Source organism: Zootoca vivipara, chromosome 10 (genome assembly GCF_965207765.1).
Source record: "Zootoca vivipara chromosome 10, rZooViv2.hap1.1, whole genome shotgun sequence".
NCBI lineage: Eukaryota > Metazoa > Chordata > Lepidosauria > Squamata > Lacertidae > Zootoca > Zootoca vivipara.
The window spans coordinates 41,606,035-41,707,574 of record NC_142593.1 but is presented as its reverse complement, the minus strand read 5'-3'; the positions used below and the strand labels follow the sequence as shown (position 1 = coordinate 41,707,574).

The 101,540-nt window shown below is 43.2% G+C and overlaps 4 protein-coding genes across 5 annotated transcripts in view; 1 reads left to right on the top strand and 3 right to left on the bottom strand.

Moving 5' to 3' along the window:
• Positions 1-6,525: 6,525 nt before the first annotated feature.
• Positions 6,526-65,480, top strand: ITGA2 (integrin subunit alpha 2). The gene is made up of 30 exons (XM_035100567.3): positions 6,526-6,800; positions 20,886-21,009; positions 24,755-24,864; positions 25,868-25,959; positions 31,542-31,656; positions 31,769-31,896; positions 32,196-32,344; positions 32,634-32,784; positions 34,138-34,303; positions 34,927-35,000; positions 35,254-35,392; positions 36,793-36,938; positions 37,161-37,304; positions 37,990-38,193; positions 39,292-39,428; positions 39,768-39,907; positions 41,666-41,817; positions 43,496-43,606; positions 45,057-45,139; positions 45,278-45,419; positions 46,552-46,644; positions 47,564-47,640; positions 47,793-47,876; positions 49,714-49,816; positions 50,982-51,092; positions 52,790-52,894; positions 53,664-53,777; positions 56,625-56,714; positions 60,666-60,782; positions 63,418-65,480. Exons 1-30 carry the CDS (start codon positions 6,722-6,724, stop codon positions 63,505-63,507), a joined length of 3,570 nt encoding a protein of 1,189 aa, XP_034956458.3. The 5' UTR covers positions 6,526-6,721; the 3' UTR covers positions 63,508-65,480.
• Positions 65,481-68,113: 2,633 nt separating this feature from the next.
• On the bottom strand, positions 68,114-71,095 carry LOC148684456 (molybdopterin synthase catalytic subunit-like). Of its 2 annotated transcripts, XM_088653234.1 has the most exons (5): positions 70,971-71,095; positions 70,604-70,720; positions 70,304-70,457; positions 69,916-70,039; positions 68,114-69,289 (listed from the first exon to the last, which is right to left on the bottom strand). In XM_088653234.1, the coding sequence occupies exons 2-5, from the start codon at positions 70,647-70,649 to the stop codon at positions 69,221-69,223; spliced, it is 393 nt and encodes a 130-aa protein (XP_088509360.1). In that variant the 5' UTR covers positions 70,650-70,720; positions 70,971-71,095; the 3' UTR covers positions 68,114-69,220. The 2 variants fall into 2 exon arrangements, with proteins under 2 accessions (XP_088509360.1, XP_088509359.1); XM_088653233.1 differs by lacking the exon at positions 70,604-70,720 and having other exon boundaries at positions 70,971-71,093.
• A 1,773-nt stretch (positions 71,096-72,868) lies between these two features.
• On the bottom strand, positions 72,869-75,726 carry MOCS2 (molybdenum cofactor synthesis 2). Its single transcript, XM_035100828.3, has 3 exons — positions 75,602-75,726; positions 74,041-74,162; positions 72,869-73,007 (listed from the first exon to the last, which is right to left on the bottom strand). Exons 1-3 carry the CDS (start codon positions 75,611-75,613, stop codon positions 72,881-72,883), a joined length of 261 nt encoding a protein of 86 aa, XP_034956719.1. The 5' UTR covers positions 75,614-75,726; the 3' UTR covers positions 72,869-72,880.
• A 25,045-nt stretch (positions 75,727-100,771) lies between these two features.
• LOC148684455 (uncharacterized) overlaps positions 100,772-101,540 on the bottom strand; it is a 1,940-nt gene continuing 1,171 nt past the window's right edge. Inside the window, exon 1 of the mRNA XM_088652767.1 lies at positions 100,772-101,540. This exon is cut by the window's right edge and continues 1,171 nt beyond it. Coding sequence (XP_088508893.1) covers positions 101,110-101,540 — 431 coding nt within the window. The 3' untranslated portion in view covers positions 100,772-101,109.

The window sequence follows — 101,540 nt, the reverse complement described above, 5'->3', positions numbered from 1 at the left end:
AATATATTTGAGTATGTTGTTGTTGTTGTTTAGTCGTTTAGTCGTGTCCGACTCTTCGTGACCCCATGGACCATAGCACGCCAGGCACTCCTGTCTTGCACTGCCTCCCGCAGTTTGGTCAAACTCATGTTCGTAGTTTCGAGAACACTGTCCAACCATCTTGTCCTCTGTCGTCCCCTTCTCCTAGTGCCCTCAATCTTTCCTATGTATATTTGAGTATACATAGAGTTAAATAAATTTTCTTTTATTGTTTTAAGTGATTATATCAAATTGATGTAATGAGTCTGATTCACGCTTTATAGTATCCATTGCATCCGTAAGTCTGAAACAAACCATGAGTTCATTCCTGAATGCATACTGTTTGTTTGTGTATGCTTGTTCCTAATATGATTTCACAATCCTGTCTGAAGAAGCCCTTTGTTTAATGAATATAACTTAGCAGAAACCACAGACAGACCCACAACTTGAGACTTCTGAATAATTATGACTCTGTAGGTTGCCAGTTCTTGAGCAATTCCTCAAGATCAGTCAGCTGTGCACCTGGAGAGATGAGATAGGGAATCTTGGCCTCATTCTATTTCACCCTCCTTATGTGGAATTTCTAGTATCGTAATGAACTGGATCCAACCTCACAGCACTATCATTCAGTGTCTATTCTGAAGCAAGTCCCACTGAATTCAATTGGGATTACATTTCTAGGGATGAAGTATATAGCATTGCAATCCAAATCAGTTGTACCTGTGACCCAATGAAATCAGTGGGACGGAGTCGTGACTTAATTTTACTGTTTGGATTGCTTCACGTTAATTTTTTCATGCAACAACCCTGTCAGGTGTAGGTATTGTTGATGGGGCAGAGAAAGTAATCACAAGATGGCCTTAGGCAAGCCAGAGGTGAGAGATCTGAACCACAGGAGAGGATATTGCTGTTGCACTCAAACCCTGCCCACTGTGAGAACAGGACGTTCGACTAGATAGGCCTTGGCCCTGATCCAGCGGAGCTCTTACGTTCTTAACGTGGAGGCACTGTCATACAGTGGTTCTGCTCCTTCCTCCTGGGCTGTGTTCAGAAAGTCCTCCTTCCTCCTTCAGAGAGTGGTGGGGGGGGATGAGTGTTCAGACCCCTGGGCTCTCACTTGTGGGGTGCCTCAGGGTTCTGTCCTCTCCCCCATGCTTTTTAACATCTACATGCAGCCGCTGGGAGAGATCATCAGGGGGTTTGGGCTTGGTGTTCATCAGTATGCGGATGATACCCAGCTCTACCTCTCTTTCAAATCAGAACCAGTGAAGGCGGTGAAGGTCCTGTGTGAGTGCTTGGAGGCGGCTGGAGGATGGATGGTGGCTAACAGATTGAGATTGAATCCTGACAAGACAGAAGTACTGTTTGTGGGGGACGGGAGGCGGGCAGGTGTGGAGGACTCCCTGGTCCTGAATGGGGTAACTGTGCCCCTGAAGGACCAGGTGCGCAGCCTTGGAGTCATTTTGGACTCACAGCTGTCCATGGAGGCGCAGGTCAATTCTGTGTCCAGGGCAGCTGTTTATCAGCTCCATCTGGTACGCAGGCTGAGACCCTACCTGCCCGCGGACCGTCTCGCCAGAGTGGTGCATGCTCTAGTTATCTCCCGCTTGGACTACTGCAATGTGCTCTACGTGGGGCTACCTTTGAAGGTGACCTGGAAACTACAACCAACCCAGAATGCGGCAGCTAGACTGGTGACTGGGAGCGGCCGCCAAGATCACATAACACCGGTCCTGAAAGACCTACATTGGCTCCCAGTACACTTCCGAGCAAAATTCAAAGTGTTGGTGCTGACCTTTAAAGCCCTAAACGGCCTTGGTCCAGTATACCTGAAGGAGCGTTTCCTCCCCCATCGTTCTGCCCGGACACTGAGGTCCAGTGCCGAGGGCCTTCTGGCGGTTTCCTTGCTACGAGAAGCTAAGTTACAGGGAACCAGGCAGAGGGCCTTCTCGGTAGTGGCACCCACCCAGTGGAATGCCCTCCCACCAGAGGTCAAAGAGAACAACAATTACCAGACCTTTAGAAGGCATCTTAAGGCAGCCCTGTTTAGGGAAGCTTTTAACATTTGATGGATTTCTGTATTTTAATGTTTTGTTGGAACCGCCCAGAGTGGCTGGGGGAACCTGGCCAGATGGGCGGGGTATAAATAATAAATTATATTATTATTATTATTATTATTATTATTATTATTATTCTTCTTCTTCAACTCTGCTTCTTAACCATAATGCTAGAAGGGACATGGCTCAGTGATAGAGAACCTGGTTTGCATGCAAAACATCCCGGGTCCAGTCCCTGGCATCTATACACCCGTCTGAACCCCCGGAGAGCTGCTTCCAGTCAGTGCTGATGATACTGTGGAGGTTTAAAGTGATATGATGATGCTTTAAATGTTGAGTGCAGATAGGGCCTGATGCTAGAGTTGAAGAAAGAGCAACAGGTACTAATGAGCATTATGGCATTGGTATTGTGCAACTTATTTGAGAAAGCTTATACCCAGAGCAAACTTAGTTGGTCCTTAAGGTGCTACTGGACAATGTTTTATGTTTTTTATTATTTGAGATACACATTTTAAAAGATAGAGAACAGTAGAAAAGAAGAGCTTACTTCTGCACAGTTTTTTGTTTTTTTTTTGGTCTTTCTACATTCTTCTTGGCATTGCTCTATTAAAAAGAAAGAAAGCACACTCCAAGTATTTGTGTGTCATTATATGTATATGTATATGTGGTATATGTATATGTATATGTATAAAGCCCTCTTTCATGGAAAATGTGTTTTTCCAGGAACAAAAAGTTGGTGTTAGAGATTTTCCCACAACAGAAGCAGCTTTATTGATATTTGAATGCGTAGACATTTGAAAGTGCAACACTAAAAACCTTTTGATCACAGGTGCAGAATATGAAAATGTTGACATAATTAAAAGGACAAATGATTGTTGTTGCATATAAACATCCAAGTTCAAGATCATCTGTTGCATAAATTTCTAAGAGTTTCCTTACTAGCACGTATCTAAATGACTCACTGACTACTCCCACACTGTTTAACAATGTTACTCAAAAGAATTGCAACATTTTGTGTTGACACAGGGTGAGCCTTATCAGATGAGACGCGTATCTTGAATCACTGCATCTCCAGAAAAACATCCTGCCCATTCATGGTGTGCATTTCATCAAGTTCTTGCTGCATGAACCCGATTTTTAGAGGGCAGAGCCATTATAAAAAAATGTTTCTAAAAAATAAATGTCAGAAATGAAGTCCATTTGGAAAAAAAATTCTCTTAGCAGAAAGCTGTAACAAAAGTCCACAAAGGGTGTAAGAATGTGTATTTCAAAAAGTGATAGCCAACATTAAATATACCCAGAGGAGACCTATTAAAATCAATGAATTCAAGTGACTTTATTTCAATGGATCCATTGTGATAAAATGGTAAAACTGTACCCTTTTTTGTATGAAAATTGTCACATGAATAAACACTCTTCTCCTTCTTGTAGGTTTCCACTCCTTTTTGGCTCATTCATGAGTTGGTGGCATTAAGTTTTAAGCCACCAGTGTTATCTTTCAAAATATTAATAAGCTCCTTCAACATTTGTTTAAAGATGAGCCAGAAATTATTTTGGCTTTGTGTCTTGAAATAATCTGTACAGTTTTTCAGACAGAAATTCCACCCTAAACTGAAAAATGCAAACACAAAACATTTGGTAAGTCATAAATGACACTTGCTTCATGGTGTGCTAAGAGAGTACCAACCCCAACCCAGCTATTTAGCATGAGATTTCTATGGCAAGAGTTTCTGAGTATTCTATTGACCACTGGAATTGTATCAAGGTTAACATTCAGCTAAAGGTTTCCAATATGGGGAGGAAATTTTTTTGTTGCTGTTCTTTCTGTTCATCTATTTATACAATATGGGTTGCATATGCACAATTAAAGAACTACTACACCACTTTAATAGTCATGGATCCCCCAAAATAATTTTGGGAGCTGTGGGTTGTTAAGGGTGCTCTGAGTTGTCAAGAAACCCCATTTCCATTCAAAGAGCTACAATTCTCAAAGTTCCCTGGGAAGAGAGGATCGTTAAATCATTCTGGAAATTGCAGCTCTACAAAGGGAACTAGGACTGGTGTGTATATTTCAGAGAACTCTTCTTATGGTCTCTATGGTGCACCTGTCAGAAGAACCTGAGTCATGGTCACAGGTGGTGCCGTGGTCTAAACCGCTGAGTCTCTTGGGCTTGCCAATCAGAAGGTCAGCGGTTTGAATCCCTGTGACGGGGTGAGCTTCTCTTGTTCTGTCCCAGCTCCTGTCAACCCAGCAGTTTGGAAGCACGCCAGTGCAAGTAGATAAATAGGTACCGCTGCGGCAGGAAGGTAAATGGCTTTTCCATGCGCTCTGGTTTCTGTCATGGTGTTCTGTTGTGCCAGAAGCTGTTTAGTCATGCTGGCCACATGACCTGGACAGCTGCTTGTGGACAAACGCTGGCTCCCTCAGCCTGAAAGCGAAATGAGTGCCACAACCCCATAGTCGCCTTTGACTGGACTTAACCATCCAAGGGTCCTTTACCTTTTTTTTTTTTTTTGTAGCATGTGAGGAGCACTTCTTGTCTTCATTGCTAATGTGTCCCTCTCGGCATGGGCGTAGGCAGGGGGGCAGGAGGGGGCAATTGCCCCCCCTAGAAGCAAAGGCTGAGGGGCGCAGCAGTGCTCCCGGCGCGAAGCTCCAGAGTCACGCAGGGAACGCGAGCCTGTGGCTGCGTCCTCCGCGCCTCCCAGGTCTTCGGAGGAGGCGGCCCCAGGCTCCCGCTCCCAACACGAGCCTGGGGCCGCCTCCTCCGAAGACCTGGGAGGCGTGGAAGAGGCAGCCACAGGCTCGCGTTCCCGGCGTGACTCTGGAGCTTCGCGCCGGGAGCGGGAGCCTGGGGCTGCCACACTGCTGCGCCCCTCAGCCTTTGCTTCTAGGGGGGGCAATTGCCCCCTCCTGTCCCCCTGCCTACGCCCATGCCGAGAGGGACACAATAGCAATGAAGCTTCGCGCGGGGAGCGGGAGCCTGGGGCCGCCTCCTCCGAAGACCTGGGAGGCGCGGAGGACGCAGCCACAGGCCCGCGTTCCCTGCGCGACTCTGGAGCTTCGCGCCGGGAGCGGAAGCCTCGGGCCGCCTCCTCGGAAGACCTGGGAGGCGCAGGCCAAGTGGCCCCGCCCACATTTCCGCTGTGGCCCCTCCCGCCCCTTGCCCCCCCTAATTTTGATCCTGGCTACGCCCCTGCCTCTCGGGCAACACTTTCCACCTTCCCAACTGCAGCCCCTTTTGGAAAGAGATGATTTGGCCACGGTACTCCACACTCAGTTTACTTCCAGACGGGATTATTGCAAATAGCTTGTGTGGGACTTCCCTTGAAGACAACTTGGAAACTTTAACTGGTTCAAAATGCAACAGCCAGATTATTAGCTAGGGGTCCGTTTAGAACTGACATAATAACCCTTGTTTTAAAATGGCTGCATTGGTTTGCCAGCGCATGTCTGAACCTAATGTAATCCTCACAGCACCCCTGAAAAGTAGGCCAGTATAATTATGTCCATAGTGCAGGTGGAAAAGGTGACACTGAACAAGTATGGCTTGGAAGGCCAGCCAGCTTTGTGATGAAGGCAAAATTTCAGCCTTGGGGCTTCCAGACTCACACCATAGATCCCGACACTAAGCCAGTTCTCAGAGAGAGGAAGGAGCTTCCTTACATCTGTTTATGGAAGCTTAGGTGACGGATAACTCAAAGGAAACTATGGTACAAAAATGGTCCTCTGCTGGGCGTCTCTCTTGCATGCAGTGGCAAAAGTGGGCATGAACAGGCAGGTACAGCATACTAGGAAAATTATGGGGAAAAGTGGTAACAAAAAGCCCACACATTCTTAGTCATCCCTCAGCTCAAGAAGGCACTAATACAATACAATGGGCGCATTAAGGAATTTTACACGAGTCTTCGCCAACCTGGTGCCCTCCATGTTGTTGGACTACACCTCACATCATCCTTGACCATTGGCCGTGCTGGCAGGGGGTGATGGGAGTTGTAGTTCGGGAAAAAAAAATCAGGCTGGCACCTCAGGGTTGTTTTAGACGCAGAACCTCCTTTTTAGATGTTCACTTCGCTTTATATGTTACTTCACTGACTTTAAAATATAGTTGCGCTGAATAGGGTCCTGGCCATCCGCCCTAAAGTCCTGCCCAGCCAGCACCGCGGGCGACAAACGAAACGGCCGCCCGTTTCCGTCACTTCTGGCCGGCCCGTGAGACGAAAAAGTTGAGCTTTTCGAGGGGGGGGGGGGCGTGCTCGGAGTTCGACTTATGAGGCAGGTGAATGGAGAGCTCACGCAAAAAAGCTCGCGCGTTTGTGGCGGGAAACCACGGGCCCTGAGAGACTTCTTGTCTCTGGGCGGCGACGTCCGTCCGCAGGAGGTGTTTGTTGGCGAGGGAAACGGGGAGGGGCTGCTGCCTTCTCTCTCCCTGGGGACTCCTTCCACCAGCAGGAGTGTGGCGGGGGTGGCCGGCGGTGGGCGGAGCTGCCCTGCCCTCTCACGACTTCTCGTGGCTCGCGCAGCTCGTTTCACTCGCTTGCCGCGGCCGAGCTGCACCTTGCGCCCTCGCCTCGACCCTCCTCCCCTCTCTCTTTTTTTCCGGTTTGGTACAGTCGCCAGCGCGGTCCCCTCTCCGCTGGGAACTATGGGCGCGAGAGGACGCAGCGTGAGTTGCCTGGCTGTGAGGCGATTGCTGCTGCTGCTGCTGCTGCTGCTCAGCCCAGGTAAGTCGGCGGCTTTCTTGTCGGGCAGGTGGGAACTCGCCCGGTGCAGCAGGGCCAGGGCAGGAGGCGCTTCTGCTGTCGCCTCGGGACGCGCTTCTTCTGCCAAGTCCTGAACTGCAGCGGGATGCGCAGCGCTTGCAAAGGAAGGGCGCCTCTCTGCTTAACCCCCCCCCCCCCAATAACCCACCAGCATTTCTAGCGTCGGAAAGATAAGTCTCATTTTGGGCTCCATTTTTAAATCTCCCCAGGGGGGAAACACAAACAAATCAACTCTTCGCTGCTGCTGCTGCTGCTGATCAAAACTCAGGATGCCATTCAGCTAAGTTTTAGAGTAGGCCTATTGAAATCAATGGGCTTGACTTTCGGTGGATCTATAAAGCTTAGTCGCACTACTATCAATCATGGTGTGTGTGAATGGCGCTTTTAACTCTCTTCTGTTGAAACCTGAGGGACTTGACAGTTTTTTTTATTTGGGCTAGATCTTCATAGACTATCATAGAATTGTTAAGTGTTGGAAAGGAACACGAGGGTCATCCAGTCCAACCCCCTGCAATGCAGGGATCTTTTGCTCAATATGGGGCTTGAATCCATGACCCTGAGATTAAGAACTTCATAGTCTACTGACTGAGTTGTCTTTATAACAATAACGACAACAATAACCACCACCACAACAAATTGTTGTGGATAATATATAGACTGAGGGTGTAGATAAAGAGGAAGAGATTATAAATCTAGGCAGCCCATGTGAATGCAGGGTTTCTTCTTGGACTAAGACTGGGGAGATCGATCCATGACACTTGCTTGGGGACCTTATACCAGACACTCTCAGCCTCAGCTACCCTGCAGGGCAGGTGTGAAGATAAAATGGGAAGAGAATTGGGTATGCTGCCTTGGACTCCTTGGGTAAAATTATTATTACTAATTTGCTTTTTGTTAGCGTTTTTTTTTTTTAAAAAAAACCCACAAGCATTTCTGTACTAGCTCTCAACTGTTGAAAACATTTCAGCCCAGGAATTATTACACCATTCTTGCAAGGTAGGACCGGTATTATTATATCCATATTGCCATGTGATCCTTAACGTGTTACCTCAGGAGTAAGCCACCCATGAGATTTACACCCAGATAAGCATGTAGGATTGAGGTCCAGTGAATTAATGGCTAAAGTGAATTTTTAAAACAGGGACTTCATGGCTCATACTCTTAGCCACTACAGCAGACCAACTCTTATTTCCAGTTGATGACCAAAAGTTCAATCCCTAGCATCAACCCTACAAGGGGATGCTAGGGATTGAATCTGGGCAATGCAGATACTCCACCACTGAGCTACAGCTCTTCCCTAAGAAACAATAAAGCAACACTTTGGTTATACTGCAGAGAGCTACATGAAGTGGCATTGTTGCTTTTAACTTTGACATGTATGACTAGGCTTGCTTGCACTGCTTGTCTAGACAGCAGACTCCCGGGTTTTCCTTCAGCTTGTGTTCCTCACCTTCTCGCACAGCAACATTCAGCAGGGCAGCGATGCTTACCTGACCTCCAGTTACCAGTGAGCTGCTGCAGAAGGGTAGGGATGAGACGATGGTGAGGGCAGCACAGTGTGAATGCACTGGCAGAGGCAATCCAGCACCCCCAGCAGTACATTTGCGCCACGCTGACCTCACTGTCGGCTCACTTCTTGACCTTTTGCTCCAGATACAGCACAGTTTTGGGAGGTCATGTACACACTTCTGCCACACCAGCTGCTGCTGGTCTAACTTCTAGAAGTCTCGCAATACCCTGTAGCAAATCGGGGTGGGGAAGAGGCATTCTGCGCAGGCTCAAAAAGATTCCTGTCCTTACTGTTATTTCATATTTTCTGGCCTGGAATAGGAGTTCATGTTGTATAATGTCAACAACAACAAAGCTGGGACTGATGGAGTCCAACAAGATCTGGAATGCCCACCCCTAGCTTAAGCAAACCACTGTATTCTTTCAGCTCCTAGTTCTGAAATATGGAGATACTGGTGTAGTAATGATCACGTAATTATAGGTTTAAGAACCTTAAGGTGGTTTTTTAAAAAATTATTTATAGTTGAATAACTATAACTTTAAATAATAAACTAAACTTGAGGTTAACTTACATGCCATGTTCATCCTTGGTCCAAGATGAATGTAAAGTTTGGAAATCTAAACTGCCTTGTGTTTTTGGATAAGTTTACACATACCAGTATTTTTATGGGAACAACAGCTGTGATATTCTCATGTCATAGCATTTTCCTTCAACGTTTCCAGATTGTAAAAATCAGGGTGTTTTTTTATCCATCTGAGCTAATGGTGGAGTTGGATGGCATGCAAAAACATTTACCTGTAAGAAGTTCCAACATGTTATTTCAGTAACTATGGGAAACATTGTGGAATGCAGTGCCAGAGGGAATGAAATCAGATACAAAGACATTAACCTTTTGGAAGAACTGTGGCATGAAAACCACCCTGTGATTCCCCTCCCCCTTTTTTTTTCAAGAAAGGATGAAGTCTCAGTTCATGAAATGTTCTATCTGCATTTTTGTCTAATCTGCCTTTTATTCCCTTGGTGAGAGTATTTGGACCTTAAACAAAAGCACCAATTCAGGCTGTAAAAGCCACCCAGCCTAGAGTGACAGTGTGTACCAATACTGTCCAAACAGTGTAGATCAGCAGTTCTCAAACTTTGTGTGTGTGGACCACATGGAAATTGCTGGGGACTTGATAGACACTATTTTTGTTCTAGAAAGCAAACCACATAACTCACATTTTAACAGCCATGGTCTTGCTTTTCTAATACAGTGGTACCTCGGGTTACAAACGCTTCAGGTTACAAACTCCGCTAACCCAGAAATAGTACCTCAGGTTAAGAACTTTGCTTCAGGATGAGAACAGAAATCGTGCTCCGGCGGCGTGTCAGCAGCCGGAGGCCCCATTAGCTAAAGTGGTGCTTCAGCTTAAGAACAGTTTCAGGTTAAGAACGGACCTCCAGAACGAATTAAGTTATTAAACAGAGGTACCGCTGTATGATAGATTGCCTGTTTTGGTTGTGAGGAGCAGAAGAAGAAGATATCCTGCTTTATCACTACCCGAAGGAGTCTCAAAGTGGCAAACATTCTCCTTTCCCTTCCTCCCCCACAACAGACACCCTGTGAGTTGAGTGGGGGTGAGAGACTTCAGAGAAGTGTGACTAGCCCAAGGTCACCCAGCAGCTGCATGTGGAGGAGCGGAGATGTGAACCCGGTTCCCCAGATTAGGAGTCTACCGCTCTTAACCACTACACCACAGAAAGTTCTGTGAAGTCTTGTAAACTTTCGCCTCAGGTCAGGTTCAGCATTAACCCTGCTTTTGCATTTAGACTTGAGGGTGGCAAGTGATGAAATCCCAATCTTTCACCGTTTTGAGGGAAAAAAAATATTTTTTAACCTTCAGAGCCAAGCATTAGAATTAAACTCATTATAGGAGCCATCTCCTAGATCAGGCACCCCCAAACTTCGGCCCTCCAGATGTTTTGGACTACAATTCCCATCATCCCTGACCACTGGTCCTATTAGCTAGGGATCATGGGAGTTGTAGGCCAAAACATCTGGAGGGCCGCAGTTTGGGGATGCCTGTCCTAGAGGCTTAGGTCCCTTCAGCCCCGCAGTAAAATATTTGAAGGGCCTGCCCCCCCACAAGTTAATGGATTTTGCCATTCAAATGGGGTGTGTGCCATGTCGTGTGATTGATTATGTACGGCGGGGCTTGTCTCCCCCCCCCCCAATATTTTATTTAAGTTGGCACCCCTGAAACCCATCACCATATTATGAAACCATGGGCCCTAGGGCCCTTTCACTGATAAATATTAAGGGATAAGGCCTGCTTAGCCTGTCAAAAAGCCTAGCCCTGGTCAAAACAGCCATGATTTCCATTGTCAGTACAGTAAAAGCAAATCCAGTGCAGAGCAAAGTACAGATGTCCTTGAACGTTCTGGGTTACTTGAATGGAGTGGTTCACAGACCACAGTGGTTAACCAGGCAGCCGTGGGAAACCCGCAAGGAAGACCTGAGTCCCACAGCAGCATTCAACAATATTTTGCCAATGAAATCAAATAATATGTAAAGGACAAGAAGTATGTACTTTTTAAATGCATCTAGGCAACCCCTTTTCAGAAAATTTCTAAGCTGAATTGCAACTTTATTAGCAGGCAGAGGTAAATATTAAAAAGGATTTCAAAACAAATTGAATGTAGTTAAATTTGGGGGCAGAGGGGATATATATATATGTATATGTATATATGTATGTACAGTGGTGCCTCACAAGATGAAATTAATTCGTTCTGTGAGTTGCTTCGTCTAGCGATAATTTCATCTCGCGATGCACGGGTTGCCATGGCAAAACAAAAAAACAAGAGAAAAAAACCGCCCAAAAATTTGTCTTGCGAAGCACAGCCATAGAAAACTTCGTCTTGCGAGTCACCAAAAACATCGCAAGACGCTTTCGTCTAGCGAGTTTTTCGTTGCGCGAGGCATTCGTCTTGCGAGGTACCACTTTATATGTATGTATGTATGTATGTATGTATGTGGGTTTCTAAGTTCTTTTTACTTCAGAAGGCTAGACCAAGCCATTAGCACTCTGAAAAGTCTTGAACATTCACAATTCCCTGTTGTCATTTTCACTTACTCATTTCAAGGTTTCCATTGTTCGGCTTTGAGCAGGCTTGTCCCCATTTCCATGGTTACCGTGTTGAAATGCAGACAGGACACAAGCTGCATTCCGATCAGAGTTCTACATGCTGCTGCATGCCAGCAGCATATGCTTCGGTTGTTTTGGGGCATAGTGTTTAAGAGCCCATGTATGCAAAACAGTCAACATTTCTGTGTTTAATCCTTAAATCATTGTTAGCCACTGAATGAAAAAGGGTTGTAGCCAGTGTTTCGCTGGCAGAAAGCCCATGTAACTGATCTTCCCCTTCCCATCCTCCCCACAGCAGCCTCCTGCACCTTTGCCCCCAAGCAAGTCTCACAAGGGAGCTAGGGGAACCTGCCCAAACATTGTGGGCTAGGTCTTCTGCAGCTGCACTGGGAGAAGAGACTTGCTGTAGGCATGCCCAACTTTCAAGAGACTGTGATCTACTCCCACTATTAAAAAAACTGGCAGTGATCTAGCCAAAGTTGTTTTTTGGGGGGAGTGTCAGGATCGACCACAATCAACCACAGACGAACCCCAGCGATCGACCAGTAGATCGCGATCGACCTGTTGGACATCCCTGGTCTAAATAAAGAACATTGCACAAGTGGGGCAAGAAACTTCTGCGGGATTGGGGGCAATTCCCCCCCCCACGGCTGCCGCACAATATTGGTTTGGTTCCACCAGGTACAGAGAACTGCAGGTGGGGGAGGGAAAAGTCAAATCAATAGTGTCTCTCTAGGTTCAGCATCGACCTGAAGCTTTGCTGAGGTTTTCAGGTAGGGCAAACCTTTCTTTCTAAAGCTTAACCACAGTCAGCAAAAAGGAAAGAAAAGAGGCCAACACTCTTCCTGAATTACCAGCACATAATCTGCAATCTACAAATGACTTCTTTATGACAACCACGTATACATTTCGTACTTATCTTTGCATTTGACAAACTCCATCATGCATGCATGTGAATCTAAAATGTCCAGCACATTTCAGAAATACTCATTTTTAGTGAGGCACGGTTAATAAATTTACTACAGGTATGTGTAGGCGTGTGTGCATGTGTATTCACTGGAATTTAATTAGTACTGAAGTTTTATTTGTTTTTGTTTTTTTGCAACAAGAAATATGTACTTTGCTTTTAGAATGCGTTGTAGCCTGGTCAAACCAAACCAAATAATCAAGTAGTGGTGTGTTTATATCTGTGGCTGCAGTGGAGCAACATTCTGTCCTGGTTGCTTTCAGGTGGGCTTAGTTTGCAGGTGGGCATTGAGATACTGCGAATGAAGTGCTGGCAATAGTTTTACTTTTTACATACCAGATTTCCCCTGGTATTTCCCCTACACACATCATGCCAGTGATGTTGTGTAGATGCTGAACAAAACATGTATGCATAGAAAGTGTCAATTTACTATTAGTATACAAAGCCCTTGACAACCCTAGAACTAGTTTACCTGTGAGACCGGCTTACTGCATATATGCCTACTCAACTGCTTTGATCTTAGGAACTGGCACTGTTACAGGTGTAACATAATACCCATCCTGCATTTATAAGAAATTGATATTTTAGTGTGACTGTACTTCTACTTTAGAACTCCCTGCTTATTGATATCAGACAGGTGTCTTCATTGTACTATTTTTGGTGCTTGCCAAAACCATATTTGTTTAGATAAGCTTACCCAGATATGTGGGTGCATTTTTAGTTTATTGCTGGTTTTATTTTATTTTAAATTCTAAATAGTTTTTAAAAAAATCGTTCTTACCAATAATTTTATTGTTTTATGCTTATTGTAAACTGCTTTGAGGGTCGTTGCTCTTTTTTTTTTTTTTTACAATCAAGTGATATATAAATAAATAAAAGCACCGATTTCACAATAAGCACCCATTTAGATGCACTCCTAGTTGATCAGAAGGTAGCATCATTTTAGCCTCTGCACTGTTGCAGATTGTGTGAGCACAATGTTTCGAAGGAAGCAAGAGCAGGTATGTAAAAAAGCCATTCAGCTGGTTTCTTGTGGGGACTAAGATCAGGCAAGGGAACTTAGATGTGGAGGGGGGTGAGGAAGTGTGGTTACTTCTTTCCATTGTACTATTTTCTGCGGTCTTTTGGCTTTTGTAGACATACATGCAAGGTTATGCATGCCTATCTCAGTACCCCCTCCCCTTAATTCATTCTCCAAATGAGAAAAATCTTTTTGATAAATACTTTTATCTATCCCATAGAAGAAGCATTCTAGATAAAACATTGCACAGAGATGTAATTCTTCTGGTTTGGGGATGAGGAAACATATTCTAATGCATTTGGTAAGAGCTTCAGGAAGCATCACCATTTAAAGGAGAGCCTGAAGGAAGCAAGTTTGTGATGGGTGCGGCCATGAATGCTCATATTATTATCATTATTTATCTACAAGAAACACATTGCATTTTTGTCTGGTTGCACTACTATTTTTGGAGCTGGTAGCAAAGCCAACCTTACCAGGATATTTTATGTGTTTTGTTTTGTTACCTGTAATATTTTCTTCCTCATTTTCTGAAGGCTGGCTGTTGACAGAGGCTTGGGGTTTAAGGCTGGATTAGAGGCAATTCAATACTTCAAAATCCTTAAAGGTTTACCTAAAAGTATTTTAGGCAAACAATATACAGAAATGTCCCCCCCCCCCTGCAGGTTTCAGTATGATGGAACACATTTCCTTTACTTCCTTTTGAGGGCAGTGCTTCATAATTCTATGAGGTGCAGCATGAAGTTGCAACCCAAAGGGAACACCAGCAAATTATTATTACAGTATTATTATTATTATTATTATTATTATTATTATTATTATTATTATTATTACTGTTTCAGCCCTGCCCATCTGGCTGGGTTTCCCCAGCCACTCTGGGCGGCTTTCAACAGAACATTAAAAACAGAATAAAACTTCAAACATTAAAAATCACTTTAGCTATGCAGGAGGAGGGTACATGGTCAGGGATGCTGTAGTTGAACGATTCCTGCACTGAGCTGCTTTATCATTCTGTGATTCTAAGTTATTTTTCTTGCACGATATTAGAAAGTTGCACATAAAGTCAATTGACTTTTGCTGTTATCCAGCAAAACAATGCCTTACTGTACTCTGACAACTGCCATTCAACAGTAGGAAATAGGAAGTAAGCAGCTGGTGTTATTAACAGGTACAGCGTACAAAGTACAGGAAGGTAAGATGGGAAGATTGAGGAGAGGAGGATATGTAAATTCTATTGAGAGAAATGTAAGTGTCACAGTACTAGCAAAAAATCCTAGCTTGTAGATCTGTATAGTATTGTTCCGTGCTTGAAATTGAGATGCTCAATGACTAATTTACTCTATAAATGTAAATTTAAAAAGAAGAAGGCCTTATTTGTTTAGAGGCTAAAAATAAGTATGAAGCAAACTTAGCTCGGTCTTTTTTTAAATATAATTTCCTGTGCACTACAATTTAATTCAAAAGTACAAACCAGTAAAAGGATCCTAAAACAAAATATACCCACATTCCATTTGCATCACATTTTGTGTACATTCAGCAAACCTACCGAGTTATAAATGATTTCTAGCAAACAGTTCACGTCTGCACCAGTACTGCCATTGATCTATTTACTTTGGAAGGCAACCGCTGTCACAATGTTTCACTTCATTTATTTGGGTTCACTGAATCAGGTCATAAACAAAATCATGCCAAATTTATTAAGAATAAGAGCAGCTCTTCATCTCCAGTTGATTTTTATAAAGACTAGTTTTCAAGTTGTGATTTAGGAGCACTTCCTCAAACCATTTGCTGTGTGATGAATTGCAGGCAGACTCTCATAATAATCCATAAAGCTAAAGGGACCCCTAACCATTAGATCCAGTCGCGGACAACTCGGGGGTTGCAACGCTCATCTCGCTTTATTGGCCAAGGGAGCTGACGTACAGCTTCTGGGTCATGTGGCCAGCATGACTAAGCCGCTTCTGGTGAACCAGAGCAGCGCACAGAAAAGCCGTTTACCTTCCCGCCGGAGTGGTTCCTATTTATCTACTTGTACTTTGACGTGCTAGGTTGGCAGGAGCTGGGACCGAGCAATGGGAGCTCACCCCGTCATGGGGATTCGAACCGCTGACCTTCTGATTGGCAAGCCCTAGGATCTGTGGTTTAACCCACAGCACCACCCATGTCCCACGAAGCTCTAATTCAGAGGAGACCTCATCTATCTTCAATGATTTTAATTTTTTAATTTAATCATTTTTATTGTGCTAGCCAAAGGCCATGGCAACAGCCAAAGAATGAAAAAAGCAGTCACTACATATGCAGTAAAACCATGATCGAATTCACCAAGATTTCTTGTTACACAGAATAAAAAATAATTCTGAAATAAAATCTGCAAATTAGATCTCAGAGTCCCCTTTGCAATTGACTGCTAACCCATCTAGTTCTTTTTTCCTAATCTTCCTAGCTGCCAAGGCATAGAGAGCCACCTTGTAAGTCACAGAGTCATCAGTATCACTCAGCAGCCATTTCACACTCTCCGCCCTGGTTAGATTTGTTTCCTTCATGAAAAGGGGTTTTATGAATTGGTTTCTTGGGTCTGTGTATAGTGGACATGGTAGTAAGTAATGGCAAATGTCCTCTGCACATGGTTGCCCACACAGTCTCTCTTCATAAGGTATTCCGTTGTATCCAGGGCCGTCTCAAGCAGGTTGGGCACCCTGGCGCTCAGGCGCGGAGATCTCTCCGGCGCCCCCGCCCTCGCAGCGCACAGCACGGCTTCCGCGCGGCTTTGACGCAAGCACCCCCCCCTGCCGGCCAGGCGCCCTGGCGCCCCGTGCCACCGGGACTACACCTAGAGCTGGGCCTGGTTGTATCACCCATCTAGAACCGCTGAGGGCATAAATTGAAAGTGTAGTTCTGTGAAGGCGACTCTTAATGAAGCAGATGGATGATTTGTCAAATATCTGGCTCGAAAGTGCATCGTTTTAATAAGCAGAAACTATGGCGAACACTTAGAAGAAGTAATCATCTTTAAATCTCTTTCTGCTTCAGTCCTATAAAGGCAGTCCCTTAAATGCCTCTTCCCCATGTTCAGGGACACCTGGAGCTCTTGTAGGTGATATTGGCTCAAGTAGTGTTGGATACAAACCTTCCAATGTTGGGTCTGTTCCAGTTCTTTGCTGCACAAGGCAGGAAATCTCTCATCTGACAAGGATCTACCGGTAGGGCCTTTCACATAATTTAAGCACAGATAGTTGATTCTAGCCTGTATTGTTGTTACAAACTTCAGTGAATTTAGAATGGGTCTGTGTACACTGGTGACTGCTCTGATGACAATGGTTTCCGATTTGTTTGTGCACTTGCAGCAATGTGCTATACAGTATACAGAAATGATGCGACCTTTATGACTGATGGAGGTAAGGAAGGTAGAAAAGGTCAGGGGCTGACAAGTGGTGGGGATGGAACAGGGTTAAGTCAGGAAATCATGGTGGAGTCCTTGACAAGGTGGCGGCAGGTGGCTCAGGAAAGCTGTTTGCCTGCTTAGTTTCATTTTTGAATTGCTTCCAATAAAACATCCCAAAGCAATTTTAACCACAATAACAATCACAGTAAAAACAATTTCAAGTCTGGTGCAGATACAGACTGACATTGAAATCTTCATTCTAAAGGCTTGTTGCAAACAGAAGCCCCTAAATAGGCACCGAAAAGATAATTTAGACGGTGGCTGTTAGATGTGTGAACTTTTCAAGTGTTTCAAGTGATGGGTGATATGAACGTTCTTTCTGTGATCTCTAATGGATGCTTCACACATAAAAGACATAGCTGTTGTAGTCAGATGCACATATGAACTTGACCTTAGCTGGTTGTAGCTAAAGACAGCGATAAATTCAGCTTTTAAATTCAGTGTTTGCCAAGCAAGGGTCCCTGCTCATTGAATGCTGGAAACATAGTGGGCTTGAAAGGGGGGGAGGCATTATTAATTGCTAAATATAAAGGACATGAATATATTTTTAACTGTGTTCTGATGGGAAACTGGTCTATATGTCCAGACTGTCACACATAGCATTGCCTTGACTTGCCTGGGAATGCCAAACACCATTGCATTGTCCAGAAAGCTCTTATCTCTAAGCAGTTTGTGTCCTCATTTTTAAAAGTCCCCAATTCCCACAACAAATCTGAGTCTTTCATTCTTGGAAACACTAGTTGCTTCCCTATTTTCATTATATTTTCATGAGGTCTTCCTTGGCCACTGGGTGAAGCTTGAACTAATCAACATATAAACTGTGGGTGCCATGTGCATATACAATGCATCTTAATAAGGGTCACCACTCTTAAAAGAAACAAACAATTCTTCTCTGATCAGCTGCTTATATTGAGTAAGGATAACAGCGCCTGGCCTTCAGGGCTTTCAGTCTGAGCTGTACAATTCCCCACAGGAGCCCAGTGGTTATTTTCCAAGAGCTGCTCATTGACCAACCCCTTGTATCTGAAACGTCAGTAAAAGATTTGTAAGTGGTTGTGACTATTTCAAGGAGGAGTGTTTGGAAAATGACTGCATTATTATGTTTCCTGCTGTCCTCCTACACAATTCCAGTCCAGCAGTTAATGAGACAGGAAGTTGGGTTGGTTGGGTTTTTTTTTGTTTTTTGTTTTGGTGGTGGTTTATCTTTAGATGACAAATTATATCACTCCATAGCAATTTTGCACGAGCCCATATATAGATATGCTTAGTGTTATTACTGTATTACTTCCTGTGGGCAATAAAAGTTTACACGCTCCAGCTTTGTTGAATTTGCTGCCCGTGGGCTGAGTTCAACGTCACTCTGTGAAGAAAGGTCTGTCTGCAAAAGCATCGCAGCTTGCTGGGAGGAATTGCCTCTCTTCCCCTTCCCCTTCCCCCTACAAGCTGTTCTGGGAGTTCTCCTGATCCCCTCCCCCCGAGTGAATTCTGGGAGAAAGTCCCATTGCACGAGCACAAGCCCTTGAGGCTTTGTTTGGTGAATCCCACCCTATATCAGTAGTTCCATAGAATAGATGGTGTTCCATGCTACTCCCACTCAAAGTCGGCCCATTGAGGTTAATGAATATGGCGAAGAGGTTCCATAATTTCAATGGGTCTACTTTGAGTAGGACTTAGTTGACTACAGCCTCATAATTATGGGCTGACTTCAACTGGCTGTTACTCAAAGTAGACCCATTAAGATTGCTGACCATGTCCAACTTTAAACCCATTGATTTCAGTGGGACTACTTTGAGTAAAAGCTAGTGGGCTATAACCCTGTTAAATAGTCTCAGAGACTCCCTTAAGCAGAGAAAATGATAGCCTGGAGGGTGTACCATTTATTGTTAGCCTGGAGTGTTTTTATTTTGATCCTTAAAAAGCATACTGGTGTGCCAAGTGGCTTCTGCTGTTATAATTACGGTGGAATCTACACACATATTTTTTAAAAAACACTGTGAAAATGCTTATAAAACATTTTGAAAAATACGTTGAATTTGGCATAGCTGATTGTCGTCATCTAGTGTCACATTGCACTTTACAACACATTTACAACATTTTATTTGCAGCTGTGTAACTGAGTCCTAATGCTGCATACTGTTGAAGACAACACTTATCTTGCTTTGTTGCCTGCTGTTTCTCATTTATGTAATACCTTCTTAATACCTTTTACATATTGCTAGTTCTGGGCACCACATTTTAAGAAGGACATTGACAAACTGGAGCTTGCCCAGAAGAGGCAACTAGGATGCTGAGTGGTCCATTCTTGTCCCCATAGGCTCTGAGGAACAGTTGAAACTGCTACAGGACAATACAAACCCAAGATCTATCGGGATAAGGAAGTTAGTACAGTATCTGGTCGATCTTAAACCAGCCAATCCCCAGTGTAGCTGAGCTATGCCAGCATAAGCTCAACATCTTGGCTCAGCTGGAGCTACACAGAGGCAACACCCTTGTCCCTGGAGAGCTCAGCCAACTGAGCTGTGATTGGATGACTTTATGCTGGTGTAAAATGGGTGGTGGGGGCAGGACCATGCAAAGGGGGGGTGGAGTTAACTTGATCACACGAGAAGAGGAAATTCATGTGATAAAGCTGTCTTCATATAGCTGGAGGGCACACAGAAGGCGGAGCAGACTTCTTCTGTTTCTCCAGAGGTCAGAACTAGAACCAGTGGGAGGAAATGGAAAGGAAGCCACATTTAGATAAACATTAGGACAGACTTCCTAACAGGAAGAGCAGCTTGACTGCCTTGGGAAGCAAGCTCATCTTTGTTGGAGATACTTAAGCAGTGGCTGGACAAAGGATGCTATACTACACCCATCCTTCACTTACAGAGTCAGCATTGAGCAGGGGTCAGCTCTAACATTTTAAGATCCTACAGTATGTATGCAAAAGTACCATCCCTTGAGGCAGAGTGCTGTCACTTCTGTTTTTCACATGAGGAATTGAAGCCAGTGTCTTTGACCATGCCCATCCACTTACAGAGGTTGTTTTCAGGAGTACAGAGGCTATTGATTCAGAAGTATATTAAACTGAAATATTGAGAATAACTTATGTTTATAGTCTAGGTAGGCCAGAATGGATGAAACAAATCATATCTTCATTCCTTCGACACTGGTGGTCTCTGCTCCTTCCAGTACAGTACACTGGCATGAGTCCCCTGAAGAACTACCACCAGACAGGCTATCCTAATCCAATGCACCACAGCTCCCTGTGTCCCTGCTGCACTCATACACTTTCCATCAGCTTCATTTTCAGGGTTAAGGTTTTTTGTGTTGTTGTTTTTAGAACATTTTTTTAAAAATCTGCTCCAGCTGCTTTATTCAGCCCCAGTACCATTTGTGGGAATACACTAATGTGCCATGCCCTGCTTGTGGGTTCCCCAAGGGCATCTGCTCGGCCATCTGATAAGAACAGAATGTTGGACTTTGTTGTTGTTTAGTCGTTTAGTCGTGTCCGACTCTTCGTGACCCCATGGACCAGAGCACGCCAGGCACTCCTGTCTTCCACTGCCTCCCGCAGTTTGGTCAAACTCATGTTCGTAGCTTCAAGAACACTGTCCAACCATCTCGTCCTCTGCCGTCCCCTTCTCCTAGTGCCCTCAATCTTTCCCAACATCAGGGTCTTTGGACTAGATACACTTTTGGTCTGATCCAGTGAGGCTCTTCCTGTGGTTCTCATGCTGTTGCCTTTCCCAGTGCAGCTGTGGAAATGTGGAAACAGCAGTGCTGTTTTTCTAGGGAAAAGAGGTGCCGGAACTCACCACGACTGAGGCCTTGTTCTCTTATAATGGCAATGGCACTCACCTGAGTGGTGCCAGAACTGAGTTCCAGTGAGTTCCGGCTCAAAAAAGCCCATGCTGAGCAGAACTGGCATGAAGAACCAGGAGTACGTTGGCTTGTTTTCTTAATTGTTCTATTATGATAAATTACTCTTCCTCTCAATAGGCATCTTTGAAAACCGCTGTGAAGCATACAACGTCGGGCTCCAAGGAGCAAGAGTATTTTCTGGCCCCTCGAGTGAACAATTCGGATATACAGTCCAACAGCTTTTAAATCAAGAAGGCAAATGGTAAGCATTTCCTGTTCTTCGTTCATAGTGCAGGGAGGAAAGCAATGGGCAACTATATTAGGAACACAGGAAGGTGCCTTATACTGAGTCAGACCCAGCAGCCCATCTAGTTCTCTATTGTCTACACTGACCGGCAGCTGATCTTCAGGATTTCTGATGGGTGTCTGGGGATCAAACTTGGGAACTTCTGCAAATTGGTTGGTTATGTAGGGGGTGAGGTAATCTTTCAGGATACCTGAAAGATACTTGCCCCAGTGAGCAGTTGAGCTATGGCTTCTCTCTCTGACCCTTAGGGCTCTCCCCAGGCCACACATCTTGCTAGCCCATCTTGCCTTCCTGGAATGTGCCTTGAACTATGCTGATGCCTCTTGCTTGCCTGAATAGAGGGAAGTGTGTGGGCATATGTGTGTGTAGAAATTCTACTTCTGCATGGTGGAAATAAGACATACTGGACATACTTTTGTCTCTGGCCATGCCAGGACTGGCTTGCAGGCGGCCCTGGAGCATTGTCCATAAGGGACAGTCCCTTGGACTGTAAAATAATGTGTCCCACCCTTGTGCTGAGACAAACTACCATTGGATGCAACCCTTAGTAATGCTAATTAACCTTTTTGTGCTAATATTTTACCACATAAGAACAACATATTGAAAATGGGGGTTTTCAGAACTAGAACTGTTGAATTTAAAAGTCTATGATAAAAAAAATTAGGTGTTGATTTTTTGCTTATTCAGTGAGTGTTTCCTGATTGGGCCACCCTGGCAATAGAAATTAACTGGTGCTTCTAAATTGCATCACCTTGGCTCGTTGATTAATTTCTTTGTCAACTTTCTTCTTTTAAACAATCCAAGGAAAAGAGAAAGAAGTGCCAACAACTGCAGATTGCAAAGGATTCAAAGTTGACTTTGTGTTTGCAAAGGTTTTAAAGTTGACTTTGTGCTGCACCCATTTTAATTAGGAGCTACGTCATAATTTGGCTCTGACAAGTAACTCATTGTACTTTCATCTTCCCCCTCCCACGGTCTGCTGTATGTTTGCAGTTGCGTCTGTTTAGTTGTTGACTTCCTAAAATCCAGACCCATTAAAAGACTATTTAGTGGAATGATGCTTAGAAAGGTGACTAATAGTACTCCACATTTAGTCATAACATTGTGCAAGGTAGGACAGGAAGTTCATTGAACAGCAGAATCAGAGTATAAAGTAAACAGCAAGCAAGCCAAATTATATGAGAATTGGGAACCGGTGACCATCCATGTATTGCTGAAAAGCAACTTCCAACGTCTCAGACATTGGCTATGATGTCTGTCAGTGATGGGCATTGAGAAGCCAACAACATCTGAAGGCCATAGTTTCCCTACCCTGAAATAAACAAATAAGTAAATTTAGCTTCTTAGATTAACTTCACTTAATTATCTGTATAGATATGGAAACTAAGATGTTTCCATATTCTTTTGCGATCTCTCTCTCTCTCTCTGCTTTTTTAAAAAGTCATGTTTTAAAAAATCAAGTTGACTTTCAAGCTATTTTATGTTCTTCTGTTCTGGATTTTTTAAAAGTTTCACAAACTGGAAATCATTTTAATCAAGAGGGTCATGATTTGGTGTTGTTCTTTAGTCGTGTCCAACTCTTTGTGACCCCATGGACCAGAGCACGCCAGGCACTCCTGTCTTCAACTGCCTCCCGCAGTTTGGTCAGACTCATGTTTGTAGCTTCGAGAACACTGTCCAACCATCTCGTCCTCTGTCGTCCCCTTCTCCTTGTGCCCTCAATCTTTCCCAACATCAGGGTCTTTTCCAGGGAGTCTTCTCTTCTCATGAGGTGGCCAAAGTATTGGAGCCTCAGCTTCAGGATCTGTCCTTCCAGTGAGCACTCAGGGCTGATTTCCTGAAGAATGGATAGGTTTGATCTTCTTGCAGTCCATGGGACTCTCAAGAGTCTCCTCCAGCACCATAATTCAAAAGCATCAATTCTTCGGCGATCAGCCTTCTTTATGGTCCAGCTCTCACTAAAATACCCTTTCAAAGCTCACTCTTCTGAGTGACCATGTGGTGTAGGGAGATAACTTTTTTGGGTGGTGGAGGGGGGGAGTTTTCTGGGTGTTAACTTGGAAAAAGTCACAGTGATAGATTTTCCAAGTTTCCACGATTGGAATAGTAAGTAACCTTTACTTACTATTGACTTCATTGTTTGCATAGCAAAGATTTAACCCATCTTTGCATAGAGGGAGGTGTGCCTCAAGTAATAATTATATTGTTACTAATGCCTACTCACTAGGGTCTCAAACCCTTTGTGAATTGGGGACTTTCCCTGCATGTGAAGACAGGCTTTAGTGCATTGAGCCGACAAGATCAATAGTGGGTCAAACGGTCAACAAGGCAGTTTCCACACATGCTGTGGAGGGAAGTAAGGGGCAGGTGGGGCTCATCAACCTGGAAAGGTAGCACATCTAGGAGAAGGAAAACTCCGATCCTAAACCTCCACAGCCTTGTGGAATATCTTCAGGAGAAGAAAAGGCTATACAAATTGGGAGTTGAGTCCCTAAGATGGTGAAATGGTGCCTTGTAACCTCCTTCCTGCAACTCTTGGAGCACAACTGGTGCCAATTGTATTGCTCTGCTTTCCTTTGGACCACATCAGCAAGGCTGAGAGTCGGGTCTTGTCATCTAGGCAGCCCAGGACCTCCATAAACACTGCCCAGGCTTCTGCCCAAGAGAGACCTCTTTGGTGCTGTTAATCACAGTGGTTTGACTTCACCCATGGAGGCGCACTCCATTGTCTCTTGAGATGGATGGATGTCAACAGTAATGCCTACTCCCTAGTTGACACAAGTTGCTCACACAAGTGAAAATGAGGTACCGTAGTTTTCACTCCATAAGATGCACTTTTCCCCTCCTAAAAACGAAGGGGAAATGTCTGGGCATCTTATGGAGCGAAGGCACTGGGTGGCAGTGGGATCCCTCAAGGGGAGGGATGCCTCTGCTGCCGGAGCTCATTCCTCCCCCACCGCCAGCGGCTGAGGGGCCGGGGAGGGACGAGCAGCCCGAAAGTGGGCTGCTCCTCCCTCCGCCGCCGACAGCGGCATTGATTCAGAATATTTTTTTCTTGTTTTCCTCCTCTAAAAACTAAGTGCGTCTTATGGTCAGGTGTGTCTTATGGAGCGAAAAATACAGTGGTAAAATTGGCTAGATGTTACCATGTAAAAAATGAAGGAACGCAAAATTATACATACATATCTGTCATATGATGAATACTCAGTATGTTGCCTGACAGATGTTATGGACTACAATTCCCATGATTCCTGACCATTGGCTGTGCTGTTGGGAATTGTGGCCCATAGCATCTGGCGTGCATCATGTTGACCTTGTTTTACAGAGACCAAAGAAACAATCATAAAGATAATTATTGTAGTAACCTTGAGCTCATACTTTCAATTACAGTGGTACCTCTACTTACAAATAACTCTACTTACGAATTTTTCTACTTACAAATGGAGCTCCCTCCGCCATCTTGGATGCGGTTTAGATAGGATTTTTTCTACTTACGAATTTTTAGATAGGGTTGCTTCGACTTACGATTTTTTTTCTCCCAATGCATTCCTATGGGATTCGACTTACAATTTTTTTTGACTTACAAATGTGTGTTTGGAACACATTAAATTAGTAAGTAGAGGTACCACTGTACTGTTTTTAGAGTGGAGTATTTCAACTGAAATGCCCATACAGTTGTAAAGATATGTCTGTTTTCCAGGTTGCTTGTTGGTTCACCCTGGAGTGGATATCCAGGAAACAGAATGGGCGACGTTTATAAGTGTGATGTTAATCAACCGGGAACTCAATGTTCAAAGATGAACTTGCAGAGTAAGTTCTAAATTCAGCAAATAAATTAAAGAATAAATTGTATATTCTGCCTTTCTTCCCATGGACCTCAGCATACGTAATCATCATCTTGATTATTGTACTTCTTGTTATTATTTCTTATCCACCCAAAGTTGGTGATAGCATATAAAAACACAATGCACCACCCACAATTGCTAAACAGGGATGGCTCTGCTGTCATCTCTACATATATGTAGGCTCAGTTCCATTTGGAGACTGAAAACCTACGTTTTGTGAAAGATCTGTACATAGCATGTATGGTCATATATTTTGGTTGCTGAGTGCAGGAATAAACTTTGAGCACATCATTGCAACTGCTTGGGGGTGGGGGAATGCCAAATCGAATTTCTGCACACGGCAGAAATCTATGACAATTTGTCACAAGTTGGGAAGAAATGTACATGGAATGTGTGATAGAAATAGAGTCCCTAGATAAGAAGTGAGGAGCATTTATTTGAGCTTGTGTTGTGCTCAGTAGCTCAATACGTTTAATGCAAACCAGGGCATTCTGTTACTAAAAATAAAGATTATTCCCGTATTTTTCCATGTATAAGACTAGGTTCTTTTCCTAAAACATAATGTCAAAAATTAGGGGGCGTCTTATACACAGATACATCTCCCCCCATTTTCTTAAATCTGAGTCTCCAAAAATAGACATTGGGGCGTCTTATAGACGGAAAAAATACTGTACATGATTTATCCCGGCCTCAAATGGTGGTCAGAACAGTAAGGTCCTAAGTTGCTCCCTGTGCTGAGTTTCTGGGGAAAAGCAACTTCATGAATGGAGGATTCTTAACACAAACAATTTTTCTAATAGTTCACAGATGATGCTTATTAAGAGAGCACACTTGTATTGTTTTAGGGGATTATATGGGACATAGGTAAGAGATAGCATCAAACATATACAGGGGTCTGGCTGCTTAAATTGAAAATGGCAGCTTGAATTTTACTTGAATGTGTGCATTGTTGTATTGTGTCTTTTTAGCTTTCGCAAGTGTCCCAAATGCTACTGAGATAAAGAAGTATATGAATCTAGGATTGACCTTAGTAAGAAACTCAATAACCGGAGGATTTTTGGTAAGTGCTGGAGATGCAATATAAAATATAGCTTGTTTGGCAGTCAGTGATGAAACTATAACCTTTCCTAGCTTTTCCTGGGTCACTTTTTCATTACAGTGTATTGTTCATCCAAACAAGTTAAGATATAAATTGCAGTGATAAATGGGTTTGTTTATAGGTACATATAATGTCAATCCTGGTCCAACTACTCTGGCTATTAATTAGTTTCTGGGCTCAATTCAAAGTGCTGGTTTTTACCTATAAAGCCTTAAATGGCTCAGGGCTGCCTTTCTGCTTGTAAACCGACCCAGAGCCTGCAATCATCACCTGAAGCCCTTCTTTGTGTGCCTCCTCCGTGAGAGGTCCAGAGGGTGGCAACATGAGAACGGGCCTTTTCTTCAGTGGCTCCCCACTTTTGAAATGCTTTCCCCAGGGAGGCTCGCCTGGCACCCTCGCTACATACCTTCAGGCACCAGGCAAAAACATTCCACTTCTCCCAGGCCTTTCCCTAATTAAGCAATCTATGGCCTTTTAAATTGTAGGGGAGGGTATTGTTTTTGTTTGCTACTATGTTCCTGTGTTTTTATATTGTTTCCTTTGGAGGAAGGACAGCATAGAAATTTTATAAATAAATAAATAAATAATAACATTTCCCTCTAATTTATTGTTTTTTTATTTTCATTTTATTTTCTAGTCGGTTCCAGACAAAGACTGGAATTTGATTGTTGTTGTTTTCCTGCTGCTGTAGGTGTTGTTTCATTAGCTCATTGTTTTCATATTGTAGCATTGCAAGCGGCTGGTATTTTATTGTACATACTTTTGTATGTTTCATTGCATTCATGTAAGTTGCCTTGAGATCCTTGGAGTGTAAGGCAATGAATAAATAAAGAAATGATTATCATTGACCCAGTCTAAAATTCCATATATCTTGGAGGAAGTGATTAATAATAATTGCTCCTCTCAGTGCTTTGCTGCCTTTCAGAAGGATCATCGAATTGCAAGGTACTTATCTAACATTTCCTACCCACAGTTGAGAAAAGCTTTCATTGAATTACCATAAGATTTCAACAGATGCTGTCTGCTTATTTGGATGGCAGATATAATCATGAAGAATGCAGCTGTTAGGCTGGTAACTGGGACAACCTGATGGGACCATTTGCCACCAGTCCTGAAAACGCATTGGCTACCAATGAGCTACTGGACAATTCAATTTCTTCTGGGAATTTCAGTTTATTGTTTCTGGTGGTTTTCTAACTGGGATCAAACCTTGCAAAGCCGATTGTCCTTAGATAAGAGAAAATAATTGCAGCCAAATACTTGGAGTTATTGTTGGCAGGGAAAAGTTTGAGTTAAACTTCTTTTTCCATCATCTAGAGTCTAGACTTTAAAATGGGATTCGTTCTTTGTTGTGCATATTGCACTATATAATGCTGACGCACAAAATTTACAAACATTTAAAGTTGTGATCACTTTCAGAAGCATTCCCTGTGCTTGTTAATAATGAAGTCTGAAATTATATTCCGAGAAACCTTTTAGTGCATGTTATTTGCATAGTCTTGAGAAGCGTATTCAGTGTGTTGAGCTTGCATGCTGCAGATGCAACGAAAACAAGTCCCTTATGACTTGTTTGCATTATGCACAATATTTCTTATGTTATACAGACCAGTCTAAAGCTGCTCTAACATTTGTGGGAATTGTTTTTTTTTAAAAAAAGCAGATGTGCCAAAGTGTTATGCATATTGAAATACAAATATTTTAAATTTTGAACATGAATACACAAAGGGAAAGGGCTAATGTGCTGATGATATAGGAAATCAAGACAAGGCTGTAATTTTATCCGTGGCATGGATGAAAAATAGCCATTTAAATAAAAGTTTTGCAGGAGCCATACTATGTGCCAACTTCTTCATGTGCCTATTCAGCAGAAATCATCTGGAAGGCAAGGCGCTCCAGCACACCATTGCTGTGCACATATCTGAACCAACAGAGCTTTACATTGCAATCCAGTACCCATTTATTCAGAAGGAAGGCCCATTAAATCCAATGGGACTTCCTGCCACGTAAGCAAGTATAGGATTTCAGCTATAAACGTAATTATACTGCCCACCCTTTCCATACTGCTGTTGCCTCTGCTTTTTAATTATTATTATTTAAAAAAACAAGTTATTTGATCTATAATATTGCAACTGAAATACTTTAACAGAACTGCAGTCCAGAATCTGAAGCAGCTTGCATCACCATGCCTCATGGAAGGGTTGCCTTTATTTTATCTCACAGCCAATGCAATTAATAACTACAACATTATTGTGCTGTTTCTTGTGCTCCAGATATTTTTAAAAAAGGGCTGGGGAACCTGTGACCCTCCAGGTATTGCTAGACTGACCATTGGCCATGCTGGGTGGGATGGATGGGAGTTGGGGTCCAGTAAGTTCTGGAAGGACGCAGCTTTCCCATCCCTGTGTTAAAACAACGAAAGAGCTTAAGAACATGATCCTAAATATGCTTAACAAGGGAGTGATCCCCACGGAACTCAGTGGAACTTAATTCGGGGAACAACACCATAGGATTGCACTGTTACAATGCAATCCTATACACTCAGAAGTGAGTTATTTGGACTACAGTGGGGTTCACTCCTTTGAAAGTGTGCTTAGGATTGTAACCTAAGTGATCTGTGAATAAGAAAAAAGTATATTAGCTTCCTTTCTAAGGAAAGAAGCGGGACATTTCCCTGAAAGTATTGCTGCACAGGAAGGAGTAAATGTAACCCAGGGTTCCCAAACTAAGGCCCAGGGGCCGGATGCGGCCCAATCGCCTTCTAAATCCGGCCCGCGGACGGTCTGGGAATCAGCATGTTTTTACATGAGTAGAATGTGTCCTTTTATTTAAAATGCATCTCTGGGTTATTTGTGGGGCATAGGAATTCATTCAATTTTTTTTTTCAAAATATAGTCTGCCCCCCCCCCCCACAAGGTCTGAGGGACAGTGGACCGGCCCCCTGCTGAAAAAGTTTGCTGACCCCTGCCCATTCTCCAGCAGAGCAGCCTTCCTCAACAAGTTGCCCTCCATCTGTTTTAAACTACTGGCACAACTTCTATCAGCCCTAGCCAGCATGATGGAAGCTGTGGTCCAAAATATACTGAGGGCACCAAGTTGGGGGAGGCTGCAGGAGAGCTATAGAAGAATGTCAGACTTGCAGAATACTCTCGCCTAATAATTAATTACACCCCTGATTGTAGATTTGATTCAGGGGGGAAATGTGGCCACACCTACACCTGTTCCTGGGCTTTTACAAAGCATGGCATGATCTGAAAGGTTAGGGCTGAACTTGTTTATTGCTGGTCCTCATAAAAGAATGCAGTGAATTGAAGTAATGGAGAACTGACTAGTATAAGTTCACTAGGATGATGCCATCTTCTGGCCAGTTCCAGTTAATGTGAAAGAAATTTCACTATCTCTGGCTGAGACAAAACAATTTCAGGTGACCTTTACTGATCTGAAATGGATTTGGGGTTTGGGGGTATGAAAGATTTAATGGAAGGGCCCTTGCTGTTTTTTTCTGCTGCCTGCTTGGGGTTCTGGGGGTGGCAACAATCCTAGTCTCCACTTCTGATGGGCATATTCCCCCTTTGGCTACAAGATGCCAGAATTAGGGCAGGAACTGTTGGCCTCACTCTGATTTGGCTTCATGCCAATACCATCTGGACCCAATTTGAATGAGGGCAATGCTTTCTGCCCTCACTCTGTGACTTGTGAGTGTGACACAAAATTGTGCCCAGCAGCTGAAGGAATGTCAGGGCTGCTAGTGCTGGTAAGTGGGGCAAACATAATGCTCACTTGCAGAGTCTACTAGAAATCATCAAAATAGGGCATCGCCCTTCACAGGTCTTGAACAGGGAGGGTGCTGAAGTTGTGAGGCAACAGTACAGCTTAACCTAATATCTACTTTGAGATGCATAGCTTTTTACTGCTCTGCAAGTACATTAGAGTTGGTATGTAGTTCAGAGATTGTAGCTATTTTAGATTCCTAACATGTGTGTGCAAGACCCAAGGGCTGTGTTATTTGCCACTAATATACTGTATTTTAGGTTTGAAAGGATAAGGCTTCTGATTATCAGGGATAAAAATAATAATCTGAAATTACTCTCCCGGGAACTGCTGTGATAAGAATGAATCAAATGGTTTTCAACACAGGCTTGGATTAATTTCCAAAGTATTTTAGCTCTAGCATGATTTGTGAACACAGCCAGTATGCTAAGTGGCAAGGATCTCCTTTATCAATGTCTTGAAGTATGCAATGTTTATAGTGTTGAACTGAGAAATGTGTAGTGTCATGCCATAGAGTCAAGGACTAGTGCAGCAAGCCACGCATGGTTCAGAGCCATTTATCATGCAAAATGGTTCACTAGATGATCATTGACAAGGTGCAGAAAATACTACCTTAAAGACCTATGTCAGCCATACAATCCTGCCTATATGCTAATATCTGTTTCAGGGGGTCCTTCTCGAAAGCCCACCATTACGTTAGGCTAAGCTCTTGGTGTGACCTTCTTGGTGGTGGCCCCAGAGCTATGGAATCCCTTCCCATTGACTTGTGCACATCTGTACAGGCATTTAGACCTTCCTCTTCAGTGTTGCCTTTAACTGAGATTCTTATTAACAGGGTTTTACACAGCAGCTACTTAAAAGTATATTGTATTCTTGGTAATTGAGGCTCCTGTATATTGCCCTGCTCTTGCATGTTGAAGCCTGAAAAAAGTAATGAAACATATTTTAAATAAACAGTGGGGATCCAATGCTTAACTGAACCTGGAACCACTAACTGATTCAAACCTATGGTCTGGCTTCAGGCTCAGATTTTGCCCTTACAGGAACTGCAAAACCAGGTGCAGATTCCCCAGGAATTGCACTTTGTTCACATTTGAATCATTTGTTGCTTCAAATTGCAGAATGCACGAAAGCTATGCATTTCTTACAAAGGAGACACAAAACTTTTGATTCTTGAGTATGCTAAATATTAGAAGCTATCCAATATACATGTCAAGAGTACATGTGGAGACGCAGGTGGCGCTGTGGTCTAAACCACTGAGCCTCTTGGGCTTCCTGATCAGAAGTTTGGCGGTTCGAGGCCCCACGACGGGGTGAGCTCCCGTTTCTCTGTCCCAGCTCCTGCCAACCTAGCAGTTCAAAAGCACACCAGTGCGAGTAGAAAAATAGGTACCGCTGCAGCGGGAAGGTAAATGGCGTTTCCATGCACTCTGGTTTCCGTCACGGTGTTCCGTTGCGCCAGAAGCAGTTCAGTCATGCTGGCCACATGACGCGGAAAGCTGCCTGTGGACAAACGCCACCTTTCTCGGCCTGAAAGCGAGATGAGTGCCGCAACCCCATAGTCACCTTTGACTGGATTTAACTGTCCAGGGGTCCGTCCTTTACCTAACATGTGGAGCACTCTTGCATGGGTGGTCTAGCCTTGTATTGAGGGAGAGACTGCACAATACACCTTCCAGCGCAATAATTCTGTCCCACATTGTAGGAGGGAGATTAAATGCTTTGCTGTAATTGGTGCTTCTAAAGACTTATTCCTCTTCCTCTTCTTTTCAAAGACGTGCGGCCCTTTGTGGGCACAACAGTGTGGGAGCCAGTACTATGCAACAGGGATCTGCTCTGAGTTCGGCCCAAGTTTCCAGATCATGAGAAGTTTCTCCCCTGCTGTGCAAAGTAAGTACTTAAGTATGATTCAGTAAGCAATTTCATTTGCTTTAAAAACAAGACAAGAGTCCATGCTGCTAAAGTAACTGGCTCAGACTTTTTCTATCCCCTTCTTTTGCAGAATGTTCTTCCGCCATAGATGTGGTGGTGGTATGTGATGAGTCAAACAGCATTCATCCCTGGCATGCTGTATCGGATTTTTTGAAAAAGTTTGTTCAAGGTTTAGATATAGGTCCCACAAAAACTCAGGTGCGTAAAACTGGGCCACAGGGGGTAGGGTCAGCAAAACTGAGGTGCCATGCCTTATGGGGTGGGGAGTCTTTCCTGTTAGTGCAAAGCCACCATTGGATACAGCCCATTATGTATGAGTCGGCAGTGTAAATATTCATTTTTTAATGTTAGGGGAGGGGAACATGTGTCTGCTGAATTTAGAATTTCCATCTTCCCTGGCTGGAGCTGATGGGAACTGGAGTTTATAGATGTATTGGACTGGTTTATTTAGTTAGTACTATAATACTTTTTCCTCTTAATTTTATCTGAAATTTTAGGTAGGCTTGATTCAATATGGTGTTTACCCAAGAGAAGTGTTCAAGCTGAATACTTACCAAGATAAAGGAGATGTTGTAAAAGCAATGTCAGAAACCTTTCAGAATGGAGGGGTCCAAACTAATACATTCAGCGCAATTGAATATGCCAGGTAAAGCACACCGAATAGCAGCTAATGCTCAGCTAAATAGAGATCCTCTTTTCTATTTAAAACGGAACAACTCTATCACTGCCAAAAAAATATAAATCTGTATGTGAGGGTAAATTAAAATGATGTTTGAATACTACTTTGAATGCGAATATACTTGATATCAGCTAAGGATTTTGTAGTGACGCTGTTTTCCTGCAGCTTCACTCTGTTGGCGATAGAAGTACTATGTGAAAGCATGCGTAAAAAGCAGTATTTGTATATGGTAAATCACACATGCTGTTCGTTACAGACGTAACGCTTTCTCAAAAGAAGCTGGGGGGCGGCCAGCAGCCTCTAAAGTCATGGTTGTTGTGACAGATGGTGAATCACATGATGGCTCGAGTATGCAAGAAGTGATAACTAAATGTAATGAGGACAACATCACTAGGTTTGGCATAGCAGTAAGTAAGGGTTTCATTATTGCGACTATAACTTAACCCCCCCCCCCGCTTTCTTTAATGCATGGGTTACAAGGAGACTAAAATAATTGTGACAATGAGTCTAGAACAGGCACCCCCAAACTGCGGCCCTCCAGATGTTTTGGCCTACAGCTCCCATGATCCCTAGATAACAGGACCAGTGGTTGGGGAAGATGGGAATTGTAGTCCAAAACATCTGGAGGGCCGAAGTCTGGGGATGCCTGGTCTAGAATGTAGTTCCTCTGTGAGGAATATTCATAAGGGATGGGGGGGCGGGCGGATGGAATTGTTTGAGTCACATTTTCATGCAAACCTGACTAGTTCACACTTCCCAAAGCAATAAGCAAGATGGACTATCCATCAGATTTTGAACTTCTCCAAATTTTGAGACGCAGTTCTCCGATCCAAAACTGTGCAGAAAGATGCATATACCAGTGAAACTATCATACAAAATTGCATTATATGAAGAGAACTTGCTTGTAAACGTGTATATATTTCAGAGAGTTGTGTCCATATATGTACATATTAGGAGAAATGTGTATGAAAATGCTTTTGAATTTTCACACAGACTTTTAAACCAAAAATTTGCAAATTGATGCGGAAATCAGGTGAACTGTACTTAAGCTTGGAAAAAGGGGAAGCACAGAGAAACTGAAATATTTGTTCGTCCCCAATATGCATTTGTCAAGTTCATAGCTCCATAAGTGCTGCATTCTTCATACAGAACTCTTCAGTGCAAAAGAGTCAAAAGAGATGCTTTGTGCATTCATCTTCACAGTTATCTGCTTGTGTGACCCACTTAATTGTAACCTTGCCAGCGGATGGTAACAACATTAAGTCTAACCACCTCAGGGAAATTCCACATTTTAAAAAGTTTCCTTGATTGTGGTTTGCACAAGGAAATAATTTATAGTGAGGCACACATGAAGCAATGTCTGAAGCGGGCATCAGTGAGAACTGCACAGGTACTGAAATGCCCTTAAAGTGCATTTAGCTATCCCCCACCCCACCCTGCCTGCCAGTATGGCCTTAGCAAAGAAGTACATGGTGCCAAGACAGAAGTAGTAAGAGGAGACAGAGGTGGTAAGAAAAGTGCGGTTCCCTTTAACAAGTCACTTCCCCTCCGAATGCATGTACACCCCTCATGGGTTAATTAGCACGTGGTGACTGGGTGGACAGAGCTTTTCATTTGATCTGCATGCCCAGTAGAGGTTGTATGAAGGGACAAAATGGAGGGAAAAATGCTCTGTGTTGTTCTGTACGTAATCATTACAAATACAGATGTATCTGAATGCTTCTTATTAAAATAAACATGATCATTCTCTTTTTTTCAAGGTATTAGGATACTTAATTAGACAAGACATGGATACTAGAAATTTAATCAAAGAAATCAAAGGAATTGCCAGTGTTCCCACATCAAAATATTTCTTTAACGTGTCATCTGAAGCTGCACTTTTAGAAGAAGCGGGAACGTTGGGAGAGCGAATTTTCAGCATAGAAGGTACTAAAATAGTTTCCCTTTCTACTAATCACTCCTATCCAGGTAGGGTTGCCAGACTCAATAGAGGACAGGACTTCTGTGCCTTTAATTGCCCTGCTTTCTTTTGAGTCTGGAAACCTTAAAGAGAAACCAGCAGACCCTTTGCTTGGAAATTAAACAAAGGGTCTGCTGGTTTCTCTTTAAGGTTTCCAGACTCAAAAGAGAGCAGGGCAATTAAAGGCACAGAAGTCCTGTCCTCTATTGAGTCTGGCAACCCTATATCCAGGACTAGCTAGCCTGTTACTTGCCAGATGTTGCTGCATTACAAACTCCCCATCATCCTTGGCTTTTGACCAGGCTTCCTCAAACTCGGCCCTCCAGATGTTTTTGACCTACAACTCCCATGATCCCTAGCTAGCAGGACCAGTGGTCAGGGATGGTGGGGATTGTAGTCTCAAAACACCTGGAGGGCTGAGGTTGAGGAAGCGTGACTTTTGACCATGCTGGCTGGTTCTGACAGGAGTTGGAATCCAACAACATCTTGGGGGGGGCAGGCTTCCCACCTACTGAAATCAGTGTGTCACAAAATTTATTTGTAACTGGGGTGATAGACATACAAGTAAACATCTTTTTTCCCCAACCAGGTACTGATCAAGGTGATTTATTCCAGATGGAAATGTCACAAGTGGGTTTCAGTGCTTCATACTTGCAGGAAAAGGTAATGAACAGCTTGTAAACCAACACTGCATTTAACTTACATTACCAACAATGCTACATATTTTTTACTTGAAGAAGAAACTGTTAGAATGGTAGAGAATCACAAAACGATAGAAATGTATAAGTAGAAAAGTATATTGAAAACTATTTGTCTTGGGGATGTGTCATTGCCTCTTGTGTCATTGAAAACCATTCACTGAAAATACCTGAGTATATTTTAATTCCCGTTTGCCTTTGTTTTGCTTTCTCTTAAGGAAGTTCTGATGCTGGGTGCTGTGGGGGCCTATGAGTGGACTGGAACGGTGGTACAGGAGACAGCCAAACAAGCTGCTATATTTCCCAAGCAAGCATTTGAAAAAGTTTTGCAAGACAGAAATCATACCTCCTATTTAGGTGAGGGTTCAAAGGGCAGAGTGAAATATTCATCAAATGTGCTTGGATACTTTTATCACGTTCCTGCTTTAGAACTGTGGAAAGCCAATTAAAGATTTATCATTCCAGAGCATTTTTTTTAGATACTTGAACTTGGGAACTGTTGCCAGAAGTTTCAAGCACTTGCTGTCTTTAAATGAATAGTAATTTGTCTTTTAACTAATTTATTGGTTAATAAAATACAGTTTTCTAAAAACCAATATGGGTGTTAGGAACTTGATTTGACTCTTATTTACATGCCTTTTGAAGGGGGGAGCCTTCAAACTCACGGGGGTCCTTGACAATTCATGTAGTTTTCAAGGACAAAATGCATCTCATAAGGCAGTCACTTCAGAATTATATTGGCAAGTGATGGATAATTCTTTCTCCTGATTTCTATGATTAAATATTGTAATGGGGAAAACATTATGGACTTCAGTGCTATTTTCTTGAGATGTTACTAAGCCCTATATACATCCATAAGCTTGCTAAACCTGAAAGAGTTCTCAGATCAAGACTCTGGACAAGAAATAATCAATATAGAAATAGCTGAGGCAACAGCTATAAAATGGATTATGTAGCAGCTAAGTAAGGGCTGTGTCTGGTGGATAACTTTGCGCTAGCAGAAAGCACTTCCACTCACAAAAAGCAGGACACCCAATTTTTGCCAATCCCTCTTACTTATTGCAGCCCCTCTCCCTAAGCCAAGTCCTGTACTGTTCCAGAGGAATTCAAAGAAGCCAGAAACAGCTTTTCAGCGGGTACAATGGGCTGCAGGGAGTAGGAAATATTGTCAAAATATTTGGGTACTTAAGGTTCCTAAAGCCCAGAATCTGGGAAAGAAAAAGACCCATAAAATCATGGGGGAAGTAAATTGTGTATTTGTCAAACTAGAAATAAAGCGGCACTCCACTTCCTGGTCCATTCAGGACAAGAACGGAGGTCCCCCTGTGTCTCACCTAAGGGCTATGGAGTCTTCACATGTGTGTTAATAGTGCCACTGTGCTTGTGTGAGTCTTCCTGAACACAGCTGTGCTCCACATGACAGAGAACATGAAGGGGGAACATAACACCCCCTGCCCCCATTGTTCCATCTGTTTCAGAGCCTGCCATTTAATGTGAATGGTCCCAGATCATCACTTGTCCTAAAATATATCTACCACAGTGGTTAGGTCAGCCAGCTCTTCTCCCTGTGAGGTTTAATCAACAAAGTTTGCAGCTAATCAGAACCTCCTTTCTGTAGCTGGACCAGAAATCATAAGGATCTTGGCATGCAGCAACCAAAATAGGATCTACATTTCACTGCTTTTCATGCTCAGTTGCCTTTTTGGACAACTGCACCACTGTTGCTTGATAACGATAATGATGATTTTGCTTTTCAGGTTATTCTGTTGCTGTTCTTTCCACGGAAAACGCTGTCTATTTTGTTGCGGGTGCTCCACGGTCCAACTACACTGGCAGAGTGGTGGTTTATGAGATTGATGTCCACGGCAATGTAACTATTGTTCATTCTCAAAGAGGAGAGCAGGCAAGTGCAGAAGTTGGCATTGAGTTTTCTTGTTTGTGTTATCTATGTATAAATGTCACAGGCACTGGCTGCCGCGAGTAGGGGTTAAAACTGATATTTACTTGCATTACGAGTTTGCCTTTCCAACGTTGTGTATCTTGTCTGCACAAATCCAACTACAATGTATGGCTGTAACTGGCACTTACATGCGCCGTCTGATAAAAAAATGTTCTGTCATTTCAGATTGGTTCCTACTTTGGTAGTGTACTATGTTCTGTGGACGTTAATGGAGATTCAGTAACAGATGTGCTCTTGGTTGGCGCACCAATGTTCATGAATGAGTTAAAAAAAGAAGAAGGGAGAGTCTATATGTTTTCAGTCAGAAAGGTACATGAAATATATTGGGATGCCAAGAGAGTAGCTCAAAGCCCTGATGTTTTCCTAAATACTATGGATAATCCAAAAATTCCAATTGGCTCTCATCCATACCGGTACCTTTCAAAATGTTTGAAATTCTACTAATTGGTCATTTGATGGGCAAGGGAAAATGGGGAGGTGAAATCCACTCCTTGTTACCCCTTGAAATAGCTGATAAGTGTTTTTAAGTGTTTTTTTTAAAAAAAACATTTTTTCAAGATGTCTGCACATCTTGTTGAGCTTTTTGAATGAATGGAACAGCATGAGACCCATTTGAGCACAATATCCTTCAACACACTGAGGACGCCTTTCATTTCAGTCCCCTTAGTTGGATCAATGAACCTGATAGAATGGCGGTGCTATTTTATGCAGACAGCAATAATTACTGATAATATTGGGAAGTATGCAGAAGCTACTTACCTTAGCAATAATTCCCGAGATACTTAATGGAAAGTTTTTATTACTTCCTTTATAGCTGGCACAACAAAAATGGACAAGGGAATAAGTATTTCCACGTCTGATTTTTCTATTTTGTAAGAACTAGGAAATTCCATTTCTTTTTCAAAGAATTGCATTCAGTTTCAATAATATTTGTCTTGTGTGTTTCATAAAACTCTAATGCAAGACCCCCTCTTTCTCTGGCCTTTTCTCAAAGGGCGTTTTGGGCAAACAAGAACTTCTAGAAGGGCCTCAAGGGACTGAAAATGCTCGGTATGGATCTGCTATTGCTGTTGCCTCAGATATCGATTTGGATGGTTTCAATGATGTGATAGTTGGAGCACCACTAGAAAACCAGAATGCTGGTACTATCTACATTTACAATGGTAAACAGAGGACAATACACACTAAATATTCCCAGGTAAATTACTTTTTTTACAGAATGCTATAGATTAGGTCTTGTTATACCCTGGTCTGAACTGTTCCCTGGTCTGAACAGTCATACCCAGTCATTGGCTGTGTTGGCTGGGACTGAGGGGAGCTAGAGTCTAGCAATATTTGGTGGGCCACAGACTCCCCAACCCTGATTTAGAGCTTTGTCCAGGCTCTGAGCATGGTTATTTGTCTTCTCCTTTTGTTGGTGTCTTGCATGTTTTATGAGGCCTTTTCTGTCATTACGTTGTACGACTCTGAGGAGCAAAATTTTCCATTGCAAATCCTAGTTCCTATTCCCATGTGAACCTCCCTGTAGTTTAAGATCAGATGAGGAGGCCCATCCAATAGGACATCAGATCTGGTGGCACTCAAATGATCTAATAATCCCCAGCCTCTCATTAGCATTGCTTGATAAGATTGGTTATGAAGTTCATTGTGTGACTTGGGTCAGTCTGTGTCTTTCAGCCTAATGGACTTCACAGAACTGTTGCAAAGATAAAATGGGGTGGGAGAACAATGTACACCAATTTGAGCTCCTCAGAGGAAAATGGAATATAAATGTACTGTAGTAATGTTAAAAATGTGGAAATAATTAACCATACAGCTACTTCTTTCTTCTTCTTCTTCTTCTTCTTCTTCTTCTTCTTCTTCTTCTTCTTCTTCTTCTTCTTCTTCTTCTTCTTCTTCTTCTTCTTCTTCTTCTTCTCCTCCTCCTCCTCCTACTTCTTCTCCTCCTACTTCTTCTCCTTCTCCTTCTCCTTCTTCTTCTTCTTCTTCTTCTTCTTCTTCTTCTTCTTCTTCTTCTTCTTCTTCTTCTTCTTCTTCTTCTTCTTCTTCTTCTCTTCTGTTAAGGTCTTGTGGCACTTTAAAGGTGAACACATTGATTGCGGAATTATGCTTGCAAGGCTAGATACTACTTTGTCAGATGCATGTGCTTTTCAAAGTAACTCAAAAGCCAATGATGAAAACCAATAACAACGACTTCATTGCTAATATGAAATATTTGAGCAGGGGAGAATCCTCAAAATAACACATATGTGCCTGAAAACATCAACATGCCTGATACAAACATTTCTCTTCTCAGAAAATTTTGGGATCAGACCCTGCGTTTGGACGGCAGCTCCAGTATTTTGGAAGATCAATAGATGGCCATACTGATTTAAATGGTGATGGGATCACTGATGTATCTGTCGGCTCTGATGGAAATGTGATTCAACTCTGGTGAGAGGTGGAATTTATATATATATATATATATATATAAAACAACAAATATCTTTAATGGCCCTTCTCCCACTGCTTCTCTTCCAGTCCCTAACTTTATTCTGAACGAGAGAAAGAAATTTAGGGTGGTATTCAACTCAGTGTTGAATATATGTTTAGCCTAAGGTTTTAGTCCCACTATATTCTATGAGACTTGCTCCCTATTAAATGTGTATAGGAATGCAGCCTAATTGACTGTTGGTTTTTTTTTAGTATAAATTCTAGGTAGATGCCTCCTCAGAACAAATCTCCCTTTTTTGCAATTAAGTTTAGAGGCAAATCTGCCTGTTTGCATTTCAGGTCTCAGAGTATTGCTGCTGTGTCCATACATGTATCAGCTACACCAAAGAAGATAAGCTTGCTAAACAGGAATACAGAGGTAGTTCTCCACATATGTTTCAGTGCAACCTTTAGACCTGCTCACAGGACAAATCAAGTGGGTAAGTATTTCTACAGTCTTGTTTTATATGATTTTTTTTAAGAGCACTACTTGTTGGGCCAAGATGACCTACTACTGTAAAGTTGCAATTGCAAGATCCCCTTTTGGGCATAAGCTTCACTAGACTTGGTGGGATTTACTCCTGAGTAGACATGTATAGGGTTGCCTTGTTGATTTAAGTAAAATTTTCCAGGGATGGGATGGAAATATTTTAAATAATTTCAAATAAAAGAATAAAGGAGATATGTGTGGTTGTGCCACTGAAAAGCTGTATCAAAAGTGCAGAATTGCTTGTCCTTCTATGGACAGCACCAGTGCATCACCAGAGCAGGTATGTTGTTGTTTAGTCGTGTCCGACTCTTCGTGACCCCATGGACCAGAGCACGCCAGGCACTCCTGTCTTCCACTGCCTCCCGCAGTTTGGTCAGACTCATGTTGGTGGCTTCGAGAACACTGTCCAACCATCTCGTCCTCTGTTGTCCCCTTCCTTTGTGCCCCCCATCTTTCCCAACATCAGGGTCTTTTCCAGGGAGTCTTCTCTTCTCATGAGGTGACCAAAGTATTGGAGCCTCAGCTTCACGGTCTGTCCTTCCAGTGAGCACTCAGGGCTGATTTCCTTCAGAATGGATAGGTTTGATCTTTTTGCAGACCATGGGACTCTCAAGAGTCTCCTCCAGCACCATAATTCAAAAGCATCAATTCTTCGGTGATCAGCCTTCTTTATGGCCCAGTTCTCACTTCCATATATCACTACTGGGAAAACCATAGCTTTAACTATACGGACCTTTGTAGGCAAGGTGATGTCTCTGCTTTTTAAGATGCTGTCTAGGTTTGTCATTGCTTTTCTCCCAATAAGCAGGCGTCTTTTAATTTCATAAAGGATGTCACCATCTGCAGTGATCATGGAACCCAAGAAAGTAAAATCTCTCACTGCCTCCCTTTCTTCCCCGTCTATTTGCCAGGAGGTGATGGGACCAGTGGCTATGATCTTAGTTTTTTTTATGTTGAGCTTTAGGGCATATTTTGCGCTCTCCTCTTTCACCCTCGTTAAAAGGTTCTTTAATTCCTCCTCACTTTCTGCCATCAAGGTTGTGTCATCTGCATATCTGAGGTTGTTGATATTTCTTCCGGCAATCTTGGGATTCATCCAGTCCAGCCTTTCGCGTGATGAATTCTGCATATAAGTTAAATAAGCAGGGAGACAATATACAGCCTTGTCATAAATCCTTTCCCAATTTTGAACCAATCAGTTGTTCCATATCCAGTTCTAACTGTAGCTTCTTGTCCCACATAGAGATTTCTCAGGAGACAGATGAGGTGATCAGGCACTCCCATTTCTTTAAGAGCTTGCCATAGAGCAGGTATAGTCCTGAATATTCCAGTTATTTGTGTTTGAACAAATATATGTGAACTTAGGCTCCCCCCCCACACACACACAGTAGGGTAACCTGATGCTCCTTGAATAATTGTGTAGGAGGGATAATTATTTCTGGTGTTCTTGACAATTCATACTAGCTGAAATTCCCTTTCCTTCACAACTTTTTTTTCTTGTCTTCTTCTTTTTCACTGGGCTGCCGAAGAGCAGTTATAAAAGGATCATAAAGATATGATGTGTTTTTCAATTGCTGTTTGAATTGTGGTTTTTTTTTTTATTGTTTTAAGCTGCCCCGAGTAATACATTTGCGTTAGAAGAGTCTGATATAAATTTCTCAATAAACAGTTGCCTTTAAAATACGTACCATTTTCTTCTTCTTTTTAGATATCAGATACAACCTGACATTGGATGCTGATCTCTTGTCCTCTCGAGTGACTTCTCGAGGATTGTTTAAAGAAAATAAGGAGAGGTATCTACAGAGTAATATCCTAGTCCGCTCCACGGAGAACTGCAAGGAGCATGTTTTTAATGTCCAGGTAGATATTAGCTAACTAATCTGTATGTTATCCATATTTGTAGAAATGAATGGTTGTGGCCTGGCCCTTACAAACAGCAGATAGCAGTTGCAGCTTGCAGCTAGTCTGCCTGTACAACTTCAGAGAGCCATTGAGAGACCCATAGCTGCCAAGTATCCCGTATCCGCCGGGAAAACCCCTTTTTCCTTACTGTTTCCCGGCGGTATCCCGTTTGGCGATAAATCCCGGCATTCTCCCTTAAATTCGCTTCTTCCCGGTGGCCATTTTTCTGGTGCCGCTTTGCCCTTCTATGGGCACCGGAAAATGGCGCCGCCGGCGCCGGAAGTCGCTTCCGCGCATGACCGGAAGTTGCGTGAAGCGACTTCCGGTGGCGCTTCGCCCTTCTATGGGCATCAGAAAATGGCGGCGCCGGTGCCGGAAGTCGCTTTTACGTGTTTCCGGTCATGCGCGGAAGCGACTTCCGGCGCTGGCGCCGCCATTTTCTGATGCCCATAGAAGGGCGAAGCGCCACCGGAAGTTGCGTCACGCAACTTCCAGTCATGCGCGCGCTGCCGATCCTGGATCTTTATGACCCGGACTTGGCAGCTATGGAGAGACCATATGATGGAATGTTCCATTGGCATCTGTATATAAGCTCCATCACCTCCTATCAATAACAACCATCTCAGACCTTAGGATTGGCAGAGGAGGTGCTGCCACTGGGGACTGCCCAGTTGGTGTTGACAGGGCCATTTCAGTGGAATTTGTGGGGTGCTGTTCCCAATGTGGTGTGCCTGTCTCCCTAATTGTTGACTTTCAGGAGGAATATAAAAACATCCCTGTCTAGGCATTTGGTGGCTTAAAAACACTGCACCTGGTAACCCTGAGGTAACTAGCTGAGATAATGTTTTTAACTGCAACTGTTTTTATTTTTTATTGTGAAGGTGTTAGCCACCTTGGGCAGGGCCGTCTTTAACATACGTGGCGCCGGGGTGCAAAGATCTGCCCACAACACCCCCAATTTGGGGGGGGGCAGGTCAAAGTTCTTGAGCTTTTTAGGGGGCCAAGTCAAAGTTGCTGAGCTTTTAAGGAGGGGAGCAGCGAAAACCACTAACATGAAAAAATAAAAAGGGGCAGAGATAACTCGGTCTTTCCGTTTTTGGAAAGAGGCTAGGGCTTGCTGATCAGAAGGTCGGCGGTTCGAATCCCTGTGACGGGGTGAGCTCCTGTTGCTCGGTCCCAGCTCCTGCCAACCTAGCAGTTCGAAAGCACGTCAAAATGCAAGTAGATAAATAGGAACTGCTACAGCGGGAAAGGTAAATGGCATTTCCATGTGCTGCTCTGGTTTGCCAGAAGCGGCTTTGTCATGCTGGCCACATGACCTGGAAGCTGTATGCCGGCTCCCTCGGCCAATAATGCGAGATGAGCACACAACCCCAGAGTCGGTCACGACTGGACCTAATGGTCAGGGGTCCCTTTACCTTTACCTTTAGTACTGTGATAAGTTAGTCTTGTGCAAAAACAAAATGTTCGGCAGAATGCAGTGTATATTTAAAAAAATCTTCAATATTATTTATCAGAGTATCAGATCATTTGACCATTGAATTACAGGTATTCTCAGCCAGAAGTTGTGTATATGAGAAATATTAACTGAAGAGATTTCAGTTGGTGGTTTGTGTTTCTATGTTTGTGTATACAGGAACCCTCTGATGCTGTCAACTCTCTTAGTGTGCGTGTTGATATTGGCCTCAATAATCCTGGTTCAAGTCCTGCTCTTGATAAAACTTCCCCTGCATCTGTTACTTACAGTGTAAGTATATTAACACACATTACTCTTATTGCATAATCCATAAATTGACACGTGATCAATATGAGTCCCACTATAGGAATAGAAAACAAGGTTGCTTTAGTGGCACTGATTGGATAAATCCATCAGTGCCATGACTAGGCCAAAAATATAGAATTTATTAACAAGCACAGGAGCCAGCATTCTTTGGACCCAGATTCAAGGTTCAGGGACTAGAAATGCCTCAGTTGAGAACAGCTTTACAAGCCCTCAAATCCTGACTCACATTGAAAATTTCATCAAAGAATACTTCCTGGCTTACCATCCATTTGCAAAATGTTTGGAGGGAGCAAATAGCAACCTACCACTGTCAAAAAAAGACGGCCTTCAATGGCGAGTTTCTGTCTGCTCAGCAGCAGCAGCATGTCAACAAAGGGAGCTGTCAGTTTCCTTAAATCGGCGCTGTGGTCTAAACCACTGAGCCTCTTGGGCTTGCCGATCAGAAGGTCGGCAGTTCGAATCCCCGTGACAGAGCGAGCTCCCGTTGCTCTGTCCCAGCTTCTGCCAATCTAGCAGTTCGAAAGCATGCCAGTGCAAGTAGATAAATAGGTACCACTGTGGCAGGAAGGTAAATAATAATAATAATAATAATAATAATAATAATAATAATAATAATAATAATAATAATTTATTATTTATACCCCGCCCATCTGGCCGGGTTCCCCCAGCCACTCTGGGCGGCTTCCAACAAAATATTAAAATACAGAAATGGCGTTTCCATGCGCTCTGGTTTCCATCACAGTGTTCTGTTGTGCCAGAAACAGTTTAGTCCTGCTGGCCACATGACCCGGAAAGCTGTTTGTGGACAAACACCAGCTCCCTCGGCCTGAAAGTGAGATGAGCGCCACAACCCCATAGTTGCCTTTGACTGGACTTAACCATCCAGGGGTCCTTTACCTTTTTACCTATGGTTAAGGAAACAAAAACAAAACCTCATGATACACTGTTGAAAGCAGACCAGGTGCAGTCTTGGAAAGATACTTGGAGACAGGGAAAGGATTTGGAGAGGGTGGTGTGAGGCTTAAGTACTTTCAACATCTCTTTGTCAGCCTCATTACAGTTAAAGCAGAATTAATGATACGAAGTAAGGCATATTTTCTTGAACTTACAAAGTTCAAAAAGTTCAAAGTTCAAAAGTTCAAAGTTCAAAAAAGTTGAGTAGTCTTCGGGCAGGAGTTGGGTTACAGAATTATAAATGTGTTAATTTATTAGCATAGATACAGAGAACCACAGAGACCCTTACGATGACACAGGAACTAATAACAGCTGTTTGGATTTTTATTTCATTTTTATTCATTAAATTTCTTTCCTACTCTTGCTCCCAACGAAGACCAGAAAGAAATATGGATTCCCCCCACCTTGAACAAAGAAGATGGGAGTATTTTTTTAATTTAATTTTAATTTTATTTTGTAGATACCATTTGTTAAAGATTGCGGTGAGGATGAAGTCTGCAACACCGACCTCGTGCTTGATGTTCAACAGAAAGGAAATAATGGGTAAGAGTAGTTTAGATTAGACCCAATTTTGCATTTTGGTTCGGTTGGGCTTTGTATTACATATATATATGTTGTAGACTCGAGTCCAACCACATTAACTGTGTGTTTCTGTTCTTTCTTTTTCATCCCTGGCAACAGCAAACAACACTTTGTTATCAGCAGTAAGAACAAAAGATTGATATTCAGTGTGAAACTGAGAAACCACAAGGAAAATGCATACAACACCAGAATTCAAATTGCTTTTTCCGAAAACTTGTTTTTTGCTTCATCTTCTTCACCAGTATGTGTTTATTTCGGTTTCTACCGCTGTCATTGGTAGTAGTGATACCACTTATTATTTTTAGAAGAGTATTTACTTTTAGATTTGTGCCCCTTTGTTAGCTAGTGTGAATCCCACCCAATCTCTTCACCATTGAAAAGATATGGCCTGAAATATCAAAACTGCATAATGTTCTATTTTGTCACAAATCAGACCTGTGTAAGTGTAGTCCTAAACATGTTTACTCAGATGTCCCACTGAGTTTAGTGGGACTTTCTCCCTAGTAACCGTGTTTTAGAATTGCAGCCTAATTCTAGTAGTTCAGTTTGCCAAGCTTAAGAAAGAAACAGGGCCGTCTCAAGCAGGTTGGGTGCCCTGGCGCCGTGGTGCGGGAATTGCTCCGGCGCCCCTGCCCTGGTGGGTAGGCGCAGCGCGGCTTCACCGTGAGGCGCCCCCCTGCCGGCCCTGCGCCCCGCGCCACCCAGCCTACCCCCTAGAGCCGGCCCTGTAAAGAAATGAGCCAGCCATCTTAACCAGGGGCAGATTTAGGTTTGATGAGGCCCTACGCTACCGAAGGTAATGGGGCCCTTTATATGTCCAGCTGTCCTTTGTCAAGAACAAATTGCCACTGTTTTTTGTGTTGAATATATGCTATATGGTAATTCATGGACCTAATAGGTATCTAAAACCATTTGCACGTGCAGAATGTAGGCACCCTATATATAGAAATGAGCAAACCAGTGATATTTTAGGGAGCAGACGAGCAGGTGAGGCCCATTACTTACATCATAGGAGCCTACACAACACAAAACACTGTTGCTGTATGTAGGTTTAGTTTTATTTTATTTGTTTTTTTATCTTATATTTTGGAAATGTACATCCGGGTTTTTTTCCTTAAATTTTTGGGGGGGCCCAAGCTATAGCTTATACATAAACCTGGCACTGATCTTAACGCTTAGGGGGGAAATCAACTGACTTGTGCCCTTTTTCTCCCACCCCAGTGTATGAGCCTTTCAGTGTTATAACCACTTACTTCAGAGTAAGCACGACCGAACTCAGTATCACAAGAACCACCCTTTAAAATAATAATGTAAGCCTTCTCTGTTTCTGTTCTATAGTTTAATGCTGAAAAATGTCTGCTTGTTACCTTTAGGTAGACGGAACTGAAGTTTCATGTCAGATGACCACTATTCAGCAGCTTGTTGTCTGCCAAATCAGCTACCCTGTCTTTAAAACAGGACAACAGGTAATCTGTTAGAGTTCCTATGTATGCTAGGTTTTGCAGAAACAACCAGCTTTGGCTTCATGCATGTGTATTGTAGCTCTGCTGATGTGAACAAGCATCCCAGAACTCTCTATGCCTGATTCTAACCAATTGAATGAACAAATTCCTGTGCCCCACAAATAACCCAGAGATGCATTTAAAATAAAAGCACACATTCTACTCATGTAAAAACACACTGATTCCCGGACTGTCCGTGGGCCGGATTGAGAAGGCGATTGGGACGCATCCGGCCCCCAGGCCTTAGGGTGACTAACCCTGGGGTAAGTATTAGGAATCAGTGTGGTTTTCATTGCATCAGTGCCAATGGTCCTGATTGGGTGGTGGTGGGAAAGCAATGCATATTTACAGCAGAGTCATCAATATTTCTTTAAGACAGGCCCCTCTGGTGTTTATCTTCAGCACAAAGTAACTTGAGGAAATATTTTGATGGCTAAAAGCTGAACTCAAACTATTGCAATACTTTTACTATTAATATTTATAGGTGAAAATTAAATTCTAATTTAACAGCTGTGATACTTTTATTTCCATGGATAGCCCCTGCTTTATAACTAAATAACAAGTTGATACTAGTATAATATATAAACTTCAGATTAGCAGCAGATCAGCTGAAGTACAGAAACCGGCTGTAGTATGTACAGGTATATGTGCTTGGAGCGAGACAGACAGTGAACCTGGGTTCAGGTGTACTGCTAAGCCAAACAATTGCTTAGCCCCAGGCGGCCTGGCAGCAGTCTGACTGGGGAAGGTGCTCTAAGAACTCACATGTTTGCTCATTCATTCTAAGCCATGATTTGGCTTAGTGCTATGTGCAAACATCATTGCCATAAATGAAAGCGGCTCTGCTTATTTTAATCTCATCTTTTATCTCTGTTTGTCGTAGGTGTCTTTTGATGTTCATTTTGACTTTAATTTGAAAAATCTTCAGAATCTGGCAGTTCTGCGTTTTCAAGCTCTGAGGTATAGAGCTTGAAATATTTCGTATAACATTTTTAGCACGTTTCTTGCAGCTTATAGCAACAGTTAAGGTATTATTATCAGCCTGTGTTTAATAAATGTGTTTATAAACGCATCGGACGTTTAAAATATGCAGTTCTTTTTCTTATTGATAGTGCAAGCAATGAAGAGGATGATACCAATAATCAGGTCAACCTAACAGTTCCACTTCGCTATGATGCAGAAGTTCACTTAACAAGGTAACTCTAAAATGACCAACAGTTTTTGCATTAACAAGACTAGTCAAAATTCTGGGTGACTGTAAAAACTTTTTTTTAAAAAGGAAGAGAAAAGGAACAATAAATACAGGCCTTATCAGTCGTAATATTCAGACATAATCAAAATACACATTTTACATATATAAATGTATTGCTCTCCAATAGTTATTTCTGGATATAGCCAGCACATATGCATAAAGGTGCCCTCGAGTGCACCCCCTCTGGCAGGTACCAACTTCCCTTTTTATCATCTGTACTAATCATGAAAGTGGCATGTGCCCCCATGAATTGATTTCAATTAATTTTCTCACATAGTTGCTGGTGTGGCTTTAAGGAGAATTCCCACCACCCCCATAACAGATCTGAAAGAACAATCTTGGAGACAGTCTAATGGTTCTATTGAGGTTTCCTATCTTGATTCTAGCCTCCATAGGGGAAAGAGAAATTAGGACACATAAGTAATAGAAATGTTGACATTTTTATTAAGCTACTAGCTGGCCCTGCCATGCGTTGCTTTGGGTTATTTGTGTGATTTCCCCTACCCTGTGCCGATCCATGATGTATCCCTGTGATTCCCCCACTCCTCCCTTCACCCCCTGGCTTATCCCTGTGATTCCCCCCTCATCCCCCTCCCTCATCCCTGTGAATCCCCCAACTCTGTCCTGATCCATGACCTATTGTGCCCCCTCTTACCCCCATCCCTGGCTTATCCCTGTGATTTCCCTCCTCTCCTCCGTCCACCCCCCCCCATGTTATCCCTGTGACCCGTTCATTTTGCACACAATCATTCCCCCAATGCGCATGTTCTGTAAAATTTTGCCCTGTCCCAACGCTGACTCCCCTACCCATGTGTGTTATGTGAAATAACATTTATTCTACCCAAAGGCACGGCCCCTTGTAAAAGGCCCATATTCAGTTGATTCTATGCTGCGGCCTATTCGCCCCCCCATCCCCCACCCAGGCAGGCCCCTAAATCCACTTAGCCTAGTCTGCAAAGCTGAGGCGAGATACTGTGCAGAGGGCAGGTTTCACCCCTGTGTCTCCCCCCCACCCTGCTCTGACCCATTACCTATCCCTGCCCCCTATTTGGCCCCGTCACACACACACCCCCAGGTAGGCCCCTACCACCACTTGGCAATGTTGGGCCTTGTTGCTGCAAAAGGCCTGTTTTCAGTTTAAATTTATATATATATAGATTGGTACAAGCGAATGTCTGACACTTAGCAATCTGCTGACATTCTAATATAAAAGTTGGCACTTAAGGGTGTCCAAAAGAACTCAAGGCACACAGCAATGAATGTTGACAGTAATCTAAATGTTGAGTGTCACGGTTCATTTCTGTACGTCTGGGGAGAAAAGGAAATACATATATAATTCTGGGCACTGACACAATTCATCTGGGATTTCCAGCATTAACATGTGAATGATCACCACACGTTGGCCATTCACTAAGAACAACCCTGAAGGAACAGGTCAAAGGATGCTATTCCAGCATCCTGTTCTCACAATAGCCAACCAGATGCCTGTAGGAATCTCAAAAGCCTGGCATGAGTATAACAGCACTCTCCCACTTGTGATTCCAAGCAACTGGCATATAGATGTATACTGCTGCCAATATCGGACACAGTATACTGCCATCATGGCTCTTGGCCACTGATAGGCTTATCCCCCATGATGGTGTAATAAAAATAAACCAACATATAAACAAATCTTTTCCAAATATGCTTCTGAACTCAGTGCCTCTGATTTAATACAAAAACAGAAACCACCCACTAAGATTTCCAAAAGAATGCTTATTGATACTCTTATTTCTGCTCAGGTTCACCCAAATGAACTTTTATGAGGTTTATTCGGATAACCACATACCTTCAACGGTGAACAGTTTCAATGAAATTGGACCCGCGTTCAATTTTTCTGTTAAGGTTGGTAAATATCTCTGCTAGCTTTTAAATCCCTAAGAAATATTCAGTTTTTGCATTTCCTCCTAAAGCGTATTGAACTAAACACTAAGCCGGGGGCAACTTACTGGGCTGGAGCGAGAATAAGCAGTGCATGCCAGTCCCAAGACAACGTGGCCATGGGTAGGTTGCCACATATCTTCTTCTGCACAGCCCTGGGCAAAGGTGGGAGGGAGCAAATTTGGGAAGTCAAACTTACCCCATCTGCTCAACATAGTCTACTTTTGGTCTTCCACCAGTAGCACTGCTGTTTTATGTTTAGGTTCTTAATTTATCTGCATTTATTAATATTCTGCCTTTGCTGCAAGTATCTCAAGACCACATACATGGCCTCACCCTGTTATATCCTCACGGCAATTCAGTAAAAGTGACCGGGGAGGGGGGGGGTCCTCATCATCTGAGACAATGATGATGGGCGTGTCTGGCAAGACTGTGCTGAAAGGACTCATTGAGTTTCACTAGTGAACATCTGAAATCCTTTCCACATTGCAGCTGTGCATACAAAGCTCTGTGCCAGTGCTTTGCCTGAAGGCTTAATGTTTTGGGAACTTTGCCAGTTTTAAGCCAAATGCACACATGCCACCACACCCTAACTTCAAACCCAAACATTCTGTGCTTATAATTTTTTGTTGGCATCCAAGGGTTTCTGAATTTTGTTTTTGAGAATTCAATGTCTTAACAAAAAAAAATGACATGTTAAAAATTGAGGAGGGTATATGGGCCAAGAGAAGCATTATAGAGAATGAAAAGAGGAGCTAGGAAAACTGTAGGGAGCACTGAAATCATATCCCTTGGCTTCTGGAAGCTTTCTGCATTCCTTGTTCTGGTTTTAATGCCTTGAGAAAATATTCCCTGCACATCTTCATAGAATTGTTTTGACATTGAGAATTAGAATGTCGTGTATCTTCTTTTTTTTTTTTTAAGGTTAAGTGAAAGCTTTTAGGAAGGCAAATTCTGCCCTGTGCTTTGATTGTGGTTCTACAAGTCCAGTTCATAAGCACATATGTACATTTTATAGTAGTAACCATTTTTAAAACTTGCACTTCCCCACTGTTAGTAATAACAGAAAACAAGTCTTACAAGATAAACCAAGATCTGCAGGTTATCCAGATAATTCTTTGTTTTTCAGATCACAACAGGAAGTATTCCCCTAAGCATGGCATATTTAAAGATCCGTATTCCAGAGCACACCAAAGGGAACAGTCCGTTGATGTATGTGATAGCTCTGCACACCAGTCAGGTGAAAAGATAGTCTAGATATTTGAATTACAGTTTGGTCATCTGCATACTATCCCTTGCTTTTTTCTGTAGGACTAATTGCAGTCGTTAACAGTTGTCAACAGGTTTACCATACCCATTGAGCCAATCACCCATCTCCTACTACCCTTCTGAGAAAAACCCCACCCCACCCTCCCACTATGTAAAAGGGTCTAGTGACTTCTGTTTTAGTGTATCTGAAGAAGTGTGCATGCACACGGAAAGCTTATACCCCTAACAAACTTAGTTGGTCTCTAAGGAGCTACCAGGGCTGTCTTACCCATTAGGGTTAGTGGTGCCCTGCACCACGGGGCCCACCCATCAGGGGCGCCCAGCAGCAGGAGTCCAGGACTGACTGGGAACAGCTGCGAGGGCATGCTGGGCGGCGGCAGTGGCAGCTCATCCTACAGCCAGCCGCGCTCTCTAGCTTCCTGCCTGGGAGAGGAGGCAGCGGCAGCGGCACACAGCAGCGCCCTTCTCCCTCCTGCCCGCCCCGTGGCAGTAATGGAACTGCTCAGGAACATAGCTGCCAAGTCTCCCGTATTCTCCAGGAAATCCCCATTTTCCAGCTGAAAAAACTGATTTTTTTGTTTTTGTTTTTGTTTTTGTTTTTTGTTTTTCCCCGGTTTATTCTGGCGTGGTGGCCATTTTGGAACTGGGCAGAGCATGCTCAGAAGCGACTTTTGATGCTGCTCTGCCCAGTTCCAAAATGGCTGCAGTGTGACTTCTGGTGCGGCGGCCATTTTGGAACTGGGCGGAGCATGCTCAGAAGCGACTTTTGATGCTGCTCTGCCCAGTTCCAAAATGGCTGCAGTGTGACTTCTGGTGCGGCGGCCATTTTGGAACTGGGCGGAGCATGCTCAGAAGCGACTTTTGATGCTGTTCCGCCCAGTTCCAAAATGGTGGCAGCGCTACTTCCGGTCTGCTACTTCCGGTCCGGTCCCTTATTTCTCGGACAGCAACTTGGCAGGTATGCTTAGGAAGCCCACGCAGCAAGCGAGTCTCGAGCTGCCGAGCGCAGGGGGTGGGGAGGACGGGGAGGGGAAGGGGCGCTGAGAATGTGGTGCCCTCCCCTTCTGCACCGGATATGCTTAAGACAGCCCTGGGTGCTACTGGACAATTTTTAATTTTTAATTTTATTTATTTCGACTGCGTCAGACCAACACGGCTACCTACCTGAATCTGGTTTACAACACAGTAATAAAGGTGACATGAATGCAATGCAATATGGAAAGATTAACAATGCTAGGACATCCTGTACCACCATTCCATTGTTTTGCCACTGATTAGGGCTGCAATCCTATACATACTTACATGGGAGTAAGTTCCCTTGAACTACTGAGCCTTACATCTGAGTAGGTATGTATGTCTGTAGTTCAAGGCTGCCATCAGGTACGGGAGTAAAGCTCTCTATGCTCAATTGGACTTTACTCTTAAGAGATATGAAAAGGATTGAACTTAATGCAGTGGGGGCTGCAAAACAGAAATGCTGCCTTCTGCTTTTGTGAAATGTCCTGTCAGTTCTAGTTCAATAATACATTTTTTATTTGTCACATGTAGTAAGGCCATTGCATAGATAAAAACAGTTAGCATGAGCTAATTAGCTAGATAAAATCTCCATGTGCTCCTTCACATCTATTATTAGTATTAGTATTAGTATTATTTGTATACTCTTTCTAGGGTACTGATATCAGCTGTGATGCACGGATCAATCCATATAAAATAGGACAACAAAGCTATACTGCATCATTTAAGAAGGAGAACTTCAAAGCTATGAAAGAACTGGTGAGTTGAATTTATGACAGCTGAGACCCTAGTTATTTCATTGTTATTTATAGAAAGTGAATACCTGGACACTTCATAGTTCAGTTTAGTGGCTTTGTACACCCCACATGTCAATCTAGCTATGACTTAATCATCATGTGGTTCGGGTTAACCAGCTCTGTCTTAACTAGAAACTGTCCTGTCTGAAAGGAAATGGAAAATTCAGGGTGACTATATGTCAGAATTTACTGGTTGCTTGTAGTAACGCATGAAAACATTCTTGCAGCTGGAAGAGTTGGTGCTTTGGGTAGCAGACTAGAGATGAAATTATATGTTTTCCTCCTTTGCTATCTCAGGTTGTTTACCTGACACAAAAGCATGATGGTAAAACTATACTTTGATATATTCATTTGCCATTGATTTTAAGGTGTTGCTGTAAGTGCACAGCTAGATTTAAATGCGCACTTGGAAATGTAAAGAGTGAATGAAATGAACATAAGTTTGAAACACCTGTGTCATACAGGCACGCTCATCAAGAGCCAGGATATTGATTGTATGTTCAGTGGCAACCCAGATCTGTTACTGTATAATGTGTGGAGCTCTTCAAATCAGCAACATAGCTTTATGTTTTCTACGACACTGCAGGTTTCTGCTGAACTGTGGAAGAACTTTTAATGAGAAACAATGAATTCCTAAAATAGAATCAAATTAGTGAATTGCTATACTGACACATTTTAAGGTAGTAATGTTATATTATCATCATTTCCCTCCCCCCCTTTTTTTGCAAAAGAACTGCAAGAATGTCCAATGTGATACAATTGCTTGCACACTAAAAGACATCACACTGAAAGCAGAGTATTATGTTAATGTTTCTACCAGAATCTGGAATGGGACGTTTGCAGCTGTAAGTAACATCTATGCTTTAATGAGTTACTGGATATTTTCTGTTGTTTGATATTTATGGAGCTAAAAAAAGAAGGTGGTAAAGAACCCCTGGACGGTTAAGTCCAGTCAAAGGTTATTATGGGGTTGCAGTGCTCATCTCGCTTTCAGGCCGAGGGAGCCAGTGTTGGTCCACAGACAGCTTTCCAGGTCATGTGGTCAGCATGACTAAGCCACTTCTGGTGCAACAGAAACCAGAATGCACAGAAAGGCCATTTACCTCCCCACCACAGTGGTACCTACCGTGTTTCTCATATTATAAGACATGTCTTATATTTATTTTTTCCTCAAAAAAACACACTATGGCTTATTTTCAAGGGATGTCTTATTTTTTTCCTCCTCCTCCTGCCGCGGCCAGCATTGCTGCTGCGCCCATCACTATGTCTTATTTTCGGGGTATGGCTTATATTCCTTGAATGCTTAAAAATCCTGCTATGGCTTATTTTATGGGTATGTCTTAAAATATGAGAAACAGGGTATTTATCTACTTGCACTGGCGTAGGTAGGCAGGAGCTGGGACAGAGAAACAGGAGCTCACTCTGTTGTGGGGATTCGAACCGCCAACCTTTTGATCGGCAAGCAGTGGTTTAGACCACAGCACCACCCACATCCCTTTAGAGCTAAGCACTAAAACACAAAGTGAAACTGTTTTGTCTTCTGTTACTTTGCATAACATTGTAAAAAGAAAACATAGATGTAAATGGAGGCTAAATTAGGTGCAATTAGGGGGGGAAACTTTGTTGCTACTTTAAAACTATAAGAGATGCTTTGAACCGCTAACTGGGAGACATGAGTGGCGGGGAAAACCCAGCCGGATGGACGGGGTATAAATAATAAATAATAAATAATGAGGTACACAAGTAGTGAAACCGGATGTTGGAGTGCAGAAAGCTACAATGGGTTTTGCCACTTTAAGCTGCGATTGAGAGACACCACATTCAGATTCAGTCTCATCTTAAAAGCTTCCTGCAAGTTGGAAGCTAGCATATCAGGAAGAAAGGTTATAACCTAGCCCTTTACTAATTATGCTGGCTTTCTTATTTACAGGGAGATTTATTTATTTATTTTAATGTAAAGGTAAAGGGACCCCTGACCATTAGGTCCAGTCGTGACCGACTCTGGGGTTGCGCGCTCATCTCGCATTACTGGCCGAGGGAGCCGGCGTACAGCTTCCAGGTCATGTGGCCAGCATGACAAAGCCACTTCTGGCAAACCTTCCCGCTGTAGTGGTACCTATTTATCTACTTGCACTTTGACATGCTTTCGAACTGCTAGGTTGGCAGGAGCTGGGACCAAGCAAGGGGAGCTCACCCCGTCACAGGGATTCGAACTGCCGACCTTCTGATCAGCAAGCCCTAGGCTCAGTGGTTTAACCACAGCGCCACCTGGGTGTAGCAGGTGTGATTTCCTCCACATGCAGTCTGAAGTGGTGCTGCCAATTTTATTTATTTACTACATTTGTATACTACCCATCCAACCAAATTCTCTTGGTAGTTTACACACAATAAATAAATAAAATAAAATGCAAGTTACAAATACGATATAAATTGCAACAGCCAAAAGTCCAAAAACAACAACAACTGATATTAACAATTAAGCACAGCAGCTAAAATAATGTGAAGCAAATTAGGCATAAAATTCAGCAAGGGGAAACGTCGTATAAAAACATTGAATAGATTTCTGCTTTAAAGGAAGAACAAGAAGACCATTACCTAGTACATGAAATACAACCTGCAGGTGTAAACCAGGCCAAGATAGAAGTTCGAATGTTCTTCCACAGACAAAGCTGCCCAATTTGTAATTGTTCAGAATGGGAAAGATGTCTCGAATGTCACAGTGGGACAGTTAGCTTAAGAAAGTACTATAGGCATTGCTATCCTGGAACGAAAGCATTAAGCGGAAACACAGATCCTGAAGACTTTGCAGCTGTTTGGTGGACTTTTATGACATATATGAGCAATCGTCCCCATATGAATGTTGCAGCTGCCAAATATGACTTTATATGGAATTATTCACGATATGCCTCAATGTGCAAGCAGCCTTTAAAGCCTGCTGTGTCTTTGGTCTTCTCTTGGATCATATGGTGACCTCTTGCCACCCATGTCTAGATGCTCTCTTTTCTTCCTTTCCTTCCAGAACAAGGAAGAGGGGCAGATTTAATATCTCACAGCACATAGCTTTAAAAGAGGTTTAGACCAGTGTTTCCAAAACTTGAGTCTCTAGCTGTTTTTGGAGTACAACTCACATCATCCCTAGTTAGCAGAAGCAGTGGTCAGAGTTGATGGGAATTGTAGTTCATAAACAGCTGGAGACCTACAGAGGACAGAGCAATCCATAGCTGCTCTTCCTGCTGGCTGCGTTTTGCCTCCACTGTTGGAGGCAGCTTGCCTCTGAATGCCAGCTTGGAAACCACAGGAAGGAAGAGTTGCCCTCAGGTCATGCTTGCAAGCTTCCCATAGGTTTTCCCATAGATCTTCTCATGTTCTTATCAGATTTACAGTGCAATCATATAAATGGCTACACAGAATACCGCTGAAGTCCCATTACTCCCAGATAAGTGTGTTTAGGATCGCAGTCTTCAAATCCTTGATGGACTCAGCATGGAGCTTAAAATAAGCCTCCTAAAATGGAACAATTAGCACTATGACCCCTTCATATAAAGGTTGAAAGTCAGGAGGTAGCTATGCATGCCTTTTCTCTAATACCATTGTGTTCCTTTTAAAAAAGGCTCTATGCCTTAAATAATTGCCTACACTTTATGAAAACCATATATACTTTAATTGGAATATGCTACATTTTTCTGTTGCAGTCAGCGTTCCAGACAGTAGTGTTATCGGCAAGTGCAGAAGTGGATACAAATGATCCAGATCTATTTGTGATTGGAGAAAATGCTTTATCAGTGAGTCTGACTGTTTTATGCTCCAGTCTTGCCACGCCAAATGCTATTGTGTCATTTTCATGCTCATTTAAAAACACATGGCACGCTGTATCTTCCTTTTATAAAAATGCTACACTGCTGTTACTGACATGTATAAATTGTTGTGTGAGTTTTAAAGTTTCTGGAAACTTAACAGTTTTATGGCATTTGATCTGGCCAAGTTTTGGCTCAAAGGAAACCTAAAGCTATCTATAAAACTTTAAAACTTTGTTATTCAAGACACTTTTATTCGAAATGGACGTTTGCATGGATCTGATAAAAGTTGGTACAAAAGCATATTTTTTATATTAAATTAGGAGCTTGCAAACCTTTGGAAAAGAAGGTGGCTTTAGATGAATAGCTAGAAGGGAAAGCAGCAATGGGATATGGAAGTTTGATTCCCAATGCTGAAAGATAGACTCTATGGTAAGGTCTACTTATGGAGAAGGGCTAACTTGCATTGATGCCTCTCCATTCTGCCAGATCTTCAGGAGAGGCTCTAGTCCAGGCCTACAACTCCCATGATCCGTAGCTAACAGGACCAGTGGTCAGGGATGATGGGAATTGTAGTCCACAACATCTGGAGGGCCGAAGTTTGGGGATGCCTGCTCTAGTCTGTCAGGTGTCTCTGTGTATTATTGGGATATATTATATAATAGATACTACGTATAATACATTGGGAGTGGTAAGGTGAGCCTGCTGTCCAATGGTGTGATGGAAAATGAAAAATGACAGGTGTGTAGATTTCAGAGCAGAGCTTAAAGGTTATATGGAGTTGTTTCTCTCACTCAATGAAGACACTTCATTCAAGTGATGGTTTCCTTGAATGGAAGGAAAAAAACAGGGGTGGGCTTTGGTAACATGGTAATTAGAGTGGTGAGGCCATCTACATGCCCTCTTGATCCCTGTCTGTCAAGACTCAGGAAAGCTAGTTGAATGGGATGGCAGGATGGGCTAGTGTATCATTACACAAAAGGCATCATCTTGAAGGAGAGAGTAGTCTCCCCACTCCTCGGAGACCTCCCAGGACCTGGAAGAGCTGAATAACTATCACCCGGTCGTGAATACCCCTATTTCTTGCGTAGGTGATTGAAACTGCTACTGTGGAGAAACAGCCCACCCCCTCTGGCAGATCCCTTTGCCCTAAGGGTCTGCCACAGGAGGTAGGCTTTTGCCTCCAAGTCCCAGTTTCCCTAGGAACAGCCCTTCATAGCAGCAGCTATCAAAAGCGATGGAGGCATTTGAAATGCTGCAGGAGGGCAAAATGCCCTGCATGGATGCCATTGCCACGCGGGTCTCTTGTTCCGCAGTGGGCAGTCATTGAAAGCAAGCCTAGGCAAAGCAACAAATGCTGGTTTTGTTTTGCATTTGGTGCTGTGTTGAAGGGCTGTCTCCCCCCCGCATCCCACTGAAACTGGGACTGCTGGATAAGGCAAGAGGCAAGAGACTGTGTGTAAAAACTAGCCTAAAATTTCCTTTAATTGCTGTCCTCACTTTTGCCTCTGAACCCCTCCTTACTGGCATGTCACACACTGTCACACACATGCAGAAGGGGTTGAAAAATGTTCCCAGCCCCTGCTCTATATAAACCAGGCATAGGCAAACTCAGCCCTCCAGATGTTTTGGGACTACAACTCCCATCATCCCTGATCACTGGTCCTGTTAGCTAGGGATGATGGGAGTTGTAGTCCCCCAAAAATCTGGAGGGCCAAGTTTGCCTATGCCTGATATAAACCTTCCCATTTTTAGATCTGCATCAAGGCCTCACTCCAATTCCCAGTGCCTTCAGAGCCGAGTAGGGACTTTTTCTTGGTGGCACCCCGGGTGTAAAATGATTTCACCAGAGTCTCTCAACTGGTGCCTATTTTTCTGTCTTTTCAGCAGTATGTGAATACAATTACATCCCTCACCCAGTATTGTAATAGATAATTGGTTACATTAATGCTGTTAAAGCTGCTTTTACTGCTGCTTTATAATTATATGGGTTGTAATATTAAATGCTTGGTTTTATTTTTATTAGCCATTTGGGAAGACAACCCCCACCACCCCCCAAAAGATGGAACAGAAATCTCTTTAGCTAACTTTAAAAACAAATACTTTTCAATTTATTGTGATTTAATTGAATGTAATTGCTGTGCGAGAAGTCTTGATACATGGATCAAATTAAGGTAATTGTTGTGGTTTCCCACACAGAGCGGGAGTTAAAATGGGCTGTTATTTGCAGACTGCGATAATGAATGATTCCGCCTCTGCAAAAATCATTATCATGGTCATTTTGTTGCAAAGTATGTAGAAGACAGACACAATGAAATGTATCAATGTGCCCACACCCAAAACAGCAGAATAATCATAACAATAAAGCTCTGCTTGGCAATACATCTGAAATATCCAAGTGGTTTTCATGGTGGAATTGGCCAGAAGTTATGAGATTATATTGCATCAAGCAATTTAATTGTAGCTTTGCCTTCGCAAGTGAAAAATATATTAAAATGTCCTTCCAGATTTTCAGAGCTAAACTTGAATTCCCATAGATCTTTGAAAACCCTAAATATATTTCGAAGCCAGCAAGATCATCTGTATTTATAATTATATTCACTTTATGGAAAGGCTGCCAGCTCCTTGGTTAATGTCAGGGTATATTGGATGATGAAGAAGAAAACAGCAAATCCTTAAAGTCATATTCTTCCAATTATCCAACCTGTGGGTACAATGGCTGTGCCTACAAAATGTTTAGGAAGGATGTATTTCATTTACTTGATTTTATTCATTAGGTGCATCCTAAAATATTCTCTAGGTGGAATACAATGAAACAAAATGCAGTGAATACATCAATTCAGAAATTAAATCATTCACCACCCAGCAACAATTCAACAACAACAAAATCCAAGCAGAGCAAATCCTGCAGTCTTCCATTTTCTGTTTTCCCCCTCGAAGGGAAATACTGACCCCAGAATTTCTGAGTTTAAGGAAGCCTGTTAAGTAGGGATGCTGCAGGAATCTGCCTTCACTGAAATTCCGTCAGGGAGTCTGGAGTATTTTAATGGGATAAATTTGCATAGGTGGAATTCAAAATGTCGGAATATCTTATTCCTCCAAAGGTGCAAAATGTATTTTGCAAGATATTTGAAAGAAAATAAAAATGATAAATGACATACTTGCAGCACGCAACACAGTTCCTTCTTTTTGTCTTGGCAGATGAATAATAATAATAATAATAATAATAATGGTGTGTGTTTTTTTGTTTTAAGTTATGAGTGTATGTGTCAGTTTCTGCTTTTTTTAATTAAAAAAAACTTGTTTCAACAGGAACACACAGAGACCTGCATAAGCCAAGCTATCTGGAGATGAAATTGCAGTAACTTTGCTGTTCCTTTTTACTGCCACAAAGTTAAGACACACTAAGTTTAGCTTAGCAGGTCATCCAAACCCAGTCTCGTGGTTGACCTTTCTCCTCACTAACTACAAAATGTAGCCAAGAACAACCCCCCCCCCGGATATATTTTGTGGTTAGTGAGAAGAGAGCTTCTTAACCGGGTTTGAACAACATGATAAGTCAAACCTTGGTTTAGCTCAGTTCAGTGTGGTGGTAAAAAGAACCAGTAAAGAGGGATGCTATTGCAAACATCTCTCCAGCAGCTTGTATATTCCCAGTATGCTGAACTTTGGCTTACTGTATCGTGTGAACCAGGGCACACTGAAAGATTTTTGTATCTTATTATTTTGAAAGTGCAAGTACAAAATTTATTACCAATGTTCTGAAACCCAGAATTTCTGCTGGAATTCAAGTGAAGCAGAACCAAAAGGAGAGACCACTATTCCACTTGCTGCTCTCCAACCAGTGGCCAAAGAACGCATGCAGAATGCATTGATCACTTTTATTTGAGAATTGCTGCTGCCTTACCTTATCTAACTACAACAATTGTTTCTTTTAAGATTCCACTCACAATAACAAAGCCTGATGAGAAAGCAGACGTGCCGGTTGGAATTGTGATAGCAAGTGTCCTGGTCGGCCTCCTCTTGCTGCTAGCTCTAGTTGCTGCCTTATGGAAAGTAAGTTAATGTTTAGGAAGTGTCAGAGGGTCGTCGTGGCTACTCTACAGTAACTCCGCTTGAGTCCAGTTTGTCTTTAAAGACTTTTATTGTGCAAAGTATTTACAGTGCAGAGACAGCTTAAAACATGACCTCTCAGTCCGAATCAGAATCCGGCAATGGCGTACGTCTGTTCTTATGCCAGCAAAGTAGTCAGGGCACCCCAAAACGCCTCCCCCTTGACCTGCATCGCGGTGCTCTCCTTAACTCTTGTGCCGGAAGGAGCGATGCCCTCTCAGCCTCCTCCCGCTCAAGGCGGTGGAAGGGCTCTCCAGCATCCTTGAGCCCTTGCCTACATCTCTCCTCCCCTGAGCTTTCCCATCATTCTACACACTGCCTTCTCTTCCCCTCCGAGTCTCTCCCCCTCCCCTCTGGCTGCTTCAGACCCACTGCTTCCATCTCTACTTGGCGAGGTGGACGTTAGGATGATGGGAGCTGGCTCCCTGTAGGGAGTCACCCTTACAGGAAGCAATCCTAGGGAGAAGGCAAATTGCCACAGAATTCCCACTCATGAGGTGAGAGGCAAAGATCCACCACTAGAGGCAGAAAGCTCCTGCACAATCCACTCCACTCTAGCAGTAAGCTTTGAAAAAGGGTGTTGTCAGGCTTCAGGGATTCAGCTTCCTCCCCCCCCCCCAACTTGGCAGTAGATAAGCAGAACAAAGGGAAAGGAGTCTCTTACCAGTTTGGAGTATTAATGATTACAGCGAGAGAACAAAGAATCTGTTCCTAGGGATGAATGTGCTCCCAATTAAGGGTTCCACCCACTTCCCCCCTAGTCACCCACTTTACTACCACATCTTGTAACCTGATCTCGCAACCACTTTGCTTTTTGTGCTGCCACCTTATCTGCTCTCCTTGACCTTGGGCTGAGCGGATGAACGCTTTCCAGTGAAAATTGACTCTGTTAACTCTATCTCTCCCGGTTCTCCTCCTCCTAGCTGTTCCCCATCCAGTTCTTCCTAGCTTCTGCCTTCTGAACTATGTCCCTCTGCAAACCACTGTTCCAAATCTATACTGTCTTCCTGCTTCTGGGAAGATTCAGGATCCTGATCAGGGGGAGGGGGAGGCTCCCACCATTCCTCCTCAGTGCAGCCCTCCTCAGCATGGTCTCCTGACAGGTGTGTTGAGACTGATAACGAGAAATCTTGGATCTATAGGATCCAAAGCCCCCCCGCTTTCCTGACACCCCTGCACCTAGCTGAAAAACAATTTTTTTGTTAAATGAGGGGTTTTTTTTAATCCCCTGAATATAGTCCAAATTCTTTTTTTAAAAGGCAAAATAAGCATGTATAAAGGTAAAGGTAAAGGGACCCCTGACCATTAGGTCCAGTCGTGACCGACTCTGGGGTTGCGCGCTCATCTCGCATTATTGGCTGAGGGAGCACACATAATAAAAACATATTCTGATCCAACTTCTATGTGATTGTTCTTTGGGAGAAACTTGTAAAGTAGCCATGTACACTTAGGAAATGCAACACAGTACATGGAATTTGAGATATGAATCTCATTACCAGTTTTAACTACTGTCACAGTAAGTGTTGGAATATTCTAGAAAGAACTTGACAATTGTTCTTGAACAGGTTGCCAGGCAACAGAAAAATCTACCCAGCAACAGGTGTCTGTATTAAGGGCATGCGATCAATAAGAGTCAGAGTAAAGTGTCAGTGTGTAAATGAGCATGAGTCAGTATTAGGTCTCTGGTTGGATGGCTGGAAGAAGAAAAGATTGTGTTATATTTTTTGTATTCGGCCAGTGTAATTTTTTTGGGTAAATAATAAAGATACTCAATTAAAAGGAAACTGCAGCAAGTCTATTAAAAGAAGAAAACCCAAGAGTAGATGCTGTGCACACATCAACAGTAAGACACCTGATAAACAATTGAGTTGTGCTCTTCTTATGTCGTGTAGTCATTTTCTCAAATATATTTCATTTTGTGGTTCATGCTCAATAGTATCCCATTCATTCCCAGCATAGCAGAACTTAAGAACTGCTTTCCAAAAATTTCCAGAAACCACTGAGAAATCAGCTGTGCCTATCTTGAACTCACATACTATAGCTTTATCTATGGCTGGATTTGAGCATAATGCTAAACTAAGATTTAGGATTATGTGCATGGGACACCCATTTTCATGGTTTGCCATTATGTCTGAACCTAGAACAGTGGAAAATATAAAATAAAATAAAAAAATTGTCCAGTAGCACCTTAGAGACCAACTAAGTTTGTTCTTGGTATAAGCTTCCGTGTGCATGCACACTTCTTCAGATGCATCTGGGATTAATATTAACCTTGATTTAGGAAAAGAAGCAAAGGTCAGAAACCAGAGTCTGGTGTTGGCTTGTTTCTGTAAGCCATAGTTATCTGTGACAAACCATGGTAAGTTGAAAACGAAAGCAAAATCTTCCATTCTCATGGCCATGCTGGAGGGAAACAGGTGCCCTAGTCTGAGACTCATGCATGTAGCACTAAGCCTTTAATTAAATGTATGAGCTAGCCTTAAGTATCATATACCATACATAAGGAAATATTTTAAATAACTGTATTTCGGTGGTGTTTGCTAATCTCTTTCAAAACTTCTCAAAACATTTTCTACAGCTCGGTTTCTTCAAGCGAAAATATGAGAAGATGGCAAAGGATGCGGAAGATGCGGATGAAATTGCAGAACTCACCAAGGACAGAGAATGAATATACTGTAGCAGGAATAGCACTGTGTACACCGACCTTCTGATACACAGACATTGCTTGCAATCACACTGGTTCAACAACTTGGGAGTGCCTTATGGATTATTTTATTCTTTTTTTCAATGAAAATGTCCTTTTTTAAATAGTTGGGGAAAATTTTTTTACAGGTACTTTTATTTTAGCAATAACTGCTGGTCAGTTTGGGGTTTTGTTTACAAGGGTTTAAAATATTTTTATTTTTCTTGTTTGTATTTTATTAATAGCTGTTCTGAATCAGCAGGACTAGAAGCAGTAAACACTGAATTGTGCCAGAATACTATGATGATTGATACACACACACACACACACACACACACACACACACACACACCATTGATTGTCAAGATAGTCTTTGTTAAAACATTAGCACAGTTGTAGTCTAGAGCTCCTTGATGTGTACAAAAGGCCTATAAAGGGCCCAGCAGCATACTCTCTGACCTATTCACACATAAATCTAAGTCTAACTGTGGCTTAATATGAATAAGCAATAATAGTGTCACACTCAGGTCCTACTGGTGGACTTCCTGTAAGCCTCTGATTGGCCACTGTGAGAACAGGATGTTGGATGAGATGAGCCACTGATGTGATCATGCAGGGATCTTTTTATGCAGGCTGTGGCTGGAAGCTCTAAGGCAGCAGGAAGTATCCACTCCTTCTGCTGCAGATATTCTCTCTTGCATTTGTGGGTGACCATTTTTATTATGTATTTATTAAATGCTTCCTGGGACAGAGTTCCATGGCCCCAAACGCCCAATTTTACCAAAAATGCATGGGAGCCCATGGCTAGATCTACATCTGGGGCCACATTCTAGAAGTATTTAGGCTATTATTGGGCTATCGTTATTGCAAAATATATCTGCCTGATAAACTGTTGGACCCTTAAAAAGGGATACAGGCCCTTGTGTCTTTAAGATCAGGGAAATAACTTTTGTTGAAGATTTGAAATGATAAGTTTTCCAGCCCTTAGGGCAGTTTGCAATCCTGCAGCTTTCATTCATTTCCATTAAGCCACAATGTAGCAGTTTAAACACTCCATAGTTTCTACTGCCGATACTAATTTTATTGCACTTTTCAAACTGGCACGAATCTGCAGTCCTACTGTAAATCTAATGTAAATATATAGGTTTATAAACATGCACATCTTTTAAAAAAGATATTTTGAAATGTGTTTTTGTACTAAAGAATTAAGTAAGGCATTATTTTAGTGGAATGTGAAGCAATGTTAAGTGTAACAACAGAATCAGTACTGTTCTAAGAGATGTTCCAGAGGCAACGGTCACTCAACTGCACAATTGAATTTTCCTACATATAGCTCCTCTTTTGTTTCTCAGGTGCAAATTCTTCCACCTTCCTTTACAATGGATAATCCTGTCTGACCAATTTTACTCACCCAGAGAAAGCAGGGCATGTTCTGAACCCAGGATTCCTTAACCCTATTTAATGACAAAGCTAGGATTTCAACTGCATCAGCACCGTTCATTTCAAACTAGTGTACTGAATACAGCATTTATTGGAAACACTAACTCCACGGAGCCTGGCTCTACTAATATATATTCTGCTGTGTCAACACCAACTGCAATTACCAGGAAGCTGTGAGCAATTTTCATAAAGGCTTTATTTGTACAGGGCAAAACTTACCTCTGTGAAACTACTCAAGGGTCTTCTGCAAGTAACCTGAAAGATGGTGCTGCCACAAGCTGAACTCTCTGCATTTGGGGTTTGTGCAGATGCTCAAAGTAAACCTTGTCCTCCCCACATTGTTATGTACATTTGCACTACCTTTTAAATCCATTGTAAATAGCGTGTTTTCATTTTTTTATATGATGCATCCAGGTGTAATAGTTTGCCTTTGTGTATGTATATTTTGCACTTTTATTTCAGAAATTCAGAACGGAAATAAAAACGGATCTGCCTTGAGTAAAACTGAAACAAACCTGGTGTAGACTACACTGAACTCTTATTTCATATATTCATTGTGCTGGGCATGTAGCTTAGGAAGACGTAGCCCACCTCTGCCTGCAGATCAATGTGTGTTCCAAGTGACGAGATTAAGTTAAACATACAAGTCAAAACTTAACTGTAAATTGATAAGCTGTCCTTAAACGAGAAGAAAACATACTATTTGCTTTAGTTATCGTGAAAACAAGCATCGTTTTACACCTTGCAGTGGAAACCAAAAAAATCTGCTTTTCTTTTCCTTTGGTAAACATAGAAAGTATGTACAGTGGTACCTCGGTTTACAAACACAATTGGTTCCGGAAGTCTGTACTTAACCTGAAGCGAACTTTCCCATTGAAAGTAATGGAAAGTGGATTAATCCGTTCCAGACGGGTCCGCGGAGTACTTAAACTGAAAATACTCAAACAGAGGCGTATTTAAACCAAGGTATGACTGTACTGGCAAGAATACACAGAGGAATTATACCAGAAAGATATGGAGGTCTCGTACACCCCAGGTAGTGTGGTTGCTGACCTTGAGCCAGACATCTTGGAGAGTGAAGTCAAATGGGCCTTAGAAAGCATTGCTAATAACAAGGCCAGTGGAAGTGATGATATTCCAGCTGAACTGTTTAAAATTTTAAAAGATGATGCTGTTAAGGTGCTACACCCAATATGCCAGCAAGTTTGGAAAACTCAGCAATGGCCAGAGGATTGGAGAAGATCAGTCTACATCCCAATTCCAAAGAAGGGCAGTGCCAAAGAATGCTGCAACTACCGCACAATTGCGCTCATTTCACACGCTAGCAAGGTTATGCTTAAAATTCTACAAGGCAGGCTTAGGCAGTATGTGGACCGAGAACTCCCAGAAGTGCAAGCTGGATTTCGAAAGGGCAGAGGAACCAGAGACCAAATAGCAAACATGCGCTGGATTATGGAGAAAGCTAGAGAGTTCCAGAAAAACGTCTACTTCTGCTTCATTGACTATGCAAAAGCCTTTGACTGTGTCGACCACAGCAAACTATGGCAAGTTCTTAAAGAAATGGGAGTGCCTGATCACCTCATCTGTCTCCTGAGAAATCTCTATGTGGGACAAGAACCTACAGTTAGAACTGGATATGGAACAACTGATTGGTTCAAAATTGGGAAAGGAGTACGACAAGGTTGTATATTGTCTCCCTGCTTATTTAACTTATATGCAGAATTCATCATGCGAAAGGCTGGACTAGATGAATCCCAAGCCGGAATTAAGATTGCTGGAAGAAATATCAACAACCTCAGATATGCAGATGACACAACCTTGATGGCAGAAAGCGAGGAGGAATTAAAGAACCTTTTAATGAGGGTGAAAGAGGAGAGCGCAAAATATGGTCTGAAGCTCAACATCAAAAAAACCAAGATCATGGCCACTGGTCCCATCACCTCCTGGCAAATAGAAGGGGAAGAAATGGAGGCAGTGAGAGATTTTACTTTCTTGGGCTCCTTGATCACTGCAGATGGTGACAGCAGTCACGAAATTAAAAGACGCCTGCTTCTTGGGAGAAAAGCAATGACAAACCTAGACAGCATCTTAAAAAGCAGAGACATCACCTTGCCGACAAAGGTCCGTATAGTTAAAGCTATGGTTTTCCCAGTAGTGATGTATGGAAGTGAGAGTTGGACCATAAAGAAGGCTGATCGCCGAAGAATTGATGCTTTTGAATTATGGTGCTGGAGGAGACTCTTGAGAGTCCCATGGACTGCAAGAAGATCAAACCTATCCATTCTTAAGGAAATCAGCCCTGAGTGCTCCCTGGAAGGACAGATCGTGAAGCTGAGGCTCCAATACTTTGGCCACCTCATGAGAAGAGAAGAATCCTTGGAAAAGACCCTGATGTTGGGAAAGATTGAGGGCACTAGAAGAAGGGGACGACAGAGGACAAGATGGTTGGACAGTGTTCTCGAAGCTACGAACATGAGTTTGACCAAACTGCGGGAGGCAGTGCAAGACAGGAGTGCCTGGCGTGCTCTGGTCCATGGGGTCACGAAGAGTCGGACACGACTAAACGACTAAACAACATGACTGTACTGTATTGTCACAGGCTTGTTGGCATAGCAGTTTCTCCACTGACCCCTACTGGTTGTTCCCAGTACAGGACCAAATGTTGCAGGGAAATTCAGAATATGTCTCTTTACAGCACTGTACAGAGTGGTGCTCTGTTGTATCATAAATTCACAGGTCTGGATATGTAAAGCATGGCAATTCCTCCCCCCCCTTACTATCGTTTAATGTAATTCAATGTATTTAACATTTAAATATAAATATTTACCATTCAGATCTTAAATAAGATATATATTTTCACCCTCCTTTTTAAATTTAGGATTGTTAATTTCTTAAACTTCAATAAAACATGCTACTCACCCAACCAGGGAAAAACTGTAACCTTGTGGTCAGCATTCGCATCTGTGATTTTATCCCACTGAATGCAGTAGCTCTTTTAAAGTGCATACCCATTAACATAACACTGAATTAAATGGGACTTATTTCTGAGTGGACATGCAGAAATGATGGTGGTTGCTTGTAGGTCCACAACACATTTACACATGGCTTCACAAAACATATTGGTGCATCAAATAAATAAACAAATGTAAAATCTGTTGCAGGCTTTTGGGCACAACTGAGTTTAATCTGCTTCGAAAGAAGAGTCCACATTTTCAGAAATAAAGGAATGGGCTGAACATAAATAATGGTTGAACAAAAAAAATAAAAATAAAAAATAATTCAGTGCTTTTGCATCACATTTTTAACCATCTAAATCTGCCCACAACTCCCGGCAGTCTTAGGTTTGAACCCAATAATCAAAACATGAATGCATGGATGACCGAAGTATTACCTTCAGGCACTACCAAAAGGCACTTAAGTTTATTCTGTTATGAGGCAGCACTTTTTTAATAAAAACTTTTTACTCCTTAACTATTCCCATTGATTGTGATTATCAGCCTAACCCTCTTGAGCTACACTACTTCTAGGGTTACAAACGACTTGCACTTCTGTAGCTGCATATTATCCCACACATAGTCAAAGGAGCCAAAGTCACCTTCCCATGGCCACTGGCATGTACTAAACCCATCTGAGAGTTAAGACAGCATTCAGACTCTAATAAGCCCCAAAAGTTCCACCCAATGCTGGGAAAAGTCCATAAGCCGCTAGCAGCATGGCAGAAGTAGTTGCCCAAGTAACTTTTCAGGGAGCGATGGCTCAGGAGTGCCTGTGGCTTGTGTTCAGCAAATGCGATTCAGTCTAACTGCAACTATGAACTACGATGAGCCCTGGTAACCCAGCAGAATGATGGGCTGATGCTTTGAACTAGCAGCACTGCAGACACCCCATTGTTACTCAGAACGAATCCACTTTAATGAGCAGGTTTGAAATAAAAATTTGCTAAGTGTGAACAACTCCACGGGGATAGTAACTTTATGTTTGCATACCTTTGACCCCTAGAAGAAATCACTAGAATAAAATATATATATTGCACAACCATTAGCGTATTTCCAATTATATACAATTAATTGTTTGATTATCTTTTTTTATTTAAAAAAATGACTGTGTAGGCTATGAAGCTGCCTTAATCAAATGACAGTGGCTTAGGGTCCAGTTGTCAGGTGAAAGAGTTGTTAATCTGAAACAGAAGCTTCTGATCTCATCCTTGCAGCCACACTCTATTATTTAAGCACAGTTAGGTAGTCTTGTTGGCAGAGCTTTATTTCAACGTCTTGGCCCAAAAGCACTCCTTGTTTTCTTTCCAAGAAGATTCCTCTTCATAGACCTCCTGCAACCAGAGAGCATCATGGATGATAATTGTTGCAAAGCTGATCACACAGATCAGCAAACACAGATGAGGAGAGAGAGAAAATGTTCCTGTGACTGCTACCAACCTGAAGCATCTAGCTTTTTAAACTTCCTGTCAATAATGGGTTCTATTAAAACCTTTAAAAACAACAACCCCACAGCACAATTCAGGAGAACAGCTAAATTTACACAGGAGCCCTGGAGAGCAGAAATACTGAGTGCATATATTGATGAATGCATAGACTCTCAAAAGCTAAGGTCAGTGTCCTTCAGTGAACAAGCCTGAAAGGCAGAGCAGAGCTCTAACAGGGCCCAGAATCTCTGCCCCATTGCATATCCTCATTTACAAAAGATACGTTTTATTTAGATTAATCAAATACCTGGATCAAACTGATGGGAGTTTTGGTGTGTGTGCAGCACATGTTTTTAGAAGTCACAGCAAAATTTTGGCGGGCACGTGTAGATTGACACTTTTGTTTTTTTGTTGAATAACACTTGGAGAAACTTCACCCTTCTTCCTAAACTGTCCCTACCAGGCACACATGGAACACATGTAGCTTATTGTATTAAAAAAAAGAAAGGATGGGAGGATTGACGCACAGATACCTTTTTCCATATAGGGACGGTTGCTTTCAAAGCATTGATGCCATATTGCACAGCCTCAAGAGACTCTGCTCTGTGAGGCGAAGAGATTGCGACCATCACACTCGCTTCACTAATGGGAACCGAACTACAGAGAAAAGCGAAAGGAAATATTAGTTGTTGTTTTTATCCATATTAGCTTAATCTTTAGAGGGCTAAATAAAAGCCAGTGTCTTTCTGCTAATTATTTCACACTCTTACACACCATATCCTAAGAATCTCAAGTTAGAACTGTCATGTCCCTCTCTTATACTTTCTGAGGTAGGATTCAACAGGAAAATTAAGAAAACAAGAGACAAAAATTACAAGAGCAACTTGAGGTGACAATAATTGGATCATTGGTCATACAAACCCAAGTCTATGGTATATCGCTATATGTTTCACTGAAGGCCATTTTAATCTAATATCTGTGCATATTTTCTTGATTTCCGCTTCCGCCATCGGTTCGTATGCTTCATATTCTAATTGTTTGACCTTTCTCCCCTCAAAGTTATTCCTGGTAGTGCCTGAAATGAAAGGACATGTTCAATTGGCTGGTTGGGAAATGTCAGCAGGACAAAAGCACCCACTTCAACAGTTTTGCTAAAGCTGGTTAACAAGGTTACCAGTGATTTCCCAGACAGTGGTCCCAGGTCCAAATGAGACCAGTCACCTGAGGAGGGTCCACAGCACACTAACAGAACACAAGCTCTGTACATGCAGACCTAGTTCCCAGACCCGGAGAAGTTGCGGCACTTCTGCTTGTGGCTGCAGACCGGAAAATGGCACACTGTTGGAAACCAAGAGGGTTCAACCATGAAAGGTTGTTTTGACAGGGTTTGGGATATAACTGTCTCTGGATGTTCACATGCTTAGAGGGGTAACTAAAAAGGAAAATTCTGACATAATATGGATGCTTCTTTCTTTCTGGGAACCAGCTGCAACCACCTATGTAGGTTCTGTAAGTGTGATTTTTAACAGGTGTTTTTGATTCTGGGTTTCTCTTATTCCAAAATTCATACTACGTGCATCAAACCTACCTATAAATAAAGACACAGCTCCGCAGCAGGGGGAAACCACCAGTGCCGATAGTTCATCTGCTGAGAGCTTCTCATGGTTCAATTTTATCAAGTCCTTGGGCTCATCCTCGCTTACGCTCATGACTTCTGTAGGAATAAGCAGTGGTGAAATTAAAGTTATTACTTCTTGACCTGCTACTGGAATGATAGAAATTCTAGGTCAAAGCCTTAAATGAGTGTATTTAGAGTGTGAATGCTGGAAAGAGAGAGAGGCCAGCATCACAGTGTTACCTCGGCCCTCATCTGCACTGTACATTTAAAGCAGTATCCTGCCACTTTACAGTCAGGCAGTGGTCTTCAGGCAGTGTGCCGTGGAACCCTGGGGTGTGTTGAATGATAGTCAGGGATGCCATGGACAACACTGGCCCTCTTTCCTCCCCTTCCTTCTCTGATACCCTCTCACGTCTCTGCCTCCCAAAGGCTTGCATGGCTGTTTGTTGCAGCAACCCTGACTACAAGCTCCATGGACGAATGGTGCCTCTTTGGCTGGCCACGGGGTGCTGGTTTCCAAGAGCTGAGGTGGCCTCGGAGTAAGCAAGCAAGTGGGTGAGGGAGCCCAACCAACCACTCTGCCAGCCCTTGCTGTTGGGAATGGGCAGACCAATCCCAGGCCCCTGTGGGGCAGTGTGTGGAGCCACCTCTCTTTGGGGCAGGGGCAGCTCAGATATCAGGGGGCAGCGGCAGCGGCTGCCCAGAGGACTCCCAAGGAGAGGGAAGAGGAGAGGAGACTGAGGAAACACTCCACAAGGGAGGGTCTTCGAAAAAGGGTGTGAGGCTGCCAGCTCTGCAGGCCATGGGTGACATAACTGGGCTCCTGTGACCCACAGCGGTGCCGCAGAAAGAATGTAGTTGGTCAAGGGGGTTGTGGACTCAAAAAGGTTTAAAACTTCTGTTTCAGACACCTATTCAGGGATTTTTCCCTTCTGTGAAATTGTGCGGGGAGCCCCATAATTAGAGCTAGTTTCCTACTCATTCATCCCCAAAATGTGGAAAGTAGAAGGAACATGGTTGAAGAGGGAAAGTCTGTCTAGTGGGACTTTGTTTCCCTGCTTCTAAATCACACAATTGGAAACATATGAGGAAGATCTGAACAGGGATTAGGTTATTCTTAATTACTGCCACTGGACCCAGGTGGCGCTGTGGGTTAAACCACAGAGTCTAGGGCTTGCTGATCAGAAGGTCAGTGGTTCGAATCTCTGCAATGGGGTGAGCTCCCGTTGCTCGGTCCCAGCTCCTGCCCACCTAGCAGTTCGAAAGCACGTCAAAGTGCAAGTAGACAAATAGGTACCGTTCCAGCGGGAAGGTAAACGGTGTTTCCATGCGCTGCTCTGGTTCAGCAGAAGCAGCTTTGTCATGCTGGCCACATGACCCGGAAGCTGTCTACGGACAAACGCTGGCTCCCTCGGCCTATAGAGCGAGATGAGCGCCGCAACCCCAGAGTCGGACACGACTGGACCTGATGGTCAGGGGGCCCTTTACCTAATTACTGCCACAGGACACAACTCCTCTGTGTGTAGAGAATCGTTACTTTGGCACCTGTACCCATATCATCTGTGCAGACCCACCATTATTCATACCCCGTCGAGTGCCAAAAGGCTCATTCACTTGTTACACTGGACACAAGAAAAAGCAGTCTCGACACATGCACAAGCACTGGTTTCCAAGGGTGTACATTTGTTGATTTGCACAGCTCAACTGCTGTGTATTCACGGGACACAGACTGCATATCCATTGAATGTTACCTGTGAATAACTGTCCCAGTGTACAGCACAACTCTTTCTGTGCACTCATTTAACCTAACATGTGAACTCCCCTAATCGAATCGCCCTTTAGAAAGACAAGAGCACACACCTGACTCCGTCTTTCCAGAGCTAACCTCCACTAATAGGGGGGATAACAGCAACCTCGTCCCCTGGGTTGAGGACCACCAGCTGATCCCCAAGAAGCACGTATTCCTGGCGGACAGCAAAGACGACTTGATCCTGTATAGCAGCGAGCCTAAAGAACGACATCAGGAGAAAGATTAATGTTTCCTAGGACGCCACGGGCCTGAGGCCAAACAACTAAAACCAGCTGAAGCGGAATCAGGTATCCCAAATGTAAAACCAGTTCCTGAAGCTGGTGGCAGAAGAGACTCACAAGGTGGGATAGAGCTGCTATGCTAGCTTTCTAGCAGGCAAGCAGGTGTTGCGTACCAGTAGGGAGAGGGTTAACGCAGTCAGGAAGTCCCAGCTGCCTTGCCCTTCCTGGTAAGCAACAGGGAACCACCTGCCATGAAGCAAATCCGCTCCCTCTGGTACGCCCCACAAGTGACACTCACTTATCAAGACCAGTTCCTAAACTCTGATTTCCCAAGCAACCAAGAATTCAAATGGACAGTAACAATGCTGTTTGCCGCTTGTTTCTTTGAGGAGACCATCCGCCTACAAGGAAATAGGACCACCACTACAAGTGGTGGGAAATGGAAATCAACTGGGAAATGGAATCTCAGTGTGATGGTCATAGTAGCCTTTTCTAACCTGGTGCATGGGCGTAGCCAAGGGTGGGGGCAGCTGCCCACGAAAATCAATAAAAATACTGTACGTAACTAACTGAGGTTCTGCCCCCTTCCCCAACATGAAGCCTGCCCCCTCCCAATAAATCATGACCTGGTGCCCTCTGAATGTTTTGGACTACAAGTCCCATCAGCCCCTGCGCTACCTAGGCCTGATTATTATTATTATTATTATTACGGTATTATTATTATTTATTCAATTTATACACCACCCTATACCCAAAGGCCTCAGGGCAGTTCACAACAAGACCACAACATATAAAATAAAAAAGCAGTAACCCAATAAACCGTGCCTTCCCCACATGGCATGCTAATTCTAGAACATCTGGGCAGTACCAGTTTTGCAAAGGCTAAGTTAAGAGGGTCAAACAAGGACCAGGAGAGCTGGTCAAGTTTGGCTATGATGTTTACTGGGTGATCTTGGGCCAGTTACACACTCAAGAGGCAGCATCTTTTACCAGTCAGAAGTCATCATACCTTGAATGCCTCTTGACAATTTCTTCCCACAGCTGCAGGGATGTTATCTGTTGGGGCACGGAAATGGTCTCAGTGCGGACACCGGCTAATTCGGCACTTCTTGCAAAGTACAGCACTACCACCTGTTTTAGAAATGCAAACCAAATGGATGGTAGTTGCTCACATATGCCTACACAAGCTACTACTGAGTTCTTCAGAGGAACAAGAGCAGGGTTGTGAGCGAATGAAGCTACCCTTTTCTTAGTTGCCCACAACATATGCTATCTCATGAATTGTACAACAGCCCGGCACAATTGACTAGCATTATTATTCCTATACCGGCTGAAGATCAGGATAAAAATACAATCTTAAAATGGTGCAATTGCAAATGTTAGCAATGGCTCGCATAAGGCCATAGGGGCCTGTGCTGGACCATCAAGAAGTACAGTGGAACCTCGGTTTACGAACATCTCGGTTTACGAATTTTCGGTTTACGAACGCCGCGGACCCATCTGGAAAGGATTAGTTCACTTTCCATTACTTTCAATGGGAAAGTTCGCTTCAGTTTATGAACGCTTCAGTTTATGAACAGACTTCCGGAACCAATTGTGTTCATAAACCGAGGTACCACTGTACCGGTAATTTTTTCCCTCCTTCCTTGGTCAGCAAACCTGCTTGGAAGCAAGTTCCACAAAGGCCAAGTCAGGCTTTTTAAACACAAACACAACAGATCACTGGTGCTGCTTTGTTCACTGGTCTCCACTGTAAACAGACCAAATGCACTCAAGTAAAATAAAATTTAAAACGATTTCATGCAGCTCGGTTCACATCAGTTAAGAGCATGGAACCAATGTATATATTTCCAATAAAGGGATAGTGGATAAATGTGCAGAATTGCAAGCTTTTATTAAGAAAACGAGAAGTGCAGAAGTCCTTCTATGTACACCTGTGGGATTGTACCGCACAGCACAAAGCCAGGACCAGACGCCAGAACAGCATGTTTACACCCACTTCTAAATGATTGATCTGGGTTTTTGAGCTGTGATTGAACTCCTACTGCTGTTGTTTCTCCGTGAAATTTTATTATTCTGCGGCTTTTTCCGAGGAAGAAATTGTTGCTGTTGGTGTGCAACTTCTACTTTATTCTCTAAGTTCGTTTCACGCTGCGAACCACCTCCTTGGGCAGCTCCCTTATGATCCCGAAAGTCAAGACGCTGAATCTTGCCTTTCCAGCAGCGCTCCCTAAAGCCCAAACCCCAGGGACCAAACTCGAGACGACCGTGCCTCTGAGCGCATGCAGAGGGCTTACCGCCCAAGCAAACCGACGATCCCCTCTCTCACCAAGGCTTCCGATCAGAGGCCACGGCTTCCGGGGAACCAGGTGTCTCCCCACCCTGCTCAGAAATGCCCACTCCGGGAGGGAGTGGGGACGACGGGGACACGTCTCATGGCGCCTAGAAGCAGAAGGCCCAGGGCCGGATGATCGAAGGGACCGAGGGGGGGATCGCAAGCCAGCGATCGCGGAGGGAGGCCGGGAGTTCTGCAACGCGAGGCTTGCAGGGGAGCTCCTCCTTCTGCGTACCTCGCAGCTCATGGGCGCGCCGTCCCGGGCAGGCAGCTGCCCCGCTCTCCCTTCTCAGCGATCGGCTTGCGGGTTTCTCCTTTTTTGCGCCTGCGTCGGCTCCGGGAAAGGCCGCGGAGACGACTGAGCCGAGCCAGCCTCTTTCGGCGCCGCCTCCCAGCGGCTCCACCTCCCGGTGGGCTGGCTTCTCGGAGCGGAAAACCGGGGGAAGCGAGGAGCAGGAGGGAAGCCGGTCGCTTTGCTGCGCCTGCAGTCGAGGGGAAAGGACGGAAGGCTCCAGAGGGAGCTGCGATCGTGCACCCACTTACCTAGGAGAACGCCCCGTTGGACTCCACGAGGCTTGCTTCCGAGTAGACGCTCGCAGGATTGCGCTGTAGGGCTGCAGCCTTGTAGAGATCGTGGGGATGCACTTGCGAGTATAGACGCGTTGGATCAGGCTGCACAACCCGGGCTTGGCTAGGATATGAACACACGCGTGCAACTAAACCCCAGTATGCTCCTCTGCTTGCGGGATATTTGTACAAGGCCCGGAAGGCGTGTGTCCTTGTCATTTCATACACACGTGATGTAAGAGATGCGTTGTAATCGGGGCCGGATTAAGACCTTTAGAGGTCCTAACACGTAAAAGATTTTGGTGCCCCCATATTTATCTGAATCAAAATATAAACAATAATGAACCGTGATGATGGAAAAAGCCTACAATAAGATGGAAAATAATATTTTTCTATACTTGCCACTTTATATTTGAAAAATGTTATCCTACTTTTTCTAATTGCAAAGTCTGATCAGATCCTCAAAACTAATTGAGATAAGTTTTCCAGCCTCCCTTGTCACATAGTTGTTCTGTTGAGATTTTTAATATACTTCAACTGAGAAAAATGAACACTCACATGAGCAGGGCCGTCTCAAGCAGGTTGGGCGCCCTGGCGCTGAGGCGCGGAGATCGCTCCGGCGCCCCCGCCCTCGCAGCGCACAGCTTCCGCGTGGCTCCGCCCTCGCAGCGTGCAGCATGGCTTCCACGTGGCTTCGCCGCGAGCGCCCCCCCCATCGGCCCCATGCCACCGGGACTACACCTAGAGCCGTGCCTGCACCTGAGCAATTTGTGACCATTAATGTTAAAAATCTGGCAGTGGAGCATTTCCGTGGTGCCCCGCCCCCCGCCTTAATGCTCTAAGCATGTGCTTATTTTGCTTAATGGTTCATCCATCCCTGGCTATAATCCATACACTATATTTATACGTATAGATTGCAGAAACTAGTAACAATTTGTAAAACACTTCTGCTCTCTCCCCTACCAAGAAGGCACCCGCTTACTGATCTTAATGCCCAGGATGGTTGGTAGGGAAGGAGGTGGTCACTCAAACATTTGGAACCAAAGCCATTTTGGGTTGTGAGCACCTTGAATCAGGCCTGCAAAGACCAGACAACCAATTCAGCTGTATCCAAGTCATCTTCAAGGGCAGCCCTATGTAGAGCACATTGCAGTAATCTAATCTGGAAGTTACCAGAGCATGGAGTACAGTGGGCACTTCTGCCCCAAGGAAGCCAGAGCTGGAAATTTTAACAAGAGCAGGGCCGGCCCTACAGCAAGGCTGGGTGGCGCAGGGCCGCCTGGGGCGGGGGGCGCTGCGCTGCTGTGCCCTCCAGACAGCCGCGCTGGGAAACGGGGGGCGGGCGTTGGAGGGATCTTCACACCAGGGCGCCAGATATGCTTAAGACGGCCCTGAACAAGAGAACACTTTCTCTAAATAGGGAAGGAAGAACTGCAGAGTGGACCTTTCCTCTAGGGCTTCCCCAACCTGGTGCCCTCCAGATGTTTGTGGCTACAACTCCCATCAGTTTTTATCAAGTTTTTCTGTTTTACAATTTGGAATATTCATTTAAACAACCTTAAAATATCAATGACTTCCCTTCCTCTTTCCATGGTTCATTTTACATATCATAAATCCCTGCATATTTTACATAAACTAAACCATTCATCATTCCATTACTACATCCATCAAAACTTATTTACACTGATGAATTTACCTTAATGGGGCCAATGTTTTCAAATGTACACAATTTTCACCCATATATTCAACAAACATTTTCCAATCTTCTCCTTGTTTTCTTATTCTATATGTTAAGTCCGCAAGCTGCACATATTCCATCAGCTTAAGTTGCTTCAGCAAGCTTTAAATGTTTTTTTTTGGGGGGGTAGCATATAGTTAGCTGAAGTTTTCAAACTCCACCCGTTTTAATTTGCAAGCCCTATGAGACACAAGAATAATTCTGCAGGCAGACACAATGCGCAGATACTGTGATTCTCTTAAACTTCATCCCATTTTTGTTCCCTGTTTGTAATTTGATTTAGAAGTGACATGTTTTATTGTCCGTTTCATTGCTATGAATGACAAAATTGAAAATGGGAGGTAGAAGGTGCTGAAAGGGGGTGTGCTGGGTGGGGATGGGGAGAATAAACCCATTTTATTGACTAGTGTCCCGTCTAGATCATTAAAATAGTATGTGTTGTTGCTGCCAGAATATAGTTGTGTCTCTTGCCTTGATGTGTTTGCCCCTTTGCCCTGGTTCTGCCAGTTCGCATCGCTTTAACAATGGAGGTACTATAGGGCTTATTTATCCATTTTGACATTTACTGTTATATTGATTTCTTGCTAAAGTTCCAACTACAGCGCACATTTTATGCACTGCCCACATTTCGACTTGTTTATATACTGGTCTGCAGTAAAGGGGTAAAATAAAATAAAAAAGCTGGGGTGAGGGAAGCTGAGCGCATCAAAGTGTTCAGATGAAAGAGAGAAAATGCTGCCTTTTTTTTGAAAGCTTGGATTAATGGTATCTGACAGCATTTGCTGGGAAAGGAAGCTGCCCATCCCATTTCTTGCAAATGCCGTGAAACCTCTCTTAATATCTGTTTGCTGACTGGAAAACTAGACTTTGCTCAGCAATTTTGCACGTGCACCGAAACTTCATATATATGGAAATGTTGGTGCATGGTTTATCATATATTACCCAGTGGAGTGCGGTCCAGTTGGGTGAATGGGACATGTGTGATCAAGCTTCATTCACATCTCGCAGTGAAGGAACCACCAGAATGCCCTTGGAGCTGGATCTCAATGTCCGGGCTGAACAATGGGGGTGGAAATGCTCCTTCAGGTATACAGGGCTCAAGCCATTTAGGGCTTTAGAGATCAGCACCAATGCTTTGAATTGTGCTCAGAAACATACCAGTGTAGATCCTTTAGGACCCATGTTATATGGTCCCAGCAGCCACTCCCAGTCACCAGTCTAGCTGCTGCATTCTGGATTAATTGTAGTTTCCAAGTCACCTTCGAAGGTAGCCCCACGTAGAGCGCATTGCAGTAGTCCAAGCGGGAGATAAACAGAGCATGTACCAATCTGCGCAGGCAGGTGGAGTCTCAGCTGATATACCAAATGGAACTGGTAGACAGCTGCCCTGGATGCAGAATCAACCTGCACCTTCAGGGACAGCTGTGAGTCCAAAATGACCCCCAGGCTGCACGCGTGGTCCTTCAGGGGCACAGTTACCTCATTCAGGACCAGGGAATCCCCCATACCTGCCCCGCTCCCTGTCCCCCACAAACAGTACTTCTTTTTTTAAAATTATATATATATATATATATATATATATATATATATATATATTGAATATTTTTCAAACAACAAAGATATACAAAAATGCAAAACACAAAAAGAAAATAATACAAAAATACAGAAGTAAAAAAAAGAAAAATAAAAAGGACAGAAAAATACGTAAATAGAAAAACAAAAATTCTAACAATCTTATTACTTGGTTATCACTTTCCGACTTCCCCGCCCTCCCCTTCCCGAATCTACTCTAATCCCCATTCAGACAGCTTTCATAGTATACAAGAAAAAAGACATACCTTGTCTAATATTACATATCCATATCCTAACAAACAGTACTTCTGTCTTGTCAGGTTTCAACCTCAATTGGTTGCATTAAACAACAAGAACAAAGTACACATGGGAATCCAATAGTGTTTTAGTGTCTATTTTTCTGAATATGCACATTCTGGCAGGCAATTTTCTCTAATGTAATGCATTTTTAAATTTTATTTTCACTAATATATGCATTGTTATGCATACTTTCCCCTGCTATATGGACTTTTTGTACATTTTGGAGGCATAGCGAACTGCACTGCGACATTAAGAAAAGTGAGACATTTGAAGGATACCTGTGTTTCTGTGTTTTGATTTGTTTTGGGGGGTTAGAATGGTTAGCTTTCTACTGAAATACATTTTTTTTCACCAATCTGTGCTCAGACGTAAGCCCCACTGAATTCAGTGAGGCTTACTCCCATGTATGTAACACAGACAATCCCAAACACACCTACCTGTGATTAAGCTCTATTGGACAGAATGGTACATTCTTCTGAGTAAAAATGTGTACATATAGGATTCCCCTGTGGGGTTGCAATCCTGTACACGCTTTTCTTAGGGGAAAGCCCTGTTGAGCTCAGTTGGACGTCTCAGTAAACATACACAGGATTGTGTTCTAATTCTATTAGATGAGGAGACATTTTGGCAGAAACAGGATTGGCTTTTAGTTTGACATGAAGTGAGTTTTTTTAAAAGGCACCCACAATCCAGGGAGGTTTGTCAGCATCAAGCTAGTCATGCTCTGTTAAACCAGTGTGATCTCTGTCCAACTCCCTCAGATTAGATTAACTCTGAAGGCCCTAGATTTAGAACGTTACCCTTTTGTGTTTTTGATCTCCTGTGCAGAGAATCTGAAGAGGTTAATTTTGTTGCAGTGAAGCACGATCTCCCATTTGTAAAAAGACATGGATGATTAACTGCTGTTACAAATTGAGCTCTGCTCAAGACATCATGTGCCGGGTAAAAACAAAAAACAAAACTTGACCACTTGTAACCATGATTAACTGTTTCCTTTTATTCTTTGCCGGGCTGCATAATCTTGGATCTAAACATCTGACATTAAATCCATCACTTTCTTGGGAGACATGGAAACCATCCACAGCTAGGGTTGCCAACTGACCAAGAAAAAGAAGAAGCAGAAGCCGGCTTGGTCTGCCCTGAGTCGGGCCTTTACCAAGTGGCTTCCTTTGCAGAAATCCGCTTTCCATGGCCGCATGACATGGGGAGAATGGCTGTCTGCTGCCAATGTCTGTAACTCAAGCTGCCATTATAGGCAGAGGAGCAAAGCCCATTAAAAAGCTGGCAACTGTGCAAGAATTCTATAGAGACGGGAAGGAGAGGGCAGTGCCAGTTAAAGTGAAAAACAGGAGGCAGGTTCATTACTCAAATGTCCAAATTGCATAGATTCTCATGCATAAGCATTTCACGAAAGCCTTGCAAAATCCCACCCGTCTCTCTTCTTCAGGGAAAGACAGTCACTTTAAAAGATTTGCAGTCATTGATGGATGAGAGCCAGGTGCCTCTCTGAGACATTGTTCCATACCACCCTCATGGCTGATGCACTAGCTGGAAGTTTTCTTGGAGGGGGGCAGTGCAAAAAAATAAATAAATGTTGCGGTTTGAAGTGCTGGGAAAATGTTCCACTCCTGGTCTTCCACATATTTTGGACACAGTGCTTAAACTACTTAGATTAAAGTAGGGATGGATCAGATTTTGGTTTAAGATAGAAATTGCACTCGTGGAAGAACTAAAAAAGAGAGGGAAATGGTCGTTTTCTGCAGTGTAACCATTGGGGGAAATTAATGAGATATAAAGCTTTCTGCATCGCCGCCTTGCTGGCAAGGTTTCAGTTCAAAAAGTACTAGAGCAGGGACAACTGTGGCTGTTATCTGGCTCTTCGAACAGCAATTTGACCTGCAGACATTTTCAGATAAAATCCCCTTTCAGAGATGCTCTTCTGCATGTGGAAGGGAGAGCAGATCAGCTACCCACAAGCATGCCTGTCAGCTGCAGCTGTTTGGCCAGCCATCTAAACAGAGAGCTTACTCAGGAGTAAGCAACCCTTTTTTTACATTCAAATGTTTTTTAACCTTTAGAAATAGGGGTCTCCTAACAGCTCTCAGTAGGGACCCAGGTGGCGCTGTGGGTTAAACCACAGAGTCTAGGGCTTGCTGATCAGAAGGTCGGCTGTTCGAATCCCTGCAACGGGGTGAGCTCCCGTTGCTCGGTCCCAACTCCTGCCCACCTAGCAGTTCGAAAGCACATCAAAGTGCAAGTAGATAAATAGGGACCGCTCCAGCGGGAAGGTAAATGGCGTTTCCGTGCGCTGCTCTGGTTCGCCAGAAGCAGCTTTGTCATGCTGGCCACATGACCCGGAAGCTGTCTGCGGACAAACGCTGGCTCCCTCAGCCTATAGAGCGAGATGAGCGCCGCAACCCCAGAGTCGGTCACGACTGGACCTGATGGTCAGGGGCCCCTTTACCTTTACCTTTAACAGCTCTCAGCACCCTTAACAGACTAGAGGTGTAGTGCTATTTTCAGATCTCTCGCTGCTAAAATGCCACTTGAAAATGAGCAAAAAGCCACATCAACATGCAGATCAATGTAAATCCTGAAGACTTTCCTTAAGGACCCATTGCATTGGCTTCAATATTAAAATCAGCACAACTTTTTTCTTTCGGGCAACCTGGTCCTTTGATCCTGCTGCAAAAGGGTGTCATTGATGTACGAGAACCGTTAGCTCTACACAGGATCAAGTCCTAAAAGCAAGCATGATATAAGATTTGCTGGGAAGCCCTACCTAACTATATATATATTGGAGCATTTGTTGTTATTATTATGGTCTGGCTTTTATTTTTGCCAGTGATTTACTTCCTATGAGCAATATATCGGATAGGTGTCTTTAAGACTATAGACTGCCTTGTCAATTATCCCACTGGAATTGTTGTCTCACAAATCACCCTTTTACTCTGCTGGTTTCGTTTGTGCTTCGTGTTCCTCTTGGTTTTAACAATCTCTAACCTTTGACAAAAAGAAAATGGAAATGCTTCTTCATAGTAAAAGGAATAAAGGGTTCAAAGTGTGGTAATAAGAACATTATTACCGTGCTGTGTAGAGCTGTGAATGGCCACTGAATGTAGAAAATGTGTGTTTTGAGATTCCCAGTCTCCTCTGGCTGGTGCACCAATGAAGTGACCTGAGGCAGCTGGCTTGGGGTGGCATGCTCCTCCAACCCCACTGGGGCATGGGCCCAGATCTTGGAAGGGTGTGTGTCAATGGCATGTCTTGCCTCAGGTACCAACAGATCTCAGGCTGGCCCTGGTGCCATGGACATACTAAACTTGGATCAGGTGTGAGAATGTACTCCAACTCACCATGATTTATATGCCTGTTGTCTTTGTCCATGGAGTTTTGAATTCTGGTGCTGGAGGAGACTCTTGAGAGTCCCATGGACTGCAAGAAGATCAAACCTATCCATTCTGAAGGAAATCAGCCCTGAGTGCTCACTGGAAGGACAGATCGTGAAGCTGAGGCTCCAATACTTTGGCCACCTCATGAGAAGAGAAGAATCCTTGGGAAAGACCCTGATGTTGGGAAAGATTGAGGGCACCAGGAGAAAGGGACGACAGAGGACGAGATGGTTGGACAGTGTTCTCGAAGCTACGAACATGAGTTTGACCAAACTGCGGGAGGCAGTGCAAGACAGGAGTGCCTGGCGTGCTATGGTCCATGGGGTCACGAAGAGTCAGACATGACTAAACGACTAAACAACAACAACAACACCATGATTTGCCACCTTACTGTATTAAGAGGCAATAGCAACCTAGAACATGCTCTCTCTCTCTCTCTCTCTCTCTCTCTCTCTCTCTCTCTCTCTCTCTCTCTCTCTCTCTCTTATTGAAGACTAAGAATTCTTCCCAGAGTTTCACTGGCAGCTGAATGAACAGCAACCTAAAAATATGAATCATACCAAGGTGCTGTGACCGCAGTGTTTTTTATGTGTAAAAGAGACATCCATAGTCAGTTGACCCATGTTATTAACATTGCCTTGGCACCCTTTGATTTTGTCCATTACCAAACAGATGGTACAATAGTTACTTTTTGAAGGACTAAGCTAGTATAATAACCACATCTGGAACTAATTTGTAGCTCCCTAAACCAATAGATCACCCAGGTTTAAGAGGGCCCTTTGGTCTAAAAGTCTCACACAAACACAGTCAAATAATCCAAAAGCCTTATGGCTGGTTTCAGGTTGTATCTTGCAGTCCAAACATGGGTGCTTCCCCTCGCCCTCATGTGGCTGATGTTTTGACTAAAAATGGAACATGGATGCTTCTGTTTTCTTGGAGCTTGAATTTGTGGCCAGTAGGAGTGAATTGGGTGGGGGCAGGGAGAGCCAAGGAAAGCCATATTTAGAAAATCATCAGTCATTTTTTCTTCACAGGGTATTCCGAGAATTGTAGCTCTGTGAGGAGAATAGGGGACTCTCAGCACCCTTAACAAACCACACTTCCCAGGATTCTTTGAGGGAAGCCATGACGACTTTAAATCTATCGTGTAGATGGGACCTCAGCCACTTGGAGTAGACAAACTTAACCAAAACATTATTCATCCATTGAACAATAACTTGTCAAATCACAGAGTTGTGAGCTACCTGGCATCCTGTCACCGTGTGCATGCACCATACTAACCTCACTGCCCTTTGACTCTCTCCCAGCAATTCGGAGTGAAGTTGGTGGCAAGATCTCAGCTAAGCCCAGTTGCCCTACCAACCTCTATTGTGCTCTTCTTAAAGCGGGACACCCATAACTTGACAAACTACTCAAGATGCAGCCTAACCAGTGCAGAACAGAATGGAAATAGTGACATTTCCTTTTCAAACCTGAGGCAGGTTGACTTTTAAAATTCAGAAATATAGTAATTCCCCACGCCCTGCAGACAATGTACAGGAGGTTTGGTCACTGTATTTGCGATTGGGGGATGTTGGAGTTCTTGTAATCTGTTGCTTACTTATTATCATTTTCTCAAGTTCCATTTTGAACTAAAGACTCCATCTTGGAGTGCCTTAAGCAGCTGGCTCCAGAAAGTTGCTTCTTCTACACATTCTCCTCAATTGGCCTTTACAGTGTTTTTATTTTTAACAAATCCTGGAGCCACCACTATTTTTTCATCTCAGCATAATGAAATCTATCACAGCAAGCACTCAAGTACATCCATATTGCCACCACCATGTGTGTCATCCAGGTTCACAGTAGCAGCAGCAAAAGGTTGGCCAGGGGTGGGGGGAGGAGGCAGGACCCAGTGGACCTTGGAATGGCTCAACCTCAGCTCTTCCCCGTCCTCAGAAACCCCACTTTGGGGCTTTCAGCCCACAAGTTTGGTGACTGGCGGAAGGCTGGCAGAACTAGCAAAAGTGAATAGAGGGATGCCTTTGCCTAGTCCAATCCTCTCTCATCCCAGAGTAAGGGTGTGTGTGTGGGTGTTGTGTGTGTGTTTGTGTGTGTGTGTGTGGATTGCAGCCTACGATAAGTGACCTACAATAAATTAAGTCAAACACAGCACAAAAACAAAAAGAATACATTAAAACAAAACCAGCACAATGATGCATAAACAGACACAGCAAAACACGAGCAGGGGAAAACAGCACCTTCATTTCTGGTATTTACACACCCCCTAGAGATGTTCTAGTAAAGGTAAAGGGACCCCTGACCATTAGGTCCAGTCGTGACCGACTCTGTGGTTGCGCGCTCATCTCACATTATTGGCCGAGGGAGCCGGCGTATAGCTTCCAGGTCATGTGGCCAGCATGACAAAGCCGCTTCTGGCAAACCAGAGCAGCACATGGAAACGCCGTTTACCTTCCCGCTGTAGCGGTTCCTATTTATCTACTTGCATTTTGACGTGCTTTCGAACTGCTAGGTTGGCAGGAGCTGGGACCAAGCAAAGGGAGCTCACCCCGTTGCAGGGATTCAAACCGCTGACCTTCTGATCGGCAAGCCCTAGGCTCAGTGGTTTAACCACAGCGCCACCTGGGTCCCCCAGAAGCAGAGATGTTCTGCTTCCCATCAAATACCTGGGAGAAGAGGTGTTAATGATGGCACCAGGTAGCCCTCACTGTAACCACATCAAAATCATTATGTGCAAAAAAAAAAATGGTGGTTAAGTTGCGCCTTTGCTCCTGAATATTTGGCATTTCTTGGTGCACTGCAGAGGCTGAACATTCTAGCCTGCTACCAACCTTGTTCAGGACACCCATCCTGCTCAGATAAGGACAGATAATAACGAATCCTGATTCCTGAGCCAAAATCGCTGCACAGCTCCCTGCTTCATCTTTTCGGGATCCCAATTCCCAGTCAACCCATTTCGTGTTCCTGCAGGCTGTTTCCTGTCACCAAGATCTAATGAGGGATTCCCAAGGTCTAATGAGGCAGCCCAGAACTGCAGATAGTCTTACAGTGGGCAGGGAAGACTGGTTTTATTGGTTACATCTGCCTTGCAGATTGCCCATTAGTCATTGCTTGCTCTATCCATTACTTGTTGTGTGGTTTCTCTTTAATAGAAGAAAAGATGACTTGGGCAAAGCCTTTCCTCTTGTTTCTGTAGGCATTTCCATGTGCAAAAAGTGGTATTGGCTGCATCCAGATGCAACAATAAAAGCAGGGTCATCAACATGGTTCTCTCCAGATGTTTATGGATCTCAACTCCCATCCACCCATGCCCATTAGCCATGGTAATCTTGCCCCAGATCTGGAGCAGGTAAGGTCTGCATGCTCAGAGGCACTATTCCAGTGAAGAGGAGATGCTAGATTCTAGAATAATCTTCATGTCTTGATTGTGGGCTTCTCAGAAGACTCTGGTTGGCCATAGTAGAAAGCAAGATACTGGACTAGTTGAGAATTTCATCTAATCCAACTAGGATCTTCTAGTGATATTGAGGTTCACACATATATACAATTTTCTAGAATATCATCATCACAACACTGAAATCCTAACAAGTGGGGATGTGGTAAAGAGCCAGCTAGGAAAGCTTGTCAGAATAAAACTTTCTGGAAAGTGCAGATAGTGAACCCCTGTGGAATGTCAGCAGGACTGTTGTTCCACAGCATAGCTGCCAAGTTTTCCCTTTTCTCGCGAGGAAGCCTATTCAGCATAAGGGAAAATCCCTTTAAAAAAGGGATAACTTGGCAGCTATGTTCCACAGAATGGGGCAGCCACACAAAAAGCCCTGTTCTTAGTTATTGTGGTGTCAGCTTCTGAGAGCTTTGGAAATTGCAGGAGAGACTCTCCCACAAACACTGCCAGGTGTATACGGGATAAAGCGGTCTCTCAAGTAAGCTGGTTTTGAGTGTTATAGGGCTGTATATGTTAGGACCGACAGCTTGAACTTGGTGCAGTAGCAAATTGGCAGCCACTGCAAATAGTGCAAGAAAGGTGTTCTTATGCTGTGGGCATCCAGACAGAATGGGACACAAGTTCTACTGTTTAACCCAATTTGTCAGTGTAACTTGCTGGCACCTGGTTAGGTCTATGAATAGATAATTGTTTGTGAGGCGGGGGATGCAACCCACAATTACACAGCACTTGAAATGGGATTGTGTCTCCAGTCTTGATCATCACTTTGTCTTTTAAAAGCATATTTTTAGTTTGATTTCAAAGGAATAAAATTGGCCATAATTAGCCTTTATTCGGTTCACAGGAAACTGCTTTGTGGAACAATTTCACTGTTCTCATTCCATGTGATCAATGCAGAGTTTCCACTTTCCTGAATGTAAGAATAATCATCTCCACTTGAGGGCACCAGTTCACATCCTATTACCAGAGTTAATGGCCTCAAGTCGCCTCTGAAATAAACTCAGTGGCTATTTATATTCTTTTGCCACTTTCCCACAAAATTGTGGCTGAGGTGACTCACAACGTATCAAATGGATGCCAATAAATACAGTGGTACTTTGGTTTTCGAATGTCCTGGAAGTCAAATGTTTTGGTTTTCAAACACCGAAAACACGGAAGTAACTGCTTTGGTTTTCAAATGCTTTTTGGAAGTCGAATGTTGCACATGTCTTCCGTATTGAGTTTTCTGTAAATAAATGTTTTCGGAAGTAATTGCTTCGGTCTTTGAACATTTCGGAAGTTGAACGGTCTTCCAGAATGGATTATGTTCGAAAACCAAGGTACCATTGTATAACAATTTAAGAACACCATGCACACTAGGAACAATTAGATACAATCACATTGTCAATTATGAGACCAAGTGTGGCATACTCATCAAAGTGGCAGATTAGGACCTGAGAGACTGGGCTTCAGCCGATATACCCCACCTTGAGCTCCTTAGAGGAAAGATCTTTGAGGTCCTTGGAGGAAAGGTCTCCAACAACAGTCTCTAGCAGGTACAGGACCAGTTCCAAAGGCAACCCCACACAGAGCTCATTACAGGAAACCAGTCTTAAGGTTACCACTTCATAAGCTACGGGGGCCAAATTATCATGAACCAGATACAGCCAGATGAAGCTGGTAAAAGGCACTCCTAGCCTGTGAGGTCATTTGGGCCTTGAATGCCAGAGATGTATTGAGGAGTACCCCCAAGCTATGTACCTGCTCCTTTAGAGGAAATGCAACTGGCCTTAACTTCTGGAACAACCTTACATTTATTAAATGTAACTATCATTTTTTGCTTTGTATTTAAACCTAGATTGCTCGGTTTGTATGTAACACCAAATTTATCTCATGTATTATTTTGAATTTTCTGGCATGTCCTGTATTCTGTATATCTGCATTTCCAGCGTTCTCTGTTTTGATGATTTGAATGTTTGCCATAAGCCACTTTGGGCACAGCTCATTGTGGGAAAGGAGCATACAAGTAAAATTGATTGATCCATCAAATGTATAGCCCACCCTTTCCCTCAAAATAGCCCAGAGCAGCAAACCCTTCTGTGGGTTTTTTTAAAAAAATGATTAAAAATAAAATCATATTTAAAATGATTTGGTTTGTTACCCTTTGTTTTTAAATTGTGGATTAAAATACAGGGCAATATTCAACAAATGTGTCCCATTTCCGCTTGCAGAATGGAACTCCCACTCCCCAAATACAGACCCTCCAAGCGTGCCTATTTTCCAGTGACAGTCTCAGATTTACAGAAGCCACCCCAGTTTCAGATTTGATCCCAGAATGTCCTGCTTTTCCTTAGGACGTCCCTATTTTCAATGGAGAGATGTTGGGGGGGGGTATGGAGTTATTCGTCCCCTGAGCCATCTGAAGGCAGCCCTGGAGAGGGACGTTTCTTTAAATATTTAATGTTTTGCTATGTTTTATATATATATCAGGCATATCCAACCAGTAGATCATGATCTACTGGTAGATCCCCGGCTGATCCTGGTAGATCATGGGACCCTTATCGATAGTAGGATTAAATGAAGTTTACTGAAAGTTAACAAATAAAAGCTGAAGAACCCTGGGCAATCCTACCCCCCCCCCCAAGCTCAATAACTCTGGGCCATGCACCCCCCCACACACACACTTCTCCAATTACAATGGGTAAACCACTGCCATTTTTTTAATACTGGGAGTAGATCACAGTCTCTTGGGAGTTGGACGTGCCTGATATATATGTTGGGTTGGGGCAACCCAATCAGATGGGTGGGGTATGAATAGCGTTGTTGTTGTTGTTGTTGTTGTTGTTGTTGTTGTTGTTGTTGTTGTTGTTGTTGTTGAATAGGGAAACCCTATTTCCATCAGATAAATACTGGAGGGTATGCAAATATGCTCCATAGTGGTGGAACCCTTAGAACAGGTTTAGGGGGTGCACGGGGGTAAGGAGAGGGTGAAAGTTCTGTTGCACAAACAGAAATCATTCTGCTAATGGAACATGTTAGTTGCATACCTTCCAATGCTTTTCAATGCATCCATCTGTAAAATACACATTCTATACATATGCACATTTTTTTGTGAACCCTTAGGGCATTGCAAAGTCTAGAGAGGTGAATAATATGACCCGAAGCATCAGGCACCTGAGGGATAGCTCAGTCTGTAGATCAGTCTAACTTGAAAAGCAGGCCAAATTCACACACACACCCTCACCATCCCTAGAAATAAGCATATGTGTGAGAGAGGGAAGGTTTTGTGTTTCATGCCGTGTTTCATGGTGTATCCTCAGGCCAAAGGAACTGAAACTGATCCCACAAAATGAAACCAGACAGTGCTCTGGACATCGCCAATGGTGCAGTACCAACGATTTCCAAATGTTTCCACACTTATTTCCCAGTGCCCACATCATGGCTCCTACTGAACAAACGCCTTTGACTCAGCTCTGACTTTAATTAACAGGGAATCGAAGACGCCATTTCCCAAACATTTGTGAGAATCTTCTGGCTCGCTGGGCTTTGGGAGAGTAGCAGCCATCCTTCTTTTCCGCATAGTTCATGAGAGCAAACCAACAGACAGTTGAATATGTAGCCTTTGCATTGGTGACTTATATGTTGTACATCTGAAATTAGTTCAGAAGATGAAGGAGCGATGATGGTGTGTTTATTTTGGTTCATTAAATTGTTTTCTGTATTTGTTACAGGCTTTTTTTTATTATTATTCCTCCTTTCTTGACAAGCAGTTTAACACCAAGGAAAGAGATTCCTTCTACTCCCTAAGGAGATTGTTTCACAAGCAGAACTGTTCCTTCATTTAGGACATTTTCTCTAATACTGAAAAGAAATCTATGGGTGAAGCATTCTTCCACCAGCGACTTGTGGTTCTTCCCATGGTTTTCTTTTGGAAATTACATGAGCCCAACACCTTTGCAAAGGCTTCTACATTCCCATGCCTTCTCCAATGAATTGAGACCATGTAATCCAACTTGTGCCACTGGACCTAAAGGTGGGATAGGGACAGAAGTTTTTTTTTAAAAAAAGGAATAATTTGGGACCGGGTTCAGCTAGCTAGTCCTGCTAAGGGAACCCCATGAAAGGACTTCTGCAGCCAACTATGGGGCTTCCCTCATCTCTGTCCTCCAAATTGGCTTGGGGTGAGTGGGAGAACCCCCAAAACAGCACACATGGAAAGAGAGTAGGGGAGATCGCTTGATCAGGCAAGCAGAAATGCTTGCACTGAAGGAACGAATGCCTTAGCACTGTGTTGAATCCCTCCCATGGTCCTCAAAAGAATAATAAAATTAAGATGGAAAGGACTCCAAATGTCTCAAAAGCTATAAAATACATTTCTGTAAGTACTGGGAATGTAATATGTCTCAAATAGATGAAAAAATCCACACAAACACACACAAAAACGATACTTTGTTTTGTGACATGTCCGGTTTTACTCACAGAACATGGAGAAATATTATTTTGCTGTGTTCCCATTAAGGGATGAAGTTGGCGCCAACAACAATGAAAATCCAAGAACAAATGGGCTGTTCAGTTCTTTGTCAGAAATTCAAACCTTCACAGATAATCACCTTCGCCTTACCACTGCTCTGAGGGGCAAGATTTCTGTAAGCTGTTGCGAGGCATTGCTGATTCCAGTGGCGAAAGCGTCGCTGGGAGAATTGCTCAAAGCATTTTCTGTCTGAAAAGGAAGGCTGGTATTCAGTGCAGATCCATATGTAGCACAACCTGGCCATATTGTGAAGCAGGCTTAAACTCGTGAAGAGACCTGCTGGATCCGGCCCATTTAGTCCAGGGGCCAACCATGGGAACCCTACAATGCAACAAGAGGAACAGGGAAAGATTAAACAAATGAGCCCTGCAAGGGGAGACCTGAGCAAGGACTTCTGGTTGTGAAACATGGCTTTCATTCCCTCTCCTCCTCCAAATTGGCTCTGGGGGAGTAGGGAGAACCCCTGGAAGAGAAGGTAAAAATGCCGAATTCTTCCTCCTATTAATGATGTTGGAGTACACTGTCATTGTGGAGGGGAGGTCTGCTGTTCATTAAGAAATGGGGCAGGGGGAGAAATGGGCCTACTGGGTGTACACAGTCCATACGTCAAGTGGTTTTTGAAACTAAGGGGATGGGAGGTCTGTAGCTCACAGAAAAACAGGTGATACACACATGTTGTCGGAGCACCTCGTATGGTGCTTTAGTTTAGGATTAAATAATAGCAGCAATTATAAACATGCCTCACAGTAGTGCTGTAGGGTTGGCATAGAGTAAGTGCAAGATGCTTCGTGGATCTAGGGATTAGGACAGCACTCATCAATGCCGGGATCAATTTAAACTGCCCTTGAAAACCAGACGGTTTCATTTCAAGTAATGCCAGAGGTTATTAGCTTAGTCAAGCTTACATGAGGCCCTGCTTCTTCTTGTTGTTTTTTTTTTAGATGAAACACTTCTAACCTTGTCATAGAATGACTCGCATCCCAAATGGCGTGTTTTGTGAATCAAAGTTCCCAGAATTTCAACATATCTCTGGAGGGAATGACGTCTCTGCTGGCGTTTGTTTTCCTCTTCCCACCTCAGAATACCTAGTTTAGTAGTACGTTGATAAAGAGCGATTGATCTCTGTTATCTGGAAGCCAAGCAAATAAGCAATATTTTTCAATGTCCCGTTGAATTTGTCCTGTGTTTCTGCCCCATCCCGCTCCACAGATACATCTGTAGGTTACCCAGGTCAGTGAATACACACACATACCATATTTTCCCGTCTTTAGGACGCCCCCTTGTTTAAGGACCCCCCTATTTTGGGGGACACAATTTTAGGAAAATGAGGGGAGATGGCCCAAAGTTGTTGAGCTTCTCCCCCCACGCAGCTGTGGGCAGGAAACGATGCCTAGATCATTTCCTGCATGCAGCAGCTTTGGGGGAAACCTAGATCAATGGAGTTGGTGGCATCATGTGGGCCTGACCTGACCTGGCCACCATCCCAGCATCAGGAGGGTGGCTCTGTAGTGATGCCCCAGCACCTGTGCCCCTATATCATTTGTGTACATATCCCTTGGCAAAGAACAAATATAAGAGGTTTCTACTGCAACAATGGAGAATGGATTGGGAAGAAGGCTCAAGATGAGAGGTAGACCGTGTGCAACATGCTCAGGATACCACTATCCCCTAAAAAGAAAACTCTGCTAGCGTAGCAAATGTGCATGCAGAGAACAATTCCCTAGAATTACAAAACCTTTGAAATACAATAATGCAACGCTTTTCTTGAAAATGCAATAATTGCATACTTTCCCTCCATTTGATACAGTGGTTATTGCTCCTCAAGGGGCTTCTTGTCCAAGGTGTTACTGAAACCAAAATCCAAGACAGGAATCCACCACAACCTTCTTGAATGGACCTAACTTTCTAATGAACCAGACCCAAATGCAATAAGACACTATTTCCCAGGGTATGGAGATTGCAAACTCTTGAAAAGATCCAGATTTTGTGGCTCAGACTCTTCTCTCGCCAATTAACACTCCTGATAAAATTGTGAGGGTGAAAGAAAAGCAAAATGTTGGACATTAATTGTTCTGTCTTGCCTACTTCAAAGCTTTCAAGATGGTTTAAAAAAATATAGCGTGTGACCATTAATAAACAAAACAATACCCCACCCAGACAATGAATGTGACTTCTTCGTTTAAAAGGAAAGAATGAAAGAATACCAAGGACAAGTTCCAGATAAAGCATTGTTTATGACTGTATTATGCTAAGAGTAAATGACTTTGGACCACAGTAGATTAAAATCCATGAGCGTTTATTTATATTAGTAGTCTGGTTTTTCTCCTTCAGAAAGGTTTAAAAACAAGCAAACCATCAAAAACCCTATTGTCTTTTGGAAGCACACTCACATTGAAAACCACACTGACCCAATTCAAAGATATTTACGTATAACAAAGCATTGTGTGCAACTACTGCCGTGTATTAAAATCCCACATGCAAGCAACTGCATGCTCATCAGATGTGGGTACACATTTGAACCCTCAGAGATCAAAGACTCAGAAAGGGATGACTTCATCTAGCCAGTGCAGGAAAGTCACACAAGGGCTCAGTCACCAATTATATATCAGATAGATAGATGATCTATCTCTGCTGAGAAATCTCTATGTGGGACAAGAAGCTACAGTTAGAACTGGATATGGAACAACTGATTGGTTCAAAATTGGGAAAGGAGTACGACAAGGTTGTATATTGTCTCCCTGCTTATTTAACTTATATGCAGAATTCATCATGCGAAAGGCTGGACTAGATGAATCCCAAGCCGGAATTAAGATTGCCGGAAGAAATATCAACAACCTCAGATATGCAGATGACACAACCTTGATTGCAGAAAGCGAAGAGGAATTAAAGAACCTTTTAATGAGGGTGAAAGAGGAGAGCGCAAAATATGGTCTGAAGCTCAACATCAAAAAAACCAAGATCATGGCCACTGGTCCCATTACCTCCTGGCAAATGGAAGGGGAAGAAATGGAGGCAGTGAGATATTTTACTTTCTTGGGCTCCTTGATCACTGCAGATGGTGACAGCAGTCACGAAATTAAAAGACGCCTGCTTCTTGGGAGAAAAGCAATGACAAACCTAGACAGCATCTTATGAAGCAGAGACATCACCTTGCCTACAAAGGTCCGTATAGATAAAGCTATGGTTTTCCCAGTAGTGATGTATGGAAGTGGGAGCTGGACCATAAAGAAGGCTGATCGCCGAAGAATTGATGCTTTTGAATTAAGGTGCTGGAGGAGACTCCTGAGAGTCCCATCGACTGCAAGAAGAGCAAACCTATCCATTCTTAAGGAAATCAGCCCCGAGTGCTCACTAGAAGGACAGATCGTGAAGCTGAGGCTCCAATACTTTGGTCACCTCATGAGAAGAGAAGACTCCCTGGAAAAGACCCTGATGTTGGGAAAGACTGAGGGCACAAGGAGAAGGGGACGACAGAGGACAAGATGGTTGGACAGTGTTCTCGAAGCTACGAACATGAGTTTGACCAAACTGCGGGAGGCAGTGCAAGACAGGAGTGCCTGGTGTGCTATGGTCCATGGGGTCACAAAGAGTCGGACACAACTAAACATCAACAACAGATAGATGATAGATGATGATTGATTGATAGAGATAGATGATAGATAGATAGATAGATGATAGATAGATAGATAGATAGATAGATAGATAGATAGATAGATAGATAGATATAGAGAGATGATAGATGATAGATAGATAGATGATAGAGATAGATAGATAGATAGATAGATAGATAGATAGATAGATAGATAGATAGATAGATAGATAGATAGATAGATAGATAGATCCCATTATAAGAGCAGGGTGAAGAAAACCAAAAACGAAGCAAAAGATAATACATAAAAATGTGTATCAACCAATGATGGAGGTAGACATGCCTCCTCCTTTAACATCAGGCCTGAAGCTGTTTTTGCTGTAATTACAAGTATTTTGCCTGCATTTATTTTAATACTGTTGCTGATAAACAAATGCTTGACTGTGAGTAAACTATATGCTTTAAACTTACTTTTCAGTCTGTAACCTGCTTCTCTGATGAGCAGGGGAAACAAAGAGGGAGATCAGCCTAATGGCTAATTCCTATGCTTTCAGTTAAACTGCCTAATTAAATGGGGTTTAAACTCTGTCAGTCCTGTGCTTTTAAGTGCAAGTGATAAGCTGATTCTTTTGGCATTTAGCTCACACATGTGGGTCACGGAGGATAAAATATAGTTAATATATCTCCTCATCTACCTAATAAAAACCCATCACTCATTAGCTCCAGCCAGCATGGCCAGTCAGGGATGAGGGGAACTGCAGTCTGGCCTGCTGGTTTCCCACCTATGATCTAAAATAAGAAACAACAGACAGTTCAAATTTGTTTTTTAATAGAATTTTTAAAATTAAATTTCCTGTTTTACAAATTCAGATAAACATTTTACATACTTAAGATATCAGTGACTTCCCTTCTTCTCTTTCCATGGTTCATTTTACATATCTTATATCCCTGCGTATTTTACAATAACTATGCCAGTCAGTTTTCCTTTATTGCGTCCATCAAAACTTATTTACTCTGTGGAATTTATCTTAATGCTGCCAGCATTTTCAGCTGTACACAATTATTTTCCACCTATTCAATAAACGTTTTCCAATCGTCTTTAAACGTACATTCTTCTTCTTCTATTATTCTATATGTTAAATATACAAGTTGGGCATAGCCTGTCAACTTAAGTTGCCAATCTTCTTTGTTTGGGACAATTTTTGTCTTTCTGAAGCTTGTGGTCTAAACTTGCAATGGTCTTCTTTTTCTAATTTCTCTTCAACAGGTGTACTTGTTGGAAGGTGAGGTGCAACTCATTTCAATTAGAATCATCTGTGTGGGGTTAAGGCAGATAGAGCGGGAGACCTCCAGATTCCTAAACTGTCTATGTTTCTTTCATCTCTGTGCTGACCTGTCCTTTGAAGTCAAAGTGATGTGTGCTGAGTTGCATCTTCTATGATTTCTGGCTCCTCTCTCACGCACTTTTATTAATGGATAGAAACAAATATAAATTTAATTCAGCTGCAATTTGGTCTCCTCTGAAACAACCCCAAAGATCCCCTTTCCCAAATAGCTACATCATCATTTCCATAATAGTGTTTACAATAGCGTTACTGTAATTCTTCCGTACACATACAAAATGTACCTTTTCAAAAATCCAAGAAATTAGACAGATGTGGTTATCAAAGTTAATAAGTCTTACATCCCCAGTTTTTTAAAAGGTGGAAAAAAACTGGTTCAAATTCATTTCTTAGCTGTTGTCTTAAAGAAAAGAAATATATTTCTGTTTGAAAAGAAACAGACTGGTAAAAAGCTTAACAAACTGTTTCATAATTTGCCAAATAGATTCCATCTGTGTAAGCTAATATAACATAAACGATGGTTTGTTTTATTCTGCTGAATAGCATTAATTCCAAGTTTGGCATATTAACATGTGTCATAATGTAGCTGTTCTTCAGATCCTCCACCGCACAGTCCATTGGTTAATGTATCAATTTACATGCATTGTGGTGGGTTTATTAACATATGTCGGTATTGTGCATTAATATCCCCCTTGTAGCCACATGCCTTAACTGCAAGATCTGTGTGTTAATAGTAAACTTACTCTTAAAAACAAAAGGCAATATCTGTTCTCTCAATTAATGCTTTGACGTTGCTATTAATTTTGGAGCGTTTCCCCATTAAGACACAAAAGAACAGGATCATATGGTGTTATGCAATATAGTCAATGCTAGGATCAAAAAACCCTTTGGATTTAATGGGAGAGAAGGCATTTACAAATTCACATGCGCGGAAAGGAAAGGTGCTTCCTTCAATCATTCTAGAAGCAGGCATGTTCTACAGCAGTCTTCACCGACCTGGTGCCTCCATGTGTTTTGGGCTCAAGAAGGGTGCAAAAGGATGCACTATGCTTTGCTGCTGCTACCCCAACTCTTGATCTTCCCTCCCCCCTGGGCTTTTTATCTTGTTCTTTTACCACTGGTGTGTGGTCTCTCTGTTAACCACCCATTCAATGAGGGTCTCTGCTACTCAGGTGACTTTCAACTTTTTTGTAAATCTAAAGAACATTGCAAACCACAGCAGCACAGGCTCTCGCCTGGTCACCTCACCCAGAATCGCTTGTGCTGTAGAAGGGCCCTCTTGACCTTTCCTATAGCAAGGCATGGAAGAGGAGGTGGCAACTGAGGACCGGCTCCGGATAAAGATATCAAATCCAAATGTCAGCACAAAACAATCAGTAATTTTTGTTGCCATCTAGGAATTTACATGCTGGCTTAGATATTGCTTTTTAGTTCCTTCTGCAGGTCCCCCACCCACCCCCATGCCTTGGAATGACATCTTTGCCTCTCTTAGGGGTGTGCAGATTTCAGAGGGTAAGAGGCTATTTCCCCTTCATGATACAGGTAGGTAGCCGTGTTGGTCTGAGTCGAAGCAAAATAAAAAAAATCCTTCAGTAGCACCTTAAAGACCAACTAAGTTTATATTTTGGTATGAGCTTTCGTGTGCATGCACACTTCTTCAGATACGGTGGTATCTGAAGAAGTGTGCATGCACACGAAAGCTCATACCAAAATATAAACTTAGTTGGTCTTTAAGGTGCTACTGAAGGAATTTTTTTATTTTGCTTCCCCTTCATGAATCACTGCCTTGTCGTGGCGAAGGGGCTTGAATAACTCCAAGAAGCTATGAGCTATGCCATGCAGGGCCACCCAAGATGGACAGGTTGTAGCTGAGAGTTTAGACTAAATGTGATCCACCTGAAGAAGGAACTGGAAAACCACCCCAGTATTTTGCCAAGAAAACTCCATGGACATAAAAAAACTAGAAGCTTTGAGAAGAAAGTGAGAGTTTCCAAGGCATGCTCTGGTTCATGGGGTCACAGGGAGTCCCACATGACTAAGACGACTAAACAGCAAACTACAACAAGAGGCTATTTGCATAGTGTCTCCAAATTTCTTTTGTGTGTGTGTTCAATTGTGATGTCCATTTGGGCTTTTCTAAAAAGAGGAAAAATAACCGATTTGGAGGGGAAGATATGAGCTGAGAATTGGTATGGAGACCTATCTCCTGCCTCTAAGTCCTCCCACATCAGTATATACTCTTCCACAATGATTTTTTAAATGTGTGCCTGTCCTTGTAGATAGGGAAAGGGGAAATGGTTAAGCCCTCCAGCCATTTTGCTCATAAATGCCCCGTCCAAAGTTGACTTTATTCTTTTTCCATTGACATTGGTCATGCATGCCTTTAAGATTTGGCCAGTGGCTCCATGACCACTAAATAACATCTGCTAGGGACCTTTGGGCTCTTTGTGATGAACAAAACAGTTGACGTGAGGCTACAGCCTTCTCCAACCTGATGCCCTCCAGAGGTTTGGGACTACAGCTGCCATTATTCATGGCCATTGGCCACTCCACTTGAGGCTGATGGGAGCTGGAGTCCAAACTGGCCAGTCCATTCATTAGGCAAATTGGGACAACCGTCTCAAGCAGTGGGTTCTGGGATGGAGAAGACTGATACACTCTGTGCCCCTGCCTCATTATTTGCATCACTGCCCACCAGGCCCTGCTCCCATCATCAATGTAATCTATCGTGGGTATCAACATTGCCATATTACAGCCCGCCCGTCCGCCCCCCAAAGTTTGTTGGGAAAGGGAGACTCCAGTTAGTACAAAAACCACTCAGTTGGAACTCATTAGCAAATTGGACAGTGTTGATATTGGTCTCAAAAACTTGGGAGTTGATCGCTCACTACCAAAAGTACAGCTTCTGGAAAATGGGAACAACTGGAAGGGTTTTCCTGTGGGCTCTGAAAATCAGGTCTGTTCAGGCTGGAAGAGGCCAGTGGGAGGCCATGGTGGAATCTAGCTTCAGCTATGCTGTTCATAGGACTGTGACATAAGAACAATATGAAGAACCTGCTGGATCAGGCCAATAGGCATCTCACAGTGGACACCCTGATGCCCATGGGAAACTCTCAGGCAGGAATACAGAAGCCCTCTCCCTTCCTGCAGTTTTCAGCAACTGGTATCCAGACACATGTGTCCTCCAAGCATGGAGACAGAGCATAGCCATCATTTGCTAGTAACCATTGACAGCCTTCTCCCCCCTGAATTTGCCAAATCCTCTTTTAGAATCACCCAAGTCAATGGCCACCACTGCATCCTCTGGGAGCAGGCACCATAGTTTAAATTTGTGCTGTGCAAAGAAGCACTTTAAAAAAAATCTGTCCTAAAAGAAAATTAATGATCTATGTATCTACTAACTTTTCCACTGGTTGAGCTGTTGGCATAAAAAAAACACCCAAAACATCTTCTTATGTTATCCATATGTATCTAACACATGGCACCTCCACACTGATGGAGGCTTGCTTGCTTGCTTGTTTGCAAGTGTATATTCTGCAATACGTCATTGGTGCAACAATAGTGTATTAGTGGTGGATTTATGCTGGACCATCCACACAACATTTTGCTTTCTTAGCTGTTCTGCTTCCTCAAAAGGAGAGCCAGTGTGGTGTAGTGGTTAAGAGCAGTAGACTCGTAATCTGGGGAACCGGGTTCGCGTCTCCACTCTTCCACATGCAGCTGCTGGGTGACCTTGGGCTAGTCACACTTCTTTGAAGTCTCTCAGCCCCACCCACCTCACAGGGTGTTTGTTGTGGGGGAGGAAGGGAAAGGAGATTGTTAGCCGCTTTGAGACTCCTTCAGGTAGTGATAAAGCGGGATATCAAATCCAAACTCCCTCCTCCTCAACATTATTGCATTATTGCCCAAACTAAGGCCCAGGGGCCAGATGCGGCCCAATCACCTTCTAAATCCAGCCCGCAGCCGGTCCGGGAATCAGCATGTTTTTACATGAGTAGAATGTGTCCTTTTATTTAAAATGCATCTCTGGGTTATTTGTGGGGCCTGCCTGGTGTTTTTACATGAGTAGAATGTGTCCTTTTATTTAAAATGCATATCTGGGTTATCTGTGGGGCATAGGAATTCGTTCATATTTTTATTTCAAAATATAGTCGTCGTTCCCCACAAGGTCTGAGGGACAGTGGACCGGCCCCCCGCTGAAAATGTTTGCTGACCCCTGAGCATAGCTGCCAAGTTATCCCTTTTTTACAGGGATTTTCCCATATGCTGAATAGGCTTCCTCGCGAGAAAAGCGAAAACTTGGCAGCTATGCCCCTGAGCTTGACTGTGTTAGCCTTTAAGGAGCTAGAAGACTCTTTGTTCTTTAGGCTATTACTGTTTGGCTACCCTTCTGGAACAGCCAAACATGTGCAACATCCATCACGAAAACATACAAGGAAGATGTTATGTACTGAGCTAAATCCTAGAACAATAGGATTCAGAAACAGCGGGAGCTACCCAATCCAACTCCAGGTGGAAGTGAATCCGCAACCTGATTGGCCTGCTGGAGCAGCCAATCAGGCGGCTGGCAGAAGTGAATCTGCTACCTGATTGGCCTGTAGGAGCAGCCAATCAGGCTGCAGGCAGAAGTCAATCCACAATATAATTGGCCCACAGGTGTAGCCCTGAAGTAGCCAATCACGCAAGGCCCATTGTGTAAATAATGTATATAAGCAGATGGTTTTGGGAAAAGAGCCATTCTTCTTCTCCTCTTCTCCTTGATGACTATGAGCTGAATAAAGAGCATGAAATTCACTCTCGACTCCGAGTACATTTCAGAAGACCTGCGTGCCTTGACCTGTCTTTGACTACCGACATGGTGCGGGTTCATAAATATGGATGGTTAATGGCAATGGATAATGTGAGAAGTCCCTTACGTGGACTTGCAAACCAGACAAGGAGACACCGAAGTGAGTCTTACCAGTTCCTCTTTATTGTAACGCGTTTGCAAAGGCGGGCTCCTCGACCTGAGTGGTACGAAGAGCACCGAGCAATGTACAGGCTCAAGCTTATATCCGTCCCTACTGCTGCCGCCCCTCTTTTAGAGGCTTGGCTTACAATCTATCTGAGTATGACACATTTCTATACATTAACCAATCTACGCTCGCTATTTTAAAGTTTAACCTTATTAGGAAGCAAGCAGGGGCTATACTTCCTTATCTATACCCTAACTTAGCTGACATAGCACCCTTTAACTTTGGCCGACGTGGCACCCTGGAACTTTCCACTGAGTTTTGAGACACATCCTGTCTTAGTCTTTCTCACAATCCCCCCTCTTTTTGTATCTTGTCTCAAACTCACAGAGTAGTTCGTGGCCTAGCCCACTTTCCTCATCTTCCTCTAAACTACCTTCTGGCGCACTTATTGGGAGGGGCTTATAAGCCTGCATTAGCATCATTATGCGAGGGGGAACAGTCCTATCCATCATTCTTTCCATCATTGTCTGTAAACATCGTAGCAAGCAGGGCATACAAAAGCAGAAAAGGATTAAAATCACAAGGGGTCCCGCTAATGTAAGGAGGATCCCCCTCAACCATCCACTGGGTAAAAACTTCTCTAACCAGGACATGTCCCACCCTTCCCAGGTCTGTACTGGGACATGTGCTGTTTTTTGGATTTTATCCGCTAGGTCTCTTATGGCTTGTCCGTGGTTGGAGATGTTAAAACAACACGCCTCTCCGG

Excerpts from the sequence above, each read along its gene's own strand:
- ITGA2 (XM_035100567.3), top strand. The coding sequence starts at position 6,722 with ATGGGCGCGAGAGGACGCAGCGTGAGTTGCCTGGCTGTGAGGCGATTG. Across the intron at positions 31,657-31,768 it reads TTTCTCCCCTGCTGTGCAAA|AATGTTCTTCCGCCATAGAT; the intron begins GTAAGTACTTAA and ends CTTCTTTTGCAG. Across the intron at positions 39,908-41,665 it reads TCACAGGACAAATCAAGTGG|ATATCAGATACAACCTGACA; the intron begins GTAAGTATTTCT and ends TCTTCTTTTTAG.
- LOC148684456 (XM_088653233.1), bottom strand. The coding sequence starts at position 71,091 with ATGAGCGTAAGCGAGGATGAGCCCAAGGACTTGATAAAATTGAACCAT. Across the intron at positions 70,458-70,970 it reads AGCTGTGTCTTTATTTATAG|GCACTACCAGGAATAACTTT; the intron begins GTAGGTTTGATG and ends CTTTCATTTCAG. Across the intron at positions 70,040-70,303 it reads GCGATATACCATAGACTTGG|TTCGGTTCCCATTAGTGAAG; the intron begins GTTTGTATGACC and ends TTTTCTCTGTAG.
- MOCS2 (XM_035100828.3), bottom strand. Across the intron at positions 73,008-74,040 it reads ATTGTCAAGAGGCATTCAAG|GCTCGCTGCTATACAGGATC; the intron begins GTATGATGACTT and ends GTCGTTCTTTAG.